The 144,179-nt window shown below is 37.3% G+C and overlaps 2 protein-coding genes across 6 annotated transcripts; both read left to right on the forward strand.

The window, feature by feature from the left end:
* Window positions 1–31,488: 31,488 nt before the first annotated feature.
* On the forward strand, window positions 31,489–94,385 carry HBS1L (HBS1 like translational GTPase). 3 transcript variants are annotated; one of them, XM_062572519.1, is made up of 19 exons: window positions 31,489–31,648; window positions 33,142–33,207; window positions 35,044–35,181; window positions 37,869–38,063; window positions 68,254–68,362; window positions 75,984–76,027; window positions 76,106–76,240; window positions 76,698–76,863; window positions 79,100–79,217; window positions 81,893–82,039; window positions 82,728–82,802; window positions 83,602–83,719; window positions 83,904–83,972; window positions 86,976–87,080; window positions 89,110–89,200; window positions 90,760–90,868; window positions 91,484–91,584; window positions 92,560–92,704; window positions 93,750–94,385. In XM_062572519.1, the coding sequence occupies exons 1-19, from the start codon at window positions 31,606–31,608 to the stop codon at window positions 93,759–93,761; spliced, it is 1,986 nt and encodes a 661-aa protein (XP_062428503.1). In that variant the 5' UTR covers window positions 31,489–31,605; the 3' UTR covers window positions 93,762–94,385. The 3 variants fall into 3 exon arrangements, with proteins under 3 accessions (XP_062428503.1, XP_062428502.1, XP_062428505.1); XM_062572518.1 differs by having other exon boundaries at window positions 75,984–76,240; XM_062572521.1 differs by lacking the exon at window positions 37,869–38,063 and having other exon boundaries at window positions 75,984–76,240.
* Window positions 94,386–96,704: 2,319 nt separating this feature from the next.
* Window positions 96,705–106,948, forward strand: ALDH8A1 (aldehyde dehydrogenase 8 family member A1). Of its 3 annotated transcripts, XM_062570885.1 has the most exons (7): window positions 96,705–96,842; window positions 101,135–101,282; window positions 101,714–101,869; window positions 103,255–103,404; window positions 104,069–104,325; window positions 104,765–104,926; window positions 106,345–106,948. In XM_062570885.1, the coding sequence occupies exons 1-7, from the start codon at window positions 96,705–96,707 to the stop codon at window positions 106,795–106,797; spliced, it is 1,464 nt and encodes a 487-aa protein (XP_062426869.1). In that variant the 3' UTR covers window positions 106,798–106,948. The 3 variants fall into 3 exon arrangements, with proteins under 3 accessions (XP_062426869.1, XP_062426871.1, XP_062426870.1); XM_062570887.1 differs by lacking the exon at window positions 104,765–104,926; XM_062570886.1 differs by lacking the exon at window positions 103,255–103,404.
* Window positions 106,949–144,179: the final 37,231 nt, after the last annotated feature.

The raw sequence follows: 144,179 nt of genomic DNA on the forward strand, positions 1-144,179 counted from the left end.
AAGTGGTGGTGAGAGAACCGGAATTAAGACCCTGTAGGTTACTACATAGAGATGAAATCATATGAACTTGCACAGCATGACTGATAATGGGGTTCTGCAGGGACAGAGAGAGCCACGTATAAGGAAACATTTATCAAAGCAGGGCCCACCTGAAGCTGTTTGCCACAATTTGGTCTTTTCTCTGAACACTTTCACCCACGCTTCTCAAGAGAGCTTTCTTTACCCTTAAAGTAAGAATTAAGTTGCATGTTGTTGCATTTTAGCAGTGAAGTGTTGACTGTAAGCAGGATCAGCATTTATTTTATATTATTTTAGAATACAGATGATTCACAGGAAGAAACTTTAAAACTGTATACTATCATATGCTGTTAAAATAGGAATATCTTATAAGATACTTTATCTTCTTTTTAAGTAGTTTGAATGTTAATGGAACATACAAGCTCAGCTTCTGCATGTTACTTCAGTTTTCTTGTGGTATTTCATTTTTATTTCACTCATATTTTTATCTTTACAATGTTAACATTAATTGTAATATCATGTATGAATTCTGTTTAACTTTAGAAAGAATTACAAGTTTGTATACCCTGACGTCTTGTAAAATCTTGTGTTTTCATATAATTGTTTTGATATTTTCACAGAAACATTTTGGAATTTGTGTTATGTAGCAAACCCTAATATTTTGACTCTTTGCCTCATATTTGGAAATGCGATCTCTTTTTAACTGGCATTAAGATAACTATCAGCACCATTTTCTTCTCATTTTTCATGTGGTGCATTTGAGATTAGACTTTCTTCCTGTCTCTTGTTTTCATTCCTCTCACCCTCTTACTCCCATCCTAACGCTATGGCCATAAGAGCAGCAGCCCGGTTCTCTTCCCCTTGCGCCCTGCACTCAAATTGTGTGGGGTAGGCACTCTGTCACACAGACATTCTCCTTAATCCATTCTTCAAGCAGAAGTTTGAATCTCACTGCCACTGACTTAACAGAAGAAAAGTTGAAATAGAGTGAAAACACGATCTTTTTCCTTCCTGTAGAAGCTCAGATGCTATGAGCCTGATATTAAACCTAGACAGCTGGAACAAGAAAAAGGCCATATCTCATTCCATTTCATTTTGGAGAGATGTTGTCTTTTCATTTCATGGCTGATTAGTATAAGGGATGGAACGGAGAGTGAATAATTCAAGGAGCTCTTGCAGTAATTATGTAAACATACCGTGAGAAAATGGTCATAGTATTTGATTGCAAGTCATATATACATTGCTGCTTCTGCATGTGCAAAGAAAACATGCAACACATTCCTCTATCACTGTAATTAGAAAACATGAATTGTTAGGAAGTTTATTGTAAGTACAGAGAAAAATATTCCATGAATTTTAATTTATTTTGATTATTATTACTATTACTTCTGTTATACTCAGTAAATAAACCATTACGATTAAATTACTAGAATAAAGTAAATGAAACAACAAGATAGAACATTCTTAAGAAAAACTTTATTAATTATTTTGATTAATTTCCATCTTTTTAGATTCTTATTGCAGTGAAAGACCTAATTAAAGATTTTTTCACCAAAAGCCTGATCCAAAGCTTGTGAAAGGTAACAGGAGATGTCCCCATTCCATTAAAACTAATTGGCAAGGCTCTTTCGACAGGAGGAGTTAGATTTTGAGCTTGGGGAACTTTCCTAACTTTTGAAAATTCCAGGTTTATATTTTGCAATTTGAATTCCTGCTCATGCAAATACAGCTGTTAAAAAAAAAAAAAGAGAGAGAGAGAGAGAAAAAGAAAATCGGGTGTAAATCTTCAAGTGCTCAATCAATTATATCAGGACTTTTTTCACTAGTATATTGATTTTGTCAAAATTTTGCAAGAAATGATCAAAATGTTTTATCATTTCAATTTTCATATTCTGTATATTGATACTATGCTAACTAGATATGCATTATATACTTATTTTAACTTTTTCTGTCATAATATAAGCCAAAATCTCAAGGCCTAAAATAAATATTTTGAGTTAATCAAAACAAATATTTAGTGTATATCTCAATTTGGAAAAAAAAATCTAATATTTAAATTTTCACCCTGATTTGGGTTGAAACGTAACGGAACAATCTCAGAGTCTCACCTGGGGTGACAATTCTAAGTCTCACGGAGATGTCCCACATTCACTAGTCATATGTGTGGCCGGTCAGCCAGTTGAAGTTAATGGAAGTTTTGCCATAGAGTGAAACAGAATGATAGTTGAGAACTTTATTTGTTTTTGCTTGTGAATAAATATATTAGCTTTTCTTTTCACCCCATCAACTCCTTTCCCCTTGCACCTCCGCAGACATTTTTCATTTCATACTGCCCTGACCACTGCACACTTTGTAGACCACCGTGGTCCATGCAGCTTGTTATGTGCCACCTAGTTTTTTCTCTCATGATCAGAGTATGTCTCTCTATATGAGTTATCTTATTGTGATGCTTCTTGGGGTCCTATCTCTCTGTAATCAGCATATATGCTTGTTATCTGAATCTAAGCTGATGTTGACAGGCCGGGAGGAAGGACAAAAGAGGAAGGAGGTTCATGTGGTTATGGTGTTAGCCAGAGCCTCTGGGGATGAAGGTGTATTTCCTTGCTCTGCCACAAATGTCTGAAGTGAGCTAAGGCAAATTATTTAAAATGCTATCCAAAAAAGGGTGCAAGCCCCTAAAATGTTACTTAGGCGGTTATAAATACTCTCTTTAAAAATCCTGGTCCAAATCCCCTGCTTCTAAAGCTTTTTTTTCTGCCTGCCTGTGTAGGAGGGGAAAAAAGGAAAAAAGAAAAAAAAAAAAAAAAAAAAAAAAGCTTCAGTGTGGACATGACCAAACATCTCAATACCTGGCTCATGCCTAAGCTTGCCTGCTACAAAAAACCTTTGGCACTTCTCCACCTCTCTCCAAACAGGGGCTTGGTCTGGCTGGCATGCTCATGTACTGCCTGCCCACCAGACTGTGTCCCACACAAGGAGTGCGTGCTGGTGCTTCAGAGAAATTTTTATTAGGTATCCTCATAGCTAAAGCACTCCTCAAGGATATGGCAAAAACAAGCCTGAGGCCCTTTCCTGGCCTCTGTGTTTTGATGACCACTAAATGGTTCTTAGGCCCTGTTTTCTCTGGCAGTTGCATGTTGAAATTAAAGCATGGTGCCCTACCTGCATGTCTGGGCTTTAGAGGCATAAGGCATTTATCTACACTTCAGGCTGTCCTGATTGGTGACTTCCTGAAGTGCAGAGTCAGGTACACAAGCCTCTGGCGGCAGGGTAAGCAGGGACATTGGAGGTATGCTTCTTTCCCTCAGCATTGCATCTTGCTTTGTGTGTTGGCTTCCTGCGAGTCCCTCAGAGGGGTTCTGCTCTCTACAGGGTGGCTGGGACCCACCAAGGGGGTGTCTCTTCCATTGCTGCTTAATCACAAGTGTTTTTACTGTAGTGTCTTCAATGCAGATTGAGGCTGTGCTTTTGAAATGTATCACCTGATCCTCCATCCCAGCTACTCCACTTGGGTTCGTGCTGCAGCATGGCCTGGGAGTGCACAAAGTGGATTTTTTGCAGGGGGAACTAGGCTGGAAGGGCATACTAGGAGCACACCAAATGTCCTGCTGGGGCTAATGAGCTTCCAGGACATGGCACCAGGCTGCAGCTAGTCTCAGTTAAAACCTCCTGAAATGTTCATGGCAGGGGCATGCACCATCAGCCTTTTCATGCAACAAATCCATACCTGTTGAGCTACTCCAGTTGCTAATGCAGATACAGCATAGGAGTTAGGTGCTCAGCCCCATGACTGTGTCCCTTTTTGTATCTAACCTTCAGTTACTTTTTATCTCAGTTCCCCATCTAGGAAGGGGGATGACAATATTTTTGTCTTTCCTATGTGTAGTTATTGGATTTCATCCTGTGGTTGTAAGTCAGGTGTTATCCTTTTTGAGTAAAGTTTTCATGAAAGTAAAGAAATACTTTTTCTCTTGCAAAGGTAAATGTTAGGCCAAATTCTGTGCTTACTTAAGTACATGTAGCACCTTGCTTGGCCTTAAAGTTTTCCTTTTCTAGTTAAACCTTCATAAAAAGAGTCAGTAAATCTGCTAATCTTGCCTCTGATTTGTTATACTAAAAGTCAATTTCTGTCTTTTTTTTTTTTTTTTTTTTTTTTTTTTTTTTTTTTTTTTTTGCAACGAGATGGCTGGGGGAATATGAGAATTAAACAATCCAGCAGTGTTTTACAGACTGTCACATTTCCCCAGGGTTTCTTTGGTGAACTATTCTCCACACCTCCTTTTCCCCAGGTGTATTTGATGGCTGTACATTTGACCTCCATTCTCACCTCTGCTTGCACTCTGCCACAAATAAGTGGTGAGTCTAACTTCTGCAAAATTGTTTTTTTTGTCTGTATTTTTAAAATTTTGACTCTCCTGGTGATATAACTTAAAAAAACCCAGCCTTTCTTTTATTGGGAAGAGGAATGCATTTCAACCATGTTAATTAATCTTTGATAAAATCTTGGGGAAGACAAGACAATTATAGTTTTTAAGTCATATTAGGTGGTGGAGAAGGATGAAGTATTTTAACAGAATAAATAGAAATAGTAAATAGAAAAAGCTTATGCTGTTTTGAGTTTTTAAACCTTATGAACTATATCTTTGAGCAAGATAAAGATGAATTTGATGTCTGGCATCAGAATACTTAATAGGCTGGTATCCAAGTAATACTAATTTTCAGGATTTTTTTTTTAGCTCCAAAAAATTCAACAAAGCTCAAAAAGTCTACATACACTTTTTCAATACCATTTTAAATGATTCAAGTAGGTTCCTAGGCACTCCTTGACTAGGTGAGAAAGATTAAAGCTTTTACTTTCCTCAGTTTCAGGATTGTAGCATAGATGATGAATGAACTGGATTAAAAACAGACTTCACTTTTTTTTTCTCTTTTCGTTTTTAGAGAAGACAGAGTCTGTATACTAAGTATCTAGCCAGGTGCGTAGAAAAGCAATATATAGTTTCAATATGAAAATGACCATCTCTCTTTGCCCCAGAAGCCTGTAAGAGGTGCATTATATTACACAATTGTGATCGTCAGTTCCAGAGACCTGAGCGTTAAACAAGTCTGCCATGTCCTGCAGTAAATTTTGGATCAGGCCATTGGTTTCCTTTTCTGAACTGATCACTGGCTGGCTCACAATCCTTGAACAAGTCACTTGGGGAAATCTTTTCTAAAAAGTCCCCCACATTTTGGGTTCTTCTTTTTTTAGATAGCCTAATTTAGACACCTGCTGGTAAGTGTTTAAAGCCAGACAACCGTAAACAGAGGCATGCAAAATCATGAATACTTTTGAGCCTTTTCAGCCTTACCTCTGTATGGCTGAATAATTTCTGGTATGATTTGGGAGGCCCAAATGAGTTACATCAGGGCTGAATTGTGAAGTTTAAGTTAATATTTATAAAATTTGTTGCAATACTTTTTTTCCAGACAAGCTGATCAACATTTTCACACTTTAAGAACTAAAGGTAAGTCTTCACATCTACTTGTCTATCAATCAGTTAAGCATATGGCCTGCTTTGATGAAGTCTTGTGGCTCTGTTGATCAAAGATGAACAAGGTGGTTATTTGTTAGCTTCTTAACTTTAGGCAGTTAAGCTTAAGAATGAACTGAACCAGTTACTAGCAACAAGAAGTCCTAAACTGCAGCTTAGTTCAAAAATATTAAGAATAATATGAAGAAGAGGAAGCATATTTGATGGTCACTTTTTTACTGCTAAGCTTTATCACTGTCACACAGATTTAAAGGCAAAATCAAGAAAAAAAAGCATTGAAAACAGAGAAATCCACAAGAAAAAGAGTCTGACTCATGAAAGGGATACCCTTACTTTCCCTATTGGTAAAAATGAATCACTTGTGTGTGTGAGAACTAAGTGAAAAAAAGATCAACTGTAAATATTGCTTTAATTTTCCTCCCTTTTATTCTGTTCTTGCACCTACAAGCTGTGGTTGCTATGAAAAATAAATGACATTTACTGAAGTGATATCCACAGAGGCAGAGGCCCCATGATACACAGCCAACTAACCTGGAACTTAATCTAGCTTCCCCTAGTCTGTTGGTTGCCTTGGCTTTGGGCCAAACAGAACATGAGACTAATTTTTGAGATTCAGTTGATCTGTCTTTGAACATAGAACAAATATCTTGCAGTTTGGGAAAATTTTATACTCAGCTAAAATGTAGCGGTGTTTTGCTTGAGCAGGCTTTTGAGTCTTTGAGGCAGAAACCTTTTGCTTGCCATTTTAGTTTCATATGATTGATCAATCTTTATTGTACCTTGGCCTCCAGGAATAAACCTAGCCCTTCTCTGTGCAGCCTATGATAGGAAAATAAGGAGATTCAGAGCTAAGGATAATTTGACTGTGAAGTTAATAAAAACTATGGATCTGATTCAGTGACTGGTGGAAATTCTGCACTTAAGCTTCTTTTCAGTAGATTTTGGTCTATGATACAAAAGCCTAAGTATGCAATATGTACAAATGGCAGGTAAAAATGAAAGCAAAAACAACTCTATGATGAATGTTTTCTTCAATAAAGATGCCATATAAATGAGAACTATATTTTCCTGCCTTTTCTCTTTTTTGAAAGACTGCTATAAAACTCAACACCCCTCTCCATTAAAATAGCACCAAAAATTCATTCAAGTAGATTAACGTAATCACAGTTGAACAGTTGGGGCCAGATCATAAATCAAATCATAGAATTGGTAAGCTTGGAAGGGACTTCTGGAGATCACCTAGTCCAACCCTCAAACAAGTGGCCCATATGGGGATCAAACCCAGAACCTTGGTATTATTAGCACCATGCTCTAACCAACTGAGCTAAATCATAACCTCTGATAAACCAGGCAAGCTTATTTTTTTCAAGAGGAGCTATAGTTAGTTTTCCCTTGCTGAGCCTCCAAACTACTGCATTTAAATTACCTGAGCATAAGTTAGTCATAGAAGCATGGAGCCACCACAAAAAGTTTATTACCACTGAAGTAAAATCAAGCGTAATAGTTCACTTATTGTCCAATCTCTTCTTAAAATACTTCAGTAGCTCTGCTAGTGGAGTGACCAAAGTCTTCCACATGTTCAAGGGACTTTATCACCTGCTTTCATTCCAGCATGATTTTGCTTGTATTAGCTTCAATGGTCTTTGAATCAGACCCATAGTATTTTCAACTTCACAATAAATTATGCTTCTTTTAAAACTCCAGATATTTTTTTTATCAAACAGGCAATATCCTTCAACTTCTTATTTAATAGGAGAACCAAGACAGCTCCCAGTATTTGAAAGAGGGTTGAGAAGCAGAATACATCTGGTATGCAGTGTGGATGCGATCAGGATGCTGTGAATCCAGGGGACTTGCAGTGTGGACACAGATCACGCACTGTCGGAAAGCTCCCCAGCATGGAGTAACTGGAGATTTGGGTTTTTTTCCTAGCCACTGGCAGCCACTCTACCAGGCTGCCTTTTGGCCAGCCAGTTCCCCCTTCTGCATTTGTGGTGTTCTTCCCAAGTGGAGCATTTTGCAAGTTTCTTTCTTGCCTTTCAGCTCACTAAATTTGGACCGTTCTTCCCATTTAACAAAATTAGTGTGAATTCTGATCCTTTTCACTTTTGGCTGCACACAAGTTTTGTAAGGATGATTTCTGTTGTACTGTGCAAGTCATTATGGAAATACTAAATATACCTGGATTCAGAAGACCCATGGAGAATCCACTTGAGATACCTGATTTTTCAGGCAAATGTATCTGTGGATAGCGATTTTATCTAGATTCTTCTTCCATATGAGAATGCCATGTGGACAATGTCAAAATTGTACTGCAGTCAAAATATAATACATCTTCTGCTTCTCCTTTATCTGCTAGGTCTGCTACCTATAAAAAAATAAATTAGACTGGTTTGGAGTGAGCTTTTCTTGACACACCCTTGCTGCCTGTTTTTATCATTTTGTTATCTTTAAGGCACTTAAAGTGGATTGTTCAGTAATTTTTTCCAGAGTCTTTATAGACTGACTGGTCCATAATGTTCTGCAGCTTAGTGTCTTCTTCTCCCTTTTTAAAAAGTATCTGCCCTTTTTGTCTTCTGGAGCTTCCTTTGTCCTCCTCAAGTTCTCAAAGGCAATATTTGGGAAATTATTTTGGTTAGTTCCTTAACCTAGAGTAAATTTCACCTACCTCAGCCAGCTCAAACACATCTCACTTAGCTAAATGTTTTTTTAACTTGCTCTTTCTGTGCTCTGTCCTGTACTCTTCTGTCCTTGTTAAAAAATATTTCAAGTGGCTGGTCAAAATTTATCTTTTGTGTTTATGTGTGTTTGGGAATACTTGCTCTCTTACACTAAGCAATGGATCTATACCTTCTTTTCTCCTTCTTTTTAATACAGTCATAATAACTTTTTTTTTCTCGCATTTTATGTCTCATGAGAATTTAAAGTTATTTTCCAACTGAAGTTTTCTGATTTTTCTCCACATGTTCATGCTTAGAAATAATGCTTATGAAGTAATATGACTTTCAAAAGTGCTTGCTGTAACTGTGGAAATCCTAAGTCAAAGGCCAAGAGGTACAAGTTTAATTATCACTTGGACTTGCAAAAATAAAGACTTATAAAATAAAATCTCAAAAACAACGAGAATTAAAGCAAATGGGAAACAGATACAATCATTATCCAAAAAGAAAGTGACCTCTTCATCTGACTCAGAGCTGAAAAATCAACAGTTCCGTAACTATTTGTTAAATGGCATTATGCACTAGCTCAGAAATACTGGATAAACTTCTATCTTCCGTCTTTATCTTTTAATATAATGAAATTACAGAAAAAATGAAGTGACTGATGTTATTAGGAAAATAATGTTAAGAGTACAATATTATAAAATTATTTGCTGTGTTGTGCATGATCATGCACCTTTCTCTCTTCTGTCTAGGCATTTTTAGAGACTGTGTTTTCTTTTAAAAGCTGCTGTGATATGCCTTTGAGTGTATTTCATTTGTTGTTTTGACTGGCTTGACCTTCTTACTTCAGCAATGCAGCTGAATTACAAGTCTCACATTATTTTTAATTCATCCTTTCGATAACATTAATAAAAAAGAATTCACTCTTATTGGGGGTGAGAATCAAGGAGGATTAAGAAGCTGAAATGTGTAGGATAGAAGAGAGCAGGAATCAGGTTTGCTGAATGGAAAATGAAAAGATGAGGAGTAGGGGAGGCTCATGAAAAAGAAGAGGATGGGGATGGCATCGGGGAGCAGAGCATTACTATGAAATTTTAGGCTTTGTGGGAATTCACAGGCTATCAGATTGGCCTTTTCTTAGAGGCACTAAGAAGATTATAGGCACTACAGCTCTGATTGACTACGGCAGAGAAAGACGGTTCTTGTACTGCACAAAGCTGAGAGCAGCCTGCACGTAGCTACTATGGTAAGATTATGCGATATGAGCCTGTGCTGGTGTTTGAATTGCTAAGTACCCCAGAATGCCTAGTGTAAGAGGAAGAGAAGCTCCAGACACACGTGTTTCCAGGCTGTTTTATGCTCCAAGCCCCTTCCAACCCTTTCCACAGGGCAGTAGTGGATTGAGTGAAGAAAAATTTGCTTCATGTCCCAGCTGTCACCATTTCCTCTCCTAGGATATCTCCATCTAGTCTCTGGAGATACATACTATGAATTTTGCTATAGGCCACATGCAGATTATTTTAATTGGCTTGGAGGAGCAGGAGAACTGGTTGCAATAGGTTATCAGACAAGCCAGCAAGAAGGCTAGCTTTGAATTTTTGAATACTGTTTTGGCCACATTAATTTCAAATAGAGATTAAGTTATTAACATGTTGCAATTCATAAGGGGATTTTGCAAACACTAAAGGGCAGCTAATGCCTAAACTCCACCGAAAGTAGATGAGGGCTAGGCATCTGACACTTAGCTGTACTTCCTTCTGAATCACTTAAGGGACGAGAGAAAATTAAATAAATGAAGAGACAGTGTAAGGAATGTTGCAGAGGAGAGTAGAAATAAAACAGGGGAGGAGATGAACACTAAAACTTACCACATCTTGGGATTTAAAGGAATAGTGCAATCACTATGTGAAGCAGGAAAACACATCTGCATGCATCTGTGGATAGAAGTATTTTTTTTTTTTAACAAAAGGGCATTTCAAGTAATTACAGGTTTTATGTGCTGAAACCAGTTGTTGCTTCATTACAACATTTGCAGTGTGGCTGGTCAATGACTGTAATTTGTAGACTTGTATAGATACCCTTTGTGATGGAGTTCAAGCAGCTTTTCTCTGATTTCTAGTGTTACGTTTAGAATAGCACTATGATTGTTACTATAACACAGCTTTATCCTATGGACTATTTAAGTTTGCCAAAATAAATGGGGATATAAAGGAAGGAGAGGGATGGTGGCTGACTGAGTGATGTTCAAACTGTCAAATTCCTTATGAACAAATTAGTTGATCCTAATCTAGTTGACATTGGGAAACCATCCAGGATTTTTTTTTTTTTTTTTTTTTTTTTGATATAAGATGACTTTTTATTGGAACTGAAACAACTGTTTCCCTGGCTCTGATTACATCCTTTCTCATCACAGAATGCTTGGTATGGATAGCAGAGAAAAATTTTGCTCCTTGTCTTATGCATCCCACATGTGCATCAATATGAAGAGTTTGGGGAAGGGCATAAGGAAAAACTCTTCACTGAAGGCAACCAGGAGAGAAAAGCCTGCAGTAGACTTATTTAGGTGTGGAAATGCTGAAGCATTCCTAGAAGACTAAACTAGAGCTGGGCTATTCCACTGCATTACAGCAGGCAAAATTTTGTTTTGATCTTTCTCAAATGGGACCTTTCCTTTTCCATCTACCTTGAATAATTCTGTGCTCTTGTTTTCCCTGAACCTGTTGGAATAAACCCCCTGACAACAAATGCATAGAAGATAACTTCTGATCTGGAAGGCTTCTGTTGTTGTGTTAGTGAGCTGTGCCAGTCTTCAGTTGTCATGGGAAATATCTCTGTGTGCATATGATGTGTTTAAATGTGTTGCTTGGGAGAGCTCTGCAGAAGTCTGTTCTTCAAGTTTTGTTCCTGTTCCAGCAGGCTGGTCCACCAGCTTAGCTTTCTGGTTGAAGAATGAACAATTTGTTACTTCAAATACCTTTGGGTTATAGATTAAAAGTGAGGTTTGGCTGAACATCAGTGGATGGTTGCTCGACGCTGGGGAACTAAAAGGCCACAACCAGAGGGAAGAGAAGGAATCTCATGTCTTCTGTTCGGAGACAAAGACAGAGGAAAAAGAAAACTCTTGAAAGGGGAAAATTAAGAGTTACAGCAACCACATATTAGAGCTAATTGCCTGGACACTTTACGAAATTTGGTTTCAGTGTGGGGGGGGACTTAATTTGCTCTTGGCAATGGCGTAGAATGCTTAATTCAACTTAACAAAAATACGTTTTTTGAAAGAGGAAACAAGACTGACAGAATTTTGGCATGTCAACAAAAGGCAAGAATACAAAAAGAAAAGGATTAGTGAAAATGAAGATCAAGAAAAGATCAAAAATATATTGGCTAGCGTCCAGGAAACATTTGTTACATTTTATAAGCAAGGCTATTCTTCCCAAGTGTGTAGAACAGAGGAACTTGCTGATCTTTACCTAAAGGGATATTGGCCACCCTGTGTGCTAATGAACAGATGTCCCAATAGGAATTAAAAAAGCGTTGATCTCCACGCTGTAACTGAAATGGGATAAAGTGCCAGGTCCACATGCATTAAAAGCAAATGAAAAATTTAGTAAGAACTTGCACAATTATATTGATGTATAAGTAAACAATAACGCCTACTACTTAAATATGACACAATAAACTTTTTACTTTTATGAAAAGCTCTTCTTGGCTTTTCTGTCTGTTTCTTAGAACACAAGGATTTGAGGCAACCCATAAAATTGTAAGGCAGCAGGCATCAGGGAAAGCCAGAAGGGGAATATTTTTTCCATGTGATGCACATGTGTATTGCAGCAAAACCCATGCCACACAATAGCAAGAAGGCAAAGTATAACTGAATTGTAACAGATCAGACAAATCAGTATAAGATGGGTTCCTCAGGAGTTTTCAGATTAAGAGAGCCCAGATATCTGCTATTGACTGCTGATGTATACCAGCATTGTTCAGTACTTGCTCTCATTCTTTCTGTTCTTCTTGTAGTATTTTTGCTGTAGGTGTTGTGTAGATGTTGAATACTGAACTAGATCAGTCTTAGATCTGACCCAGTCTGCATATTCTTGCAGCTTACTCTTGCATTCCTATGATCTGCTTTTGCTCTGCAATATTTTTCTAACAAGCAATTTAGGACAAAGCTTTTACTGACTCCCAGCTGAGACATAGTAACTGATGTGTAAGCAGTCCTTAATTCATACCAGACTGACAATGGTTTGGTTAACCCATTCGATATTGATATAGGAGTGTCCAAAAGTTCAGCAACTATATCTCAACACAGTGTTCAACAAATAACCCAAGACCCAAATAATCTTTTTTTTTTTTTTTTTTTTTTTTTTTTTTTTTTTTTTCCCAGTTGCAATCACCAATATATGCTTTGGAGTAGAACAAAGACTTGGAGCAGAATTATTGGAAGAATTATGGTGCTATTGGTGCTTCCCCTCTATAATTTTAATACTATTTCAGTGTAATAGGATGCAGTAGAGTGAGTAGACTGAAGAATTTCTTCCTGTTGCCTAAAGTATATCATTTATTTTACTCAAATAATTTATCTGCAAAGCAGATTAAATTTGAGGAATAACTTTCCAAAACTATTCAAAGCTATTCCAAAACTGTGTAATGTATAATGTATAATTTCAAACCTGTGGCCCTGCAAAATTTTTCTGGATATTTTGAGACTGCTGTGACATTTTTATCATGCCTAAATTCAGAAAAAGTGAAAAAAAAAAAAAAAAAAAAAAAAGGTTGAGGACAGAATAGTCTGGAAATTGTCTTGTTAACAGGGCTAGTAAGAACAGAGCTGAGTCTTTCACTGCTAAACTCTGTCTACATGGGCATTGCTGAATATGTGAATTTATTTTGATTTAACTCAACTAAAACAACCCACAACTGTCTTTTTCTGAGATGGAAAAACATTTTTTTTTTCAGTTTATATTATGTCATTTGGAGAGGGATTCATGCTTGACTGGAAGAAACGTTCTCATACCTGACAGAACGTCCACTGATCTATTTTTGTGTGTTCAATGATACTGATGTAAGTGAGTGATTAAACATTCCCGCATAAATAAAGTATGAGTCACTGGCTCAAACAGACACCATGTTAGTGCCCAGAAGATAAAACCAGATGGTATTCCAGTGGACTACGAGCATGAGCTCTGTTCCCTTGGTCCAGTTCCTGGGGGATGACCACTGCCAGTAGAATTAATAGCAAATTACAGTCTGAATTGGAGCAGTCAAGATCTTAATGCATCACACTAGGACTGATCTCTCAGGATATAAGGAGAAAGAAATATGAGCAATCTTAACCTACTACAGCCTACTAATATGGCTGATTTAGGGGTCAGAAAGAATAACACTGAACTATAGGCTTTCGATAGGGAAAGCTGCCCAAACCATTTGTTTGAAATAATGTTTTTGGAAATAAGTAGAGATTATTATCAGAGTAAAAAAAAAGTCTGTGAATCATCAAAAGTCACTTGCAATGAGTCACACTGTGGTCAGAGTTTTCATATGTCAAGCAGGTATTTTTCTCAAAGAACACTTTTTGGTGTTTCTTTTTTCTTTTAATTTCAGTTGTTCAGGTTATTAGTCTTGAGACTTTTACAGTGGTTCATATGGTTCAGGTTGTCAGACTATTCTGAATGATTATATTATAAAGAGGTATTCTGTACCTCTTTGTAAGCTCTGAATAGTCAAAACAAAGAAAGCTGGACTCACCTTTGGATTACAGTGATTTGAGAGAGAAATCTATGTGCAGATATATACCCAAGAAGCACTCTCTCACTGATTGCTCGAAGATGAGTAATGGTTCTTCCTTTCCTAGACCCTTAGTGCAGCCCCTTGTCTCATGCTACCTGCATCTAATCCAGAGACCACTGAAGCCAATGAAGTGACTCATGTTTGACTTAACTGGGCTTTGGATCTGGATCCTGTTGCAAACCATAGCAGCAATATTGTGCATTGACATTACTGCCTCTAATGTTGCCAGGATGCTTTTAACTGTCTGCCAGATCTGGAAAGAGAGGAATGCAGTTGTGTCCCAGACCTCCTTCTTAACTCCTGCCATCTGAAGCACCTGTGCAGTGACAGTTCTTAGAGGTTCAATAGCAGCTAGGTGGGTAGGATTTCATCTTCCTGTAGTGAATGATTTAGTGTGGTACCATGCTGCTTCCTTCAGGATATTAAACTGAAACCACTCCACCCTATTTTCGATTACACCTGTTAATTAATCAATAGAATTTTCTATTTTGACTGTACTCATTTTCTGGGGAAGAGATTCTTATTGCTAATTTTAAAGATGATTCTTCATTTGGCTTTTTTTAAATCTTATTTTCTATACTGTACATGGTATATTTATCACTGGAGTTCTTCATTTTTTAAACTGCAGAACTGTACCTAATAAATGATTTATAAATGTTGTTCCTTATAACTGCTGTTAGAAGATGTGAATACATATAACTGGAATTTACGCATCTGGAAGATATGAATATATGTAATACATGTGCCAGAGAGCTTCTCTGGACATTTATTACTTTAGAAACTAAAGTTAAAAAATACATTTTTAAAGTTGCTCTGTATATTTTTAAAGAAATTCTTTGTTAATTAATTGTAAAGTAACTATTTTATTTTAAAGTAATTCATTATTGGCTTGTTTATCTAGGGGAAATACTCTTCACCAGTACAATACTTTCTTTCACATATATGGCCTGATCCTTTATGCAAGCTCAATTTAATATCAATAAGATTAAAGCTGTAATGTAGCTTTTCTAGCAGCTGCCCCTACACTTCTCCCTCCCGTCATTCTTGGAGTGAAATCCAAGGGTTTGCCATAGGGGAAATAAGAACATCTTAGTGAATAGCTCCTGGGCCACCACTGCGGTCTCTGCAGGGTAGTGCAGCTGGGAGCACGTGCTACCCTGCTGACCAAGCTGACTCCCCACAGTCCTTGTTAACGCTAATCTGGTTTTCAGACAGTTTTGCCCTTTTGTCCGTCTCACTGAGTCTTGCACAGAGTGGCACGTGGCTGCCTTTGAGGAAGCAGTCATTTTGATTCTCTTCTTCTGGCATAAAGCTGGGGAGGCATGTATGAAACAGTATGGTCTGAGAACGTGTTATCTCCGTTTTGTCGTTTGACAAAGTTCTGATCCCCTGCTGACTCATAAAACAAAAGTTGGCAGAGAAGCCACGATGGGCCATGTGCCCCACTGATGATAGCAATTAAAAAACAATGTCTTGGACTGCAAGTTTGTTTCAGCCTTTGTTTCAGAAGATACCTTTTTGTTATCAGTCTTTGCTTTGAAACATATATTCTTTCAATTAATTAAGTAAAATTTTGTCTTGTACTAATTTTGAAAGTGCTCCTTTGGTAAATATATTTATATAAATATACATATACATATACATGCTTCTGGGACAGCTATTCTTCTTAAATATAACTTGAGATGTTTTGTTAGTAGTCTTTGGAGAAAAATGATAATGTTAATCAAATTGGAAGGATAATCAAATTTTCTAGATGCCTATATTAAAAATGAAGTATTTAAACGCTTAGTATTCTATATTGGTACATTCAAATAAGCCTTTGAATGTTTAGAATAGATGCATAAATATATCCAAAATATTCCTTAGTCTTTTTGTACACATTTAATTGCATTTAAAGATGATTTGGGGTAATTCTCCATGCATATGCTTATTGAAAAGGCTACTCCATGCTGTATATTTTTGGTGCTTGCAAAGAGTTTTCATATGTTTAATTAATACGTGGTGCCATAAGCAGAAGAATTGCTAGCTTTCTAGAAGTCTGAATCCTTTGTCCCCTATCCCTTTCCCCTACAATAAATAGCCCCTGCTCTACAGTAATTCCCTCAACACCTCAATTGGGAAGGAGATGTTGGCATTGTCACTGACCTGGAGATATTGGTGTGCTTTGTGGCCGGCTGTGGTGGCTGCACTATGTTGACTGGCCAGCTAGGCAAATGTTTTGTGCAACTGCTGAGTTCCCACTGCCTTTTGCTCTATTAGAGTACTATTTTGGGACAGTATTTTACCCAGCAGCCAAGTTCCATGAAAGATTTAGCATCATAATTATCACTGGGATGCTTACCACATTTTGAGATTTGTAGAAACTGGCCAATGAATTCAGAATATGCTTGGCAGGAGACATACAAAGGAAGGGACAGACAGACCTCCAGACAAATAGTACAATCTAATAAAATAATTTCCCTAGGAAACCAGGCTAAAAAATAAACAGAAAATTTATGACATCTGACTTACAGTATTTCCCACAACTTTTCAACATTTCTAGGACTGCATTTGGCACAGATCCTACAGTTGCCATGAAATCAGGCCCTGAAACTACGTTTTCAGTGAAATAGCAACAACTACAACAACAACAGTGTTACATGACCTTACTGTTGTAAGCAGAACCTTCCAAATAAAAGGTAGCAAATAATATATTTTTTGTGTAGTCCTAAAACTAACCTGAAATAATAGAAAAAGGGAATTTTATAATCACATGAATGCGGGTAATAAATACAGTCTTCTTTTATAGTGTTTGTCTGGTCTAGCCAGAATGACCTATACTTCTCTTGGCTTGGGTTCCTTTTACCTTGAAAATAGTTTTCAAAACCTTTGGTGTTTTTGTATCCCCTTGGCTGACTTCAGTCTTTCTTTTCTCTTTTTTTTCTTACTTCTAGTATTCAAGGTCTTTTAGCACCTGTTGGCTGTCTCATTTCCCACACTTTGTATCATCATGTGATAACACCAGCTGAAGGACTTCTTCTAAAACAACAACCACAGAAGCAGACTGTGGTTTTGAGAAAGGCACATCTTGTGGAGGGTGACATCTAACAGTGTTGTGATACCACCTGCATCTATGGTTAAAGTAGTCTCTAAAGTAATGTGCATCATATTTGACTTCGTATGAAAGCCAGAGGCCCAGTGTAGGACCTTGATAATAAAAGTAACTAGCTTTAAAGAGCTTTTGCTAGCTTTACTAGCCAGCAAAAGGCAATACACTTTAAGCAAGGAGGTCACTTACCTCAATTAAGGTAATTTGAGGCCCTAGCCATATCCTGACATGCCACGACCCCTGTTCCTTAGCTCTTCCCCAAAAACTATGGCTGCAATCTCTGCAGCACATTGCAGTCTTACCTTAGGATGAGTGTGAATGGTTTTAGCCTGGGATCAGCTCTATCCACAGTGGGCCTTTTTGGTTGGAGCTGCTCCTCTTTTGAGGGCTGTGGACATCCTTTCTCCTGAGTCCTCATTCCCTGCCTGCACACATGTTGAGTGACGAAGGAAGTGACAGCTCCCGCCTCCCTGAGAATAGGACTTGCCATCTTCATGACAGAGTTATGATTGGATAGCCACAATCAAGAGCTCCCTCCTTCTTCCCCAAACAGCTAGATAAATCTAGGATGGTATCAGTAGGTGTCTCTCAATGTTCAGCTACCTTAGCTTATGGGGTTGAGTCTTCTCATATTATTAGTTTTAACTGGAATATACAATGCTGTTTGAAAGATACATACTACCACCCCCTCTGCCCTCAAACCACGAGAAATAGTGACAGAAAACAGGAGGTGCTCTGTTGGCTAGATAAAATTTTCAAATACTTCCTATTACCTCTCAATATGAATATGAACAATGCATAGTCCCTGCTGCCAGCCCAAACCTATGGAGAAAATTCAGTGTCTTGAACATTAACAGTATATTCAAACTCATATTCAAGGTCATCTACATGGAAAATCTTGATCTCCCCATCACAGCCCAGAAATATAGTTCATTTTAAGACAGTTTTGGAAGACAACTACATAGAGTTGTGACCAGTTTGTCTCCTTCAGAATCATTCATCTTCCTGCAAGTTCTCAGAATTTCCAACTCTCACAGTTTTATGAAGACTTCCCCACTATTTTGTGGGGTTATTACATTTATCATGATGTCATGATTGTATGCGTTGAAGCTGTAACTTTTCCCTTATACACTGTTTGTGTTTGGGGTAAAACCAACCTATCATCAGCCAAGACTGCTGCCACCTGCACATTTTCTCTGGAGAGTCAGTTTTCCATGGGTAAGGTAATTGTTTCATGCCACTTCTTTCACCTAGCAGCTAGCCTACTTTCAAGGATAGCTTTCACATCACATTTTTATTTGGGGGATAAACAAGAAACAGCATATGCAAGAACCAGGGTGTAGATTGAAGATGTACAAGTAATCATCTCGGAGGTCCTGAGGCACCCAGACTCTGTGTATTATAGAAGTTTATTAGACACACAGTAGTCAAGACAAATAGAAGGGAGGAGAGAACGGAGTATGTACACAGAGAATTTCATAAATGACAAAGAAGTAAATTGCAGATGGAGAAACCTAAGAGAAGAATGACTGGAAGCTTAGATAAAGGTCACAGAGCTATTTTTATACTTGTAAATAAAACAGGGCCAGGGCTCATACTCACACACCCTTCAGTGGTCAGGGATTTTTGGGTGCCAGTCTTGACCTTTTTTTCCGCCTATGAAACATTTACTGTATGAGATTAGGATAAAACAATACATCTAAAAGTCATACACTAATTCAAGTAAGACTTGATAAAGGTAGTTCATATAGGCAGTCAGATTATGCGATGACAGTAGCGTCTTCTAGATTTATAATCTGAAAAGGATCAGTATCCCTGGCCAAGGCAGAAAAGAAGGTTTGTCAGAAAGGAGTAATAAACTTGAGAAAAAAATATGTATGGCTAAAGTTTAAAGATTTATTATTTCTGAGTGCAGGAGCTAAATAGCAAATCAGCAGGAACCTATATGTATGTCATAAATGAACATAAAATATTCTCTTCCAACTCTCACTGATGTTACCAGAAAAGGGCTCACAGTCCTCACTGGCTGTTGGATGAAGCATAAAGAAGTGCAAAATTTCTAGTTAAACTTGTCACACATTATTCTTGATAGATTACTTTTTGTCTTTTGTACACAGTTAGTATTAAAACCACTTATTTAGCTCATTTTCTGTAAATATTTTCTTGCTTTTACGGAGATCATAGTTTTGTTCTTTTTTTTTTTTTGTGAGGGAAGAACTTTTGTTTTTTTCAGAATCAGGTGGGTTGTGAGAGCAGAGATGGAAATATTGAAATCATCTCATTTTTGTTTCTCAGTGGGAGGCCCACAGGGAACAGCAAAAACAAGTTTCCTCAGCCCAGACAAGTTTAAGAAGATAATGTGAGGTGAAGGCTGAACCATATTCTCTGATCATCTGCAGGCCATGTATTTGATGAGCATAGAGCCCTTATTGTTGGTGATGTACGAATGCCCCAAGAATCGTCACACTAAAATTGCACAACCAAGCAATCACTCTTCAGCAGAACCGGTGTACGCTAATGAATGGGGGGGACTCTTTGAGAAATTATGTGACTTCTCACAGCAATGAATCAAACAACTAAGAAAAATGTTTCTGAAGGTACCTACACAGCCACTGATTTATGACGGTTTAGCTGTAGTTCTTTATCAGAAGTGAATGTTGTGATTGCTCAGTTAAGAGTATGATTTCAAGCAGCTGCACGCAGACCATCCCCACGGCTCCCTGTCCCTTGCACTCAGACACACGAAGCCCTGGGTCTGACCCGTGATTCTTCCTGTGATCCCGTCTGACCCTGATGCCAGTGAGTCACAGCGACGTTTTCGTTCTACCTCCAACCACCTTACCACTTGAAAAGGTATGCTCTGGCTTCACTTCCTGGGTTTTCTGGGCTAAGTTTAGTTCATGAGAAGCTGCTGAACTACTATAAACAGGCAGCATGGAGCTGGGGTTCACCGCAGTTGTTAAGGGTGAAGCCAAGGTCACTGACAAACAGCAGGAAATTGCCAGTTAAAGGAGTAAACTTCATTAATATAAGAGGTATTCAAAATTTGGGATTGTACCAGTAGCTGATCATATTTAGAGAGGATGGATTTTACATCTTCAGACTGTACAATGCATTAAAAGGAGTGAATAGTGCAGTCAGGCTGTCATTGCCTCCAGAAAATGTCTTTATACCCCTAACAAAGTAGGGTCCTTCTCCCTGTTGACCACTTCTAACTGCTACCAGCAGAAAGCCTAATAAATAGTAATTGCAAGCTAATATTTGCACATTCTAACAATAGAGATCTACATACAGAAGAAAATATATAGCCACTTTGCTCCATTGATCTGCTGAGCTATGGTTATACAAATCTCTTTGTATTTTGTTTTTCATTAAACATTTATACCTCTTCTCAGGACAAGAAGCGAAACAGTGAGCAAACACAGGCTACATAAGTACTGCATAGAACTGGTAGAAATGATTGATTTTTAAGTAATGATTTAATCAGTTGGCTTTAAAAAGGCAATTATTTAAAGATTTGGAATCTTTATTATTACAAATGTCCCTTTTCCTTGAAGATTCAGTCATGGGGAAAATGAATATAGAAGAATCCATTATTCCTTTCTTCCCTGGGGCTGCAATTATAATGTTAGGCCAGATAGTACCTATTACCTGCCTGCTTCCTGTTTTTTTTGGAACGATCTTGAACAAGGTGAAAGTGCTTATTCAGAGTGTGGGAATAGGAAGGTTTTATTTCACCTCTCCCACGATAAACTCTGTATTGATCCCATATTTTACATTGCAAGCTAAAGACCAGAATCCATTGAATTTTATGCAAGTCTTACAATAATGCCAAATAAATTTGGGTGACATCCCCAAATAACAAGAATATATATCGCGTAAGGATTTGGAGATGTGTTATCATTCTCAGCAAATGTTGCACACCATGTGCCAGTGCTTGCAAACAGCATTATTTTCACTTTTGTAACCTCACAAAGTGTTTACTGTTCACACAGATAAGTGTGTTAGCTTTGTATTAGGCTTAGACTATAAATAATCACATTTGTTTATACCTTAAACAGATTGTTTGTTTGAGCATTCTCATAGGAATAAAACTTGTTACAATGAAGCAACACTTTCATCCATTCATCAGCTAAAATAGTGTAACTTTCCCTTCAGCCTCACTGATGCAAAAAGATCTAATTTAAACAGGTTTTACCTTTTGCTACTATTATAAAGCACTGTTAAGTGACAAGCCTAGGTTCCAAAAAAAGAGAAAAGATAGCATAAAGACTAGTGATCCGTTTGGGTAAGACTGCACGTAGAGACAATGTCACAAATTTTGTCGTTTCTGGAAAAAATATATGCAACCATTCAGACCTTCCTCAATTATTATTTTCCTTTCTTGATTTATATACCTTTTCCACGGATACAGCTTTGTCATCCATTCTCATTTATTTGATCTTCCTCAGGTTATTTTCAGTAGAAAATATCCCCCAAGAATCCCAAGAGATCCTATAGTGCCTTGGAGTAGATGGTAACCAGTGCCAGTAAACAAGGCTTTAACTTTCATTGGTAAGTAATGTGTTTTTCTACTATTGCACACACAGCTCTGGATCCTGCTCAAAATGATTGCGTGAGGTAAAAGACAGGAAAATCAGTTTTTCTGGGTCTATATCTAAACAGAAGTTTCTTTAAGAAAGCTTGCCACTTGCATCCAGATTATGAAACAGAAACTTTAAATCCTGTGAAACTATAATTAATCTGTGCCTGCACATTCATTAACCAAGGTCTGATTCTCATTTAAACAACATTAATTTATTTCAGGAACCTACGTAAGTTATATAACTAGTACAAATGCAAAATACTGTAAGATTAGAACTGAACTCTCAATACACTGACAGTTTTTTGATATGTGGTCATAAATACACATGTGTTTATATTAATATCTGAGATACCACTGTTCTACCAGAGCTGCTTTTGTGAGCCCACCTCTACTCAGCGTGAGACAAATAGAGAAAAAAACATGATGATCCTTGTTGCAAAGAGCATTTGATCTGAGACAAGCATTCTCTCTGGTTAAGGAATAGTTAGTTACCTTTTAACACAAAAGAAGTTCTGCTTTTAAAAATTCAAATCAGTGGATCACAAACAATCTTCTTTTCCTTTTTTGTTTGCAGAGTGACCCTTTTCCTGGAGGTGCACTCAAAGATAACGTGTCAAGTCTGCTTTAAAATACTGCAAAGCTTCGTGTCTCTCTTGTGAAGGAAGACTTGTACAAGCACACAGTATTTGCTCAGCCCCCCTGTTTTTGTAAAGTGGCAGGCGCTCTCACCAGCCAGGGAAAAAAATCCGGTCCCACACCCAAGCTAAGGCCCTTCCCTCAGGCACAGTTCATTATCTCAAATGCAAACTTTACTAAGCAGCACAACAGTAAGGTTATTTCCCCCGGCTAAAACTACCCGCCAGGGCCTCTGCAGGCAGGAGCCCACCGATCCATCTGAGATCGCCGCAGCAGGACTCACTGAGTGCCTCCCCAGGCTGGTCAAATAATTGCCCAGGGCTGGCTGGTCCCAGTAGTTCTCCCCCTGACCCGGCAGACCTCAAAGGAGCAGCCTGCTCCCTTCCTTGCCTCCTCTTCCGTATGTTTCACTTTTTTTTTTTTTTTTTTAACTCGATCTTGTGTTTTCACAGATAACATCCATTGACATTTTCTCACTGCCTGAGAACACAGATAAGAAATTTGCTATACCTATTATTATCTTTTGTCACTCAGCTCATGGTTCCTCTAGTAGTGATAGAGTGTCTCCCTAAAACAAATTATTCTGCCGGAACTGATGTGCAGCGTTGCAGTTTTGTTGCACCCAAATCCTCCCCTTTGTATGCTTTGTTGGTATGGTTAATGTGAAATTGATTCATTAAAGCCAATGCAATTTTCTATATTCACTTCCGTGAGCTTTGGGCTGGGCCCCAAAAGAACTGGTATAAAAAAGAAGACTGGAATCTTCTGGATGGTGCATATTAGTGCACTTCTGCAGAGGCATTTACTAAGAATAAAATGTAGATTTTCACATGAGTGTAGCTGAACTAAAATGGAGAAGAAATATTTTTTTGTTTCTTTCACTAATAATGTTCATATTGACCCTACTTGTAACATTTGCAGTCATGGTATAATTTCTTTTAACAAAGTTCAGTGACCAAGACGGAATGCTGGCATTGCATCACAGTGGTAAATTCTGATCTCAAAGTTATGCCTTGAAAACCAGCAAAGTGCTGATGCATCCATCTAATGTTTCACCAGAACAAGGTTTTTGAATGGCCAGTAGATGCTAAAATTCACTGCTATGGAGTTATATTCACTCCTGATTAAATTTCATTGAAGTCACTTTTACCTGCCTTGTCAAATCAATCATACTGATTTAATTCATCCATGCTTAATACTGCTGAGTATCAATTATTAAACACTGAATAGAAGTCATTTCATTATCTCCTGAATATCTTACTGTCAACTTAAGTGATGCGGATAGACTGTGACTAGATATACTAAAAACTTAAGACACCAGGAGTAGTTTGCGTTGAATAAAACAAGCCGTTCAGCAAACAGCCAAGTGACTAGACCTGGATTCTTCTGCATTGCCTCTGTTGTCCCTTAACTACCTTCAAAGCAGTGATCAGAGCCCTCGTTATATCTCTACAACACCATCACTGAGCAAAATATGGCACATGCTATGGCTAACTTGAAACTGCATACATGCAGAAGGTGTAATGGTTCAGTTTTTCACATTTTTCCATCTGTGTTAAGTACTAACTTGAGTCCCTCTCTTATATTTTACTATCCAATTTTATGAAAATTGAAGGAATATACAAGAACTTTTTCCATAAGCCTTCTTTCTACAGAAGTTTGTGAAAAAACCTGACCAGATTATTGCATGTAGAAAGAATATGAACTTCATTCTTGAATTGCATGAGTACAAAGGAGAAAGAGACTTTTTTGCTCTGTTCAAACAGGCAGTTGTTATCAGAACTTAAATGTGGCAGTCTCTTCAGAGGTTATATGCAGGAATGATCGTTGTTCAGTACACATTCAGCATGAACTCTTGTGGGAAGTTACTTTATGTATAACAGAGGGATAGAAAGAACCACTTCTCTATTCATATATGTTTTGGGGAAAGTGACTTCAGCGCTAACTGAATTCAGCAACTGCAACATTGTTGTGTTATTCAGGGAATTCCCTATTCAAATAGAAACATAAAAAAACTTTAAAGGAAGCTTTAACGGAAGATGGAAGTTCAGCACATCTGCCATCAGCAATTAACTCACATAAAACAGATTATAATTTCCATTGTATTAAGTGAAATTTGAATGTAGTTAATCTACACTCAGATATTGTTTAGCAAGCAAGACAATGGCCTGTTAGGAACAGGGGAATGGCTCTGGAGGTAGAACATTTAACTAGAACAGCTATATCAGTTAAGATCTTGATGCCAGCATTAAAATTTTCATTCATAAAGGCTGGGCCATGTTTCTTCTTGTAAATGATGCGGCTAAGAAAACTGGGGAGGTGAGCATGTTATCTCCAGTTAAAATGAAATCCTGCCATCACACACAAGGTAGCTGTTGCAGAACCACAGGACCAAAAATTTGTATGTTCCTTTTTGTAACATAAAATGTACAGACTAGGAAACTTTTGACTAGTATTTTTTTTTTATTGGTGTTTCTCCTTATACACTTTGTGGCTAATGTTTTCCTATTATCAAAGTCTTGCATATTTTCAGCACCCACCCAACTCTGTGGTATTATATGCATTTTTTAAAGGTCTGAGTGACAAGTACATTGATATAAGTGAATCATCTTTTTGCAGGCATAAAATTTTATCAGATTGGTTTTCAAGTAGATTTATGCATTTAAGAAAGTGCATCTGCCATACAAGATTAGCCCATGGAAGATAGGACATTTGTTCTAATAGTGAGTGATAGAAATTTGTACTTCAAATATGTGAAAAAAACTACATAGATAGTAAATTAGCATCTTTTTAAGTAGTTCCTGGTTATCAGATGCAGTAATCAAAACTAAACTAAAAGGATACTGTGCAAGATTAGGCCAAGTTTCCATTCTCTGCTAGTGTCACTGTTTTATGCTCCACGACTACACAATTTGAGTCCAGATGTATAAAACAACCAGATCACAAAATAAGGAAAGCAAAATAAAAGAACATCTAAAGTGCATTGTTTCCTGTGATTGTAGAATGAATTAGTAATGTCTGCTGTTTCAAAGCCTGCAGTATATGAAAATTATTTGAGAAAGAGACTTGCTAATTTCATGTAGAATTTCCCTTTAAAAATCAAGATTTTTTGAAGAAAACAGAAATTTCAGTCAAAAACTGAACTAGAGTATCAGTCTGAATTAAGCCACATATTTTATTTATCTAATGATGCTCTCCATCACACTTCATAATACCATATTTCTCTTTTCAGCCTAATGTACTACAGTTCTACAGGTTCAGTTACAAGTCTCATGAGCAAATAAGCATGATTCATTAAAACCCTGCATGTTCCAGATCTCCAGAAGAGGTATTTAGTGTTTCCTTGACTTGTCCATGCCATCACTGCTAAGATGCCTGTCATCTGACCCTTCCACATCATGTAAAGGTAGCCAAAGTTCAGGCTCCCTAAAAATTGCAGACAGCTTTATAGCCTGCAACATGGATACATGATATTGCTCCCCACTTCCTAGAATGGCATAGCAGAGGGCAGCAGATTGTGCCAGCCCTAGTGTGCTTGTCAATTCATGCTGCCAGTAAGAATGTATTGGAATGAGGCTAATGATCACCATGTACCTGAGATTTGTCTTTCAGGACATCCTAGGACTTGCCTGGAGTCGTTTTGTTAGTCTGCACTTCAGATGACACAGATACATATTCAATGAGTTTACCAGAGCCACAACTTGTATAGGAATATCAAACAGCATTTTCCTGAAAGCCTGAATTTCATCTTTTGCTGGAGGTATTTGCTAGGGTTTCCATATGTTAGACAAACTTTTTTTTTTCATCTTGGATAGCTTTTCTTTAGGGCAATAACCAAAAAAAAAAAAAAAAAAAAAAAAAAAAAAAAAAGTAAAAATAAAGTCTCAGAGAGACAAGTATATGGAGTTTCTTTGACAACACATTCACTCTGTTTTGCCCAGAATATATAGCTTGAATTGCCAATGGCAGGTCCTCAGAATTTAAAAGTGCAGAACAGAGAAAACAGAATCAGACTAATTATGAGGTAATGGACTAAGGTTTAATAAGCTGCCTTCCCAACAAACCAACTATAACAGCTCCTCTCCCTTGCAAGCATCAGTGTATTTTTTAAATTAAGTTTGCTTGAAGAGGTTGGTAGGGAAATGTCCGATTACTATTTATACGTTCAATGACTTTACCCAGGTAAGTAACTGTATTCATCCTGACTTGATTTATGCCTATGGGTGCTTGCATAATGTTTCTTAAATGATATTTTACAGAATCTAAGTTCTTTTATTTCTAACTGCAGTAATAGAATAAGATCCCACTGGGTTTACTGAAAGCTTGAGTGAGTCTCTACATTCAAGAAATACACTGCACCACAGACGGGTCGATGAAGACATACCATTTGCTGTCGTAGCTAAGATCCATGACAAACTTTTTTAGTTTAGTTTTAGTGCTTGCTAAATTAATGTACACAATCTTATACATCAGAATGCTGCTTTTACATATGTATGTAAGTCATTATAATATGTTTTAGCACAGACATGTACATCATATTTAACCCTGAGTCATAATGACAGCCTTATGTTTTAATTGTCTCTTCCTTATGTCTGTAGTTCTCACTAATTTATCCTGTCAGTCATCTATAACAATTAAAAGTGAAATGAATCTTTAACATGGAGATTTTTATCTTCCAGAACTTTTACATAAACTTTAATATTTACTGTATTGAAGTTTAAGTATTCTTGTCACCTACACAAGTACCTATGCAGTTTGAATCCTGCTAAGTTTTTGGCTTCAGTCATTTCTTCTGGCAGTGAATCTAATTCTGTGCTGAATGAAAATTGTTTACTTTTATCAGTTTAAAATTTTCCTCCATTCAAGTTCAAGGAATTCCCTCTTTTTATTATGAGGAAAAAAATTAATGGCTCTTTTTGAACGACTCACTAGTATATATTTTGGTCATGTTCCATTTTATTCATATCCTTGGTAAAACAAAGTCTTAATCATTTTAATCTTTCTTCATATAATACATTTTCCATGCCTCTAATTATTCTCATCACTTAGAATCTCACTCCATACCAATAGCACACTTTATAGAACCAAATGCAGTGTTCCAGGGAGGGCACAATGATGACATAATTAACAGCACAATAATATCGTCAGATTACGCTTAAGTTTTAATCACATCATATTTTAATTTTTTATTTGCATTCACTAGCAAAAACAATAGATCAGAGATTTTCAATGAGTGGCTCAGAGTGGCTGTATGGAGACTGCTCTTGGTAACCGTGCTTGAATTTGGACTCTTGCTCTCAGCCTTGTGGACCAAAGGTCCCCATCCTTGTACCTATTGACCGAGCTTCCCGTTCTGGATGGCCTTTCGGCTCATTCCAGACTAGAAACAGTTTGAAAGCCAGCAGGGAGGCAGTATGATGATAGCAGAATTTGGGACTGGGCCCAAAGTGAACAGCAAAGGATAGGCATAACTGAAGCTGCTCAAGTCCTTTTTTTTTTTCTTTATAGCAACAGTGACTTTACATACTTATGGCAAACACAAAGGATTCAAATTAAACCATCCAAATATGCAACTTTTTCAGATCAGTTTGCCATTATATGGCTTATTCATCTAACTTAGCTGGATCCTATTGAAATTGTATAAGGTCTTGCCTAATATAACTCATTCTAACTCATCTGCAAAATTTGCTGTTCTGCAGATTCCGCATTCTCAAGCAAATAATAAATATATTAAACAATCTCATTTATAATGTGGAAAATTGTGGATACTTGCTATTTACCATATGTACAAAATGATAATTCGTTAATATTCTTTGCTTTCTGACTGTTAATCAGCTTCCGATCTGGATAGTGTCATTTGAAATAAAAATAGACATTTACTTATTGGCTGCACTCCTTTTGATCTGGTCAGATCATTTATCAGCTATAAAAGTACTTACTGACATTGATAGTATCTATATTTTAAAACTCAACTCACACACTGTATAGTGAGGTACGACATCTGGAATTACGCTGTTTTTTCCAAACCATGTCCTGCTTAACTGTGGTTTAAAAGGAAACAATATTGAAGTAGACTGAATGCTTTTTACCCAAGAAATTTAAAACTACTAAACAGCTGGTTAACTTCACTTTTAGAAGAAATAACACCATCCAAGAGATTTTCTGCTTATCTAAATTAAATTATTATGAAATATTAACTGACTCTTAATGTTTTCAAAAAATTAGTAGTGCCGGGGCTGAGAGCGCTTAGAGGGACTGCTAAAAGATAGACTACCAGTACCATCAGTGATAGCTTTAGGTCATTATTACTCTATTGCACCTGGATTAAGACTGGTAGTCTTAGTCCACTTCTAATGAACACATCTTAAAGTAATTGAAAATCTCTGTGGGCAAGAAGGAAGCAATCACAGTATTTTCCAGAAGTGACCTGTTTAGTAATTTGTAGGTTAAAGCTGTTAAGAGGCAGGCTGATACGTTTCTCTGATGATGCTTTAGTTGCTGCTGAGAGTAGTACTAGGCTGCTTTGTTCTTAAATGAATGTCCTTCATTTAAGAACCTTTCATGGACTTTTCTTTCATTAAAAAATAGCTATTATATAGTTTTTAGCTAATAGCTTATAGCTATACTAAGCTATAAGCACAGCTTGAGAACCAAAAATGATTATTTCTTAAACACTTCATTAGCTAGCTGCCTTCCCCAAAATTTTATATAGACCTCAGAGTTGGCAGTGCCAAAGGAATGATGCCAGCGTATTTACGACTCTTTGAAGATACACTTTAAATTAAAAAAAATAACAGCCTTTCAAGTTTACTGTTAATGTCATACAAAGATGTGTATTGTCTCCTACCCTGGGCTGAGATCATCTTTATATTTTTACTATTATTATTTTCTATTTTTGAAATTCTAATTCCTAAATATTGAAAACAATGCTGTAGTTGAGTATCAGGTAAATGAAATGTGGTCATATCTGCTGAGGCCACAGTTGCTGAAAATCAAAGACTGATAAGCTAGTGAATTTGAACAAAAAATTCAAATATGAAAAAAAAATAAGAGTAGTTGATGATTTTTGTTAAAAGTGTGATTAGAAAATATAAAAGAAACGTCTTTGCAATATGATGATCAGGTTTGAAAGGAGAAATGCCCCTGTTTGAAGAGAAAATATACCGTATTTGCCTGATTAAGATTTTCTGAAGATTTTAACATTTGAAAAAAATGATCGGGAACTAAGTAATTCTGGAGGCTGAAAAAGCCTAGAAACGCCATTGCCTGGTTAAAGTTGTTGAAGGCAGACTGGCAGGAAGCAGTGAGTGTGTAGTGCTATGGTATCTTAAGTTACCTCAGTAAAGGCACAGCTGGAAGCAGCATGTGCTGGAATCAGCTTTTGAATTCAAAAGTATGCTACACTGCAGAGCATACTGTTTAGCTCTACATACTGTTACACAGATCTTTTAAGAATGATCTGTTCAGCATCACATTTTAGAATTTTCTACAAATGTTCCTACTACAAACTTCTTCTGAACTTACCAGTTTGCTGATTTATTTATTCACTTCTGCTGTCAGCAGCAATGGGAACTAGTTGTTTAGAAATGTCACGTTTTTGCAGAGAATCACCACTGTTACAAAAGGTTTTGGAAATTTTTTTGGCAACAGTTTTAACACTTTAAAAGTAAGGTTTGAAAACGTTCAAGACTTCTCAGAAAATGTTTAGTACCATATGGAACTGACCATACAACAAGAGTCTGTAATATTGAATCATGTAACAGTAATTCACTTTTTTTTTTTTTAATCTTTGACCTATATCAAGAGATTGGGACGGATAAAGATCAACATGATGTCTGTCACTATGGAGAACATTGGGTCACTAAAGGTCAACAGCAAACTAGCGTTAATTAGAAATCATAGTTTCCAATTTTATTTTACTCTTAGCACCACATGAAAGATGTTGCATGGATGGCAAGTTTGTACAGCTGCATGTGCTCTCTGTACAAATTAATTACAAATATGCAAATAACATAAGAAAACAATCTGCACATTTGCTTACAATTTGTATATGAACACAAAATTTGGCTTATGTTTAACATACCCTGCCTCTGGCAGTGACCAGGAAGCATTTGGAGTTGCAGGTATTAGCACTTCTGGCACGTGGGCCGAGAAGAGACAAGTTACACACACTGGCTAGAAAACCAGGGTCTGTGGATTTGCAGGGGTATGTGGCTAGAAGATGGGCATCTGGACACCCAGGTTATGCAGGCAGTGGGATTTGTGGTTTTGTCATGACAGAATAAAAAGTTGGAAAGGCAAATGAAACATTAAAGGCCTTGACTTGATGATGGAGACATCTGATTTGAGAAATAGTAACCAGGTATTTGCCCAGTGGCTTTGGAGCAAGTAGATGAATACAGGTATTTGAGGGACAGCTGAGTTTGACACAACAGTCCCCGTCAGACCCAGAGTTCAGTGGCTGGGGCCTTTATGCAGGTAGCTGTCTGGGAGCCCCATGGGACCTGGGAACAGGGAGCTGGAGCCGTTACTAGCTCCTCTTCCTGCCCTCTCTGCCACTGAAGCTTGGAAGCTTAGTGTTTTCCCCACTCACTCTCCCCTCTTTCAGACCCGTGGAGACAGGCAGTTGTCAGCATTGATTACCCGATCCCTAGACACTGCAACAGTAATCTCACTTTTCAATGGTGCCCACAGCTGGAGGTGTCCCGATGAGGTCAAATCAAGACCCCCCAAAGCACCTGAACTAATGCAGACGGTCTTCACCTACGGCCAACTCATTTTATGCTGACTGCTGGACAGTCATCAGAGACTAACGGTTACCATTGTCAACGAGCCAAGTCAAAGCTGGGCTATGTTCTAGGTTCACAACTGAAAATTCAGTTCACGTCGAAACCTCCGCACTTTTAACGTGGCAGCAGCTCCACACAGCCACCAGCGGCCTGCGCCCGGCCCTGCTGACGTAGCAGCCAACGGCGCGCCTCGTGCCCGGGCTCGTGACGCAACCCGCTCGAGGGGCGGAGCCAGCCGGGGCGCGAGCAGCGTAGCAACACCCCCCCCCCCCCATCCACCCCCGCCGGGCCCGCCTCGCGCTGCCATGTTCGACCCCGTCAATCACGGAGCGGCCGTGCCTGCGCGCGCCGCCGCGCCTGCGCACCAGCGCACCGAGGGCGGAAAGCGGGACGCCCGCGCGCCTGCGCACGAGCCTCCCGCGAGGCCCCCGGCGAACACTAACATGGCGCCCTAGGTCTCGCCGGTGCCAGCGCCACGCGGGTCAGGGACGGAGCCGCCGCCATCATGTCCCGGCACAGGAACGTCCGAGGCTACAACTACGACGAAGGTAGTGGCGAGCAGGAGCCGGTAGCGGAGCTCTGAGGGCCGCCCTTGCCCGGGACCCCTCCGCCGCCCACGCCTTCCCAACCGCCCCGCCGCTCTTCCCCGGACGTGCGCTCCCCGCCGCGCCACTCGGCGCGGGGCCTATCCAGCGCCGCCGGCGTGCGCCGCCGCGGGGCGGGAGGCGGCCGGGCCCGCGCGGAGCGAGGGGAGGCCGCGGGCAGAGGGGGCGGGGCAGCTCGCCGCCGCCCGCGCGCGGCGGCGGCGGCGGCGGTTGGGCGAGTGGCGCCGCCCCGCCCCGCCCCGGCCCGCCCGAGGGAGGTGCGGGCCTGGCGCCCCGGCGGAGGCGCGGCAGGGGTTTGCCCACGTTGCCTTCGGCCGCTGACGGGGGCCTCTTTGCGCAGCGGCCTGCGAGCGACTCGCAAAGCAGCTCCCGCGTACAAAGCGCCCGCCCTTGCTGAATCTTCTGGGTGTTTGCGGTCCCGCTCTCACTCTAGCAGGGCGTTGCTGATGTTCAGCTGTAACTTGGAAAAGAGGCAGTGGCCGTTCTTCGTAGAAGAAATGTCACTCTTGAGGGTAAAGCTCAGTGAAAAACCTGTTTGTTAGATGCTCTTCTGTCATGTTTTACTTGAGCTTGCCTGGAATGAACGAGCTCTTGAATAAGACCCAAGCAAATACGTGCACCACTGCAGTTTTCTGTGTGCGCTGTCCCATTGGCTTAGGCAAACCGATAGTTGCCCCTTTTTTTGCAAAGGTTTTCTTTGTGTTGGCTTGCACTGTGTAAAAATGAACACGCTGACATTACTATTTTAAAGATCTCTTTAGTATGAGTGCAGCTCTTTTGTTGACTGTCAGATCATATAAAAATGCAGGAAATACTTATGCCTGTTTCTGATCTTTTGCTGTTGAGTGGGCATCTGCAAAGTATGTATATGCATTACAGTAACACAAACTGTATACCCTTTTGCCTGAAACAATTTGGCATAGCAGGAGGGCATTATGAATTGTGTTTTTTGCCTTGCTGAATTTGAGTTGACATGCAGCCTGCTATAAAGATAGATCAGTGAGAAAAGTTGAAAAATAAGACAGGTATGGAGTAGAAATCTTTAATTGTTTGAGTAAAGATTGTATTTGAACTGTCCATGCATAAGGCTATTGAAGGGATCAGATGGAAATATCAAGAGAAGTACAAGACCATGGATGAAAATCTGTGGAGCTGTAGAAAGTTGCATTTGAATTATGAGGGAGGTCTTCCAAAGGAGATGCTGAAGGAGGAGGATGGTGAAGCATTGCAACTCTTGAACTTTTTTCTGCTTTCATAATGAGTAGACTGTTAAAACATTCAAGTTCTGTTATTGTGATCCAGAATTTCTTATGCATGTAAATAAAAACTACTGGAATATTGGAGATATTTTCTTAAAACCTTATATAAAAACCTTCCTTTGACTTTCTAAGTAATTAAAAATTGCATAGATTAATCTTGCTCTCTCTCCTTCTTAGATTTTGAAGATGATGATGTGTATGGCCAATCAGTAGAAGATGATTATTGTATTTCTCCTTCAACAGGTTAGTTCAAATGATCACATATAGGCATTGTCCATTAATTCCTACTTTGATTAACCTGGAAGAATATATACACACAACTTCTGTTTGCTGGTGAGGAAAATAACTAAAATATGAATTAATAAACAGCTGGCTAAGTAATGCAAGTGAGATTTTAGGTTAAAAAATGGAATAAAATTAATATTTATTTCTAGAAGAAAGCACTATTTAAAGGCAGCTAGTGAAACTTTCAAGGGTGCCTAGCTTTCTAACTCCTGTTAAAGTCAGTTAAGTAGCGCTAAGGATTTGTGTGCTTTTTAAAGTCATGTTAGGCAACTGTCTGCATGTTTAGTTATATAAGTGTATTATCTTGGATAATGGATGGTCATTTGGAATGCAGTGAAACAGTTTATGTTCTCTGTGCCTCTGGCAAGATCTGGGTTCTGGTTTTCCCCGAATTTGGTTGTAATGTTTCTAGAGCTGAAGTGGCTCTAGAAATAATTGATGTGATGTGAAGCTGTGCTACTGCAAATACCTAGAATTGATTTAAATCCCCTGCATCTGTGATGTGTTATCTGACCTCTGGTCACTTGTACTTCAGTTGATCAGACCTTTTAAGATTAATATGCAAATAAATGCTACTGTGTCAGCCTGTTCATTTTAGGTAAGCAAGTGTAGGTGTTTGTATTATTTGTAGTCACATTCTCGAATTTAAACCCAGATCGTCTTGCACTTAATTTCTAAGCCTTGTTTTGAGAATTTTTCAAGTCACTTTAAAAGAAATAGGGTAGCCTGTATTTTGTGATGAAAATGTGCAATATATTTACTTTTTAATTGTGTAAGCTTTTAGATCACAAAAATAATTCTAGTTTTGTGCACAATAATTTTCTTAAGAATTTTTTTATATAAACTCTCATTGATGATGCAGCAATCTTGTAATGGTAATAGTTGCTTCAGCTATAGTGATTGAATATGAAATGATACATATTTGCAAAACCATTGCTAAGGTTAACTTAACTGGAGAATACGAAAGTATGAAGGATAAAAAAAAAATGGAGGATATTAAAGCTTTTCGTATGTATTTCAAATCTGGGGAAAACAACATAACGTGAGGACATATGTTCACATTATATTTTGTAAACTTCTCAGATTATTTAGTAATTGAAGTTCATGTTCAGGAAAGAGTTTTAACTATATATGCCTAAATATGTTGCCAAATTAGAATGACGTTTTGTCCTTGTTTAAAGTTATGTGTGAATATATATTTTAATGCATGCCTTATATTTCTAATTCAATCTCACGAACAGAAGAATGTGCTTAATTCAAGTAGACTATTATCGATAAGTGGACAGTGTCATAAAGTAAAAACAATGTTTATTTTCATGGTAATCTTTTGGCTGTACCTATATATGTATATGTATGTATATATAAAGATGTAGAACAATATTATGAAGAGAGTATTAGGTCATAGAAGGCAACTCAGTATGGAAAATTGGCTTTGAAAGCTGGAATATCTGTCTTCTGTTTGAATACTGAACTTTGTAGAATTATTACATCATGTACAGACATACAAGGATATTGCCCAACCTGTGGTATTTTCACTATGCGATGAATTATTTATATTCTACTGTCAACTGCTCCGTTCTGTGCAGTCTTCAGATAGTGGTCACTATACAGTGATGTTGCCCCTTCCTGCTTCGTGCCCCATCCCCTGCTTCCCCCAACCCCAACTCCCAGATCATTGCAACAAGCTAGCATCCTAAATTTTCTGTAGATAGGCTTGTTAAGCCTGTTTTTAAAGGAAGAAAAATATTTAAATATTTTAAATATGTTTAATACTTTTTCTTTCCCCATATGTAGCAGCTCAATTTATCTACTCAAGACGAGACAAACCAGCAGCATTTGCTGAACCGTTAGAAGAGGAATATGGCTATGAAGGTACAGAAGATACTGCTGGTTATGTTACAACCAATCATCAGTTGTCTGGAGTTGATAGAGGTAATTGTAGAAGATAATTATTATCCTTAGAGAAGTTTCTCTTATGATATGAAGACTTACAGAAATAGTCTTAAATTAGTATTTGTTACTTGACTGACTTGAACTGCTCACTGTTCTGGAATCTCTTACTAGAACAACACCCTTTATGAGTATAGCTGGTGGAGTACTGTAAGAAACACCTCTTCAGTGGTGACTCTTTAAGCTCCTAGCTGCCTTCTCATATATTACTTGAAATCTGTTTGCACACTGAAAAATATGTTCTGAATTTCTCTCTGGAAATAGTGAGATTTGATAAGAAGTTCAAACATAAGAACATCTCTACTGGCTTAAACCAGGAGTCCATGTAGCTCAATAACCTAACTCCAGAAATGGATGTCTAGGGAAGAGTATAAGAATCAGAATATTTGTATAATGATTTTTGCCTGTAATGCCTTCCAGATTATGGCAATTGGCAGTATTTGACAGGATTCCAAAGTCAGACATTTCCTCGAACCAATACTCGATAGATTTGCATACCTGCATCCTTTATAATCTTGTCTAATCTCGTTTTGAACCCATTAGACTTTGATTTCCATTCAGTTCTTCAGCCATGAATTCCGTGTTACAAGCTGAGTTTTATATGGAGGGAAATAATACTTCATTTTTAAACTTGCTGGCTTGTTGTGTGATTACATACTTCATGAAAAAGATGCCCAGCTCTCTTTCCTAAGTAGTAAATGCTAACTTCATTTGTGATTTTTGTGGGAATAATCAGGGTTATTTTTACCGTGTTAGTAAACACGGAATAAAATGTGTTGCTGAATGGCTAGGCAATAAAATGAGTGAATGAATCTAATATTTAAAACAATTTCTTTGAAATTCTGGAATAGCAGAGAGTTCTAGATTCCACATCAAGTAAACTGGTAGAAGCTATGATAATGCATGGACATGAGTAAACATGACAAGTTGCAGTGTAATCCACATGTTTTTGTAGAAGGAAATAATAATGTTGTAGAAGTTAATTAGAAAGAGTCAGCAAGCAGGTGGTGAATATAGTCAGTATAGTACACTGAGTTTTCAGAATGCTTTTGACAAGGTCCACTAGCTGTTTAAGGAGTTCAGTGGTATTGGAAGAAGAAAAAAGTTGTATTTCGGACTTAGAAAGATGGAAAAGAAACCTAAAAATAACCATATCCACTGCAAAAACTGTCTTAATAGTAGTGGTGCCAAAATACCTACTTTGTTCAATATAGTTGCAGATTATTTGGAAACAATGTGGCAGTGTTGGCCATGAAAATAAAATCATTGACTCCAATCTGGTGGCAAAGAGTTTGAAAAGTTTGTTCATTGAGTGCTGGATAATAAAAGGGCTGACCAGCACATTCTGTGGAGCTCTGCTGGTTCTTGTTTTGCAGCAGAAATGTCTGGGGAAAATTAACTTGCTGTGTCATGTGGACTAAGGATGCTGATTTCAATAACCTTGTAGAAGTTGGAAGTAATGTTGAATTGGCTTAGCAAAGTTCTTTAAAACTTGCCATCATTGGTGAAGTTTTCAGATAATCTGTAGTGGTCTTTGTGGTGTTGAGTAATCTTCCTGAAAACTGAACTGGCAGAAACTGATACTCAAAGAGATTTTCTTCTCTTCTGATGTTGTATTTGTATGTCTGACCAGCACACTACTTCTGTGAATGGCAGCCTGGTGAATTTTCAGTCTCTGGTTGTGTGGAAAGTCAAGAATGTTAAGAAACCAATCTTAGTCAAGGTTTATGCTAGATGTTTTTTTGATTTTTTTTTTGATGTTTTACTGGCTACTTTGAGATAAGGAAGTTTATTTACTGTACTGTGTAAATACTTACTTTTTAAAAAAAGGTTGGTCAGAGAGAAATTAAGCACTAATTCAATGTTTATATCGCGACTTAAATTGAAAAAAGAAAGACGTTTGAGAAAACTACTATTTTTTCAAAACCATTGAGAGCTATTTAAAGTGTAGTCTCTTTTTCCTTAAGTAAGATTTGCTCAAACTTTGAAAACGATTTTGGTATATATCTTTGTGGTAGGATTTGATTGTCTAAGGTTTTTTAAAAATTTTCATTTTGATTCACATTCAAAACTGTTTTTGATAGGAATACAGAAACCTGCTACAAAGAAAAATGGATTATATGACCCTCAAAAAGTATTACAGTTCTAGGAAAGGTAAAGATTGCAGGTAATTGGAAGCTGGAGTGTTGATTCAGAATCACTAATATTTAGAATTTTTCCACTGTTAAGACCTGACAAATGCTATTTATTTTGGATGGTAGTTATAGTGTCTGTAAACATTTAAAATTTGTGCTGTTAAAGGGAATTCTGCATTGACTTACTAAATTACTTTGGATAATTTAAGGGTGATTATTTACACCATTTCTCAGCATTAAAGCTAGTTAGTTTTACAGCATCAAAATATTTCAGTGTTGAGAACTTAATGATTATTATGTGGTAGTTGATGATAGTTCCGTATTGCAGTATTTTAAATGAATCGAATGTTCTTCATGTTTTGGGGGTAAAGCCTGTTATGGAAAGAAGTGAGACTGAAATCACTTTTTAAAGGTTTTATCTCTTAACAAGATATTTTTCTCCAGTTTCTGTTATCAGATGTGTGGTGTTAGTGGTTAGGCCACTTCATTAAAACGTTTCTTTTGTAGCTTATAATGGTAAATTGTCTCTTTTAGCCCGTCTTAATTCATGCCTTGATCAAATGCGAGAAGTTTTGGGAGAGTCTGTACCAGAGCAAGCAATGGCACAAGCAGTACTGGATAGTAAATTTGATGTACAGAAAGCTTTGGATCTTGTGCTTTCACAAGACAGTAAGCAAAATACGAAGACCAAGAATGAGGACGCTGTGATTGTAGGAAAGACGACAAAAGGTACACTTCTATTTAATTATGTTTGGCTTCAGTATGATTGATTTCTATGCACAGTGTAATTTGGGCTTTAAAAACCATGAAGATGCTTATTGTATTAGTCGTTTATGAGAAAATTAAGTATCACCATCTTTTCTAAGTGTTTGTGTTCTAAAAACATTTAAAGGAAACAGGTTTTCTTGAGCTAGAAGTCAGAATAAAACCATAATCTCATCTTAAATTCAAACTGTGAGCAACCATCTGCAGTTCACAGTAAATTGCTGTCTTCTAGTAAGTGACTTTATGAGTATGTCCCAGAAATTGGACAACATTTTAAAAAGTTCTATGCGCTTCCATTGTTTCTTTGGTGAGCCAACATCCCCTTTTTCCCCCTAAATACCTCTCCTTTCTTGATAGTGTTTATACAGTAAATTTCTTGTTTTGATTCATATGTAAACCTTGGTAATTTGTGCTGGCGTTTCTTAGCTGTTTTTTTTTTCCTTTTTAAACTTCCGTGGTATTTGAGTAAATACCCATCATTTAATTGAACAGTGGAACAACTTGCCCAGAAAGACTGTGGAGTCTGTTTGTGGAGATATTCAAAACCCAACTGGACATGGTCCTGGGCAACTTGCTCTAGCTGACCCTGCTTCAGCAGGGAAGTTGGACCAGATGATCTCCAGAGGTCCCTTTCAACCTCACCTATTCTGTGATTCTGTAATTGTAGAGTAATGTGTATTTTTCAATAACATTTAGTAATTAAATGCCTTTCCATATTTTTTCTTGATTTTGCTGCTGCTGCCGTCTACTTAAAAAAAAAATGGATATTTCATTGTGACCATGCTTCCATCTGAAAATTACTGGCTATTGTAAGGTAAGGAGACTTATTTTGTTGTCCAGAAATATTTATTAATACAGACAATGTCTCTTGTGGAGTAAAAAATGTTACTGATAACACCAACACATCTGGGCTTGGAAACCTGAGGGCCAAAAGTGATTCAACTTATTACTCTTTTGTTACAAGTGACAAAATCCTTCCTAATGCTAAAATATCCAATATACCTTTATCTGAAAAGAAGCAGTTGAAATCCTCTTCACTTGTTCTGTCATCTTCTTTCAGTGATGATTTGGGTAAAGGAACATTATATGAACCTCTGAATAAACAGGCAGAGGATCAACTACCAGAAGGTGCTAATGCAGTAAGTTTGATTCTTGACAGTGAAAATGCTTACCATAGTATAGGAAGTAACACATCTGGAAATATTTCCTTCAAGAAGCTGGAATGCAAGGAAACACAGGACTTGAAATCCTTACTGATGCAGAATGTGATTTGCGAGTCTCTGAGTCTTGAAGACAACATGCCTTTTGTTTCTTCAGATACTTCTGATTGCAATAATAATGCAAATTTTGATAGTCCTTCTTTAGCGAGTGCTTTAGGAAAATTGGCTCTTGATAATGAAGTCAGTCATACTGTAAATAGAGAGAATGAACTTCTTGAAAATTTTTCTTCACTTGTACAAGGTAGAAAGCAGGAAAGCCCCACTTTAGAGATGGCTGCTTTGCCATTGACAAAGTCTGGAAGTACATCATTGGCTGACTTACTTCAGGAGCACCAGGAAAGCAGTTTAAGCCACTGTTATTCTTTGGCTGATCTTTATGCCCACTCAACAGCAAGTCTCGCAGAAGTTAAATTGGGGACCTCAGCAATATCACAACTAGTAAGTCAACCTCAAACTTCAAGTGTGATGCCAGAGCTAACAGGATCTTTGTCTTCTCTAGCCCTCTCCAAAGTTTCTCCGGTAAAGGAAGTTGAGAATTTGTCATTGTCAGATTTAATTGCGGAGACTATTGAAGTAGGTAAAACTCAACAGGCAAAGGACTTCTCTATGCTCAATGTAACTGAGATAAGGCCCTTTAAAAGAACAAACATTGATTTAAGTAGCATTATAAAAAAAGCAGATGTATCAACTGAACAAAATGTAGTAGGGCAATCAAATGTCTTAATCCCAGAAACTAAACTTTTAAATGTAAAGCAAGGGAAATGCTCTATTTTTGTTAAAACAAATAAAAAAACCAAAAGGGGGCTTATTCCTAAGAGGCAGGATTTGTCCCTTTCGTGGATAAAAGCGCTGCGTGCAAAACCTTCAGCTTTTGCTTTAACCTTGTGTCTCCGTTACCCTCCAAAAGGTTATAAGCGGCGTGTGATTGGTATACATAAAACTTTCCTATACAATAGGCAAGTGCAAGAAGTAAAACCCAAGGAAATTAGTCCTGTAATAGCCATAACACCGTTTGACTTCAAATCAGCATCTCCTGATGATATTGTGAAAGCTAACCAAAAAAGAGCTTTTACAAGAGAGTAGCACAAAGTATGGGAAAGAATCAGTGTTTATATCTTGGTATCTTAAAAAATTTAAGAAATAAATTTTATATGCGATCTATTTATAATCCAGAATTAAGTGTTTATTTTTTTAACTAAGCATATGACAGTTCTTACTGTAAGATTGGTAACAAATTTGTGTATGAACTTTTAAGCTGGTGCACTGGATTTTTTTATTTTTGCCTCATTTTCACTGACAATTTAACATTTTTAACTTTTACAAAATCTTGAACTTCAGTATATAGAAATTGCATATATATATATATATATAAACTTCTATAAGTACCTGTAGGTGGCTTTAAACACCTTTTTTGGTGTTCAAAATATACTTCATAGGGAAGAACACTGAATTATTATTTTAAAAAAATCACTAATTTTGCTGTGTGATGTGTATTTTAGGGAAGGGGAACTTCTGTTTGTCTTAGGGATTTATTTTTAATAAATGTTCTTAAGGTTATATTTTCTGATAAGGTATGTTATTAAACTGTCAGTCTCATAATTGGTATTTTCACTTGATATCACTTTTCTGTGCTTATTCTGGTTACAATGTTACAACTACATTTTTTTTTAAAAGCCTTGCTAACCTCTGTTTCTAATGGGTGTGGTTGTGATAGGATGTGTTTAGGTTTTGATAGGACCAAATTTGTAGGGCAGTACTTAAAGTTGAAATTGTGTGGTCTTACCCCTTCACTTTCCCATCAGGAGTCAAAATGGCATATTGAGAATTTTAGAACACCTATTTTGCAGGTGGTCCACGTAGCATATGTTTCATGAGAAGTTTCAGTAGGATTTTGTGGTTTATTCTGGAGTCTTTCAGACTTCTCTTTCAGACTCCAGAGAAGTATTGGAATAACAATTCTCCTTTCAATTTTGGCATGAATGTCTTTGGTTAATGAGGGAAAGAAAACAATTTCAGGCAAAGCAGAGGTGCTCTTTATGTCTGTCTTGTCTATTTTGAAGAAAGCACCCTTAGAAGAGAATACATTTCCATTACTATTGTTGGCATCTGTGGCTGTTATTTTGAAGCTTTAGAAGATCAGAAAAAGGCTATTGGAATTTTTATTTTTTTTGAGATGATAATTACCAGATTCTGATGCACCTGTTAGGCAAACTAGTAACTACATGTATGTTTCAACTTAAGTATTAGTACGTGTTAGTTGTTTCATAGACTTTCAGGGTCTGCGATTTCCGTGAGGTGCAATAAAGGTACAGCTACAAGTAGAGAAATACATTTGTTCATAAATTGCCATATGTTTATCCATCCTAAGGTTGGCAGCTAATATGGAACAACAGATTCAATTTTAAATCTAATTTTAGTTCAGTATGTTGCGTCAAAAAGATGACAGAAACTTAGATTTATTCCTTACTTCAGGTTGCACTATAATTTTATTTTTAAATAAAAATAAAACATGTTCCATTGCTCTCAGGTACAAATTTCATATTTTGTATATTTTGCTTGTTTGTCTGATTGGTATTTTGCTATAGTCTCATTTAGGGACTATGAATAGCATATACTTTGCATTTTTTATAATAGTTTGACCTCTGACCTCTTGAATGAACTTCGTTTCTTATCCTTACTAATAAAAGTGTTATATAATGACAGTGTTGCAGTGTTTATGTTCTGGATGACATGTTTTTAAATCAAGCTATCTGTATTCTTGCACATCAGACTGTAATATTTACACTTTACTGCGTTCTATGTTCTGGTAAGTTCAAGAGCGGAATTGATTTACTTCCCCTTTTGCTTCAGGACCTCTCTTTCCTCCATGAACCAGCATCCAAATAGTTTCTCAAGCCTTCTCTGATAGAATGTCATTTTCCAGTTTGAGGATATAGTTTGCAGAAATCTGACTGATACTGTTTGTACACTGGTTGTATAATTAATAAGTCTTCATAGTTAGTTCTGCTTTTTGAACAGTACGTAATACTTTTCACTTCAATCATCCATTTTCTGAAGTTAGTCTAAGTATGAGCTTTTCACTGCTTAAAAGTACAAGTCTATTTTTCCAATCCAGATGAGAAATCCTGTTTGGAATGTTTACAATTAATATTGTATTCTTCTAGTAGATTTTTTTTTTTTTAATTTTTTAATTATTTTAGTAAAATGCAAAGTTTGGTACAGTCCGCTTGGCTATACTGTGAGATGTTTTGACTTCTTATCTTCTTATGTTCCACATACTCTTGGGGCCCTACTTAGTGTTTCTGGAGGCAGAGATTTCTAATACAAACATTTTCTAAATTTTCATGGAATGCCTTTTTTTTTTTTAACTCCTGAATTTTTTATTATTCTTACTGAAACTTTTTCACTGTTTTCTCATTCCCCTCACTGCTCCTCTTGGCCCAAAACTTCTTAGCACTACTGACAATTTTAGAGCCAAATACTGAGCATACACCTAAATTATGTCCTGTGGATTCATTTGGAAAGTATGGATAAATACTATGTGTTCTTGGAACTGTGTTTTGCCATGACATTTATGTAGATAAAGTGTTGAACAAGTGGTTGAAGCCAGAGGGCATCAGCATAATGTGTTTTGCATGCATTTTACTGGGGGATTGGTCTTTTACTACACAACTTTGAATCTGTTAGGTGGCTAGATTTTTACATATAAATGTTTCATGATTTTGATGGGGGAAGGGATTTTTCTCCATTGTGCAATCCTGAATCCTGAAGTAAACCTTGAATTAGTACAAACCTGCAGGCTGAAGACTGCAAAAGTGCAGAAGTGCTGGATAAGCCTGAATTCTAATTAATTTTCAGCAGAGATTAGTTATTTCAATGCATGGAAAATTTCAATTTTGTTTTTACAGACAAAAGGTAATATGTTACTGTAGCTACTTTTTAAATGAAACAGGTATGTTAATAATTTCCTTGATGAGAACTAGATTTGTGTGATCAGTGGCAGTCTTGATTTTCTTAGATTGCTGAATAATGTTATGATGTATAGTGTTTTTGTATAAGAGCTGTGTATATGGTTTTTGCACTGAGGTATTTCTGCCTAGTGAATGCTGAAATTGCTGTTAACCAAATCTGTTTGTTTTTATGTTTAAAATAATCAACTTCCTGCATTTTGCAGTTAGCGTATATGGTATGGGTTAGCTGTATGTGGTTTAGAATTCACATATTATAAAAGTACCCGTGTCTGTGTCCACATATGGATGTACAAAAGAAAATAATAAACTATGGAGACATATGATTTCTAGTGTTCAGATTGTATACCTTCAAGGTATTTTGTACATTAAATTTATTTTGTACGTAATTTTTAAATAGTGGCTGCAGAATATTTTAATATAAAATTGTCTTGTGGATATTGCTATATGTACATAAATAAAATATATATTCTTAAAGAACTGATTTAATTATTTTTTGTTAACTTTAAAACAGAGTTGTGACTGAATGGACTATAAAGATTGCTTATGTTGTGCAAGCAGGCTCCAGTTCTTGGCTAGATTTGCACAGGCGTACTTCTTTCTGGAAGATTTGTTTGGAGAAATTAAGGCAAAACTGACATCTGCCACTGTCCTCCTGTACTATATTGGAGCTTCAGTTTGCTTTTGGCTAAAAGTGTTTTCAGATCCTTCAGTAGAGTTTGTAAGATTTATCAGAGCCTTAAAAAGGACAGCATATCAGTGAAATAAGAAAAAAGTAACTAATACTAATTTGGAAAATCAGAGCAAACTGAAAGTCAAATGAAGTATGTGAAGAGTAGGAAGATAACTATCCCCCAATGGGATTTCAGAAATGATTGATGCTTTGTATCTTTTAGGTTGTAACTTAACTTAGTTTTATTTTGCTATTTTTTTAACTTAACAAAAACCATTTTTTGAGAAAAGTAGAGAATATTATGAGGAATGTGCTTCAGATTTAGAAGCGTATCATACTAAAAGTTGACATACCTGGTTATTAATTTTTTATTCAAAAATAGTTATATGAATGATTTCTTATTGAACTGTTGAGACAGTTTTCAGGATCTTAAGCTTCAGAAATAGCAGGCTACTTGAATTTCTGCAACAGTTGCACAGTAACATTTCTAAATCTTATTGCTAAGATGCTAAGTGGCAATTTTGTGTTCTGACCTATTTTCTCTAATCATATAGTTGAAATATATTTTTCAATAATCAGCAATTTCTGAATTTCAACATTTGTGCAGAAATCAATAGAGCAATAGAATATATGATTCTATTGGTAGCTATATATAGCTATATATATATAAAAAAAATAAATAGCTATAGAAAATATTTGTGTAGCACTATGATATGAATTGTCTTTATGGAATATATTCAATTTATTACAGTCTTTGGTATAGAATCATAGAATGGTGAGGTTGGAAGGGACCTCTGGAGATCATCTAGTCCAACCCTCAACATAGCCCCATATGGGAATTAAACCCACAGTGGCATTAGCAGCACCATGCTGTATAAGGGCACTCATTCAGGATTATACTAACATAAACAATCATTTTTCAGATACAGGATACCATCCTTATTCACGGATCTCTCACATTTACAGCTTGCAGTTTTACAAAGTTCTTGTTGAAACAGTTTTTGTATAAAATGTTGATTATGTTTTGTGGCTGGGAGAATACAACGAAGCCAGAATTTTATTGTATTGTAACTTAGGCAGTAAGAATAAATTTCCTTAAGTGTTGAAAGGTTGCTGCTTTTTTGTTTCTTTGGAAATTGAGTTTTTATTGATTACATATGCCTTTTTTAGTTTGCATCATATATACGCAACTGAGAAACTCTTAGTAGATTTAATCTTATTAGATTAAAATTAATTTCACTATGTCCGAACTTCTGTTTAGATGATGAGGCAATATTTATTAGTCCAAGATATCTGTAGTATTCTGTGCGCTAGTGGTTTTGACCCTATAGGCATTTCTGTGGAAGGAAGAGGAACTTAGCAGGGAAGAAAAGAGGCAAAAACAAAACATTGATGAGTGTTTTTGCAGCAAGCTCTATTGTTCTCCCTAAATGCAACATTAATGGCACAATTCAATGGGAATGGACGTTTAAGTTAGTATTTCTGTATTTATATAGCCAATTGTTCTTGTGTCCCGACTACCGTTTGTTGAAGTAGATATTTTAACAGAAATCAAAATCTATTTGCAGTTTGCGATTTTTGATGATTGTTGAGAAGAACGATTTTTGTGCCATAGTTGCTAAGTTTCTGGTAGCTGTGTGAGCATGAAAGTGGTCTTCATCTGATTTGTAGAAATGTTATATACATGCTTGACAAGTTAAAAACAGTAGTCTATGACTTTTGAGATACATAAATGATTTCCTAGTCAAAAAAAAGTTGAAGTTGATTTGGATACTTAGTCATGGTAGAATTACTTAGGAAATAACTGATTGCTCTTCTCTAGAACTTTCTGGCAATAAAATGACCAGAACTAGAATGACTATAACTTGTAAAATAATTGGAGATTGCAAAGGTTACGATTACACATTTTGAGAGAGAATTCATGAATAATTTGTTAAAAATTTCAGACTTACAAAGACATGGTGAAAATGGCCCTACTTTTTTGCTCTTTTTGAAATGAGACTATGGGTAATATAGATGATGAAAAAGAACAGTTTTACTAGTGAAGTATTTATTCATCATCATGCCAATGTATGGAACTAATTAGTTGGTGAAGGTAGATATTAGTATTTAAAATGGCTAGTTTGAGTCTCCATACAATCAAAGAACAAAATTTTGAAACTTAACTAGTAGTTTTTGTTTTACATTTGTTATGTTTCTTCACAGCATTGCTCGGCTGTCCTTCACCTTTTTCTCGGCTACAGGTGTTAATGATGTTCAGAGGTTGCAGTTTGGAATGCACTGTTGTAGTATGTTTGCTTTCACTATAATTGGATATGCAAGACAAATAGATTTTTTGATGGAGTTTAGCTGATTTTTATGGCGTCTCTGAGAAATCTTTTTAAAAATTTACACTTCTGGAAAATACCTATTTTAAAATGGTATCCTCTTAGTCAAAAGGATCTGCATTCTGCATGTATTCATTTCATTTCTACTTGCTTTTTCTAGCTAGATTGCATTTTAATTTCTTTTTGCTCTTGTTAGTATTTTAGAGCAAATACAGATACTAGTGAATGAACTAGATTCTATTCCATTTTCAGGCCCATTTAATGGAATTGTTAACCACTTTGTGACACCCAGATTTTCGGTTTTAGTGATGCATAAGCAAGAAGGAAGTCAGATCTCTGTAAATGTGCAGTCCTTGCAGGAAGAAAAAAAGAAGTGAACCGAGCATATTCAGTTTGATAGCTGTTGGGTTAACAAGGAATTTTTTTCTTTTCTGTTTTAAAGTCATTTTTCATAGTTGAACAAACCTTGTGGGGGCAATGGCTAATTTATGTTATGGTTGTTTCTCAGAGCTATCACCAGGAACAGGCCCTTTATAAGACTATATGTATAAATACTTAATAAGAAATAAGCTTCACGGTAGAGAGTCAAAATCACAGAATCACAGAATGGGTATGGTTGGAAGGGACCTCTGGAGATTACCTAATCCAACCCCCCTGCTCAAGCAGAGTCATCTAGAGCAGGTTTGCATCCAGGCGGGATCTAAATATCTCCAGAGAAGGAGACTCCGCAACCTCTCTGGGCAGCCTGTGCCAGTGCTCCGTCACTCTCACAGTAAAGAAATTTCTCCTCATATTCCTGTGGTTCAGTTTGTGCCTGTTGCCTCTAGTCCTGTCGCATGGGACTACTGAAAAGAGTATAGCCCAAATGAGGGTTATTTGAAAGAAAGGTACAGAAGTTGAAAAGTTAGTAATAGAGTACGGATCTCAAGCTCAAGTCCATTTTCTGAATGTTGGACTATGCTGCTTTGTTTGCAGGTCTTAATAGAGAAGTAGATTTTTTTGTTGTTGGTATTTGTTGTTCACTTATGCATTATTAGTAAAAATCATGTATTCAGGTTTTTCAGATAGTTGCAAAGAAAGTCTGAGAGATTTTGCAGAATAACACCTATGCACAAAATAAACAGATGCTTGGAGTGCGTTTTGTTCATGCTGTTTATCTTTCAATTTTATAGAATTCTGTTTTTGGCTGTCCTGCAGAAATACCTCCTTTCACTTTGTTTTACATGTAAAACAAACAAAAATCCCACAAACATTTCCACAATATGTTAGCCTAGATTTGAGTTCATGTAATTAGCTTTTTTTTTTCACTCAGTTGAATGCAGCTTGGTTTGTCTTTGTGGTGATGAGGGTTTCTCATGGACTGTGGACAAATACTTGTTGATCTTTTGGCTTTTTATACTGCAAAAAGATCCTGTGATAGCCAATGCTTTCTAGTGCACAGTATCAAAATGCAAGTGATTATGCTTGATAACAGATAGCTTTTTGGCTGTTCGGCTTTGTTGTTACGGAGGGCTGAAGTGGAGAGTCTGACTGAAAAAAACCCACACGAGCTAACATTTTTTGAATATTATTCTTAGGGTTCCAAGGAAATCCTGGAGGAATAAGTATTGTGATATTCGATAGTAATGTACAATATATGTTCATTAGCGTAGAAATCCACCTGTTTTAATTCTAGTTATTGTAGAGGGCTGTAATGCTTTGCTTTTTGAAGTCTGAAAATCAGTTATTTATACTCAGATGGTTCAGAAGAGTTTGTTTCTCCACCTTTTATTGGGTATGCTAATTATTCAGTAACATGACAGTTCTAAAATGCCTGCTGTAGTGCTGAAAGCCCGTTGTGCTTAATGCTTTTCAGATATGGCATGAATTCAGTCTTTGCTAAAGAGAATGTTTTTTATTGAATGGAAATGTTTGAAATCTGACAAGACCAACAATTTAGTTATATCTTAAATCATGGAAAATGAGAACTTAAGTCTTCTGTGTTTTATGTAAGAAAAATATGTACATAGACTTTAAGGGAAGTTACTGAATCTTGACACTAAGGTACCATGTGGGTTTTAGAAAGGAAGTGGCTTATTTCAGGGAAAAATGTGTCATCAGCAAATGAAAAGCTTTTTAAAATCCTTTGAAATATCTTTTTGAGATTCTCCTCATATATATTGTACACCTACACTGGAAAAAGTGACACTCCAGGCTTTTTCTGAGTTTTCTTTTATGATCCTTTAACACTAGTGTAGTTTACTTTTTCAAACGAAGGTAAAGCAATACAAAATAGGTCAATCATTTTCATAGTTAACTATATCACATATGTTGAATGTTTGTCTTGGAGGCAAAGAGAACTTAGATAAAACAAAAAATGATTGTATCCTCTTTAGAACTTCCTCAAGGGATTCAACAAGAACTGGAGATACTGGGAAAATGTGCACTCTGCTTTTTCTTGCTTGCAGTGGCCTTCTATCTCAGTCCCTTCAAGTCATGATAAAGATTGACCATCATTTAGTTTCCTCTGTGTTTTTAGAAGATAAAGTGAAGAATTTCCTAATTTCTGGTATGTGATTGCAGGAGTGCCAGGAAGTAATTTTTGGAGTCATATTTCTTTTAAATCCTGTTAAATTGAAGGTATCCAAGATAATATACTACTCTTCCAGTTTTCGTTAAGGTATGCCTTTGTGTGAATCATTCTTTGCTGACATATGAGAATTGTCTATAGGACTGGAAAATATTTTAACCACATCAAGATTCACTGTCAGTATTGAAGAGAGCAGCTTTCTTCCCTTAGGATGGTCACTGCAAAGTTGATATAAACAATAGGCACTGTAAGAAAAGGAAGCATTTACTGCTTTCATCCTTGCATTCTTTTCTCTGGATAAACCTGGTGTCTAAAGTTGTTTAATTTGAGAATTACAGTCCAGTGTTGAATGCCCATTATCAATATTTCAAAACGTCTAGGTTCTAAATATATAGTATTCATAGTGTTTGACTTTTTATGCTTGGATAAAAATGGTGCTCAGAGCACCAATTAATCTAACACTGGTTCAGTATCAGCATTTTGAATAATTACTGGAGTATTATGCAAGATGCTAGGAGGAATTCGTATTATAATGGCTAGAGGACATAAAAAGATTTCTGAGGAAGTGAGGAAGGAAGTTTTTACATCATAGAATTTCAAAGCTCTGAACAGGTGATTGCAGAACTGTTATTTCTTTTTTAAAAAGGGGGGAGGGAATACTCCTGTAAATAAGACTGTAGCAAGATTTCTCATAATAAGCTTATTTTATTGTTTCATTTTATAGTATTTTTCTCAGGCCATCTATGTACCAGATTTTTATATATTAGCAAAAGAAGTTGGTGTTTTTCTGAATTATTAAATTGATCATTGAGTTCTTGAACTTAAATAATGAATGTTTTCTTATCTTCCTCAATCACAGCCAAAACCCTGCCCAGTAGGGTGGGGGCTTTCTTTTCCCAGAGGAAGCACATCTTCACTTAGACTTGTTTTAAGGATTTTTTTCCCCCTTCACTTAAAAGCAACTTAACGCAAAAAATGCTTATTTTATCTGTCCATTTTCTAAAATGAGATATGTTTTCTGGAGAGTGGACCAACTATTTGCAAGCTTGTACTGTTTATCATTATTAAGGAAAAATGATTGCTCCTCTGGAGTTGTTGGGTGTCAATTTAAAAGTTAAAACTTCTACCTACAGTTTGCACCTGGCTGCTCAAAAGCTGTCAGATGCAGATGTTTTAATTAAAGCAAGCATGTTGGCAGAGAAAGTAGAATTTCAGTTGTACAAAAATATATTTCAGCTTTAGTAACTAGTAAGACGTTGAGACATTAGATGCAGATGCCTATCAAATCCAAAATTGTGTGAGCAAAAGAAAGTTTAAAATATGTCAACTACCCATGGCAAAGGAGCTTGAATACTGACAGAACATATAGCTTAGAAAATGCATGTAAACATTCAGAAATTAAGTTGAAAGCTGAAATCCAGCAGGATAGAACAACACAAGCTTAAAACATGTAATTACTTTATGATATTAATTTATTCTAGGCATCTCTCGGTACATATACTATTGTTCGTACTCTGTAAAATTTGCATTAACAAAACCTGGTCTGTGTACTCTCTTCTGGACATTTTTACTATATGGCAAGTTTTGTATTTTATATGGTCAAACATTGTTATCAAATGTATTGGTTGTGTAGTCTAGTTTATTTTATCATATACAGTGTAACAACAGAAATGCTGCCTACTCATTACTTGAGTCCTCTGTTAGCACCCTGGCGGTTTTGCTCTTGGGTGACAAGATACCTATTCTTTATCATCTCTGTTTTCTTGTGTTGTTCCTTCGTAAGACTAGCATTTCAGTCTAGAGTGGATAGCTTTATTTTTTTAGATTAGTCACTTGTTCTGTTATGCCATTTGAAATATATATCTTTATGGCCAGTAAACATAAATTCTGAATTTACTGTCAGAATCCTTGGTAGGTGTTAATGGTTAAAATAGCAAAAGTTTTGGAAAACCTGGGTTTACCAGTAACTTTAGTATGGAACGTATCTGTGTCTGCTGAACCTGTGATGTTCAGTTAGCAGAGGCAGGGAATAACTAGTTGTTACCTCAATTCCATATCTTTACTGTATTTAGAAGGTCAGAGTGAATGGAAATTTTATATCTAACGGATTTCAAAATATGAATTGAACTTGTTTTGGTTACTCCACTCAGCTCCTGCTGCAGTGTTTGCTACTACTTTTTGTGGTTTTATAATCACATTTTCCTATTTTTCTAATGTTTTCCTCTTCCCTGTTGTTGGCCCACATAAGCAGGAAAATGACTAACCTTGCTTGTCAGCTGGGTGAAATTATAAACCGAGTATACACAAAGTACTACTGAATGCTTAAGTTGAAAAAAGGAGGAAAATTACCACTTAAAAATGTAATTGCTAACACAGTGAAGAAAACTAAAAGATTTTCTTAAAACATTTCTCAGGCAAAAATGTTATTTGAATTATATGCTTTTAATGCCATTTTTGTGATAGCATATTTGTGTTAACTGTAATATGATAACATAATTGTGTTAATCCTGTAAGGTTGGGGATGCTCTCTGTATGCAGCCAGTTGCTTCTTTGCAAAGTATCTTATTCTTCAGTGGGGAAGAAAACATTAAAAATGAACTTGAGTCTGTGTAGAGTGAGGTGTACTTCTTGAGACTGACAAATGAACCTTTTCTTCCTGACTTTTATGTGATACAACTCCGCAAAGTTTACTTAAAACTATTTTATATTTTACTATATCAATTTTTTCTGGTCTGAATGTAAATTTCTTTCTGTCCTTTTATAAATTACTTTACTTTTCCAGATAATTTTAACATTGAAAAATAAAGCTTCTAATGCTATGTTTCACCTCTATGCACAGGATATTATTTTCCAGATTTGGGACTTCCTTACTCATTCAGAATATGGTGATGTCAAATTGTTTTTTTGTAGAATTATTTAGGAAAGTTCATCTTTGGTAACACTGTAATTAAGGTATTTTTGACTTGGGCCAAATTACTTCTCTGAGAATTTCGCTATTTATTCCATAGTTTCCTATAAGTAATGTGGATAAATAATGTAAATGTGCATAATGCAGAACAAGCTTCAATTCAAAGGGTAGATTTAAGAAAGGTATTCATTTACATAGAATTATGATGAAGAATAGGGCAATTATTACAACTGCTTTCTAACTTTTTAATGCAAGACTGACATTTTATGTGTGCCTTATGCTCCTCAAATAGCTGGTGCTATATATATATATGTATATGATAATATATATGAAATAGCTACTTATGTCTCTTGACTTGCCTACTTGCAGCAGATTCCCTGATAAGTACAACTAAAGCTTAATTCTAGAGCTTCGTATCTATTAGTGAAAGCCGTTACAGTCAGCTTGATTGTCTGGTTAATGTTAGATTCACCAAATCCCTAACAATATCATTGTTACTGGTAGCTTCCATAATGTGTTTCTTATGTAATGATATCTTTGTTCTGCATAATCTGTTGTAGCTGCTTGTAAAAGCAATGGTGGTCTGTGAAAACTACCCCTTAGCTTGTTTGAATAATTTGTCACCACAGTTAGTAATAGATGTGTGAACTTTGTGTGCCTTTTTTTTTTACTGCTAATGCATTGTTTTTAATGCTGCAGAAGTTCAGGAATGTAGATAATTTCAGTATGCTTAATCAGCCTGTGCATTGATGCAGCTTGGGTTTATGTTTTGCAAGTTAGATTCAAAGATCTTTAGCAGTTTCACACCCAGATTTCAAAGATCCTTTGCCTGTAAATGTGTTGCCACTGATGTGTTTAAATAACAAAGAATGCTAAAGCTTTTCTTTCCCTATATTCTCTGTATTTCTTAGTAGCCATTACATCCTTTGCATTTTGGCCTTCAGATATACTCTCTATATAACAGGGCAAGATAGCAGAGTGACAAGGGGAAGGATGCCTTAAATTCTAAAACTAGAATTAAAAGAAATAGCTAAAGTAAATGTTGAAGGCTATTGAGTTGACAAAAAAGAGAAATGAAAAATTAACAAAAAATAATTAGAGGAAGATAACTTGGCAGTAAAGTATGCTTCTGTTTCAAACTGCTTTGTCCAACAGCTTGCCTGTCAAGGCATGCTTTGAGAGTGTGGTTGTCCTTGTTATGTGGACCTTCTTGTGTGCCTCCATTTGTGGACCTTGTTATGTAGGTCTCTGTTAGTGGCGAGATGTATTTAATGATGTTTAATAATATCTTTAGAACTTTATTTGAAGGTGATTGCTGTTCAGTAAACCAAGTGCATCTACTGAATTTGCTTTGGTGTAGTATTGAGGACAAAACTGGATTGTACTGTTTCCTGAATAGTATGAATTGCTGGAGTTTAAGGAGATATGTACAGGAAAAGTCCTTTACAGCACAGGAATATCTGTGAAGTTTCCCAGCAGAGAGCTGCTGGTGTGATGTAGCTAGCTAGATCAGAAGAGCAGTGCTTTGAAGTTTAAGCTGCAGTAGTAAGATAGAATAAAAATGCAGATTTTCTACCGTGGTGACAACGACCATATTAAGGGTTCTTCCTCTGGGGAGCTGAAATGCAAGGAATAACCCATCTTCAGATCCCCAGCTGATAGAGGTGGCCTGGTAAAAGCTGGTAGATGCGAGCATGACCAGAATTTATGACCAGATTTTTTTTTTTTTTTTTCATTGAGGAAAAGTGTAAGACTTTGAATAATGTTGGGCGGATGTTCTGATTTGAGAAGTGGTTCCTAATATAAAAATGAGGAATAACAGCACGATGTAGAATATAAATTGTAGTATTGGAAGCGGTAGGTTATGGGCATACTGCAGAAGTTTCTTTTTTGATGGTATATCATCACCTTTGGATAATGAACGTGTCAAAACCAGAATTCAACTAATCTTAAGCATTTTGTCCTGCTGTTATTGTTTGTTTAATGTTGAAGATCTTTGTAGAATAAACTGTCTCATCTACATAGAAATCATTTATAAATTTCTTTTTTTTTTCCTATATGCAACTCAACTCAAAAATTAAAAAGAAAGTGTTAAAACTTTGTTGTGTGGCTTTGCTGAAATTGCTATTAAAGAATTGTGACCCATTAATTTTTTAAAAGATATTTTGTAGTTGAGGACTAATGTAAAATTAGTGTAACGGTATAAAAAACCTTCCCTTAATGTAAAACTGTGAAATAGTTAGGAAGGAATAGAGCAGGTACTTGATCAATACCATTCTGTAATTTTGGTAGTGCAGAACAGCACTTCATTAATTGTTTTGCTTAGCTGGATAAGTGTGTGTTTTGCTTCATTATTTTAAATTTAATCCTAGTAAACCAAACACTAAAAAGTGTAGATTCACTCAGCAAATTTTATTTGATTGGATTTTGCGTGAAATGTTCTAACTTTACTTCGTTTACATGTGCAAATGAGAACAATGCATGTTTAATTCTTTTCATTTCCCACATATCCTTTCTTCTACTCCTTTTGATACATTAAGAATGATAAAAATCTGAACCTGTTTCAACCTTTTTCACTTTTTAATAATTGTATTCAAAATACGTTTTACATGAGTTATTAAGAACTGTTTCAGATTCAAAACTTTTTGAAATCAGCTCTGTTATTTATTTAACTTCTTTCAGGGTTGTGCATTTCCCATTAGTTTTAAAGATTTGGATATTTGAGAGAGCTGCTGAAAGAGTAAAAGAGGCAGGAATTTCAAGTTATGGTGCCACCTGTGAGCTGTGTTGTTTTGCAAAACGATTTAAAATATATCTAAAATACTTTTACTATTTTTGTAGTACAATTCTTTCCATTTAAGGGGCTTGTCAGGTGGTAGATCTGGCAGTTCTTCTATAGTGCAAGCTGGTCAGCTGTAAGAAATACTTTTTACATTCCACCAGCTGTATTGTTAGTTCTTGGGAGCAGATATCTTTTTTTCTTTAAAAATTCTGTTTACAGTAGATTAACTGCTTAAGTAAAAGGGATCTATATGCCCAACTATGAATACTTGCTCTGAAAAAAATTCCCATTGTTTTAGGGGCACATACAGGAATGCTCTGTTCTGTTAGACTGCCTTAAATAGGAGGGCCCTGATGTCTGTGCTACCACACTTGTTCATTTTCCACTGCTCATTATGGTTTCTTTGGAAGCTTTTTTCCATACAGATTATAAGGTATTGTTTATGTACTGAATATAGTAAGCTAGAGCCCTTGCACATAACACTCATTTTTGTAAAGAAGGCAATCTTTTAGAATATCAGTTTTGCCTTTTACTGATTTTTGTCTTCATTTGTCCCTATCCCCCAGGGTCATTATTTCCACTCTGGTAAATACTGTCAGTTTTTTCCCTGGCAGTTTCCTCAATTTATTAAAATCACTCATGGCCAAGAAACACATGAACTAAACATGTATCTTTTCTAACTATATTTCACAGTGGCTTGGAAAATCTCTGTGTCTAATTTTTTTGGTTACAATGACATCTTTATTTATAAAGCATAGTATCTTTCATCTTATTACAGTTCTTTGTCAATAATTACTTTTTATTTGTATTTCTCTATCTGACTGTAGCCCTCAATAGAGGGTTGATATAGTCTTTGATACTGTTTTTTTGTAAAAATACTTTTGGTTCATGGAGAAACAGTTCTGTATCTTTATCAGGTTCTATCTGTAAAGATAATCAGATTACAGTTTTCAGATTCTATCTGATATCTGATTCTATCAGTCTTTGCCGTGCCATAGTGCCTTTTTCTACTGCGACAATTTGCTGAGTTAATTGAAGCAGAGCAATTGCCTGACAGTAATTTTTGAGTTCTTAATGTCTCTAGTATGATTGTAGACTGAGGAATTTAATTAGCATTTAAAAATTGTATCAAAAATGCAAGATCAGTCTGCTTTAAGTTACTAATATGAACAACTACTAATACAAACATTCCACACAGAGATGGTTAGCTTGCTGAAGCACAAAAAAACGTGTCAAGTGTGTGTCAAGAGTCTTTATCAGATATGGTAAGGACTTTGTGCCTTATTTTACTAGATTCCAGAGAAATGCCTTAACTACTGGCTTGGAAAGATGTCTCACTATCTGTCAAAGGTGGGAGGGACAATGAGGATAATCAAGAAGACAGTTTTGTGATGATACGAAGTAAAACCTTGAAGTATGAACTTATATTCCATATAGCATGTTCCCTTCTCATCAGCACCATTTGTGCTGGTAAAACCAGTACCACCATTCCTACCATCTTTGGCTTCATAACTCGTGAAATTCTAATGCATCCTGTCATTTCCTTTCATCTTTGTTATAGGTAAAGCTTTCACAATTGGAGTCTGTTGCTGGCTCTTTGTAAAATGTGTAAGTAAAGTACGTCTACCTTTGTCTTTTTAAAGAAAAAAACTAAAAGGGGGCAATGCTGAGAATTTGCTATTAAATTAGCATAACCTTGCAAGCAGAAAATGCAAGACCAATGCCAGTTTGTGAGCCTATCTCCCTTGTACTCATGTATAATTCCTGTTTTTATGATTAAATACATTTTTTAAAATTTATGAAGATGTATATACGTGCATGCACTTCATATATATCTGTATGTTGTTTTCAGTTATTACTATACTGCTTGACCTTAACCTTTTTTAACTATACTCCTATCTGTTCATGAAGATTACTAGTTCTTTGGAGTAATACCTTATCTAATACCCGACACAATAATACCTTATCTAAGACCCAATGCTACTACTCTTAGTAGTTAAGGAATTCTTAATGTATGATTAGGTTATTCTTTTGGTCCTTTGAAGTCACAAATCTTCCACTCTGAAATGCCTTGATATAACCTGCGCTGTGATCTTGCAATCTACTGCCATTCTTTAAATCATGGAAAACATGGAGGGGCATCAAGTGGGTGTATTTTTCTTATAGAAGGCTAACTTTGCAGAAAAACAGAAGAGTGAATGTATGGAGAAGTAAAAACTGTCAGATTTGGCTGTCTTTAAGAAAACATTGATGAACATCTCTCACAGGTGTCAACTCTCTGATCCAGTCAGGGTCTAATGTGGCTGGAATGCCACAAGCAGAGTGGTGGGGGAGTTGAGAATTCAAAGAACCTAAATTAAATTAAATAAGGCTTAAATTAATCTTACAGTAGGGTTCCCACTGCACTAGAAGCAGACAAAATACATTTTTCCTGAATATATAAAAGCTGAAATTACTAGCTATTTACTTAGTTTTAATATATGTTTGTGTAAGACTAGTAAACACATTTCTGCAGCTGTGAAAGGCCACCTCATTTGTATTTCTGAAGAAAACTTTATTGAATAGATTTGGAAGTGTTGAACAGATCTAAGATGATTTTACTTTTCTTTAGTAACAGTCAGAATGCTTTTCTTGTTCGCTGTTATTTTTACTTTAAATTTACTGTGATTTAAATTCTTCTTACTGGAGGATTTTGGTGTGTAAGTATAATTTTTGGATTAGGAAGGCTAAAAATGCCTTGCACTCCTGTAATACAGTCAACATATATGTTTGTATATATGCTTGGAATATGCTTACATAGTTAAGGTCAGTATGTATATTAAACTCATATTTCTGTTTCTAAATTACCTGGATGGTGTGTAGGCAAATAGCACCATCCTCTGGCATTATAATACTAGGTAAAGTTTAAACCTGAAATTGCTGTCTGTTATTTTTGGAAATGAATATAATTGTAATAGAATGTACATATTGTACTTTCAGTTTTACATACTCATTTTGGGCCAAAGTCTTAACAGAAATTCTGTTAATTTGCATGGACTACATGCATTCTGGTCAATTAAGTGACTAGCTAATGGATATATCTTTTTTAGGGCTATCCTGCACACAGTGCTGACTCTGCTCTTTACATGACCATTTATGGTAGGAAGTTGCACTTCAGAAGTATCAGACAGAGCTTTTTCTAAATCTCAGTGAAAGACAATTCACAGTCATTTAAGAAAAATTCGTTGAATTAGGAAACACCACCAACGACTCATGGTTGTATGTCTGTGGGAGAGTAAGGGCACTGTTACAGAACGACTGCAAGTGTCTAATACATAAGTTATTTTTACAACAAATCGTAACTTCAGTAACGGATAGAGAAGGGACATTGGCATTGCTAGAGAGTAGTGCAGAGTAGTACACCTCCCACAAATAAGGTTTCAATAGTTACAAAATGAGTTGTACAGAATTACGATTCTGTGAAAGATTGGATTTTAGTCCATTAAGTATAAACTGCGGGCATGAGAAATACCACACGAACATTCTTGTCACAGAGTTGACAGATAAGAAAGTCACTGTTTTGATTGTTGTGTATTCCTATTGGACCTTTAAATTTTTACGTATCGGAAATATCAAAGGAGGACAGCTGATATTTGTGTAATCTCTAGAAGAAAACAAACACCCCACAGTCCATCTTTCTGTGCTGTAGACCTCTGTTTTTTCACACTAGGTGTTGCTTTGATGAAACTGGAAATTGTGAAATGAGAGTTTTACTCCAGTAACAGTGCCTTTCTTTCCTCTAATATATTACCTGTAAATGTAAACCAGACTAATTATCCATGTTTGTGGATAGACCATACAAGTGGTCTATATACAGATATAACACATGGGTTCCTTGCTGACAAATGTGTATATATATAATGTCTATATGACTTAAAGGTGGTTACTGATTGGTGCGTTATATTAAGTATCCGAAACTTGAGACATAACGAAGTGCAGTTTGCTCCAAAATGGAATGCTTGCAACTGTAACAGAGGTCAGTAAGAAATACGATATTAAAAAAAGTATTATGAGACATCATGTAGGACACTAGATATCCAAAATTAGTATTATTTTTTGTCACAATGCCTTTACTTCCTGTGAGAAGATAAACTGATGAAAATGTTGATTGTGAAGCCTGCAGATACTGTAGTGATCAGTAGAAAAGAAAAATCCATGAAAATCAATGAACTATTTGGTGTTCTAGAGGAAGGATTGGCTACTGTTTAATGATAGAAAAATGAGATTGGAGTATTAAATGAGAAAAAAGGAAATACTGGTAGCTTATTAGGTGAATACCACTCAATGGAACGAGTACGATAAAAGGTCATTGAGAAAAATAGGTTTCATAGCCAACCTTAATAATGTAATATTTGAGTATTTGAATACTTATAATTTGATTAATTAAAAAAAAGCCCTGATGGCACAAACAGTTCCATTGAAAAGTCTTTGTTTAAGCTAACAATAGCAGAAGAATGTTGCTGTAGCTCATTGCTGTTTTCTGTATCATCTGGCTTTGGTTGGGGGGGAAATATTAGTGGCAAGAGGAATGGTAAGACTCTGAAAATGTTTGGCTAAGTTTTGACAGGAAAGAAAATGTGCTGTTGCCTCATTATAAATCGTTCTGTCCCTTCCACTCCCACTTGAGCTTATGTCAGTATCTTTGTCTTTCTAATCTCCTCCTTATCAACAAGGTTAGTCCCCCAATTTATTATGTTTTCAGTTTTTCATTTGGTTCCTATTTTTGCCCTAAACACAGCATTCTGTCATGTTACTCCAAAATTCTTGTTACAGTTCCATTTTCCCCCCCTCTATCGCTCCAAACTCCTTGCTTAGCCATTCCCAATTTCCTCTATTTTCCAGTTATTGGCCATGATTTTTTTGTTGCCTGTTCGCTTTCTTCCACTTACTTTGCATTCATCTTCAGCTCTGATCTTCTTCTGCTTCCTTCATTCATGTTTAGCTTCTGCAGTGATTTGTCATTTTAGTATGTATCCTCTTGCTTGCTTTCTCCTTCCACACATTTTCCCCAGATTTCATGTGTTAGTCTGTGACTGATATGATCGAGTTTTTTTTTCCTTGCTACATCTCTTGTCATGTCTTCTCTGCTTTATTGATTCCTGCAGTCCTTGTCTGTCCTTGTTTGTCTTATTGCTGGCCAAGGTTTACTTTAATGTTCAATTCTTCTTACTAGCTTCTAGTATCTTTCTCTTCTCATTTCACCATCTTACATAGTTGTGTTTTAATCAAGCATCCGGTTTGTGCCCCTGCATAGCACCCATTCTTGCCCCCCAGTCTTGTTCACTTTTTGTTTACCCCAGGCCGATTCTCACCTTAAATTTTCTGATGCAGTAAGAAATTACCGGACACCACAGGAGAGGTAGGATGTGCTCTCGGTTTAGGTAACAAGACTTAGTCCAGCTTGGCCAAGAAGAGCTGCACTTGCAAAACCCAAGTCTCAAATCTGTGCAGTAGCTACATGCTTAGTATCAATGAAGTATTTGGGAATTTAGCTGTTAAATTTTAGGAAGTTGTATGAGAATGTGCAAGCTGTTTTCTAGGGCCAAAGTTGAGTGAATTTTTAGAAGATGGAAAGGTCACTAGAAGGATTTAACTTATGCAAATTATATTTTTTTCCAAATGCCATTTTTGGAAATGAACCATTCTGTCTGATGGCAGTTTCCCTATTCTCCTTTCTGAAAAAATAGAAAATTCAACCTCAGATAGGCATCTCACTTGGACAAATGAATGTTTGAACTAAAGAGTTCAATTTGCCAAATGTTTAAAGTGTTGAAAGCAAAGCCTTAACAATGAAAAGTGCTGACTAACAGGCTAGGCTGCTGGCTCTTCTGACTGTGCCTACTGCCTGTGCAGTTTTTGCAGCTGGAAGTAGTGAAGTAAACTCTTTTGGAACTGTAGTTTTGGGATGGCGAATTGTTGTGCTGTTTGCATATTGTGTTCTACAGAGAATTTGGCCCATGTTCATGGTTCTTAGGAAAATCACTCAATAGCCTGCTGTATCACCTCAGTGTATCAAAACCTTAAAAAATACCTTGTAGTCAGGTACAAGTAAATGTTTTCAATTCAGCATTTTTCAGTGAAAATGTCTACTCCTGATTTCATGGGAAAAAAAAAAGATCATATTCACCATCTGAAACTTTGCAGAGAAGATAATACTTATAACAACAAGACAAAGTTACCTGGAAAACCCCTGACTGTGGTTTCTATTTAGGAAATAACCTTTCTTTTAAAAAGAAAAAGTTCAGTGTTCTTGTTTGGGGGAATTGTTTTTAATATCTTTTGGGTGGTTGTGTCTCAATACTGTGGGGGTGACTTAGCATGCTACCTTTTTTATTTTGGACTGTTACATTTAAAAGTGCTAGATATTCAGTAACATTAATTGTACATTGCAGTTCATACTAATATATTTGGTTGTCATGTTTCTTCCTAAAAAAAGTCTTTTGAGTTGGTAGAATTTAGATACAAGAGAATAATGTTACATATTTTTTTAAATTAACATATTGATTAGAGCTAAGGGGTGTTTCTTTGCTATCTGAGGTGCTCTTCAGAGAGCTGCTGATGCTTCTAGGATAATAGAAGAATGAGAGAGACTTGTAAAAATCATTTAAGATTTCCTTTCCTCATTATTCTGTATTGGTTTAAATATTTACATGAAAAAGGATTTCTTTATTTTGGATTTATTTCTTGCTTCTCACATGTGTGGCAAACTGCCACTTTTCATCAAAAGGGATTTAAATGCTGGGATATAGAGATGAGTACATTGCAAATTACATGTAGGCAAAATCTTTTAAAGGTTAACTATGTAAATATAGGAAATTTGGAATGTTCTAAATTCCATGGTGGAGCACATGTTTGAAATTCTGAGCTGTATTTCCATCACTATCACACTTTGATATTACTAATTCTCTATACCATGAGAGAGTCTTGCTAAGATATTTGTATGTTGTAAGTTAGTAATGGAGATAACTGCCACTGAAGATCCCATGTGCTCTGTGGAAAGCTTAACTAAAGAATGTTCTGTGAAATTTGTGATAGTTTAATATAAACTATACAAAAAATGATCATATTCACTACTATATCCCTTTAATTTAACATACTTTATATATCCCAGTGTTCTTTTTTCTAAGTGCTGTGAAATTTTGAAGTTGAAAGATACTACTGTACTCTTAAGGAGAATTAAAGGTTTTGCTTAGTTTGGAACTGCTGAGTTTTATAGCATATATGGAAGGATGTAAACAGTTAAAGCATGTCAACTGGGTAGGTTTTTGGTATTTTGGTTAGCATTTCAAAATAGCTGGTTACAGTGATGGATGTGTGTAATTGGATGTTAATGTAAAAATGTTTGCTGTACATTGGGCAAGCAGGTGATAGATACATGCTTCTGAGTGTGAAGTTTGCAAATGGTCAGGCTGGCATCTTTGCATCTCTTATCTCATGCATTGTCCATATTTGGAAAACTTTCACATTTGTAATGCCTTAAAATTGGCTTTAAATGATAGCATAACACATAGCAAGGAAAGTGCTATCTTGATATAGGCTTTGGTTGTTCAGTTTACTTTTTGGACAGAACTATGTCTTGACTGACTGTGCTTCCATTATTACTAATATGCTCAACAGTTGAACACTGCCAGTAGTGTAAGCAAACTTTTTTTTTTTTTTTTTTTTTTTTTTTTAATAAGTGAGTCACAAAACATGCTTGGAACAAGCTCATGACACAGTGATATAAGCACAAAACCAGTACACTGCCTTTTATCTTCTATTCAATTGGTGGATGTTGCTGCATAATGGGTAGACAAGGGTGTAAGTGACTTGCTTGTGGTTATATAGAAAGTCTGTAGCAGAGCAAGGGATGCAAACGGTATCTTTTAGATCAGAAGACCTGGTTACATGTATATGTTTTTCATGGTGGTTCTGGTTTACATAGCTGCTAACCCATTCCCCATAAGGTTGTTTTATACTTTTGTGTGTGTGGGGGGGGACGCTTATGTTGCTTTTAAATGATTTATCTAAACTGGATATACAATAATGCAGTTTACTGCAATTTGTTAGGAAGCTTATTAAATAAGAGCTTCTAGTTTAAGGATAAATATTAGTGTTTAATATGAATTTTTACTATTAAACATCACTAGAATAATATGTTGGAAAACTTTGTACGGAAAAAATCATACTGTCATTCCAACAATGAGATTGTGCTGCACAGATGATGATGAGGGTTTCTTGGGAATATTTTGTTTTCAGTACAGAAGCGTCTGTCAGAAACAGTCGAAGAATTTTTTGGTTGTCAGTAGAACTAAAGGAGCTAGTAATTCTATGTACTCCTCTGCCAGTGCTAGTACACTGCTAGTTATTTTGTGTGGATAACTTATTTTTACACACTTTTTCCCTGACAAAACTAGATTCAGAGGTTCCTTGGTGCTTTGCTACCCTCCTAGTTGTAGCAGTGTAGCTGTTAGGAAACATACTGAGAAAGAATTGCTGAAATAAAGTAAAACCTCCCCAAATGAACAAACACCAAGTGTTTTTTTTCAACTGCAGATGGGTAACTTGTGGAGAGTAGATGGGACTTACTAAAATGAGTTTGCCATGTGAGGAAGCATAGATGGAAGACATACCTAACACCCTGGGATTCTTCCCTTCTTGTTTTGCAAACTGAACTCTGGCATGATAAAAACTGTGGTTTGTTTTGTGAGAAGTGGCCTCTCTGTGTAATGGTGAAGTTGACTGGAAGTTCCAGTGCCATTGTACAATTTACCAAGAGGAGTATAGTTTGGAAGGAGATGTATGAGAATTTGCTATGTAAGGGTAGGAAGAGAAAACTGGCATTTTGTTTTTCTTGTTGAAAGATACAGTATCTGAACTAAGCCAGAGTAGATTTAAATGTTCAGTGCTAGTATGTGTTTCTCTGGATATGCCAACAAAACCTATTTTTGCTCTCTACTTTATTTGATATCAGAATTTGTTAGCTGAGATGGTTGCTGTTTAACAGGCTCCTGTTATTTTTATGTACCTCTAAACTGCCTGGGAACAAATAGACTAACGATTGACTGTTCCAAGCACTGAAAAAATAACTATATCTCCTACCTCCAACAAAATTGGAGAAAAGATCGGTATTTACCTACCTGTTGTTTTCAAAATGTGTGTGTGTGTGTGTGTGTGTGTGTATAGAAACCTGAAAAGAACGTTTCAGGCCTATTGTACGTGATAAAGAAGCACACATGCAGACAACGCGTACATATTTTTGCCAATCCTTACAACCATTTTTACAAAAGAAATCCAGAACCTAGGGAGTTGCTTATGGTAAAGGAATATGATTGACTATATCCATATAATTCTACTTTTCTAGCTTGACAATAGTTTCTCTGGGTGTTCATTTTGAAGCACTCTGTTTTGTTTGCTTCCTGTACATGTGTGTCTGTGTGAAACTTCCTAATTTTCAGTCTGCAAATACTTTGAGGTCAGGCTTTGGAGTTGTAAGAATTTTGAAGTTAGAGCTAGTACTGTTACATAACGATGTTTGGCCAAATCAAAAAGCTTTTCAATCAGAAGACCAAAGTGCAATCACAGGAAAGGTAAAAGCAAACAAACAGAAGACTGATGAAAGGGAAAAATTCCTTGACTGTCAAATTGTCAGTACTGCCATAGTAGTACTGGAGTAACATCAGCATGGTTTTATTTATTCCCTTTGCTATTAGCCTCATCCTAATTTAATGCTGAGACAGGTGTATTAGTGGATGTTTTGTTTTGTAGTAGTGGTTGTCTTGTAGATATGATATGCTGTAGTCCAGCTATACTGATGTCAGTATAGCCTCAGTAGTATTTTTCTGAAAACTACTATTCCTGAAATAGGAAGGGCTAGAAGTTTGATTTTTTAAAAGATTTTGAACTGTGATAACTGTCATACCGACAAACACTTATATTTTTATAATTTACAAATGTATGCTTTCTGTTTTCACAAATGGAAGATTTCTTTAACTTTTCCTGGTATTAAGTTAGTTAATTGGCAGCATTTTTATGGAATCCCCTTTTGAGTAAAGGTGCTTGCTCTGGAATTTGACAGATTGGCAAATTAGTGCATGTATTTTATATGTATATATGATCCTCTCATTTTTATTTTTTTGTAATGTGTGGCTCAGTTAAATGTTGCAAGGAGGCATTGGGGCTTGCTGGGGAGGCAAAAGTATGAATAGTAATAATGAATAAGTTTATTAAAGGTGCAACTGTCAGTATGGCCCTTTCATTTTTATTTCATGTATTCCCTTGATTTAGGAAACATATGTTGTTTAGTTACTTAGGTTTGTGCCTAAGGATGCCCAAATGGCAGTAGGTCTGAAGGATGTTTATAAAGACTTCTTTGGCAAAAAGCTTATCCTTTCTCTTCAGAGGTTGATATTCTCACAGCTGCTCTTGTCCTAATCATATTGGGATTGGGAAAGCTACCAGGCATTTTCCAGGGACGCAACACCTTTTAGTTGCCATAGGATACTCTGCTTGATGATTAAGAAGTATTTCTGTTCAGAATCGAATCAGTGTTGTACATTGACTTTTATTGAGTTCCAAGGTACAATTTTAAGGATCTACATTTGATCTGTTAAGTGCTAAATAGTTTTGGCCTTGTCTGCTAAAGCAGATAAGAATTTGTCATGCAGTTCTCTGCAGTGCCCTGTAGATTAGATAGTAAAGTATACTCCTTTCCTGAACTTCTGTCCCTCATACTGGAGTTCATAATTATTGACCTTCAGAGGACAAAACAAGGATATTTGGTTTGTCCTCCCATCTAGCCTTTGAAAAGGATTGTGAATCTGAAGACTTTATATAGAGTAACATTTTCTTCATAATATTATTAATTTTTAACGGTATCTGCAGTGCACAGAGTGTTTTTTTTTTTAAGTGCAGTTGGACATTTCCTCCTGTTGTTAGGGTTACTAATAATTTTTGCAATTATCTTTGTATCTACTTGAATGTTACCATTTGAGGTGTCTTCTAGTGGTTTGGTTTGCTCTTGGTCAGCCTCCTTGCTGCACCCATTTTGAAGTGTTAGTGCTTAAAAATAAACAAACAAAACTACTCAGTGCTGTTAATGATCAATTTTATTTTGTCCCGAGACTTACGTAATTTTTTTTTTGCATCTTCTGGCAACTTTTACTGTTTTCCTAATATCTAGATTGAGATTTGTCTGGTGTTCTGTGTTGCATAGTGTGAATGTTGTAGGCTTCTTTTTTTTTTTGTTTTGTTTGTTTTTTTGGTTTTTTTTTTTGTTTTTCAAACCCTGTTTTCTTAACCTTGTTAGGTATTTTGCATATGGAACCTTCTCTCGTAACAGCATCACTTGATTACTGTACTGTGGTATAAAATATATTTCTTCAATGTGCATAATTTCAGATGCTTGCTGCATGCTACAGAAATAAATGATTCTGTCTCAACAATGTAGTTCTAATGAATTGTCTATTCTTACAGATTTTATCTAGAAAGTGTAATGAGAAGTGAGAAGTGTAATGCTTTTGAAGGTGATTATTTGGCTTTCCTTCAAACATGTCAAATACTTAATACCTTCAATATATTTCACTCTCCTTGTATGTTCAACTTTGGATCAGTGTTAAACACCTCAATAACTGCTGTACAGAGTGAAGCTGAAGTTCTAAATCATTTAGAGAAAATGTGTTTTGCCGAATCTGTAGCTTTTTAGTTTTTGTAACAAATATTGCTAATAGATTCCAAGTTCTATGTGCCAGTTGTTACTTTGGTTTCTTTCAACTAATCTCATTTCAATTTTGTAATTGTTTCTGTCATTTTTAATTCCAAACAGCCACATTTCAAACAGCATATTTTCTGAGAATTACCTGCAATTTAGCTTTCGAATGACATCTAAAGCATTCATGTTTAGCAGCTGAAGGAGATGGCTGCTTGAAAGTTGTTAGAATTGTAGTGGAGAGAAACGAACTAAGTTGGCAACAAAAGCAGTGTGATTTTTAATGTAATTCAAGTGATCAACTTTTCAGTCAAGAAATGCTGTAGGTGGCCTGTGTAGGAGCTTGAAGATGATATGAAAAGTTTGTATTTAATTGGTAGTCTTTGTCCAGTGACTTGAATTTTTTTAATCCTGGCTATTTGTTTGTCAACTACATTATTTGTGATTTTTGTAAAACATAATTTGTGCTATTGCTTTTATATTTTTTGTTACTGTTATTTCTTATTTGCAATGTACTTTGTATGCAACTGTTAAGAATGCTCCTACAGATTTTCTTCCGTGGATCTCCAGGTGGTATACAAATAAAATGAGAAACAGCAGATGAGACAAATGAGGAAGATGAAGACTAATCAATTAAATAACAGTGTCTCAGTCTATTGTGAGATTCTTTTTTAAAAAGAAAGGAAAAAAAAAAAAAAAAAAACAGCTATTTTGGTGTGCTGTCTATTATAGACCTGTCTGTGGTATTGTGTTTCCTTACCTGAAACAGATCTTCAACAGTCTTGACCACAACTTTATACGTAGCCTGTCTAGCAAAGTGATTATGTGGTTTCTAAGGTATAGCTCTCATACTTTAGATCACAATACAGAGTTAACCTACATGAGTAGGATCAAATGAGTGCACCAGCTCGTCTTACATTAGTAATCTAAAACACTTAAAATATTAATTTGATATTCAAAATAAGTATTGATATGGCTACGACTATTAGAATTGGTGGATTATATGAAGAATAGCTGCATTTTTCTAATTTAATTTTCAGCTACATCTATAGGTGAAGGATGGTTAAAAATTACAATTTAATTCTGAATCGAGATTATTCTGTTTTACTTTCCTACGTACATAGCGTCGTTTAGAACACAAGGTAAAGTTGTCATTCATGCTGTAAAGCTAGAATTTCTTTTTTTCTTAAATGGAGAAGGGATCATGGCATATTAAAGAAGGAATTGTGGAAAGGTTCCACTCCCCCTCCACCCAAAAGGTGGATCACTTTTTCTCGGATTTCCAAGAAATTACACTATTAGGTCTGTTGAATGTAATTTCAAAGAAAAATAAATAAAAAGAACCTTACTGTAATTGTATTTTCATTTAAATAGTAGTAAAATTTTGTACCTGTAAGGGAATTAAGATGTTCAACTCTGTTAATTACTCCTAAATTACTTTTAAATTAGCCAGCTTGGGAATTACTTGGCTACTTTGGCATAATTCAGTATGAGAAAACTATTTGCTCCTAGCTTTCAGGGAAACTTGATAGCCCACAGTGAGCTCTATTGCTGCTATTAGCAGTACTTGAGCTAGAGATTTTACCCTGCAGTAACCTAGAGACTCAGTGATGTTAAGGCAAAAGTAGAACTCTAAATAAGAATTAACCTGATCAGCTAGTGAGCAGCTACAAAACTGCAAAACTTCATCTTCCTTATCTTGCATAAAATACTGCTGGAATTCTACAGAACTCTTGTCAAATAGTAAAGCTCTTAAATGGTGCAGCTGTCACCTGAATGAATTGAGAAACAGATGAGATTTTTTTTTTCGCAATAAATGTTTATAGGTTAATTTGAACAAGTATGTAACAAATGCAAATAAGAAAACTAACTCTGAGGGTTAATTGTTATCATTAACTGCTATTGAGTTGAAGAGAAGGAGTGTAACTTATTAAACTTTAGTCTCAATTTTAAGTTCAAACTTACTTTTTGTCTATTACTAGGAAAATCAAGGGATTCCCAGTCAGCCAGAATGGAATCTGAAATTGTGCCAAAAGTTACCAAAATGACAGTGTCTGGAAAGAAACAGTCTATGGGATTTGAAGTTCCATGGTAAGCCAAGCCCTTATACTTCAAGGTACATCAGCAGCTCTTCTTTCAGACTGATGCACCTGTAGCAAGTTTTCTTCTTCTTTTTTTTCTATTTTTACAGCAGTTTTAGTGTCACTCTCCAGAACTAACCATCTCAGCTTCTTGTTTGACTCATAATTACTTTCAGAAGATGGTACCTCACGTTTTGAGTTTAACAAATCCTTTCACTATGAATAGTGCAGAGAGACACCAGCTAGTCGGATTGTTTAAACATCCGCTTCATAGAATACTGAACTTTCTTGGGGTTCGTTTATTTTAAATTTAGTTCTCTAAGTGGAATTATGAAATCAATAAATCTTAACTGTAATTGCTTGTTCTTCAAAGGAAGTAATACATTTAAGAATAATTTACGGGGAAAATGATCACTTATAGCTAAATTTTGCCTTCCTCTGTAGCTTTTATTAACTTTAACAGGTGGCCAGGGTACAACTGCAGAGAAGAAATTGATCCTTCTTATGCTTTTGCTAAAATAGTGGTTGGGGAGAAATCAGAAATACTACTCAACAGTTCCAAGTTAGGGTATATCTTGCAAGAGCATAAAAAAAGTATGCTGGGTCAAGGTCCACCTTCAACAGTAGCCAACAGTGAATGGTTAGAGAAATATATGAGGACAGGTCAAGCGTGCTGGAAATATATTCTGTGAAATACCATTGCATGTGTCATTCTGTGGTGCATGCACCATGGATTAGCTTTTTTTTCTATTTATAACAGTTAATGGATTTTTCTTACTTGGATGTGCTGCTCTGTTTTTGAACCCAATCTTGTAATAGCCAGCATGTCTATGTCAAGAAATTCTGCAGTTCATCCACAGGAAAAAGATTAGCAAGCATAAGCAGTGCATACTTCCCCACCTAGTCTCACAGTATTTGCAAATCTATCTGGAAAGCATTTTTAGGAGTAAGAGAGTATCATGGTCTTTATTTTACTGTGTTTTGTGCATCTTTAATGAAACTACATCGAAGGTAAGCAGTTACATCTACTTAGTATTTAAGTACATTTCATAGATGTGAGGCTGATATTACTTCCTTAAACCTTCCCTAAAGTTGTATGCCTGATAATTAACAACTACTGCATCTTATGTATGGGTGCCCACTCCTTGGGGAAGGAGGAGGTAAGAAGAATGTTTCCCCATCTATAGGCTATTGTAATTCCTGGATAGGTTAGAGGGATGACTTATTCTTTGAGAAAAATGATTGTTTCTAACATGATTCTCAGCCACTTTGCTTCTCTTCAGGGACCCTGAAATGCAGTTATCATTGTACTTGTTTCTATTTTAATGACGTGATTTTCTGTGACAGAAGAGATTAACTCTTGAGGACTTGCTAGTAATCTCTCTTGAGTATAAATCGTCATCATTGTGAAGGTAATTAAACTCCCTTAGAGCAATAGAGGCTTGGAAATAGCACTGCAAGTTGAATGAACATAGTAGCAGTCCTTATTCTATAGAATTCTCAGTCAGATTAGATAAAATAGGGAAAGAGTACAAGAGGAGAGTAGTATAGTATAGACAGCATGATAGTAGCAAATGTTGTATTAGTCACGTTGGGGGTGTAGATTTAGGAGGGGTAAGATGAGTGGAAAATAACAGCAGAGGAGTAGACATAGGAGTTGGCATTAGCTTCAAGCTAGGGAGAATAGAAATGAAGTGAAGCTGTTTGTGAAAGAAGGGTATGAGATTTTGAGCACAACTGATCAATATGGAAGGAAGTCCAATTGAAATTGGAAAGTTATCTGCAAGTCCAAAGAGTCTTGCTTCAAGGAATCTGTAATAGCCTCCTTTCTTCTTTCATCCCTGAGGCCCCTGTGGAGGCACTACCAAGGCACAAGGCCTTGACTTGAAGAACTGAGGTTTTGCTCTTGCACAGTTCTGCAGTTCTGAATCTGCCAGTTTTGGGGGAAGAGGCCTTGACGGTGTTTGCATTGTATTTTTTCCTCCCCTGCTACAGGGTATTGGACTTTGCTCTGCCTGATTCCTACCTACAGACTCCTTTCCACATTTTTTGTGTAAAGTCTTGCTGATGTGCTAAATATGGTGTGGTTAGCTGAAACACTAGTATTCTCTTATAAGCTTAACATGACTTTGCAGCTGTTAAGTATTCACTTCTAAATTTGAAAAAGAACATTAACCCCTTGCCCCAACCCCCCTAATTCTGCAGTTAACTCCTGGAATATTGGCAGCATAAGAGTCAGTAGTCAGTGAACAGAATGAATCTGTGTTTAACATTTAAGAAAGGCTATTTCTATTAACTTTTTTCAGCCCATGTTTTTATTGGTGTTGTGTTGGTAATGCTACTGCAAAGGATTTATAGACAATAAAGATCTCTGGAGTACGCAGTGTATATCACTAACCAAAAGCACAACATTATAAATTATTCATAGCAGTTAAAAGAAATTTGGATTCTAAAGCACCTGTAATAAATTTATTAACTTCTTCAGTTTGCTGTCTCTTGTTCCATCTCAGTATTTGTATGGTGCTGGTGCAGACACTGTAATCACTTGAAGTTGTTAAGTTTCTTACGTAATAGATATGAAATAGCTTTTATAATCACCTTTTGGGGGATCTTAAAGATAATTCATGGACTGTTTTTAAAACAGTGCCCTAGTATTAACAAAAGTAACCCCTCTTTGACTAGCTATGCAGTACATGCCTCTTGTTATGAGGCATGACCCTTCCTTAAGTGAATTTTACCTAAAATGGGAATGGATTATTAGGAGTCATGAATTGCTGTGAGCATTAATTGCCTTTAATGCTGATGCTGGATATTCTCAGTAGGACTGTATGTGGAAAATGTGGTTTGTTTGACTCTGACAAACTGTTTTTCTGATACTCTAGCAAAACTAATGACCAGGCTTTTTCTTCCTGTTTAGTCATGAAGGAAGCCAGGAAAAGATATTAGCAAGAAAGGGTAATTATTTTAACTAGCCTGACCAATATTGTGTAATTAATAATTTTGAAAGGGGAAATAAATGTAGACATTTCTGTAATGACTATAAGTACTCCGAAAGAGTCAGTTGTATAAAAATAATTCACTAAGCATACAGACTAGAAGATTGAAAATAATGCTCAAAAGCTAAATTATTCAGAGTTAGTCTTCAGCAGATAAATTTTTCGGGTGATTCTTTGAATGCGTGCTAGTGGCAACTTCAGTGAACACGCTTATGTAAGGATGAGTGATTTTTAGCATCACTTAATAGTATGTGCTGTATTCCTCTATCTCCTGGTGCTCCCAGGAAATGACGTAACCAGAATATTTTACTGAGTTTACCCTTATCCTTGTCAGCAATACAGAATATAGGAAATTTCTGATGTGGCAGTTCTAATTTTAACTAAGTCTTGTCCTTGCCAGACTTCTATATGTCATTTCTGATTTGCTGTCAAAAAGCTATGGTAAGCTTTTTTTGTCTTCTAGGACTGAGTAGCTGGTGATCAAGCTTTCTTAGTACCTGACCTCAGTGCACATACAAGGTACTTAATAGTTTTGTCTTTTTCAGAGAAGTCAGAAGTTGATGAATTCAAGGGCTGTGCAGCAGCAGCTAACAGTAAGTTGGCAGGCATGCTAGGCACAAATGCTGGTTAACAGAACACTGCTCGCTGAGACTGCTCTTGGCACTTCCACCAAGTTCTCTTGTAAAGAAAAAACAGTTGATTAGGAAGTACAGTAGGAACATACTAGATACTAGAACTATATGTTCTGTTTTGTGGCGAATTTTTCAACAGCATCAACTAATTTTGAAAAATCTTGATGGAAAAGACTTACTGGAAAACATTTTCAGTGTCATTCATTTTTCATCAACAGTTAAAGATGAAGCTCCTTAACATTCTTTTGAACTTCTTTGAGTTGTTACCAAGCTGTTCAAAAAATTACTTATCTGTTTGCCATGAGGGTCACATAACCATCAAGGTTTTATTTGCTACATCTCCCTATACTAGATCTTTCCAGGCATCCTCTTGTGAGACTTGAGTTGTACATTTCACCAGCAAATCCTCCTATCTAGAAGAGAGGGGCTATGTAATTGTACTTACCAAAAAGCTCCTCCTGTTCTCCTAACATGGCTCACCAGAAAGCTGAATCCTCTTACAGAGAGAACCTGTAAGTAGGTAATATGCTCTTTCTGCTATTAGGATATTTCTTCTCTGAAGCAGCCAGTCTGATCATGGCACAGACTGTTATAATACTTGCAAAATGTGGTAGTATCTGAAACCTAGAAAAGACTTAATGGAACAATCTTAACTTTTCAGATATTGTACCCCTGAAATAGTGGCAAGTCCTAATATTATAGTTGCTAGAGTCATGTTTCGGTCATTATTTCAGTAGTGTATCTAGCACTTTTTCTTTGCACTGCCCAAAATAGAAAATGCTTGACAGCCATATTGTGTTCATGGTAAAAACTACTTATAAGTGAGCGAACAATTATTCATCTGCCAGTAATCTTGATTCTCTGAGGTGCTGTAATCCATGTGGATTCTGCAACTCAACATCCATCCCGCTTTATGAAATCCTTACTGAAATATGCTTTGACTAGCAAGAAAATCTGAGGCTGGAGAAAAACATTACCTAGATAAACAAATAGACTTTAGAAGCTTATTTTTCATGATACTTTTTTGTCTTTTGATAGGCTTGATGTGACAGTGTTTGAGCATTTTGGAAAGCTGTAGAAAAGTCTGAGTTAGATCTTCAGTTTGCATTAATTTTGGTTTCATCTAATGTTATCTTTTAAAGATTTTTGGTTGTAAAAATTTGATTTGAGAAATAGTGTAGACATTGAAAGGAAGAAAAAAATGGGTTACCAACTTCAAAGGCTATTTTGATATCGCCCTACAAATACAAATATACGAATACGTCTTTCTAGAACTTTTAAATGTCAGCATTTCAAGGAAAAGCTTTTGATACCAGTGTAAAATATCATATCTACATTACAGTATGACTTTTGCATATTAGCAACAGTCATAATACTTCAGTGTGAAAGTGACAGATGTTATACTAACACTGTGAACTGAAATTTATCTGAAAAAAAAAATGACTTGGAAGACCGGAAGAGTCTTAATCTTGATAGAAGATGTCTAATGCAAATAAACTGTGAATACATATGACTATTAATACATGGCTTCAGGCCAAATGGGTCTAGTGTACTTTACAACATTCAGACACTTTTAAAAATATTGTTAGAATATATAGAAAGGTTTGTCACTGCAGTTCTGCACATATTTGCATTCCATTACCTTGATTGTTTTCAGTCAGCTTCTTTGAGGTAGAATGCCTCTGAAAAGATATTGAAAAAGATAATCGTTGCACAATTCTAGAATAGGTTTTCAGCTTAAACTTAATGTGCTATTTAAAGAAGTTTTAAAACTCTCTTCAGATAATAGGTACTTAAATTTTCTGTAAAAGGTAGCATAAATAACTAGTTCTTCTGTAGAATGATTCAGGTGTTATTACATCTACAGCTATGATGAGCTATTAATTTTGGAGTTTAGGAAACTAAATACATCATCTTTACAGGGAATTTTAGCTTGTCTAGATATATATTGTTGATTGGAGCTTGTCTAGGGCTGTATTTGATGATGAACTAAGGCTGATTTCCTAGTATCAGATAAAAATGTCATGGTTTTGTGGCCCAAAGCAGTAATTTTGAGATAAACTCACCCTTTCAAATTATTTTGAAAGGGTTGATAGGTTAACTTTTTGTGAGTAGAGTTTATGTAGAATTATCTGTGGATTATGCAGAGGAACAGATAACATCGGTCCCCCTGCAAGCAATTTGGTTGGCATAAACTAACTTGTGTGCTTTACTAATTTGAGAGAATTGAGATTTGTATCTAACCTTGATGCAAGAGCCAGCCTTTGGTTGTGGAACTGCCGTCCAAAAGCAGATGCTCACAGTTCTACTTCAGGGTTTAACTGGCAGTCAGGCGAAAGCTTGACTCTGGGTCTTATGAAAAGGTGACACAATTAGCAACATATCACACTGGTACAGTACTGGATATTTATCTCTGAAACTGAGGGGAAAAAATAAGACCTGTAAAATCACCAGTGTTGCTTACTGCAATAATGGGTTGATTTTGCATTTGGTCTGAACATTTCCTAGGTTTAAGTTTTTAGAATGTAATTCTTAAATTGCTTTGTTTGTTAGACTAACATGTTTAAGCTATATTGTTTCTTGAGATATGTAATGGAAAGGGACTAATACAAAGGAAACATTCCTACTAGGACTGAAGCAGACAGAAAATGAGAAGTAATGTTTCATAATGTTATCAAATAAAAGCAGAGATGTTATGATGGGATTCTGAAGTATCAAAATAAGTAGTTTTGATTATAAAAGATGGAGAGGAAAAATGAGAAGTAAATTCTGGTAAGTAAATGAAAAGTGGAGGCAGAAAAATTCACTTATGAATTCTTCTTTCATTTCCATCTTCACTTACTCGTTTTCTGACAGGAATACAATTCTGTTTCCTTTTGTAGTCTTTTTCTTTTTTTGTAGTCTGAAAGACTACTTGAAGTGAGTTTCGCGGAAAGAAGTACACTGGTACTGCTGTTGGAAAGGATTTTCAGTCTTCCAAGGAAGAAGCCTCCTCTTATTGGAAAAAAAAATTAAATATTGTATTTCATAGGAATTTTCAAAATACTGTAGTGGTCAACGGTTTATATATTTAAGCATGCTATAGCATAATGTTGTCATGCCTTAACTGGTTCTGTTCCTGTCTTGCTGTGTACATTAAAGCCTTGCCTTGGAGGTCTGTCAGCCAGCAGAAAAACTTTTACTCTGTGGAAATGTTGCTTTTAGTGGTCATCTCTGCCACAATAGGTGAAAAATCATATCACATATTTATTCTCAGAACATTTATGTGAATTGGGAAAATACCACCATTTATAAATCAGAGAGGAAAAGCATGAGAGTGTAAGAGGATAATATTTTTAGTATTATTCAGTATTAAGATTAGTACGGTAGATCCATGGTAGAATGTGGTGGAAGAGGAGAGGATTTGGGAAATCCAAATCTCGTTAGTCCTAGATGCTTTTGTGTTTTATGCATGAAACAGTTCTGTCCTGATGAACATAACTTGTCTATTATGGCTCTGTATAAGCATTGCACCCCAAATTGCAGTGCAGATATGCTTAGTATCTACTCTTTATAGTATATTGCTGGTGTTCTCGCAATAGAGCATCACTGCATTCAACTGCATTATTTCTAGTGTAAGTGAAAGCTGTTTTAAGATTGATATTTCAAAGTTGACATAGGCTTCTTATTTCAGAGAGGGCTAGTTCTCAGTAGCTCTTCTTTGTAGCTGTACTTTTCCTCCCTGTTAAAAGAAGGGTCTGTGAGAAGCTCTTGTTTGTCTGTATTTCGCATAGGATTCTTTCGAATCTTGCTTTCATGCACAGTACTTCTTAGACAAGTTCAGAGTTGATATCTGTGTAGCTTGTGTGCAGTTGCTTTTCATTTTCACCTTAATAGGGTTGTTGTTACTTACAAAATACTTTTATCTGGAGCTTATATGACAATAAAGAGTACAGTATTTTTTCTCGTATTTGTACAATTTCTGTGACATTTCTATTTCACGTATTTTCTTTGTTTTCTCTAGTGCTATTACTGAAGAAAATGGCCATGTTAACACACCTCAGAAAGGTCTGTTAACTGAAGATGCCAGTGTGACTTCTGGGGTACCTGAGGCAGTCTCAAAATCTGCTATTTCACCCCAAATAGTGCAGGTTCCAGAAGAGCAGAATATGATGCCTACTCCAGTGAAAAAGTCAAGCAAGACAAAACCACAAATAGATGTAAAAACAGAGCTGGAGAAGAGACAAGGTGGAAAGCAACTACTTAATTTGGTGGTAATAGGTAATACTGTTACTTGCCTAAAATGTAAATATGTAATTATAGAGATTAAAAACTGTTAATTGGATCTAGAATGGTACAGAAGCAAAAGTTTGTTTTCTTTAGGGAAGAGAGGTCTCAAACTGTTCTCAAGCACATCTACTTGACCATTGTTCTTTGGAGGGAGTCACATTCAGACTTCATTGACTAGAATATGAGGTTGACTGGATGCTTAGTCTTCAAAGCACAGTAAAATGTGGTTTGAATGGGTTTCATTCTTGCAGTTTTTTTAAAATATGAATTTGGAGGTGCATTTGGCTGTCACAAATTACCTGTCTGTCTGCTTCTTTGCCTTATATGATTGTAAAATTCTGTGGATTGAATAAGCCTTATTAATACGTGTGATTTTCAGTGCATTTTAGATTGCGCTCTGTCTAAAGTTTGTAAATTAATAAGGTTAATTTAATGTTTCCTTCCTTAGGACATGTTGATGCAGGTAAAAGTACTTTAATGGGTCATCTACTCTACCTTTTGGGAAATGTGAACAAAAGGACTATGCACAAGTATGAGCAGGAATCTAAGAAGGCTGGCAAAGCTTCGTTTGCCTATGCGTGGGTGTTGGATGAAACTGGGGAAGAGAGAGAAAGGTAAAAATTACTTTTTTTGAAAGTAAAGCTTTTGTTAGTAAATATAATTCTACTAATCATGCTTTGATAGAAGCATGCTGAATGTTTAATGATACTTGCTCAATACTTACTAGCAAATATTTTAATAGTAATGTATATAACTGTACATTATCTGAAAAAGTAATATCCTGGTGTGCTTTTAAGAATTTGATTGGGAAGTTGAGTGTTTTTTCAAGTATTTGTGTTGTAGATTGCAGTGTAGGGCTACGCAGTAGAATGCTTCTAGTACCCAGATTTAAAGCTGTCGTACTGATTCATTGCTGCCAAGTTTTTCTGGTGGGTTATCTCACTACAAAAAAGGTATGGGTTACATCATTTGTACAAGGGGTGTCAGAATTGTAAGTTAAGCACTGCTAAATTTTGGGTTGCTGCATGTGACTTAACATTGCATTGAATATCACATCTATTCCTAACAACTAAATTGGTAATTTGTGATCACTGCCTGTAATTTATTAACTTGAATTACAAATTTAAAATTAAATTGTGTCGTATTGAAATATCTAAGGGGGATGCAGTCAAACTTTTTTAAAAAATACACTAAAGCTTTTAAGAAAATCATATATAGTTACAGACATGACATTCCTTGTTTACAATGTAATAAACACATATTCTTCTCTCTTACCATTGTGTTTCTAATTCTTACCTTGTGTATATTTAAAACCACAGGGCAAAGTATTTATCTAATATAAAAGATAATTTTTACAGTCACTCATCACCTATTTTTTCAAAGCATATAAACTCTCTAGTTGCAAAAGTAGCCTTGATAATGCCAAGTGATGCTGAAGAACATTGAGTAAGGCAGTGCCTATTGTGTGTCACTTTTATTGCTATTTTTTAAAGACAGATATACCTTTGCAGGGTCATGTGTGTCAGTAAACTCTTGCATGTGCCACAGCTTTCATTAACACTGTGAACACACCAACCTCTGTTTGGGGGCGGAGGGGTGAGGAGAAGAACAATCAGAAGCAAGTAAACAAAATGTAGGGGTGACCTTACAGCAGATAAGGCTTATAGTATTGTAGTAGTAGTGTTGTTGTAACCATATAGTCTAAGGATGTTAAAGAGGAAAAGCTGATGGGGAGAGGTAGCTATTTTTATTATACCAGTAGATGTAACTTAGTATAAAATAGACAGATTTGAAATTCGGTTCTTTTCACAGGTCTGTCGTAGAATAATTAAACACCAAATTAAGTACCTATTATTTTATTAGTACAAGCTACCTATGATAGGGTATAATTAGCATGTGAAACCAGAGACAGAGACCTGTATTTATTACTTGTGAAAAATAAAATGTTAATGGAAGGTAAGCTTTGTGAAAAATTGTAATGAGTGTGAAATTGTTATCACTTAGGAAATTTTAATTATTCAATAGGGTTATGCAGTTAGATATTACACCACTTTTCTGAAGATAATTTGTGATTTGTTACAGAGAAAGCATTCTGAATTGGTATTTTTGCTTGTTTTTAATTTCTCCTTATTGGAATTTTGTATTTTTAAATCAAAGTTTTATGGAGCCATCTCTAAATATTCCTTGCCATTGGAAGTAGAATATTTTAAGCATCTGTGGCAAAATGAGTAGTTTTGCAACTTAAGTGCCTGTTTCTGTTCATTGACTGTAAAGGGAGATGCAGCTGACTAGCTCAGATGCAGACATGTGCATGATAGAAGTCTGCATTTGATCAGATGAATCCATCCTTTGTGTCATGCAGAAAACAGTTGTTAACGAGATGTGGAACTGAGTCAGAGCTGTGATCCCGTCTTGAAAATAAGTAGTTTTGAACATGGATCTTAGCAAATATTATAACCTTATTCCTATAGTCCAAACCTTCTCTTTTTATTTATTCTTGACTATGCTTCTGCTTTTGTATTATGCCTATTTCTGAAGAGCAAATGATTGAATTAATGATTCAAATACCTAAAGTTTTCTCTTCGTGTCTCACTGTGCTTGTGGGTCGTAGTTCCTTGCCATGGAATTATTGTTGATTCTAGGTATTAGTTTCCTTCCTAATTAGAATTACCTAAAGATAACTCTAGAGATCTGCTTCCCATGCAAGTAGGTTTCTTTCTGTCTCTTGGTGCAGGCTAAATGAGATTAAAGCTAGAACGCATACAGTTTCACGACTGCATTACCTTTCTTTGTATTTTTGTGAAGCTTTCAAAACAGTTGTAATGATGTTACATGTGTGCTTCATTTAAGGGGAGTAACAATGGATGTGGGTATGACCAAATTTGAGACAAAGACTAAAGTAATTACATTGATGGATGCTCCAGGCCATAAAGACTTCATTCCAAATATGATCACAGGAGCTGCACAGGTAGATATATTAAACTCTTTTTACAATAGTTTTATTATGTATAACATTAAAAAAAAATTCTTCTTCCATTTAAATCTAGGATGAAATAGAATCATTGATGGCACTAACATAGCTTTGAAGTTTTCATAGGTTTTTCTAAACTTAAAAATCTGTTAAACTTTTTAAAGGCAGTCAGTTCTCTTTTTTTGGTAAGTGAGCTCTTTGGAGGAGAGTTTCATACTTACTAGGGAAGTAATTTGAATACTAAGTTACAGTTAGATAAATCAAAGAGTTGAGTTGTTAAAGCTATTCAAATGTGACAGTTCTACTCAAGAAGTTCTGTGAAATTTTTTTTAAGTAAAGAGGCTTTCAGCTTAAACAAAGAAAGGTTGGCCTAGGTCAAACACCAGACTTTCTCAGATTTAAGCAAATATTTTGTATGGGATGACTAAATGTCATATAGATGCAGGTTATACAGTGTGCGTATATATTCAATAGGACATCTGCAGTGACTACAGGCCTCTATTGCTTTGGAAACTGTGAACAAAGTTTAAAATTTTGGGGGCCTATTGAATTCAGTATGGCATTTACCATTCTCATATAGATGAGTTATTTAATTTATGTATATAGATCACTTGCTCCATTTGATTTATTATCTGATTACCTGAAATAAAATGAGTGATATTTTTCCCATTTAAAAGGGCACCCTTTTTAAAAATAGTGGAATTGATTCTCAGAAGTAGAAAAGTTGGTGTAATGAAAGCTTTTTTTTTCTTTTTTCCCTGTCCTAAGGCAAGCTACTGTTCAGAGGTGTTTTTGTGTGTGCTGTTACCTTAAATGGGAGTTCTATTTTAAGATCTCAGTATGCTTTGCAAAAGTGGGTAAATTTTGTAATCAGTTTGACAGATAGAGAAGTTGGAGGGCTATGAGAAGACCAATTTGTCCAAAATTGTGCTCTAGGTCTGTAATAGGGCCTGGGTAAGAATTCAGATATCCTGGCTCAGTGGTTAGGCCACAGGATAGTCAGAGGTTCTCAAACTGTGGTGTAGGGCTTGTATAATCATCTATACTGTGAAGCACATATTACAGGAAGCTCATGATTTTTTAATTAGAAATGGATTTGTAGTTTCAGAACACTCGGGCACACTGTTTTCGTTACAATTTTAATTCAAACTAGTTTATCTTTTGAAATAAGTAATACAGAGAACATGCATAAGAAGAGATCTACCAGCAGTTGTATCAGTTCGGCGGAAGATGAGGCTGGCCAAATATGACTTGACATATTTCTGTGTTCCCTCAATTCTCAGGATTGTGAGGGGCCAGTCTATTCTGACATCTCTTAAGGGAGTCAGTGAAGCTTTACAAGTCTTCTGATGCCTCTTAGAGTAGTCTGAACACTCTTAGGAAATGAGTGGAAGAAAGCAAATGTGAAAGTTACCCTGATGCCTTTGTATTGCTGGGAATTCCACCACTGCAAGGTGAATCCCCAACTGCTGTTATACAAAATGCAAATCAGCCTTATCAGGGTCAGGATCTGGCCTCTGATACATAGCATTAATAAATGGCTAATTCATTTTAGTCCCCATGTATAGTTTTACAATTTAGAAAATGCAGGTGCCTTTTTTTGAGGGAGGGGTTTACCACAGTGCACATTTGAAATTAAGAGTTGTGGGGAAATTCATCCCTCATCCTTTTGCCATTCTCACACTTGCCCAGTCTCATTATCTGAGGTGAGGGGAATTCAGACCGAGGCAATATGATCTCTCTAGTTTCCTCTCCTGATGTCCAGAAGAATGTGTATATAAGGAAGAGGAGAAAGCACTGCTTTTTCTGCTCTCTGTCCATTATGTCCACCTCATCTGTGCTGTGAAATCGTCTGTCTTGAATCTCTCTTTTGACACCAATGCTTTTATTGTACATTAGCAGCATTTAAGGCTGTTTGCTCAATCTCTGTTTTTTTCCTATGCTTACATACCAACTTTTACATGGTGCTGTAGACAGCATAATATCTATTTACTGTTAATATCCTGGAAGAGATTTATTCTAGATGTTAAAATATGTAATCGGCTAGTTAAAATTTTCTGCTTTCCTTTCGGTGTTTTTGAGAGCTTTAGGGGTGAACCACAATTACAGTCTTATGAATTTTGGCATGCTTCAGCATGTTGAGTAGGCTGTGAAACATCCATGTCCAATGTGGAGTGGACTGATTGTCCCAACTATAGTCAGGTGGTTTATCCGCTATTTTTGCGGCTTCTCAGTATGAATGTGTCCACACTCAGGCTTCTAAGCAGAGTCTTGGGCATACCCAGCAGGGAGAACAGAGTATGTTTCTCATATCCATTCTTAGCTTGTGGAGCATGGGCCACTTGTATTAACTTGAAATCTGTGGTGGACATCCGTGGTGGCTAGTTTGAAGAAGGCAGGTTCCCCAAACCAAGAGTTGGCTACTATTTAACATAAAATTGTGGTTTATGGCATGAGATGATATAATACCATAATATCTTGCTGATATGAACATGGAACAGGAAGACAGAAATAAGCAGTTTCAATTACATTTGAGGCATATCAGTATTCCTTCTGTGTAAAGTACATTTTGTATGAAATATTGCTAATGGACATATTTACCTGGATTATTTCTACCTCTTAACCAGTTGTTGTTGTTTTTTGTTTTGTTTTGTTTTGGATTTTTGGTCTAGGCTGACGTGGCAATTTTAGTTGTGGATGCTAGCAGAGGAGAGTTTGAAGCAGGGTTTGAGACCGGTGGACAAACTCGAGAACATGGATTATTAGTGCGTTCTCTTGGAGTGACTCAGCTAGCTGTTGCAGTCAATAAAATGGACCAGGTACATGCTTGCTTTTTCTGTTTAATGGAAAGGCTTCCTTCCAGGATTGTGGTCCCTTAAGTTTAAGGGTCAGTACTTGTAAAGCTAAAGAATAAATGTTCCTTTCTTTCCTTGAGTCTTAGCTCTCACAGTCCCTGTGTTTAGACTTTACAATATTTTTCTTTCTGCTTATCAGTGTATTTTCAAAGCACATGGAAGGGCAGTTTGGATGCTAAAATGAGCAGAGGGATTCCCTCCAGTGCTTGTGAAAGTCTCCCTCTAGATTTCATAACTGTGTGGCATCTGCAAGGGTGGTCATCCACATCAAGGCCTCAAGAGCTTTCTTCAGACATTTAAATGGTGTTAAATGCTACTCTTAGCATTTTAAGTTATTACTGTGTCACATATGATCTTGCTTAATGTGAATTTTATGTATTTTTTTTTAAGTGCTATTTATTGACAAATCAGCTGATGGACTTTGAAGTTAATGGTTGTGTTGTTTGCCATCATTAAGTGTTAATGGGTATAGTCTCCATTCAACTCTTGACCCACCTGGAAGAATCTCATTTATAGCATCCTTAGATGCCATGGATAAAGAACATTTAGTGATTAGATGACACATGGCTATTTGTTCAAGTCTCAAGCTTAATGTAAGACTGCCTTTTTAACAATCTAGATTTTTAATCTCATAATCTCTGTTCTATTTTAGGTCAATTGGCAACAGGAAAGATTTCAGGAAATTGTCAGTAAGCTTGGCCACTTTCTTAAACAAGCTGGCTTTAAGGTAATGTAAATTTCTAAGATCTGTGTTGCTTTGTTCAGGCTTTGGGATGAGGATAGGACAAGACTTCTGTGTTGTTTCAGCTAAATGACTATTTTGTGTCACTTTCCTACTGGTACTATGTGCATGTAGTATAGCATTTTGCCTTCTTAATGGTAGAGTCTTTATTGAGCCTTGGATAAAGTTAGTCAGTTCTTGATACTCTAGTAATGTCTCCTCCTCTTTGTTTAGGTCTGTTAAATCTTTCAGATAGTCGCCTATTTTGTAGTCCATTGGGACTGTTTTCTACAAAGCAGAACAGACCATCATAATGCTAAAAATTACATGAGTTACAGTAGCTGGTTTTATATCAGAGCAGGCTTCATTGTGAATTATGAACTAGTAAGAACATTCTTTATTTGTCGTTCTTGATTATTGCTATCATATTTCCTTGGGTCAAACAGTCAGCTATCTGGACAGGTTATGGCCTTCCTGAAATTATGCTTGAACCAGCAATATAAACTGGAGTGTGCCTGTAAAATATGGAGTTTAAGTTTCTTACTCAAATTCAGTTGATAATATTGTGATCATCGTTTTTAGATATATCTGATACCTTGCTTTGGTAAAGAGCACTAGGACAAGCAAAGAGATGAACAAAATGCAATTGTATTAGCCAAAGAATTCACCTTCTCCATAAGGGGAAAAACGTAAGGGGATATATCAAGTGTGCTAACTGTTCTTTCCTAACTTGGAAGCATAAAATAGAAAAGTACATCACTTGCTTCTCTTGAGATGTTTAACTTCTGTTTGTTTCCTTAATTAGGAGTCTGATGTGGCTTATATCCCAACGAGTGGTCTTGGTGGAGAAAATCTAGTCACAAGGGGTCAGTCAGATGAACTCACAAAGTGGTATAAAGGAAAATGTTTGTTAGAGCAGATAGGTGAGTGCAATTTTTCTAATTTAAAAATTAATATCATATTGTGTGTGTGCATGTCCAAACTTTTGAGGAAGAAGTAGGACAAAGACTTTGGAATGCAATATAATTGATTTGCTCTTAAATGAGAAATTGTTGAGATAGTTATTGAATATGGAAATTCTAAAACATATTATCAATTTATTTGCAGATTCTTTCAGGCCACCACAAAGATCAGTGGATAAACCATTTAGGTTGTGTGTTGCTGATGTTTTTAAAGGTTGGTTGTTTTTATAGTATTTTATCATTTTACTGATATTTAACATATGAATGCACAGATATGTATTGAAAAATGATGTAAAAGTATTTTCTTTTTAAACAGCTTTATGTGTGTCAGGATACTTGAACAGGAATAGTAAGCTTTCAAATGCTGTTCTTTGGGAGATTTTAGTTAGTACCATTGAAGAGATACTCTGAAAAAGAAATTAAGGAAGCAGAAAGTCTAGATGGCTTGTTAATTGGCTGTGTAAGGAGTTGGTGGTTCTGTGGGACAGAATTTGGGACTTCTTTTTTTCAAAATTAATTCTTGTTTCTTAGATGAATGTTTCTCAAACATGCCTTTGGGCTGTTTTACATTCCACTCCTAGATTTAGACAGTTTGACTTAGTCCTTTTATGTTCATTGTTATAGCTGTTGGTGATGATAAATTCCTCCAGGAAGGATGGTGGTGTTGTGGTTGGTAAAACCAGCTGAAAATGTAATTAAAGGTGGTTAGCTGTTCCCTAGCACTAATTTTGTAAGTAGCAGCAACCAGTAACTGTAATGAGTCTTTATTCCCATTGTCTGAAGGAAATGGACTACTGTGAGCAATTAAGGTTTTTGTGGTAAATTTGATCTTTTTTTCAGCTAAATGCATTTGCATTTATGTTTAACTTAGAAAAAATAAGGTTTGTAACACTCTTACCTTGTTTTAAACTTTCTGTAACTCCTTCAAGAAACTCTGCAAACTAAATGAGAGCATGATTTGAAATGTGCATATGTGTAATTAAATACTTAATATTTGAAATTAACTATTTCAATAGAAATTTTACTTTGGACATTTACAGCAGAAATACTAATCAGCCAGATCAAAATATTGATCATGCTAGGAAAAAAAAGGAGTTCTGTGCAGTTTTGATGTGTGTCTTTCAGAAAGAGATTAAATGTTATGTGTTCCCTAGGATAGCTTACTTAGGATATTGAAGCTGTAATGGTAAATATTGAAACCTGATATGAGAACTTGCCCCAGTGGATTACTGCTAATTCCTTCATTAAGGCTATCACTGTATTTTCTTTTTCCGTTCTGTGATCTGTGGGAAACTGCATTGAAACTATTGATTAAGATCTTTCAAAATAATATTAAACTCTTCTATTGCAATAATCATTTTTGTGTTGAATTTAGCTTCAAAAAAACGAGCAATTTTGACTAATTGCTCTTGCGAAAAGATCTGATAGGCCAAAGTAAGCAAACAAATAATGGCTTTGGAGTTACAAATTACAATTACTCAATTTACAAAAAGAAGGTTTATCACTATAAACCTGTCCTTCAAGTATTTTTCAGTTTTGTATCCCTCCTCTTCCCCTGCATCTTGTGATTTCAAAACCTGACTAATTTGGGTGCCACCAGAGGAAGTAGCTACAGGTACCACTACATGAAGCAATAGTTGCTCTCAGCCCTCTACCATCCTGTGTGCATACTCAGGAGGAGCTGTCCATAGAAATATATAAAAAGTGAGAGTATTGAGCTTACTCTTACGTAGTTTGGAAAACCCCTTCTTTTATTAAGGTTATCTTACATATGTTATCTTACATGTGATTCATCTATCTCAGCCTTATTTTAGCTGCTGTCCCCCTTAACACTCCTAATACTCTCTCCAGTCAGACTGGCCCAAGAGGTCCCTCTAAATTCATGCACCTTCACCTCTGTATCCTTCCCCACTTAAAATATAGTGCAGTCAAGGATATGACTTGATTTAACTTTAGAACAGCCTTGTCCAGCAACCAAAAACAATGGACAAAAAACGTGCCCTAACAGAACCTAAGTTTCAAGATGAATATAAAATCAGGCCCTTTTTTTATGGCCTGGTTCTGTCTGCTGCTCTACACATGTGCTTACAGTGATTTGCTGTGGGAGCTGAAGGAGCTTTGCAGTTCCCAGGAAGTAGTCAGTGTGTGACAAAGTGAGGTCCTAGACAATATATTGGTTTACCAAGCCAGAACTGATGATCTTAAAGGAAGGAGAGTTAGTTCTTGATTCCTTCTAGGTGAGAACAGGGCATTGTTGGGAGCCTAGAACCAGTTAATGACACTAGTTGTCTGCAAATGCTAGCAGAGCCAGCTTCAAGTTTCTATGTACAATATCCAGGTGGTATTTATACTATGATTTGCAGATATTTTTTTCCTAGTATGTTTCTGTTTTTCTTATTTTCTATTCTTTTGACCTCCTATGTCATCTGTTAATTGATTCTATTCATCTCATTTGCTGGAAGGAATGGAGGAAAATTAGCTTATAGGAATACTGGTAATACTTCTCCAGCTAGATAATCAATAATTGTAATTAATGCAAAAGAAGGAATTGCTAGTACGTGGCTCAAGATTAATATGGCACTGAAAATACTAAGTTGCATGCTTACTACTATATTGAATAGAGTATTAGTTAAGTGTACGGACTTTGAAGAAGAAAAATGTATGTAAATCTTTTACTCAGAAATACTAAGTCTGTTGTTACTTTGTTACTGTTCTATTGTAATTTCTCATGTTAGATAGGACAGACTCAATCTTTGATTTTCTAGGAGTAAAATGTTTGCAGATGGAGATTCCAGGATTCTGAGTCAGTTAAACAGTAAAGAGCATAAGAATTTGGGTCTGTCTCTGTGAGAATTTTTGTAAGACATCTATGGAATATTTTTGTCTCTAGTTGTAATAAGAAAGTGCTGAATTAAGTAAAATTGCTAGAAAATAAGAAGCTTAATCTAATACTGAAAAACTAAAACATACTGCTTCATGCACCTACATTTGCTTAAAGAGGGATATTGGTTCTGAAAAATATAAGATCTAGAGGTTTTGAATTTAATTTTCATTTTCATTATGAGGCACAGCTGGCTAACTTGCAAGTGCTGAACTCACTACTGGGGGAAAGCTTTATTATATTTAAAACTGTATATACATTGCTGAAGGGCTAACTCATGATGGGAAATTGACCTTACTATGAAGTTATTTGAAATTATTACTGCTATTATTGCAGACCAAGGATCAGGATTTTGTGTGACTGGTAAAATAGAAGCAGGCTATGTTCAGGTTGGAGAACGACTTCTGGCAATGCCTCCCAATGAAACTTGCACTGCAAAAGGTACAGTCTTTAGAAGCTTGTTTACTTTCAGGTCAATACTGGGCTAGAAACAGTTACTGAAATGGTAACAGATTGTCAAACTGATACTAACTGTCAAACATAAAATGTGAAAGCATAAAACGAATTTCTTTAGATGTGACTGTGTCTGTATAAATATGTCTGTGAAAAGTATGTGAAATGTTGCATGCTTTTTACCTTTTTTGCAGCATCAGATACTGCTAATGTTATAACCTCATGCTTTTTTACATTGTTTCATGAAGTATCCATAAAAACATCTGAGCTCCACAGTTCACGACTATAAAAATATGCAATACAGGAATCATTAATAATCAGCTTTGCTGTGGAGTGTTACCACTGTTAGAAAGTGTGAAAGTGTTGAACAACATTTAGAAATTAATCCTACAAGCGAGATGCAAAAAAAAAGAGAATTTATGCTGTTGTTCATAACATTTGCCATTGAACCTTTCATAATATACAGACTTCTAGGGTATAATTGTGTAGAGCAGCTACAAAGGAGCAGAAAAATGGATTTAAAATACTATCAATATGTTTGATTTATGGAAAGAGGAATAAGTGAAGATATTAAATTTTTAAGCTGTTTCATAATCAAGCTTGCTGTTGTTGCACTGCAGAGTTTTTAGTTTCATATGCAAAATCAAAGGTAAAATTACGATTTTCCTGCGATGTTGACTAAAGAATTAATCGCTAAGCCCTCAAAATAAATGAATGGGCTTGTGCATCTAGCTGTTTAACCTAAAATCAACAATTTGCTGATGTAACTGTCTTACTCTAGTTCAAAACCCAGATTATTTAGTACTAATTTGGGAAGCTCTTCAGTATGCTGGACTATGCCTTTGTAAACGTTGCTCACAACGCAAGGGAATGCTATGATAGCTAGAGTATGGGTATCAGACTGCTTTAGTCACACCCCTCAGTCAGCTGTGGGAGTGGGAAATGTGGCATGGAAAAAATACGTCTTTGAGAATCCCCTGATGCATTTCTGAGATTTTTCTTGCATGTACTGCATTTCATATGGCTGAAATGTAGATAAAGGTTGGTATTTAGTTTATTATGCATGTACTTTTAGTAGTATAAAAAAGAGGTAATTTAGGTAATGTAAAGAAGAGATAATTTAGTTTATCATACAATATTAACTAAAGGTAGTGTGCACGTAAGGATTCCATTTTTTCATTTTAAGAGGCTGAACTTCATTTATCATTATGTGAGAATGACACATATATTTGAGGTAATTATCAAAACTGTTTTAAAAAGCAGTACTTAACATGCTTACATTTGAATGATGTTTTTTGGCATGTCTTGACAGGAGGTTTTGGAAACAGATTTGCAAATCATTAAATATGATCTGCAATGAAATAGAATTAGATCCTATAAATGTGTGCATTATAAAATGTGATTTTATTATTTATTTATTTATTTTGCTGAGAAATGCCGTCTTGGCCTCAGGAGCAGTATAGTTTTATTTTCACCCACCAGCCAGGTTTCTTTAAAGCATTTGGCATACATTTAAAAATCAGAATAAAATTACTTTTAAAGATGCTTTCTCATAGATGCAATGTCATTGTGAACGAAAGGCTTCTGTTATACTTTTTTATGAAAGAGTCAACAAACCCACTTAAGGTAAATGAAAGTTGACACAGTACTATTAAAGTTTATGAAAGATGCGGTCTAGGGTGTGCGTGTGCATCAAAGGATGGGTGGGGCAGACAGAGATATTAGTACTATGGTATTTTCGGGACTGCGTCATCCGCACTGTGAGACAAGTCCTCTCTTCTGGCTTAAATAAAGCCATGTTATTGTGCAGGGTGGGGTGAGAGAATAGTGAGTGCTCACCAAGGAAAAAAAATGCTTCCTCAGTGTTCTCAGTTAAAAAGCTTTTACTCTCAACCCATTCATTTTGAAAATTGATGAGTAATGGTTGATGAAGCACAAATGGCCTAAACAGAGCTGTTTGTTTGTAGCTCAGAAGCTAGGTACTTCACTGTGAGGTTCTGTTCTTACTCATTTCCAGGAATTACACTGCATGATGAACCAGTTGATTGGGCTGCAGCAGGAGATCACGTTAGTCTCACTTTGACCGGCATGGATATCATCAAGATCAAGTGAGCAAAACTGAGTTTCAGTCTAAGTAACGGTTTGTTTTTAATGAAAAGCTTTATAACTATTACACTTCACAATCAGCGGTTTACTTGAAGAATGATTTGGCTATCAGGATATTTAAAACCAAAGTGATGCATATCACCTGGCTTGCATGTACAAACGTTGGAAACATCTGCTATATGTACAACGGCAAATTCAGAAGAATACTGTTAGTGTTCTTATTTGGCCCTAGTGCTGACACTGATAACTTTCAAAAACTTTTTCTTTAAGACTTCTCCTCAGATATCTTAATTGCTTAATCTGGTAGATTTTGTTAAACGAACCAAAGATTTTTGAAGAGCTTATTAAATCATAAATCATTCTAACAAAACTTATTGAAATGACTGCCATTGCATACCAGTATTCAAAACTGGACAAATTAATGGATGGTAAGCTGTTTTTTTCACACACACAGTTGCTTTTTTTTTTTTACTAAATGTTTTGCTGACCCTTTTTTAATATATTCAGTAAGACATTTAGCAAATAGTTTTTAGTGTATATTTTAATCGATAGGTTTCATGCTAAGCATAGCCTCAAGCCTTTAGAGGTTTATATTTGCTGTCTGTTGTTGTTTAGCCTAGATGGTTGGATCGTAAGTTGTATAATTTTTCTACATTTTAGTTGAACTTCAAACATCAAGCTTGCAAGCTACTGTTTGAAAAACTCCTTACTTTGATGGTTTTGCAAAGTTTTGCTCTTTTTAGGGAAAAAGTACTGATTTTTTTTCTGTGTTTCCTTTTTATAATGATGTATGTTTCTCTGGTAAATGAGAAAAAGAAATACTGTTGTACTTGTTGAATGGAGGCTTGGATCAGTTTACTTTTGATGTCACTTGTCTTCTGGGAGTACATTAGATTGGTGAACAATGGATACTAAATTTTCAATTCTTTTTGAAATTCCATTTCATCTGACTTACTGGTTTGTGCTGTTCATTCTCTTTGGTCACATTTTTCTGTGTGGGATTAATTTTCCTTTTTTATTGGATAGTAAAAATTAGCTGCTCTCAAAAAGCCGTATCTAGTCTACCTTATTGACTTGTAACAGGAAGTAGTTTTCTTGTGATGTGATTTATTGGATTTTTTTTGGAAGTGAGTGCTTACGAGAGAGCTTAAATTTTGACAGTCCTGATCCTGATCATCATCTATTCACCAAACAGTTGAGTTGTGGGCACTGCAACTTTAGGCAACCCACAGCATTTTGTGCTGTTGATCTGGAACAGTTAATCTCTAATGAAAGTTTAATTCTTCAAAGCGCCTAAGTACAGGAAACAATGACATTTTTAGAAACTAGTTAGCAATGGATGTAATTGTTCATTGAACTAGACAAACCTCTTCATGCATACCCACAAAATACCATGACATCTAAGAATTTATTTGGCTATGGATTTTAATGTTATTCTGATTTTTTTATAATTATATTGAAGTGTTGTATCTGCTCTTAAATATTTATCTTTTTTCAGTGCAGTGATTAACAGTTTTATGCCATGATTTACATCAGCTTTTTTTTTCCTCTCCTTCTGTAGTGTTGGCTGTGTGTTTTGTGATCCAAAGGAACCCATCAAAGTTTGTACTCATTTCAGAGCTCGGATTCTTATCTTTAATATTGAGGTTCCAATCACTAAAGGATTTCCTGTGAGTCTCTTCAAAAGTTCTTATTTTCATTATATATTACTTTTTTTTCCCCTCTCCCCTTCACTCTTTCTAAAGATGCATTTGGCATCCAGTGTCTGCCCCCCTCCCCCCCCGCTGGAAATAGCTAATTCTTCTGTAATTTAAAGAGGATATGAGGTGCTACTCTTGCTGCTCATACATACTCATACTGGCTTTTGATATTTTGATATGTAGCTAAGCAATTTCAAAGAACATGATGTTCCATCACAGACGCAGGCTAGCCTATTCATTGAGAAGGCACTGAAGGTATAAGATGATACTGATGTGCCTGATTACAAGATACCTGAAAAATTTATTCATGATAGAGAATTATACTGACATGGCACAAACAAAACACTTAAAAATGAAAAATGTATCTATAATTAAATAATACATGACCTTTTTGTCATATCTGCAGAGATAAAGAACTGAGATAATAGGAAAGGTTACTGAATGTGAGGTGAGGCCTGTGAGAAGTTTTATGAACAATTGTTTACAAAATCAGTCTGAGAAGAACTTAATGTGTTCAAGTATTGACAATTAGGATTTTTATTTATTCTAGAAAGTTTAATAACTGAAAAAATAAAACTATTTTAGGTGCTTTTACACTATCAAACTGTAAGTGAGCCTGCTACTATTAGAAGATTATTGAGCGTCCTGCACAAAAGCACTGGTGAAGTGACAAAGAAAAAACCTAAGTAAGTGTGCTGAATAATTGATAATTACATGAGGAATGGGCAGCTGAGTTTTTGTTAATATGTGGCATATCAAGTAGGTTCTATTATGAAGTAATAATATATTTCTAAGGACATAAAATATACTTTCATTTTTGTATTGGTTTCACATTTAGATTTCAGAGTGCTTTAGCAAGTGGAAATTATTGATCCCACTTACTAAGTGCTGATCACCCAAGAAGATAAAATGACTTACCTAAAGTCAACTTGCAGAGTTAGGGGTGAATTCTAGATCACCAGCCCTGCACTTAAAGAAATTTTTCTTTACCTTTTTGTCCTGAAACAGGATGAGGTCCCTGGTATAATTCTGGGAATGCGTTACTACCTAAAATAAACTCTGCTGGGCAGTGGGTCAAAGAAGAGCAACAGATTTAGGTTTCTCTGAATCTGATTTCTTCCCACACTTAAGTTAAACTATGGGAACATTCCTCTATTTATTTAAAACTGTCTTTGAGTTGAAGTGTTGTTTGACAGCAACAATATCATCTGAATAATCCTTTGCCAGAAAATGCACAGCTAAAACTGTTGCTGAAAGATAATGGGAAGAAACACATGACTTCTACAGAATAATGAACTGATGAAGTAAACAAACTCCACATCCTCTTTAGTTGCTGGGACTGGATTTGAAACAAGACATATTTGTACTAGATGTAAAAAGTAGGTATTAAATGGGATAATGAACTTAGAAACAATTTACCAAGTGGTGTGATGGATGCCCTTCCCTGGAGGTTTTTAGAACAAACACAAATACCTTTTTAAAAGGTATACTGCAGGCAAATGAGTTTCCACTTTTGTGGCTTTTGTTATATTTGAGATCAACCTTAGTGATCATAATTTCTTTTGGCTTTACAATATTATTTTTTCATTTACTCATTGTATGCTTTTAATTAATACATGTATGTATTAGTAATAGAATTTTCTGCTTATTTAACACTGCAGGTTCCTGACTAAAGGACAGAATGCTTTAATAGAACTACAAACTCAAAGACCCGTAGCTCTGGAGTTGTATAAAGACTTTAAAGAGCTTGGGAGGTTTATGTTACGCTACGGTGGTTCCACTATTGCTGCAGGAGTTATCACAGAGGTATGATTGTTTTATAATGGGCTTTCTCTACTGTTAAGGAATGGTGTTAACTTTCATGTAGCATTAAGTTTTTATAATTAAGACCTATTTGATTTTATACCCTTTGATTTAAAAAATGAATTTATTCTGCTGAAAAAGAGACAATTTATTAGCAAGATGTAAGGAAAATTTGTCACAGTTCTGTTCAGTTTATTAAGGAACATTTGTTTAGAACTTCTGAATGTTGTTTTTTCCTCTCTCCAGTTAAAAATAACCCTTTAGGATTTTAATATACATCTATCTTTCTGAAATTGACCTGAGTGTATAAATATAGCAAAAGTCATTTGTAAATAAGAAATATTAGCTGCTTTTACTATGGCTAGTTTGTGTCCCAGATTTTACTCTGTGAATGTTAAAGGTAGTTGTGCATTTGATTCTTACTAATGCTTGTAGGCATTTTCTCATCCTGTTTCAGTGGGAGAAAGCACAGGTTGTGGAGGTAAATGCAAATGTTTCACGTTCTATTGGGGAGTAAAATACAAATGTCCTTTTGTCATTTTCAAAATCTGGCTATCATTTTTGGATTAGAACTTAGGTTAAAATTTTAAGTCTAATGGAGAGAAATTTACCGCGTTTTTTACATTAACTGCATTTTGATACAGAGGCTTTTCCTGAGGCATTTAGCATCAAAACAGAGCTAGAGCTTGACAATTTCTGGCCTCTCCTAATGTGTATAGGAATAATGTCCTAGATCTATCTGAGGCTGTGTCTTATGGTGCTTTAATATTCTTAGCTTGTCTAGTCTTAAATAGGATCCAGAATTAGGCTTCAATTGTGCACCCATTTATGCTTAAATTTATCTTCAAGTGAATAGGATTGTATTTAAATCTATGATACCTGATGTCTGCAGAACTGAAGACTGAATAACTGTAACTATTCTCTAGGAATTACTATTTTTTTCTCCCACAGTTCACAATATCACAATATGTTGAAAAATCTATCATCATTTTACAGCTAGCACTTTGTTTTTCACCAGAGGTTTTTTTGTATTTGCTTTTCTTTCTAGATTAAAGAATGACAGCACAATTCCACAATCCAACCAAAATGCAATCAAATATCCATACTTTTAAGAATCCAGTTACTTCAATGGAAGGAACAAGTGCAATTAACTGGGAGTGAAATATAATGAGAAAAGTCAAATCATATTAGACTTCTGAGGAGCCCTTCATCTGTCTCTCCCACTGCAGAACAAGATGCGAACTGACAAGGAATTGTTAATGTTACACTTTCCCATCACAAAAGTCCATGTATTTCTCCATGTGGAATTAACCCCTTAAAGAACTTATGGAAACGTGCTTAAAAAGTTGAATTAGAGAATACGATGATGAATCATCATGAAACAAACTCCTTACTTCCAGCCATAAATTGTTTACATAGTTCTTTGATTTGCTTTTCTGCTGCACATTAATTCAGTAAAGTAACTTAATTGTTCTAATATATTTTGAGGTTTGAGTTGAATGCATATTCAGGGAAAAAAGAACTATTTACTTTCCGAAAATGGCATGCGGTATTATCCTAGGAGTGTTTTTTTTCTATCCCAAAACTTATTTAAAGTTTCTTTTGCTGTGTAGTGGAAGCTGTGCTGACAGTGGCTAATTTTATTTTTTAAAATATAAGAACAATAAAATAGCTTTGAGCATAATTTTTGCCTCCTTGATCTATTGTTATTTACATATTTCTAAATTCTGTTATATCATTTATTGATTTCCATAATTCATATGTTTCAATGCAAATTAGTGAGCTAAGATGAGAAACTGACCTATGACTTCTTTCTGTGGAATTAGTGTTCAACTCTTCTCATGTATTACTCCTTTGTTTACCTACTATCCGACATACACTTCTCTCACCCAGATTTAATGCTCTTTTTGAACACCAATTGGCAGGTTGATCTTGGGATGTACGCTGAAGTCAGATTATTGTACTTGCTCAAGCCTGTAACTCCTTCCCATTTTTCAGTAAGAAGGCAGGCTAAATCACCTGACAGATGAGTTCTTTTGGACCCTTCTGCCATATTCAGTGTTAACTCAGGACAGGCACATTTTACTACAGCTTTGAATTTTTTTATAGGAACCGAGAGAGGACTCCAGATATCTTAGGAGCCATGTGTATGAGTGCAGTGTAAAGAAGACCGTAATTTTGATCCTAGTTTATAGTGCAGGAAAAGAACTGAAGTACTCACTCAGCATCATTCACTTTAGTTAACTGAGGTAAAGCCATGTATTGAGCAGTAAAGAACACAGAAAGCAACGGTTTCTATTTAGTACAAAGTCATGTATTTGTACTGTCCGTTTCTATTCTTCCGACACTAATAGTGAGAGTATACTTTTTTGCAGTCACGTGCTTAGCCTTAATTCATCACATACATGCACTCAACATATGTAAATTACACTGTGACTGCATGCACATTTGTAGAAGTATCGATGTTCTATGTTGAAATGAATTGATATCAAATCTTACAAATGAACATTACCTGAAAACTATTACTGCCCAAACTGAAGCTATCTTACGAATTATGCACTTTTTCTTATGCCTGTAAATTGCATTTAAATACTTCCCAATACTTATATGCCAACCATAAAGGTTTCTGTGCTTGTAGGATTCCAGAACTTGATGCTGCCAAACTCCTGTGTTGAACCTGCTTCACTTGAACTTACCTTCAAACCTAGAATACGTTTTGGTTGATTTTAAGTCAGGGGACAGCTAAAATGCTACAAGTGGAAGAAAGTGTCTTTGGTTTTAAGACTTCAGTATAATCCTTTTTGCTTGTGTGTAAGGAAACACGATTCTGAAAATGGACCTCTAGTAATTTCTTTTACATATGGATGCTTTAAATTTTGAGGCTCTGTATTCTGTGACTGCAGAAAAGCTATTGCATGGTTTCCTGGTTTGTAGCTTGAGAGAGCCAGAGATACTTCCCAATATTCCAGTTTCAACACATAGCTGCACTACCCTTCAGCACTGAGCTGAGCTCTACCCAGAGGCTTCAACAGGTTGATGAATAGATTTGTTATTGGTTGATACAACCATATCAACTTTATTCAATAAAAATGCTGTTGCATATTGATCTACAAGAAGTTTTGTGGGTTGACAGTGGTCTAGGATCTAAAAACTTTCTAAACTGCTGATTTAGATATTCACGATCTCCTGGGGATAAAATACTCTTTAAAATGGCTGTGGTGGTTGGAATACGTGGAGTACAAAGAGGTGATATTCTCAGAACAATGTATAATAATTAAAATAGTATATCTTCGAGAAAAATGTCTTTTAGGTAACTGTGTTACTGGGTACTTCAGGTTCTTGGGAAGTTAAAGGAAAACTTTAGTTACGTGTAACATGCTTCTCTATAGCAAGAGGACCCCTGTTCAGCTTCTTTTTAAAAGCTAGTTTTAAGCAGCATACCAGAAAGGGTACTGTGTAGGATAGTGCTTCACAACTTCTCAGCATTTTTTAATTGATGGGCCACTCAGCCTCTTGTGTTGCTTGATGTTTGGGAAATGGTCTGATTGAAAAAGATAATTTGTTATTTTTTCTAAATGTATTTTTTTTAAGAGAACCACTATTTTTCTTGTTACAAGCAAAAATATTAATGATAAAGCAGTAAGCATGAGCTGCAGACACTGCTACAGGGAGAAATTTCCCTGTCAAATCATTATTTTCTCCTTTCTTCAATATTTTACTTTTTACATACACAAAAGAGCAGATTTTAAATATCTTAGGTGATTCTGCCTCTGTGCCTAAACTGCAAGAAAAACAAGCCCACAGACAGAGTCATTATTCCTGCTTTTCTCTTTTGTTTCTGCTGTTGCTGCCAGAGTTCCTTCCCACTTTTGAGTGAGCAACACAGAGAACACGGAGAGAGAGGGGGAGGAGTTCAAACTAGCAGTGCAAATAATACAAAACTACTAATCTAAATTGACACCTCTTAGGGGAAAAAAAATAAAGATAAAGCAAGCTGCTAACAATGTCTTCCTCAAAGACTCTCTTAGTGCTGGAAAACTTTATAGCTGGCAAGTTTGTTCCTTGTTCCTCCTATATAGACTCCTATAATCCGTCAACAGGAGATGTCTACTGCAGGGTGCCGGACAGTGGCAAAGAAGAGGTGAGTACTATTCAAATGTATAAGACGGTAAAAAGAGAATGTTCATTGCAAATAATGTGAATGTTTTGAGTGGGAGAGAGTGAAAGGTGAGAGACTAGAAAAACATCTAAGCCCTTAACACTTAAATGAATAAATTCGTGATTGTATTACAATGCTTGGTGATTTATTGCTGCAGCAGCAAATACCTCCAACTTTTTACACTTTGCAATTACAAAGTTACAGACAAAGTCCTAAGCTGGGTGTAGATCAACAGAACTTCAATTACTTCAGTGTAGCTCTTTCAGCTCACATAAGAAAGAGATGTCTGGTACATACGTTCCTGACAATACTTGTATTCGCAGTAAGTATAAACATCTCTGGAAGAGAGAAAAAGGGCATGTTGCTCTCTTCTGCAAACTTAGAGCCACTATATGCAATTGAATATGTTTTCATTTGTTTGCTGTTGTCATTTAAAAGGTTTTTTGTCTTGTTGGCTCTTCTTCAAGGTATGGTTGAAACCTTCCAGTCCTGAAATTGGGTTGAAATAGCTGGCTATTAAGCGCAAGTGAGGAACTGGCTGCAATGAGTGTACATTCCTTTATAATGTAGCTCATCCTCTTCATCAATCAATAGGAACAGACATGCACTGTTTTTCAGTCCTGTACTTGCTGGTGGGATGAATGTTTCTTGGTACCTTATATGTGTGTTCAAGTGAGATAGGACAACATGTCACTCATTTCGGGAACTGTGGTTTCATTGATGCTACTTCTAAGTGATGAAAAGGTGTGTCTAATGTCGTGTTTCTGATTCACTATAGGGAGAAATGACTGGAAAAGGTTAGATCCTACAAAAGGTGTGGAAAACTTTGACTAATAGTGTCTGACATTGTTTCATTTTCAAAATATTTTTTAAACAAACTGCTTCTGTGTGTACTTGTTCCATTTACTTACATTTCAGTCTTTTGGACTGCTTTCTTTGTACTTCTTTCAGCAGAAACCTTTGCACTGTAATTTCAGTTGGGTAAATATTTGCTAGATGTTGATGACCAAGAGTTAAAGTGTAACAGGTTGGATTTACTAGAATACATTTGTGTAAGTTCATTCCGACACTAATTATGCCTGCAAAGGCTGTTCTTTGATGTGCAGGTGCAAATCTTCCTGTTTATTCATTTGCAGAATTATTAAAATGGGGAATTTGTGAGAATGGCAGAACAGCCTAACAGAAGTAGGCTACTGGCTGTTCTAGACTATAGTCCAAGTATACATAAAGTAACAGGTATGTAAAGAATGATGAATTTCTTGTTTTAGCTTTCTTAGTGGTTGTGTGTGGGATCTGGAACTCAGTCTAAACACTCATGAAGTCAGTGAGTGCTTTACTGCTGCCCTTAGTCAGTCATGCAAAAAGGGAGGGCTTGGCAGAGCTGATATCCACTGATGCCTGATGGAATATGCTGAAGTACAATCACATACTTCTTCGAGGATAAAATAAACTTCAAAATAAGCATCAAGGATTAGGTTCAAAAAGGCATTTGGCCTGCTAGTTTCTAGCAAGATTGGATGGCCTGTTGGTCTTTTTGGTTGGTTTCAGTGGAAAGTAGGAGGCAAAACAAGTATGAATCAGACTCTGTCGCTGACCCCAGAATTTAAAACTAGGCCAGCTGCACTGGCTTTTGCAGTGATGGAATTCCAGCACAATGTTTTTCAGGGTTTTACTTTATCCCTTAGACAGATATCTTGAGCTCCAGAAAGCCAACACCAAAGCAGGCTGAGTAGTTGACCTGTACACCCAAAACACAGACTTGTGATGGCTGATTAGGCCCGGCAAACCTACCTTTAAAGAATTTTACTCCACTGCATCATCCACCAGAAAACAGAATACCCTGAGATGCTATTGTATAATGTGTAATGTATAATGTATTTTAATATCAACATTTTATGATAGTTCTGAATTGTTCTTTGGTATTTAGTCTTTAATGTGCAAAAGAGCAAAGCAGGAGGACGTGTTTCAGACACACAAGTTTATAGCTGAATTCTTATGCATATTTTCTTTATGGCTTGACTTTCTTTGCTTCTTTCTGCTAGTCAAACTAAGTAACTGTTTAACTTGTCTTCTCTCTGAGTCCTTCTGTACAAATCTCTATTTTTCTACGCTTACTTTTTTGGATCAATCTACTGCTGCTTCATTCCTTGCTCTGCTAATTTTTTCTTCTACTATCTATGAAAATGCTGCATTTTCCCTCTGCTTCAGAACTTGTTGGAGAGTTAGAAGTACTGATAGCCTTAACTTCACATCAGCTCTCTTTTGAAGCATATAGCACCAAGTGAAAGAGGCAACAAAGAAGAAAGCAAATGAGCTGCAGCACCACGATGGCACCTAATGACAGAAGGGTGGAAGAACAAGTTAGTTAGTAGGGAAGGTCTAGATGCTTAGGGGGTGAACCTCTCCAGGGTGGTGTGCCAGATCATATTTTTCTTTATAGGTATGTGTTCCACTGAGTTTCTCTTGAGAGCTGGAAAGCTCTGCCTACATCAGTCACCTCTTGCCCCTACCTGAGGCAGGAGCTTCTCCCTCCTGCTGCATGTAGAAGTCAGAGGACACTAGACTCCAGGAGCTCCTGCCATTCGTACCTGACTTGCTCTACATGCTGCAGGTCCCCTTTTGCAGACCAGCTTTGGCCCTGTTCTAGCCATTCAATAGCTGATGGTCTGCAGGCTTTGGCAACTGAATTGTAGATTGTTGAACTATGGTCAAAAGAGTAGAGTCTAGATTTCTGGGCTTGGCCAGTGATCTGTATGACCTTGTATATGTTGGTTTATTTCCTACCTTGGCCTTCATACTAGTATCTCTCTGTCCTTCCATCTCTAGTTCTGCATCTAGTCTGATGTGCAGGGGGGAAAAACAGGATTTCCACCTACTTGTGCTTTTGTGCTTCCCTTAGTAAAACATCATAGGAGTATCTATAGTTATGATGATTTTTGTGGCACTTGTCACAATGTGAAGGAACAATTTTGGAATTCAGATTTGTGGAACTGGTGGGAAGGAGTATTTGGTGATTGTGTAAGAACCAGTGATGTGACAACATTAGTAACAGGCCAGAATCATCTAATATATTACTACATCAATGTCCTTTTAGTTACTGACCAGGAAAGATTTCTCAAGGCTGAAGAAATTTATGAATAAAGATGACAAGAAGCCAAGTAGGAACACAGCTTAAAATAGAAGCCCACCTTGATGCGTCTGTTAGTGGAAGCTGTTACAAAGTGATATATATGAAGCAAAATTAGAGAAACAGAACAGCTAAAATATGAAAGTTGCTAGTAACCACCTTAAGTAATCTGAGAGACTGGTAAATATCTAAAAGGAACAGTTTGTAAATCAGTAGATTCAGATAATTTTTATTCAGCCCAGAAGAGCTAGTTGAGAGGGAACTTTATGATAAATTTTAATCTATTAAAGCCTACTCCACTTTGGAGAGGCACTGGTCTTCTGCCACCATTCAGTAAAGGCAGGCTGAAGAACCACGGCAGCAACAGACAGAAGTTACGTACATCTCAGGTAGAATACTGGCAAGACCGATATGCATCTATATAAAAGCATATGATGATCTTTCATATCTGTAGACCTTGTTAGATATCTGATGAGATAAACATCTAAATTCCAAGAGTTTAGAAAAGAGCGTTTTCTTTTTCTTTTCTTTTTTTTTTTTTTTTTTTTTTTTTTTTCCTGTGAGGGCATTAATATGTTTCTAACTGCGATTGGGTAAGAATAAAAATATTTCTGAGTGGTAATTCCATAAATGTATTCTCAGACCTTTCTTGATCTAATGAAAGAAGGGCATCCTTCTCCTTCCCCACCTCCTTACTTTCATCGTTGCCCAGTAAGTCTCATATGGCAAGACCTTACTGTGACCATTTGGATACTCTGGCATATTCCTGCACCTCCCCCATGAGAAACAAGGTTCCAAATGGTTCAGACTGGTAGCACTTTCTGGTGCCAACTTGACCCATCTGGCATCCACTCTAGGCCTAGAGGGCTGCCCACAAGTAGTAACTGCAAAGTAGAGAAAATTAAGAGTTACAGGAAAATAAAGTATCAAGAAGAGAAACCCTATTCCATAACCTAACCAACATTATTGATAGTGTCTTGAGAAGAAGAAAGTGGAGAAGCTGTGAACAAGCACAACTCTGAAGAGCTAGTCATCTGAACAAAGTGATTTGCCTTAGTAACCTCTCAAATATGAATTGATCTGCTGGTTGTTTCATTCTATCTAAAACCCTCCATGATTGTACACCATCCCTGCTTCATGTTTTTAGGTGGATGCTGCTGTCAGAGCTGCCAAAGATGCCTTCCCAATTTGGTCCTCAAAAAGTCCATTGGAAAGATCTCAGATCCTGAACAAACTGGCAGACCTGATTGAACATGATCTGGAAGCGTTTGCACAAGCGGAGTCAAAGGATCAGGGTAAAAATTGCAGTTGATGATCTCAAATTTTGAGAAAATGAGTGCCTTACTGATTATTGAAATTGAGGATCTGATCCTCATTTTTAGTATAGTATGAACTGTTGGTGCAGCTTCAAGCTGATGTGCACTAATTTTGTAGAAATTGTCACTGATTTTATTTTTCTGTGGTAGTCTAAGGCTTGTTTTTTCAGAATTTCTAAATGTTGACTTCAGTTGTTATCTACTTGTAATGCAGTTGTACAGTGAAGCCGCTGTCATGGCATACGACTACACTATGCCAGGGATTACTTGGGCATGGAACAAAAGACAGTTCCCCCAAAACACTCAAGCTGTAGTTTTCAGAGCAAAGTTTAAAGCAGTGTTTGCAGCGGCGTTCAGATGGACTGTTTTCTGCCCATGATAATACAGCAGTGTGCTTGTTCATGTTTTAGGTAAAACTATTACATTTGCTAGGACAGTGGACATCCCTCGGGCAGTGCACAACTTCCGATTCTTCGCCTCTTCCATCCTTCATCACACAACAGAGTGCACTGAGATGGCAGCCGTGGGCTGCCTGCATTACACTTCGAGGACTCCTGTGGGAATTGGTATGGCATTTCTGAAGTGCTGGAAAGGCTGGCAGGGCGTCTGCCCTGAGGAGAGTTCAACAGTGAAAGAGGACTTTTCCAAAGCTAACTTTTACTATCTCTGGATTTCATGCTGAATATAGCCAGTCTGCTAAAACATGAGTAACAATATAAAATAATTTATACTACTTGGATAATTAACCTTAAAAAAAAAAAAAACTCAATAGCTCCTACCCTCAACATTTCTCTTGTATTTTGTGCACATATGCCTGCATACATAAATATGCATTACTGCTGTGGATGGACAGGATTTTCAGAACCCTTAGCTGCTACTTCTGTTGGGATAGCTAAATCCTTCTTGGCTTTGAGGGAGCGGTAGTAGTATGCAATTGGAAATTTCAGCCTGTCTTTGAAAGCCTGTCAGCTTTGAATCTTTTTTTAGTTGGGGAATCACTGAAGTCAGCCACTAGATGTTGCTATTGCTTTGGAGATAAAGTCACTGTGCTCAGGACGAGTAATGGATTCGTGATTATCTCATTATATATTTTATACACATATATGAATATTCCAAATTATTATTTCAATTATTCTTAAAAATAAAATAAACCAAGCCAGGCAACCCTTTTAACAGTTTCCATGAGCAATGGAGAACATGAGTGCTTCTGGTATAATTGCTCTCATTTAAAAAAACTTACCCAAGTTCTGAAGCTCCATTTCTGTGTCTGCTCAGTCACACATCAAGGAATTGAGTTTTATGAGCAGCCACACCTGTCAGTCATAGCTTGTTTTTCACTATTTGCTACAAATGTGTAGAGTAAAAATATTCTCAAAGGCAGCTACTGAACAAATTTTAGTGATTCAGCAATTGGAAGAAGTAGCAATTTGTACATTAATCAAATTGGCTAAAATTTATGAGGAAAATATACACAGCATGTTATAGATACTCTTCTAATATTTAAATTGAAAAGAAAAAAGCTATGAAGAGCAAAAGAAGAAAGAGAAAGAAAGAACTAACTCATACTGCCTTAACCGTTGCTGTTGGCTAAGAGTATGCCCACAGGATATTACTACAGACTAATTAATGTAAACAGTTTGAGTGGCAGCCTTGTGTTAATGTTCCTAGAAAACACCAGAAGGCAAACTGTGAACATAAGCTTCTCCTCTAAAACAGCAGCAAAACTCACTTAGAGGGTGCAGTTGATCACCTTCAGGATCCTTTACACAAGTTTTTAAGTTATTGTTCATGAGACAGTTTTAGCTGTGAATTTCTTACACAATTGTATGAATGAGAAAGCCATAGCCAAATTCCCCTCATAAATCCCAGTTCATTTATAACTGAGGTTAGAGAATCAACTCTTCTGTTGCAGTAAGATTGAACTCCTATTTTTTGTGCTTTTGCTATGTAGCTGGTTTAATCAGTCCTTGGAATTTGCCACTGTACTTGTTGACCTGGAAAATAGCTCCTGCCATTGCATGTGGAAATACTGTAGTTGCCAAGCCAAGTGAGATGACATCTGTCACAGCTTGGATGATGTGTAAGCTCTTTGGAAAAGCAGGTAAGTCCCTTTGTGTAAGGGATCGTGGTTAGGGTGCATCTGCTTTTTTGTGTACTCTGTTTGCTGTAGAAATCAGAAAGCATGCAAAGAATTGAGGAAAAGATGGTTACTGTAGTAGAATATTGCATTGGAGAAGTAAAAATGCTGTCCCCGTCTTCATACTATCTCTCCACCCCAGCTCTTTCCCACTCTTTGCAACTATCTTATGAAAAGTCTTTGTGTATCTTCTTCCCCAGTACTGTATTCCACATAAGGATTTCCCACGTCCGTGGTGCCAGCACAGGGAACCACGTGAGTGAGAGAACAAGCTCTTGGTTGCTATGTCAACATTGTATTTGGTCCACAGGAACTATTAAGAAAAATTGGGAGGATAATTGCTTTTCCCCCATGACAGAATAACTAAAAAATGAACTTCTGGTGGTGGATAAATCAGATCAATAAAACTTCTTTTTTTTTTTTTTTTTTTTTTTTTTTTTTTTTTTTTTTAAATCTTTCAACCCTGTCCTCCAAGGTTATTAAACATCATGTATTTCCACCCTTATGTAAGTTAATCTTTGTCACTCTGTAACTATTAGCAACTTTATAACTTCAAAGACAAAACACAATGAATTGAATACCCCAGAGCAAAGAAGGTATGGTTGCTTTGTGCCTTTCTTCTCATGAGGAATACCCCATGGAGTGGTGAACATGGTGTTTGGAACGGGTCCCAGGGCGGGAGAAGCTATTGTATGCCATCCTGACGTGCCGCTGATCTCCTTCACGGGAAGCACGCTCACGGCCCAACGTATCATAGAGAAAAGTGCGCCTCACTGCAAAAAGCTTTCCCTGGAACTGGGAGGCAAGAATCCCGCCCTCGTCTTTGATGATGCTGACTTGAATCAATGCATCCCCGCCACCGTGAGGTCCAGCTTTGCCAACCAGGTACCTCCTGGTTCTGAACTGTGCTTGCGGCAGGAGGGATGTGTGTTTGTGCATGCGCACATGCCTCTGAATCCACATCCTAAATTGTCAAGGTCTGTTTTTAGATTCTGTCTTGTCAGCAAGTCATAAGTAGAAAAATACGAAATTATCTTATTTTTCCTAGAAAAGGGAAACATAATAATCCAGGATATGCTCCTGGATATGTTCCTGGGCTACTGGAAGGTAACAAAATGTCATCAGCCTCTCATATGAATAACACTGTATATTCCCTCAAGGAAGTAGGATTCTAGCTGCAATTGATATGCTAGAAATAAATTGAAACACACCCTCCTGAGGGTGTAGGACACAAGTCTCATTTTTGGGAAGTAACTACTGGTAATCATCAATAATATAAAGTAATATAAACAAATTCTGTTGTTTTTTTCTGTTTTTTTGGTAGGGTGAGATCTGTCTCTGCACCTCCAGGATCTTTGTTCAGAAGGGCATATATAATGAGTTTTTGAAGAGATTTGTAGCAGAGACTAAGAAGTGGAAGGTTGGAAACCCCTCAGACCCTACTGTCGATGTGGGAGCATTAATAAGTAAAGAACATCTAGAAAAGGTGATGTTACATGGAGCTTAGCTGACCTCATTTTTAAGAGGGCTGCAAAAGATGATTTCAGAGGTTGAGGACAAGGGCCATGTTAACTCAAAGGTTAACTTTGGGGGTTTATGATTCAAAGCTGTGATAAGGTATCTTGTTGGTAAAGTTTCCATTGCCAGTAGTCTGGCATCATGTGATTGCTCTGAATAAAATCGACTGTGTGAAAATAATTTTAGACAACTAACAGCTATTGTGAAACAATTGTCTAAATCCTAAGCTTAAACTGACCGATTTTACAGCAGTGTTTTCTTTGATTTTGATATTGCATTTGTTGTGCTCAACTATTTGCCTGATAAGAGAAATGAACATAACATTCTAATTTTTACATCTTGTTCTTTGGCAGATGCAGGAGAGTACAAAAACGGTTATCTAGGACTGCTTGCATGAATTCAGAATTGTATATATTTAGAGAGCAGCTCAGACAATGCATAGCTAACCAGAATTTGCTTTAGTGGCTTGTATGAAATGAGATTTTGTGGGCTTAGAGTCCAGGAGAACATACTCATATCCCAAAACTGCCTGAAACAATTAATATGAGCAAGAAGCAGACTGAAAAACCTGAGTGAAAGAGAAAGCCAAAACATTGTGTTGCTTTCTGAAGCCTAAGCTGGTACTTCAGGCCTATTTTGGTAGAAGAACATCCAGTGCTTGAGTTCCTCATATTCTGTGGCACCACAGAGGGCTTTTGAATCTAACTTACTAAGACAGTAAAGAGAAGAACAAGTCACATATCTGTGGTGTTTCTAAAGGGAGAGAAGTTATACAATGATTTCAAACCCACAGAAGTAGATGAATAGCATGACCTATGTGTTCAAGGTAGCATTCCAGTCAAGCAGCAGTCGTGGAAACAGCCTTAATTATTTATTGATAGGATCCTCTGTAGTATTCATAGCTTCATCATCCTAGTTACATGTGAACATTTAACAAGCCTGCCTATGAGATAGGAAAATATAATTGATCTCTTGGAGTCAGTGAACCATGGCCCATAGTATGTGACAAATTGCCCAAGCCCCTGGAAGAAGCAAGGGGGTTCTGAGACCCACTTCTATTTTCCCCAGGGATCCTACCCTTTTGAGAATATGTTAAAAAAAAAAAAAAAAAAAAAAAAAAAAAAGAGCAGGGGCAACAGTTCTGTCTACTTGGCTAATAAGCATTTAGAGAGAGAACATTTATTTTTACAGCAAGAGAGGCCTGCTCTTACTCTTACAGAAATATAACAGCTAAAGCTAAGAAATGACTCTGTTATTAGGAGGGAAGAAAACGTGGTGTGACTCAGTTAGATGTATTCTTGGACTCCTGTTGATTTACCTAAATTGGAAAGAGGAAATCTCAGAATTTTGTGTCTGAGCACTGACATTTTGCAGCTGCTTCCCCAGGTAAGGAACTATGTGAAGAAAGCCCAGGCTGAAGGAGCCAATATCCTCTGTGGAGAAGGAGTGGATTCCTTGGAGCTCTCATCTGGCAACAAGAAAGGATATTTCATGCTGCCTACAATTATTACAGAAATCAAGGACGAATCTTGTTGCATGCAAGAAGAGATCTTTGGTCCTGTAACATGTGTGGTAGAGTTTGATACAGAAGAAGAAGTGATTGAAAGAGCCAACAGTGTCAAATATGGCTTGGCAGCCACTGTGTGGTCCAGCAATGTGAGCCGCGTTCATCGGGTGGCACAAAGACTACAGTCTGGATTGGTGTGGACCAACTGCTGGCTTGTTAGAGACCTGAACTTGCCATTTGGTGGGATGAAAGCCTCAGGTGTAGGAAGGGAAGGAGCAAAGGATTCCTACGAATTCTTCACTGAGGTCAAAACCATCACAATAAAGCACTAACACATGTCAATGGAAGTGATTTAGGGTGAAATAAATGACAGTTATTTGTGTTACCATAAATGTCTTTCTGGAACACAGACTACTATTGTGGCCAACTTTTTCTTAAACTCTAGTCAAGTATTATCAATGATGGCTGAAAACAGTCACCCCAGATAATAATGTCGAATGTAGCCTTTCATGTTAGACAGGAAGCTCAGTGTGGACTCCACAGCCAACCCATCCCAAACCAGGTGAGTTGGTTATCTTGCAGATCCTAAAGTTCTTGCAATATTTCCATCTCAAAAATCTTTCCCTCTAAGGCAGAATGGAGACAGGATGATATACAACTGTATCTGTGGTTGGTGATTTATGAGGGACAAAGAGGCAAGTACATTGTGAGTTATTGTAATGGGAATCAGCCCATTTCCACTATAAATAGTATGTTTCATGTACTAATCCATTTTACACTTCACTGATGTCAGACAAGGACTTCATGCTATAGCCCACTAAATGCCTGAGGCAATATCTTTAGTCTATTAAATCGTATAAAGCTATAGGGTCATGAAATTCTCATGACATACAGAGACAATAAACATTTTAATTACAACCTGCTTTACTGTATACAGTTGAATCATTACACGACTTGTTCTTTAACTACTTTGAAATTACAGCCTTTTGTCACTTCTATGCCTTAGTGATGGTGTTTTTTTCACATCCCTGAAAAGTAATTTGACTAGAACATTGACAATGTCATTCTTTATTAATAAAGGTTGGAAGTGACTCCTAAGAGTCTGTTGGAAATATTTGTCACAAAAAAGTAAAAATACTGGAAACTTTCCCTGATTCATTTACAGATACACTTTTCTTTTAAAAAATCAAGCATTTTACAAAGCTGTTCATATTCCGCAAAAAGAGAAATAAATTTGGATAGATACTCTAACCCAAGATGACTCTGTTGCTGTTGATTTTTTAGAGCAGCCACCCATGACTTGTTTTTTTCAGATTTTAAGCCATACTTCATAGTAGAAAGAGCTATATGGAATTTTACAAAAGCGTGTATTGTGGGAAGGGCTAGTCATTTCGGTATTTTTAAGAACTGTTAAGAAAGAAACTTCTCCTCTAAAATAAATAAAGACTGACAAAAATTATTGCTGATTAGATGTGTGAAAGAATGGAGTAGCAAATTGCTCTGCTGCTCCTCTACACTCCAAGAAAGAAAAAGTTCTAATTCTCTACATGATGGCCATGAAGCTCCATGGGATGGAGTCAGAAGTCAAACCCACATTTCCGGTGTCTGGCAGCAGGGAGCTGAGCAGTTCTGGTATTGCTGGCTGCCTGGTGAATGTACCCCAGAACTGAGATCTGAGAGCATGATAAACCTTGGAATTTTTTTCTCCAACTTGGTTGCAGTGCAGAGGTACCACATGGGCTGGGAAATAGTTATATGATGGATTTGGTATGGATACCCATAACTGGAGATGAGTTAAGAAAATAAAAAAAATGTTAGGATCAACGAATTGGTGTCTTCTGAAGAAGCATAAACGTTTTGTTTTATTGTAAAACTGTCCAACTCTACTTATGGCCATGTGATGGCAGCAGAACACTTACTTTGGTTTTTTTTTTTTTTTCTTTTTCTTTTTTCTTTTAGCCCTCAGTCATTCATTTTACTAGGAGGGAAATTAAGAGTTATATTAGTGAAAGCTTCACTCTGCCAATTTTATTTTCTTTTTATTTTTAAACAAATCCTGTTTGGAGAAACAAAGAACTCAAAAGCTGTGAAGTGCTTCATTAGTTTGAGGGCAGGAGTTTTCAGCAACAGCAGCATATGGGATTTTATACAAGTAATAGGTTTTGAAGGATTCCTTCTCCAACTTGGATTCAGTTTTAATGAGCTGACTGTTCCTTCAGGTGTTGATTTTGTCTTGGCATTAGATGAGGTGTGATATATCTGCGTATATTCCACATGCAAGAAACAAATGTGTGCATGTGTCATCTGCCTGTTTCTGGCCTGATAGCCAAGGTGTTTTACAGAGAGGTGGAGTACTAAGTGGAGAGAGGATGGGGCTCTGCTGAGCTCCTTGGGTGAGGGATATGGAGTTGGTGGCTTCGTATCCAGCATGGCTCTGTAGGTTTCTGTCAGAGAAAATCTCCAGGAGCAACCCATTCAGTCACTTGTGGTGTCCAGCGCCTGAGAGAGGCAAAGGAGGTCCTCTGGCACTAATGATGGTGCTTGTATTTGGGCAGGAGAAGATCCCTGTGATGATACAAGTATTGATACTTGTATCAATAGAGATATTGTCTCTATCTGTGTTTTTCCATCTACAATGGTTCCTTCCTTCTGATCTGTACTTAAGATGCAGTTCAAGTGTCTTTTTTGTTCTCCTAACTCCCCCTTTAGCTGAATAGTTACGTGCATCTGTGTGTGTGTGTGTGTGTGTATATATATATATATATATATGTGTGTGTGTGTGTGTATGTTTGTGTGTGTTAACTAGTGGGGAGAATTCTTCTTCTGCTTGTAGAAAAAGGAGAATTCGTGTATTTCTTATGTTCACATCCAGCCTTGAGTCCCTGCACTCGAGAGAGCAGCTGGTGCTTGTGGCAGCGAAGTGACCTGTAAAGCAGCTCACATGAGAGAGGCCAGCTATATGTAACAGGGGCCTATCTGCAGGTTTACTGGATCCTCCCTATGTCCTAAACTTTAGCTAAGTTTTTCATGATTTCTTTATTCAGATTGACTTCTAGTAGAGCAAGGTGCGTGGATAACTTTCCTATTTTGCAGATTAAGTTGTCAAAGTGAAATTTTTTTTCCCGTGAACAGTGAAGACCACAACCCGGCTGCTTTGTTCCTAGATTTTCTGCTCAGCCCCAGGGTGCAGCAAAGAGGATATCCTGAAGGATGAGGCAGCAGGCTGGCAGATCTTGTGGAGCTCTCTGGGCTGGGAAACCTGGAATTTTCCAACTCTGCAGCAAAGGGTTTTTTTGTAGGCTGGCCTGGCTTGTGAGTGAAATCATGTGGCCGTTGTGAGGATTTGTTTAATTACTGTTACGTAAACCCTGGAGAGTTGCTCCATCTGTTAATTCTTGCAGATGGAATACGTACAGTTCTACTTAACACTAGAATATTATCTCACTGGCCTGAGGTGATTGCTTTACATGGGTGGGTAGTCATGTATTTGCCATAGGTTACAGCTCACAATTAGTATAGGTTTTTTGTTCTTTTTTCACATCACTTCTTAGCATGTTTTCATCTGTATTATCTAGCTATTGTAAAATGCTTGAAAATAGTTTTGCTTAGGAGATTCTAGGTGCAGCCTACAGAGGAGGCGTGTGCTGTAAATGCAAATAGTCTTTACCTTTGTGCATAGGATTGCTCTCATGTCATGTGTCAACTTCTGATTTATTTTAAAGGATGTGGAACAGAGAAAGGAAAGATTAATTGAAATGATTCCCAGTTTGGAAAAAAAGTTCTTTTAGTGTGGGGCTTAGACCTCAGTCCCTTTGCTATGACATCCTTTGGCCTCTGAAACACCATTTTTACCAAGACAACTTGGGGAGCAGCAATTACAGAGGTCAGTGAGGGGAGGATGCTACACTATTAGACTGGCATTTGGAAGAGCAAATTTTGAATTCTAGAACACAATGAGTGCAGAGTGCATCTGACAGGCTTCTTCACACTTGGGGGAGTGTCTTAGGCTGGAGTCTGACTTATGATGCCCCGCTATGGCATAGGGTATTTTTAATCACTTCCTAGAAAACGTAAATGCTCCTACAAAAGGGAGCAAAAGAGTCCTTAGCCCAGAATATGTTATGGGTTGGGAGCATGCTCTTTATGAAGGAGGGAGATGTGGCAGTGACCACTCAGTCTTTGGCTTTAGGAACATCTGCTGGACCTCACAGCTCAGCTGGGGTAAGGAGAGAGACACTGTGGGACAAGGGTAGGTTCGAGGCAGATGCTAAATCTGAGATTTCTAAGTGTACCACCAAGCAAAACAGTAAGTACTCACGTAACTTTACAGCAGTTATATAGGCAAGCGGCACTGGCACTTTTGGGCAGTTGTGTGTTAAATGAAACAAAAAGGCTTCCCTACATACCAGAGGCATTGTGAAGTGTTCAGATACTCTCTAATGATGAGGTCTATATAAGCCCCCTAAGATCAAAATGCTTCTCTTAGAACAAAGCTAAGAGCTATTTTCTGGTTCCAGAGAAGACTTATAAGTAATTATAGGCCATTTATTATGGAGAAGTAAGGTCACAGATTCATTTGCAAAGCACAAAACATGTCCAATTAATTCTGCGCTCCTGAATTAATAAAGATTGCACTACCATTTTAGTAATTGAATTTTCTCCTCCTTTGGGAAGAGCACATTGAAGTGAGGGTTTACCCTATATTACGGAGAGATTTCTTGTTTTTCTCCAAGTTTGGCTGACCCAACTCGAAAGTCAGGTAAAAGTCACACTTTCCACAGCTGTAAAATAGCATTTGCAAGGGTATGTTTAAAAAAGGAAATAAAAGAAACATTTTTTAATCTTGCCTTAATTTTTTAAAATGAACTTGTTTACAGTTACTTGGCTTGAGTGAATTAACTGTGTGTGCAAGCTTTTGTCCTCAGGGGGAATGCCAAAATATTTTTAATGGAAATAACTGGGCATCAGTCTGGGATTCTGTTTGGGACCTTATGCTAAAATATCCATGTTTTCACTGAGCTTGTTAGCTGAAAATGGATAATTTCACTCTTACCTAATGGTTATATTTCAGTCTCCTTTTTCCAAGGAGATACTGGAGCCAGTTTGCCATGGACAGGACATTGAGTAGCTATGATAAGATAGTCATGGAAATTTGATTAGGAAATTACCTCCTTCCTGTCCTATTCTGCTCCCAGAACAGAACTATGCTATTTGAGAATGGAAAGGATACTTTTGTAGCCCATAATTATATTCCTACAGTCACTCTTTTTTTTTTTTAAATGTATTTTTATTTTTTAGAGCTGTCAGTTTGGCCTCCTTAAATGCAAATTTTGGATTTGAGTGTCAGATGTATCTTTGGACTTGTTTGCTTGTGCCTTTGAGTCATATGGCACAGGGGTTAAAAATGGCATCCTGCAACAGCCCCATGCACAAAGGTTTGTTGTCAATTAAAATAGGATTTTGCTGTCACAGTGCTCTGAGATTCTTCTAAATCAGTTGATTCCTGTGAGAAGCTTCAGGCTGTTTCCTCTGTTGGGGAAATGTTTTGTAACCTTTGCTTTGTGTTAAAAATATGTGTATATATGTGTACTGGTATTCAGATATGTAATTTCATACTTTGATGCTTTAACAAAGAAATACCTGTCCCAAAACCTGGTCTTCCAGTTACAATAATTACTTGAAAAAAATATTGTAGTCAATCTGTGGCTAGAGATCCTCCAATTTTATTTAGTGAGGAGGTATTACGTATAACTGGATAAACTGAGGTATTAATCCATTTGCTTCCAAAGAGACTTTCATTCTGATTTGGGACCTTATCTCTCAGTTCAGTTTCCTTCTGTGAATGAAGGAGAATACAGCTGCAAAGAAAAATAATTTTGATTTCTGAGCACTTTAAAGCACAGACTGCTGTTTATTTGTAGTGTTTAGCAGTGTAAAATCGTTTGAATAATAAAATTCCCATATCTTAAAAAGAAGGGTTGAAGGGAAATGACATTCTTCTCAGCTGATTTAAATTGATATCTACTTTTGATCAGCTGGTGGTTTGGTTCTGTTGTTTTTACTGACATCTTGACTTGGGCTCACTTTTCTTCTCAGGGTCTAATCAAAGTGATTTTTCCGAATGAGGGTTAGAACTAAGCTAGCGAAAAACATATTTCTAGAATGAACAGTGGTGAAGTTAGGTACATACTTTGTTTACAAATAAATATTGTGTTTCTTTGCTTGAGAGACACTGTTTTTTACCATTGGGGGAAAAAGTGCATCTCTAGCTGTTTTTTTTTTTTTTTTTTTTTTGAGATTTGGCTAGGTTATTGCAATTTATAGAGTTTGGACATGAAGAATGTTCTATCCAAGAACAAAATTAGCAAGAGATTGCCTTTCTGACTGTTTTTTAAATATGTATATAATCTCTTTCTCCCTTAATTAATATTTGAAAATGAGCTGTCATACATTCAGATTCACTTGTTGTTTTGCTCATATGTACCATTTTTCACTAGTGTTAGTCAGTGATATGAATTATTTAGTAGGAATATTTGTTGTGCTTCAGAAACTGCATTTGTAGCTGGGCTGCTGTGTACTTAGACAGAGATTAAAAAAAATGACTTTTTGAGGGAGCAGTCAGAAATCTCCTATATTTAAAAACCTGTACTATAAGCCCTGAATATTGAAGAAAATGTTAGTGTTTTAGCAATATTTACTCTGAAGTCCCTGTCAAAACTATACTGTGAAACCTTGTCTCTGATTGAGATACAGCTTGGAAATGCCTGTTTTTTTTTAAAGAATCCCTGAGGCTCTGAGTAGGTTTGATGAATAATCCTATGATTAGACAACTTTACTGGTATACATTTTCTGTGCAATATCAATCTGCTTTTTCTGTTTTTATTCCAGAGAAGATGGGTTCTGGTTATCTGTTCTTAGTACTTCATTCAGAGGTCTTCACATCTTCAAGCATCTTCTTTAGCTAATTAAGCCTCTTCACACATCTTACATCTGGAAGTGTGAAGTATTTTTCATTTTACTGCTGAGGTAACTTATAGACAGAATAAAATCTAATACCTGCAAGATATTTTCTTCAAAGCAAGCTGAGGACATATATATATTTTTTTCCCTTGCGCGGTCATATCCTAAAGGACAGGGATAGTCTTGCCAAAGAAGAAAGTAACTTTGGAGGGGGGAGACAGAAAGTTTCTAGGTGAAATTATTTTATTGCCTCTTCCTTCCGTTGGTAGCAAAGTGGTTTACATGGGTTCTCCAGGAATCCTAGAAAACTCTTACTGCTGGGACACCAGGTCAAATGTGTTGGCTGTTGTGTGCCTAGTATGGATAAGCTAGAGCAGAGCTAAGGCAGGAGAACTAAAAGGTAAAGCTCTCATTATGCACTGGTGGGAGGACAGACTGCTGTAATTCAGGCTGCCTGTCTGGGTAGCTTTTATTTCACTATAGGTGGCTCAGGCAGGTGCATTTATATGCTTCTGAATTGTAAAGAAACCTTAAAGTACCAATAGGTGGTGTTTACACCACAAGACAATTCAGAGAGGTAAAGAAACCAGAATGTGAGTGAGAAAAAGAAGTTTTTACAAGTGTTAATGGCTGTTGCTTTTGAGAGAGCTCAGACCACGCAATAGGGTGTTACCTGCACACAGAGAAAGGGACTACTGATTGGCATCTAAGCACGAGCCAGAAAAATCTCACAAATCTATAGCGATATTCTGAGCTATACTAAATTTTCAGCTGGATATCAGTGCCATTAACAGGATTGGAGCTGGAGGTATTTTTGTGTAAGAAAGTAGCCATTATGGGCTGGATTATACTTCATGGAACTGAGATTGGGATGTTGCCATCTTTGATGTCTTTTGGAAAAGCTCTGTTCCTTGAAGCTAGGCCAGATCGCTTTTGTGATTAGCTCACAGCATTATTTCTCTTTCCATGCATGGAACACTTAGCTATTCTCCCAGTTATTTAAAAAATAAGATCAAGGCCATGAATTTGCATGGACTAAGCCCTCCATGGTCAGAGCAGTGGGAGTACTAGGCATGAGAAATTAGGATTGTGCTGCCTTATTTAAACCAGAAAGATTTCACAAACCACTTATGAAATTTCTTGTCTTTTTGTATCTGGTCCTGAACAATTTTCTACCTATAGACCTAACTTCTGTGCCTCCATCCAAAGCATTAATGACATCTGAGAAAGCAGGAATGGGAGCAGTTGATCTTTTATTTGTCTGTCAGGGAGACTGCTCCATCCTTAAATGTTGCTAATGTAAAAGAATGAATGAAGAAAATCAGTCTCAGAAAGGACTTAGACTGCAGCATTTTGTTCTTCCAATGTAAATGGGTGGCTCCTTATGATGAGAGGCAGCTGTGGTCTGGTCAGGAGAGCACGGTTCTGGTGCTCAGACCAACTTTGCAGAATTGAGAGGTGTCAGCCCATTGTGATTAGTTTGCTTTGGGTCATTGCAATAAGAAGTTTGGTCAAGCACAGGTTAAATCTGCAGTTCCAGCTCTAAACTTTCCACTTACAGCTACAGTTATCCACTAGAGTGGGGTGGGAGCAAAGGTAAAGAGACAGTCACTGGGCTGCGTGGCTGAAGTACTGTTTAAAAGGTAACTGTATATCCCGGATCTGTGGCTGTCTCATTTTTCCCTCTTCCCTCAGGAAGGGAACCCCAGAAGGTTAATATAGTTTGTGTTCTTAGACAGCGATCATAAAGAGCTGTACTGCACCCTTTCCTCAGGATGTGCAATCTTCATAAAGACCATGTCCTGAACTATGAGATCAGGGTCACGTTGCCACACAGGGAAACGAGAAACCTCTCCCCACGCTTCTTGTAAACGTCGAAATTAAGTGATGAGTTACATGAAAGCTGAGGGGAATCTTCCCACCCTGCCCACGAACTTTTTGCCACCGCATTGTATAGCCCAAAGCATGCTCCGCCTGGGGTTATAAAAGGTGCCCTTCTATTTCTGCTGGTTTGGCACCGCTGTCTGCCTGCCTCGGGTTCATGCTGATTAGAGGGCTGGGACCTCCTTGAAGTGTGTGTTGACGGCGGGGGCTGCGCTTTGTCCCGATATTGTAAGGCGGACCGCACCGTCCGGGAATGAGGAGTGACTCCTGCTTGTAACTGCCTATTTGTGCTACCTTCCCCTCTGCTTTTGAGAAGAAGAATGGGCAGGGTCACACGCTCCTTCCTCAACAGCACTCATTACCTTGAAATTAGAGTTTCCAACGGGGCGTTTCTCTTGCTCTGTGTAATTTGAAATTATGGTTCTGCACCGTTTTTAGGGCACTACCGTCTATCTCCTCTAAAATGCTTGCACTGGGGTTGTGTGGACTCGTTTCCTCCACCCTAATTCTGAGGCAAATTCAGCGTTATGAAGAAATGCTGGTAGAATTAGCAGCTTATGAGACCTAAATTTGTTTCTTCACAAATAGGGGCAAATCAGGCAAAAACATGTGCTGAAGGGCTTCATCTCTGCCTGCTATGATAGAAAAGAAGAAACTTATTCTCAGTATGTGCAGAAACTGCTAATGAAGGTGCCAGAAATCATTTTCTTTCCCTCGGTTGCATCTAACCAATTCACTTTGTGCTGCTAATCGAAAAGACATCAGATAGAGTCAGCTTCTGAGCTGCTATGCCAGCTTGATCCAGGACTGAGCCAACAGCCCAGTTAGCAAAGGGCCTTGCAGCTTATGGCTGGCTCTGCTGTATCTTGTAAGATGTAATAAAGATGTGATTTTGCCACCATGACCAGTGGGTGTCCACGCACGTAGGTACACACGTACCAGATCTGTGCAGAAGGATTGCTCTAGGGTCTTTTTAGTCTCTCTTGCCTGGAGTAGTAGCATATCTTTTCCCAGGGCTTAGCAGAGTAGTTAACTGCTGAGCTATGTACATAAACACACGTACTGTTCCTTAATTCCCATCATCTGACAGTTTTCCAGAGCAGCCTGTCCCTCATTTCATGCTGCTTTTGCTCCTGTTAAAGACCAGAAAGAACAACTGAGCAAGTAAATTAAACTCTCAGATTTTTTTCTACTCCACTGAGGAGCTCCCTAAGAGCACAGGCCAGCCATACAAGTGTTTTGTAAGCAAACTGGAGAGCAGTAAATATGCCAGTTCCTTCTCCTATAAATCCATTTTTTTTCTTATTTTATTTATCTCTACTCACATCCTGTCATGTTCAGGCTAAAACTTTGACCATCAGCTGATACTTTTTGGCAGTTTGGTTTCCACTGGTTAACAATTTGATCCTGTTTCTTGGAGTGCCTTAGAAGGTATTCCAGGAAGACAAAAGTATATTGGAGTCTATTTTAACGCCTTTACACAGTCACTTGTATCTGCAAAACCTGAGAATCTGACCAGGCTTGTAGGGCTAGACTCTCAAAAGACTTTACATGGACATGGCAAGACTCTAATGAAATTTAAGCAACTTCTCATGTTGCAATTTCCAAAGCCCCACTTAGCTAGCACCAAAACTTGTCTCTGAAGGTCTGTGGTCCCCTCTGCTTTCAACATTAAAGAGTTCCCGGTCTCGAAATCCTTGCATGTGTCTGTATACAAGCACCACTAGTTTTGCCTTGTGCCAGCCTCATCAGTATTTTTGATGGGAGCATGGATGTTCCGGATAAAATTTTACTTTTCACTAAAGATAACTTGCAGCATAGAAGGAAGGCTGGATATGGAAGACTCTCGTTTTCATTTTTTGCTGCCAGGACAGTGTGTCCAATTTGTTTAATGGAACATGAATACAGTGTTTAATAGAAATATCTTCACAATTCTTGGAGTAGGAACCCAGAGTAGCTTTTTCCCTACGTTGAGCAGCTGTGTTCACTTTCTCTGGCCTATTAATCTATGCCCAGGGCTATGGAGTTTGATTTCGGAAGAGGCTCATAAAGGTTTGGAGTTACTATACCTAGATCGTGTGAGGCTGTGTGCCTGCATGTTTCTGAAAGGTTAAAACTGAGAACAGAAACTAGTGTAATTATCAAGGGAAAGGAAGATCACACTTTTCCTATCACTTTGTATCTGATTGCCTGTTCTCGCCTTCCTCTGCCCTGCCCAGGCTATGAATAGGGAGCTCGGAGGTGTTTCCTGCAAACCGGTTGCAGTATCCTTGCTGGAGAGTTTCAGTTACAAGTGAGGAACACAAACTGGATTAGGAGTGGTGAGTTACTGGTGACTGATATCAGCTGATGGTGGGCAAAAAATGACTCCTCAGTGAACTGGGCTAGTTTGCAAAGAAAGAATCCACCACTTCGGAAAAAAGACTAATGAAACACAGTCGGCAGCTCTGCTGGACAGTGGACAGCAGTTCGCGCTGCAGCCACCGGATGAGGCGTTTCATTGTGTCACCATGGGATTATTTATATCTTCTGTTGACTAGTGTATTTGTTTCTCTAAAACAGACTGGGTGTATGATCTGCTATTTTTTATTCTTTAATAAGTTCTAAATATAAAACAATACAGAAGGGTGTGTAGGACTGTAGTGGTGACTGATTTGTATGGGATGGGTGGAAGCTAAGGAACTCCCCCTGCCTGTAATGATCCCTTTCCCTTCCAAACATTAAAAAACTTCTGAGCCAAAGTATGAATTTTCCTTTCTGCCTGGATGCAGTTTATTAAATGTGCAGTTTACTGTAGTCTGCAGAATTAAGACCATTCAGGGTCTCTTTTCTCAGACACTGAAAGGAATTTTTACCAATAAAATAATTTCCAGTGCTGCATGTGTTCATCACTTTTGCTAGAATGAGCATATATTCTGGTATTCATAGGACTCTTTGGGAATAAATAGCGAGGAGGACTAAGTATGGGGTATTTTAATACTGTTGAACTATAAAGTGAGGTTTTCTTGAACCATAACTGTTGATTGCTTATGGACAATTTACCTGCCTCGTCCTGTATATTAGGATACGAAAGTTCTCTTAGTTCTTTACCTTCCTTTCTCAGCAAGTGTTTTCCATCTCACATGAAATTGTGTTTCTGTCTTGTAGCAACTGGAATTTCAGACATGCAACATGACTGACACTAAACAGCGGTGCTGCTTCTGCAAAAGCTGACTAATGTCAAAACAGGAAAAAAAGAGAGAGAAGATAAGTTATCACAATAGTTGCAGATAACTTTTTAAGGTCATTACTATATGGCTGAAGGGCCTCCCTGGTTTTGAGAAAAAGATCCAGGGTTTGTGAAGAACAATGTTCAGAGGCTTCCCTACATCCTTATCAAAGAGGGTTTCCTGCACGAGGAATTCTCTTGAACTTTCCTCAGGGCAAGGAGGAGATACTAGTCTCTGTCTCATAGGCCATTGATCTTTACCAGGCCCCTGGGGTTCATTTCCAGAATTAAATATAGCAAACGACACTGATGATATTTAATAACCATAAATAAGAATTTAAAATAAGTGCCTCCCTGAAGTACACTGATTTTTTGAATCAGAATTTGTCTCCGTCACCTAAACATTTGTTCTTAGCTCTTTATCACAACATTATTCCTATCTGCTTTACTTTTGCTTCTGCAAATTTGAAGTGCTGACCAGCAAAAGGACAAAGCACTGAAAATATAGCCGGGAAGTTACTGCTGTGAGGGACCCTTGCCTCAAATATTTAGATTGGTTATAGAGAAAATCTAGATATGATATTTATTGAAACATCAGATCTTCAGAAATTTGCCTACAATTAGCGTGAACCTGTGCCTGTGTAAATGTAAGAAATATGCTAGTATTTCTATCATGTTCTTTTCTTCAGCTTCCCCTGGCTAGCCTGAGACTTCATCTGGTGTCTTTTAAGTGGAAGAGTATACGATATTCATAGTTGTATGACAAGATCTGACTTGTCCAATTATGGATTGGACTATGAACACCAGGTTTACAAAGCATAGTTTGGCTAAAGTAAGGTAAGCTGTGTTACTGTGACTGAAGAAGTATATAGCAATATGAAAGAAGTATGTGGGGGAAAGCAATAAATGTTTTATAAAATCAGTCATAACACCTAATCTTTTCGCATTTTCAGCTGATGAGAAACTGGTTGTGACAAGTCCAAAAATAGATGGCAGAGCCAAAAGAATTTTTTACCTGTGTGTTCCTGTTTCAAAACTAACTTAGTTGAGCAGAGTTAAAGTGGCTTTTTGCAACCAGTGTGAAGTAGGACTTATTAACACTGTTCAGTCTTTATTTATTTATTTTTTTTTTGATTAACAAAAGACTATTCTTTTATATGCAAACTGTCAGAATAAATAGTAGTTTGTTTAGGAATATGCAATAAAAAGCACTTACTGATATTTTTCTACCAGGCATGGTCTCTGAAAACATAAATGATATCTAGAAGCTGTAAAAACGCAACCATGTTTCTGTTAACTGAGTCAAGGGAGCACTCTGGGGATCTGAGTTTTTCTACTAGACTCACAAAAAGATAGCCCAGGCCCAATCTGAAGAGCATCTCCTGAAAGTAGGCAATTTAGGAAATCTGAGATTTTTCAACACAGCAAAATAGTTCTAGAAATTTGTATAAACTTGTCTGTGACCCTCAGGCCAGACAATAATTGCTCCCTTCTTATTCTCTCGTCATCAATATTTTGAATTCTTTCTGGTAGTTTGATGTTTATTACTTTTGATATTCTTTACCACATGTCTACTTTTTTGTTTTTGTCAGTTGTGGAAGTTTGTCTGCATTTAGTAGACAATAGATTCTGTATCTGTTCTTTGCTCTGTAAGGCTTTGACAGAAAGTGAATGCATACTATGCATACACAATAAAACTATAGATCTATGATTGTGGAGTGGATATCCCTTCTTATGCCTGCTTTGATTCTGGTTAGCATTTGCACAATGGAGTCCATTAAACATTGTGTTTTAAGGAGGGGAAGGAAAGGATTTTCTCACCAATGAAAAGATGATTCCCTTCTGGAGTGACTATCTGTTTGACAGAGTCACTTTTGGACTGTTCTACAGGGAGTGAGTCTGCTTTTTATTCTACAGCACTAACGTTGTCTGTTAGCGCGTGTTGTAGAAGCATTGTCTTGGTGCACGCTTATCAGAGTGCATAATAAAGACTGTTGAGCAAATAGAAAGGGCATTAGCTGTTAGTAAAACAGTTTACTTCTGATGGTTTGAATCGTCCTTCAATAATCCAAACGCATTGCCTTTTACCACAAGCACTGCGCGACTGATTGTTGCTATAGCAGCTATATTGAAAGACTGATTACACAGTTAACCACAGATTTATTTTTAAACATAAAATTCTGACTGACTTCAGAGGGCAACTTGTATGCTTAAATTTAAGTATATGCTTAAATATCTTGTTGGAGTCAAGCAAGTTTCAGAATTATTACTATACATGAAGACAATCTTAAATTTAGCTGAGTAGGGGTGCCTCTTTAATAGTCTGTTGTAGCAATAAGCAATGGAAACCACAATCTAGCATTCAAGATAATAACCTGAAGTTAATGAGTGCTTATTTCAGTTTTATATTATATTTAGAAACAGTAGAAAATCAGGAGCTGTGCTAGAATAGGAAAATAAGCACACAATTGCCAAATAATGCATGAAAACACAAAGTTTTTGCCCCATTTAAGTAATAACATTATTGTTGTGTTCAGCAGAAAGTCGTCCTTGTTTGGTATCCTATCAACCACAGGCATGTGAATAAGCTCACCCATGACAGATCAAATTCTCCTGAGTCTAATCCATCAACTCAGTTAAAAGTGATGAAACCCCGTCCCAGACACTGTTTGTGAATTAAGGGTCATTGCCTCACACCTTCAAATACCCACTTTCCAGTACAGAGTCTACTCAAATGTTGGCAACTGCTGTAAGGTGATTTGTTCATGCCTTGAAATCCACAGCTTCAGATACGTCTTACCTCATCCTTGCCTTGTCTTCACGTTGACCCTGATAAACTCTCCTCTATTAGCTCCTGGCATATGAGAGTTGGTTTCCTGCTTAGTGAACTTGCATTCAAAATTTGTCTTCAGAAGCGGGCTAAACAGGAAGAAACCCTTGTTATTTCTAGGATAAGAATGTCCACACATGGAGAATTAAGAAAATAATAATAATCAAACCCCTATTTCTGATACTTTGTGGCGTTTTTGTGGCTAAGCAGATCATACATCCATTTTGTTCTTGCATAGTGTGCTTTAGGTCATGCCTAGATTTGGCAGGTGTATTCTGCTGGACCTAAGATAATTAGGCTGGACATTGTCAATAAGGCAGTCATGAATTGCCTTACAAAAATTTTTTAAAAAATGATACTAACATGATTGCATCTGTGACTCACCTGTGATGATTTACTGATTCTGTTGCCCTTCTAAAATAAAATAGAAGGAGCATTTAAATGCCCTGTACAAAAGGAAAGCTGCCTGCGGGTGCCCAAAGGCAATGTCTGGTGGTTTAGAAGACGAAGAACACAAGGGAATTCCCCTGGGACAGGATGCAAACGCAGCAGTGAAGGAGTAGGAGGGTGCCAGGTGTGTCGGCAGGTCAGGCATCCTGGAGACAAAGTGAGGAAATGGGAGCTAATTCTGTTCCCACTGAGCCCACTGGGAAACTCGTTAGCTGCTTATGGCAAGGATGACAGAATATATTTGGGAATAGAAACCGGATCTCCCAGTCTCCCTCAAAAATCCAACAAATAGGTCTGAAATATCTGCTATGATCTAATTTCATAACTTGAGGATTAACGAACTAATCATCCAGCAGGCTTCTGGGATGAGAAAAATATGACCTGCATGTTACAGATATGGAAAACTGGGGCACAGAGAGGATCAAAGATTTAGCTTAGCTGTTTGGCTCTGTGCTTAACTAATACACTTATCATGTATAAAATTAACCAGTTAAAAAAGAAAAAAGCTATGTGGTATTGTGTTAGTTACAGAAGTTAGAGAGACTGTTTTATTAAACAGAGTTATTTAAAGAATGTATTCATCTCCAAACCTTTCACCACTAGCTTTCTGAACTTAGAGAAGATATGTCAAATTAGCTTATTTCTCTTCTGGTTAATATTATTTTCCACCCTACTTAATTACTAAAATACCAAGGTAATGATGTGACTATAGTGTTACCATTATAAAAAAAGAATAGAATAGAACAGAGAAATAAGTATGGGGTACAGTAAGTATCTTGAATTTGCCATGTGTTGTATTACAGTCCATTAGCTTAATGATCTTGAATGCCATCTTTATGGATTTTACAGGAGCATAATTCTACTGCCTTTAGCTGAGTAACTCCTGCTTTACACTGATGTGTGTAAAATCAGGCTGTATTTATAATTTCATTCTGTGTATACAGTTGGAAGGAAGCTCATTTTCTCTAGGCTAGAGTTTTAATATCAGAGGCTCATGGAACAGCAGGGCTTGAAGAACCTCATGAACTTGTCTAGGCTTTGCTTCTGCTTCAGGCCAGAGTAATTAAACCTGTATATTTACTAATTTTTTCCTTAAAGACTTCCAGTTTTGGAGGCTCCACAATCTCTTGGGCACTCTATTCCAGTGTGGTGTCATGAAGGTGGTACCCAATACTGGCTGCAGCATCCAAAGGGAGCCTTGCCAGTGCAGACTAGGACAAAGGAGTACTGTGTGTGTCTCATGGAAACTAATCCTGCGTGTATGTCTTAGTATGATGTTTACATGGTATTGTTGACCAGATATATAATCACCGATATATGTAATACACCAGTCTGATATATTACAGCCCTTAGGACTTTTTCTCTATGTTCTTCTGTGTCTGAGAAGTCTTTTCCCCATTGTTTTCAATAGATCTTCTCCAGTTCTGTATGACAGTGTTGTTTCTATGGCCCAATATGCAAAATATATTTTTCAGGAAAGTATCTCTTGTAGAAGGGAAAAATGGTAGCGATGGGAAAAAGTAAACACTGTATCAGTGTGGAAAAATTAACTCAAACACCAAATGTGCACTGGTTTCTATCTGTTTCTGCATCAGTAATTTGACTTATGCTGTGATGTTTTGATTTCTCACTAAAAGGACACTGGAAAACTGTTGCTGGTAATCCTTTCATAAATATATTCCCTCCTCACCAGCACTTTACAATGCTGAGAAGGAAAACCATGTCTCTGTGGAGGACCTGCTCCCCTACAGGTCCCCAGTATTGAGCTAATCCCCAAATCCTCACACAGTCAATAAAAATATGTTAGCCTTGCTGGAACATTTTTCTCAAATTTAGTCTTTGCATTTATAAGGTTTCCTTCCTCCTCCGTTTACATTGTTGCTGTATTAGCAAGTCCTATAATGCTCCAGTCAGTTCTTTGACTTTCACTACAACATTTCATACCTGAAACATTGTTATTAAGGTGATAATGAATGATACTGTTAGTATTCTTGAATATTGCTAATGGTTTTGAAAGGTTTAATTTTCATTGTTTAATTTTCAACATTTTAGTGCTTTCCTATTAATTTTTATCTCTAAACATAAAATTAGCTTTTATTTGTGTGAATCATGAAATTGTTGACATAGATATTATTTGCTCCTCTAAACAGTAATTTTCAGTTCATGGAGTTGTCAAGAAATTTCTATTACCTATTTTTGGTTTTATAGTCCCATTACACAAGCTGTGATAGAGATAGTGCTATTTGGAACAGTACACTGGGCACAAATAAGCAAAGATAAACAATACTGTGCTGATCCTGATCACATTTATCTCTGGTGCACTATATCCCTTCCCATGCCATTTGCGTGCTAAGTACATCTTCACCATGGGATGCAAAGACTGACAGAATGAGTTCTCCTCCACATCTTTTTTTTACAGCTGGAAACCCACAGGGAAGTTTGATATTTCTTGAATTCAAGAAGGACCACACTGGTTGAAAGTACAGACTGTACCTTACCCTTTTTTTTAATATTCATTTATGCACACACATATATATACACACATACACATATATATCTTAGGTAAACATGCATCAGAATAAATACATATATGTGTGTGTGTGTATGTGTACATATACATACACATGTATACATATATATACATACATATATGCTATATATGTACATATATATATACATATATACTATACATACACACACACACACACATATACATATATACATATATATATATATATATATATATAGTAAAATCAGGTAACTATCCTTGATTTGCCAAAGGTACCACTTATTTAAAATGGGAGGCACAACTATCTGCAAGTGTTGAAACAGACTTAGTGCCTGAAGGTCTTGATTGCCATTTGGTTATCTTATTCTCTCAGATGACTGTCTTTTAATTCCAGTCCTCATTTTTCCCATCTGTAAAATAAAACAATGTTGTTAACTTCCCTCATCTCAAAGACAAAGATGCCATTAGGTAGCAGCCTTGACCACCTATGCAATGCTGAAATGAAAATCAAGCTTGTATTCAATCTTGGAATTTGTCTGCTCTCCTTGCAAATAGTCTTCATTACAGCTCTACTTCAGTTTCAAGATTAAGTACTCAAACCCAGAATAAAAGCTTTGACAGTAGCAGCACAGGGCTACTCACATCCCTGTGCCTTCTAGTCCCTTGCTGTGGTCCCTCCTGGGCACCCTGGACTTTTCTTTTGTGTGGGGAAACCAGTGCAAGGAGAAAGGGGAATGGAGGAAGATGAGCAGAGGAATAGGAAGGGAATGATGCACTTCTGGACCAAACCTCAGCATGACCATGCGAACGTGATTTGGACCTGGCAGCTGCACAGCCCTCCTATGCCCCATGTGCTCGGGAAAACCCACGGTCACTACGGTCTGTGGCAGGGCAAACAGTGGTATCCGCCACTCCTAAATCCCAAGATGGCTTGCTAGTCTTTCTCTCAGGTAGGAATAAGGAAGATGAGACATAGGTTTACTGATGAGGAAAAGTAGTGGTCCCCATCCAGATCTGCTGGCATGGTGGACACATATGCTCACGTGCCCAGGGTGAGATCACGCGACTCCAGCCACCTGCACCCTGCACATTGGTTTCCCGGCCTAGGGTGGCTGTGCAGCATACCAAGGGAAGGATTTCTTCAAGGTAGATGGAAGCAGAAACAGAAATATGTGACATTCTCTGGCACCTAACCCCGCACTTAATTCAGAGGAATGTGTGTCTTCTGGAGTGCACTCACACCAGCACCTGAATCTCGATTCACCAGGACTGGTATAAATCAGCTTTTGAACAACTGCCAGCATCCAGAGATCATTCTGTATTTGTGATGCTGAGAAGTTTCTTCTTTCTTTTCCTGTTTTTTGTTTTATTTTTAAAAGACTACTTTCCCATTCCTGTAAACTTCCACACCTGTGAAATAAGTGTTTTGGAACAAAATACCCCTTTGCTATATATAGCTGAGGCAGATATACTCCAGTATTGTAAGTCTCATGGCAAAAATCAGGAGAGTTGGCAATATTTGATACTTTTCTCTTTTCGGAACCATGCAGTAAGGACTGAGTTGCTGCTTTATTAAAAACAAACCTGCTCATGTGACTTGGCAGAAAAAAAAATCTGAGAATATGAACAAATTTCACACCAAGGCACCAGGAGCCTAGAAAGCAAAGAATAAGACCTCAAATTCTGCTCTTTGAAAGAACTTACATTTTTAAGTTCCTCTCATAACCCCAGAAGCTGGGGGTGGGAAGCAGGGATGAGGGGAAAAGAAAGTCCTTATAACCACTTGCTGGTGGTAATACTGTTTCCAACACCGAGTTGCAGCTTTTCTTCATGATCTCTCAGACACCAGCTTTTAACCATATTGATGTGTCGCTGCATCTTGGGAACTGTTATTTAGTGTGACAGCATCTAGTTAAACCCTGGGAAGCAAAGTGCTGGTTAAGTGAACCTCAGCTACACCTGCCAGAAGCCCGAGCACCGCTGCTTTTCACACGGGCCTCTGGGACTCTTACAACCAGAGCATAGTTTCTTGCTGGCTTGCCTGAAGCTGGCAAGGCACTGGGGAGTGCCTCTGCCAGCTGGCTTTGCCCCAGACGTGGGGCTGAGGCCAGGCTCACGCGCTGGACGCCCAGCCCTGCAGGGCCTGGCCGAAGGGGCAGTGACTTCTGGGTCAAAGCTCCCGGGCAGCCGATTCATGCGAGCAGGGAGCCTCTTCAAACCCTCACCCTGCTGTGGGGACAGGCTGCCCACCAGACTCTCCCCTACCTACCTGGAGAGGTAATCTATTTATTTATTTATTTTTTCTTCCCATGAAAGAAGCTGTGGGCTCTGCTAGAGGAATCACTAGGTGGCAGTACATCACTGCAGGACAACCCCTTATCCCGGTCTCTGCGACGGATACAGGTAGCCTCACCTACCTCTTTGCTCTGTAGATGTTTGCTTTCAATATTGACCAAGAACAAAAAAACATACCCCCCCCCAAACCTTACCCATGTCTATTAACACAAGGTGCTTTAATACAGTTACTCTAGCCTCAGGAGTGCTAGCCCTGAGTCTTTTGTCCGTGGGTCTTTCTGATTAGAATAATACACTTCATATGACCTGATCTCTTAGTTCATTCTTCTAGTTGGTTTCAAGTACAAGAGACATGGAAGGTACAGTGGAAGAGGTGGGTTTGGAAGTTTAATTTAAAACTACACTCCCCTAAATGGGTGTTGTTTGAGAGTCCTCGTCCTGAATGAAGCGTCTAAGTTCATAAAACAAATGAAAATAACTATAAATGGATGTAATTAGCACATAAAAGACTAATAGAGAGTCATCCACTGACACAAGAATAGAGATAGCATTGTTCGCTAAGCTGTAGTTTCAATAAATTGCTATTATGCGCTGCAAATAGCTTTCAGAAGAAGTATCTTTAATCAGAGGCTTGACTAAGTTAATTTCAACCACCAAGTCTACAAAATTGGGCTGAAAGTCTCATGACTAAAGACCTGCTTGCAGTAATTTAACATTTCTATGCCTGGGCAGGATCTATAAATTCATAATTTGGCAGAAAGGAAGAATAAAGAGATTGAAAAAAATGTTTGAAAACGCTTAAAGTGCTTACTTTGGTTGGAATCCAGAATGAAAAGGTTTTGGTCATTTCCTATCTGTTCAACAAATCTTAATATACTGCTGTTTCTGTCTTCAGGAAACATTGCCAAGCAGTAGCACTTGGAAGGAGTGAGTGTTTGAGCTCTTCTTTGCAATGTCAGAGAAATCAGTCTTACCACTGTGCATTTTTGATTAGTAGCTGATGTAGCTCCAGCACAGTTAATATGGGCAGAAATTTCATTGCTGGGAAGGAGACAAGCTTATATATAAAGTCTATGAGAAACTACCACATATGAATATGTGACTCCTGGCTTAATGCTGGTTTAATCCATTTTTGTGTTGCAACACCATTGAAACTGAAAGTATATTAGCTTTAAAAGTGAAAACTTAAAAGTAGAGGTGACTCAGCTGTGCGCAGTATCCTCACTTTTCTTATTAAGGGGGTTGATTAGTTCAGAGCTGTAGCCATCTGATAGTAAAGGATGGTAGCTTGGTCAGGTAATTCATGTTTACCAGCAGTCATTAGACACAGATTTTTGTAAATTACTTTATCATATTTCACTTTAAATAAACAACTAGTTATATAATTCTGCAAGATCTTGTTGCAACTAGAGGATGTGTTAATTCGCTATGCTTTATTCTTTCTATAGCAACTGCAAATGGATCAGACACTAGAACAGCCTAGCCTGCATAGGAAGGAAGCCATGCATTATCCTCAGCTGAATAGATCCTATGCATGATGCCTTCAAGGACAGTACTGAGTGCTTCAGCCAGGAGGTATTGTGCAACAGATTACTCAGTGGTTACTGAAAACCTTGAGGAGCCACTAGATCTGCTACACATTTTACTAGAGGCTATCAGTTTGGATGTCCTGATTTTAGGCACTATTTTGCAATGCACAGGCCCCATGTTCCAGGACCATATAATTTCAGGTATACTATGGTGGTTCTCTGTACCAGCATGAAGTTTGTTTCGAGCCATACTCTAGGTCCATGATTGAGAGAGTCTGGGTTAAGGCAATCTGAGAGAAACACTTTGGAGAAAAAGGGGATGCCTGTGAGAAGGCTGGACTATCTGGAAGAGAGGGAAGAGATCGAGCACCAGATAAAGGCAGAACAAATACTGCCTTTGTTCAGTGGTACACTAAATTCATTTTCAGCAGGTTGAGGTTCAGGGAGAGGTCAGTGGGAGTAGAGATATGCCGGGAAGCAGGATATTGCAGAGGAGGAGTGTCCAGGTATCTTGGTGCAGGAGTACCTTGATGTTAGGGGACCCATTTGGATTCCACTTTATATGGCTCTGCCTTACATGTGGAGAAACAATTATGTGGTTTGAAGTTCACATGATTCAGTGCTACAGCTAAAATGTACAAGATGAAACAGGAATAGAAAATGAGCCATCTTAGCAATATTGTGAGAGTAATACTAGACTGATCGTTGAGAGAGAAAACCTGGGCACGTTTAGGCATAAAATTCTAGCAGTGCTAGATAAACGAAATGGAGATTTGCATTAGGGTTTTGTAATAGGGACACTGAGGGTGATTTTCAGCTCCAAAATGGAATTTATATTTCTGAACATCTACCTTGCTGTGTCATAACAGTGTGGAAAGTGGGGTGGGGAACTCTAAACTTAATCCCTGATGACTTTAAGTTTTGTTAACAGGACCATTTCATTCCCACAGCAGTCTCGATCGTTGAGAGGAGGGAATATTTTTCTGCTGATCTGAGGCATGATGTTTCACGTTTTCTGAGCGGCATCTGCTGAGCAACAGCATCATAAAATGCAAAGAAATTCTTATGAACAGCTATTTCAATTGCTGGAATAAGAAGCAGTGTTGTCATTGTGTTCTCTGTTAGTACTGGTTTCTGCTAGGGAACTGATGTCTGACCAGTAATCCACATTAACTGAATCTTGATCACATTCTTAATTGTTAGAAAGAAGGGATATTGATTATCACTTCATTTTGGTACAAGTGAGTCTCTATTCATTATTGTCTAAAAAAACCCCACAGTGGCAGTCAGAGACCTTATGGAGATGTTAACATATAACTTTCACCTGGAGAAATAATATTCTTGTCTCTGTAGCCATGTTTACATCAGCAAGTCATTCTGTGTGAAAGGAGCAGATCAGTAGGCTTGGGCAGATGGATCCCCAACTACTATATCTAAGTTATTGATGATCTGGGCATTTTACTCTGGATTAGATTTATCCTGGTCCCTTGCTGGCCTCATCTCACTTGTGGTTTGAGGCCATCTGAAGGTCACTAAAGGTCGTCTTGAGGTCACTGATTCAGCCATTTATTGTCTCCGTTATGGACCGGAGTGAATTTGGTGCATGTGTGGATAGAGAAGACCTGGATGAGTTATTTCCTAAGACAACCTGTCCTAAATGTGCTGAAAACATGCTACAAATGGCAGTCTAGACATAACCAGGGCTGTTTCTGGTGAACGTGACAAGAGCTGGATGTCGGGGTCAAACACTGCTAGTGTTCAACTAGATGCTGCTTTGTTCTTGGATGATTAAAAACTCAGCAAGGAACTAATACCTCTGCCGGCAATATTGCCTAAATGATCACCTAGCTCACTATGGCTGTCAATATTTTCTTTTCCTTCTAAAATACTTGTCCTGACACAGTTGATAGTTAACTTGCCCTCAGGATGTTCCTTATATTGTTTTTGTAACCTGTTAGCACAAAAGACCTTCTCTTTTGAATCTCTGAACACAGAGGTGTGCTTATCTGAGTCATACACCCTCTCTTGTTCTGCAACATCATACAGTGATTGGAGTTATTCTTTAATTCAAGAAAGGCTAATGACCTTGCCTACATACCTATATGTAAAAGAGCCTTGCTTTAAGATAGCAATTACTTCACTGCTTTCTCTTAGCATAGTCTATCCAATCTCCCAGTCTAGGATGAAACAACATGGAACTTGGTGATTTTTATCCTTTATACACTTAATCTTAGAGCATCTCAGAGCTGGCCCCTGTGCTGTAGTTCAGGGTAGGATCTGGACCAGAACCGTGATATTAGAACTGGGAGCAAGAACTGGACTAAAGAGGGCTAAAAGGGAGCTCTTGGTTTGCTGATCTGTCACCACCATAAACCACCCTGTCATAATCTTTTTCACAGACTTCAGCTTTCATCTTAAATCTAGCTGAATACCTTCTCCTCAATTTCTCCTGAGTTCTTTGAACTTTCCAGGACCTCACTGATCTGCTAGTTAAGACCTTCTATTTGCCAGATTAAATTTTTCAAAGCCCTTTGTTTCTTCCCAACACTATTCATTAGCTTAAACAGTTTTTGGTTTATTTGTTTGTTTGTTTTTAGCCTTTATTTTGCTAGGCTAAAATAAACGGAAGTTCTCCTTGTCTGTTTTTATGAAATGGGCTTTCCATTTGCCTGATTAGTTTAGCCCACGACCCGTGACCCTAATTCCCTTTTGATACAGAGGGGATTTCTTGGAATGTAGGTTACTGGAACACAATATTGTACACAACATTGTAGTGCCTTGTGCAGAGTTGTTAATACATCTCTGCCTTTTTTTTGGAAACATCTTGATTTATGCTGCTCAGGATTGCCTTTTTTTTTTTTTTTTTTTTTTTTTGTATAGACTTCACAGTCATTCTGTGATTAACTAAAACATCTAGGTCTTTTATTTTTTCAGTTGTTTCCAAATGATCCTTTCCCAATCATGATAGGAAAAGTGTGATTATTAGTTTGCATTTATTTGCACTGCTACTTATCGTACTTCCGTTTCTCTACACTTCAAAGGTACTCTATCTTTCCCTGAAGATATTCTGGTCCTCCTCTGCACTAACAGTATCTCCCAGCTTTGTTAACAGTGAATTTCATTCTGCTATTCTTATTTTTCTTGCTATCAAGATCAATGAAAAAAATAGTAAGGAAAGATTTATTCAAAGATCAGGAATTGAATTAAAACTTTCTTGTGGCTCAACATTTCTCTTTCTGTGCAGGTTCTTTATCAATGTAGTAATTCCCATCTCCAGCTGAACCACTAATCTCTCGTGGGTTGCTGTATCAAATGCTTTGCTAAATTAGATCCAACATAGAATCACAGAATCACTGAGATGGGAAGACACCTCTGGAGATCCCCTAGTTCAACTCCTTGCTCACAGCAAGGTCACCTCCAGCGGGTTGCTCAGGGCAGAATCCAGATGCGTTTTGAATATCTGTAGGGATGGAGACTCCACAGCCTCTCTGGGCAACCTGGTGCAGTGCTTGATCACCTGCATAGTAGGAAGGTTTTTCTCTTATATTTAAATGGAATTTCTTGCATTTCAGTTTGTGCCCACTGCCACTTGTCCTTTCACTGGGCACCACTGAGAAGAGTCTGTCTTCTCTACTCTCACTACTGACCCCTGGAGTATGCCATTAGCATACTCTCTAGCTAGACTTTGTATCACTTATTGCTATGCTTAATTGTCATCAATCTTTTAGATAATCAGAGAGAAATGGCTGGGTTGGTCTAGCCTGAGCTGCACTTGTCAAATGCAAGTTGCATTTCATCCAGGTTTGTTTTTACAACCACATCTTTAACAAGCTTATGATGGGAAATAGGTTCCAGGAAAGGTATCTCAGTAACAGAAACAGAACTGAGATTCATAGATGTGTTAAAGCAAGAAATCTCTATGTGTGCATAGGAGGGAACTCTAGGGTGGTAATATTACCTCTGGTCTGTGGAGCACAGTTCAGCTGATAAGAAGCTGTAAAACCTTTCTGAATATTTTTTGCTATTGCTATTAGCAATAATAAAATTTCAAATAAGAAGATTTTCTGAGCCTGCATCTTATTTTGCTAATCCCTGCCTTCGGAACTGAAATTGTTTCTGATTCTCCATCGGAAAGAATCTGCAAGGTAGAATACATATACTTTGGGTGCATGGTGATCCAAAACCTTACTTTAGCTTTTCTATGCTTATTTCCATTCAGTTAAAAGGCTTTGCAAAAGATATCAAACAAACATTATGTTCTCTTGTCTGCCAGGAGAAATTCAACATAAAAGTGTCTAAACAAGGGAAATGACTTAAAAATGAGATGACCGAAGAAATGGAGATTTAGATAAGGAAAATCAGCTCCCATTATGAAGTAATAAGATTGCTTACTTGACTGCATATTAGAATAGAGTTCATTAGTGAAATTTCTGTTGACAAACCAGAAAATGGAACGGACACCATTTGGAGCTTTTTAACACATCTGTAGCTTTGTAGACAGCCTTTGGAGCTGGTAACTTCTATCCCTAGTGAGAGTATTGCTCATACGTTTCCAAGCATGCATATCATAAATAATACACACATGAAATTGAGTAAAGCAAGCCTGATGGATGTAAAAGTAAAGAAAATGAAAGTAGCTTCTGTTTAATGAATGAAATTGTGACCAGTAAACTGGAAAAAATAAAGCAGATGACCAGAACAACTGTGAATCAGAAAAACAAGTCTTAGGCAATAGCTTTTGGCAATTATATATCCTCCAATAAAGGAGTTATCTTCTAGAAAGACTGGCTACACCACCCTTAAACACAGTACTCTAGCAGTATTATGAACTGTATTCAAATAAGCCAACTACGAGGACACAGACAGTGATTCTGTAGATGCTTGTGGATGAGCTTAATGTTAAGTACTGATTTCTACTGAGGTCATGGCCAGTAGCTTTCTGCTTAACTAGGTCAAAATGTATCTAAGTGTGGGATGAGGGGCCAGCTCTTCTTCAGTGATATCAAATCCTCATAGTGTCCATTAGCAGCCAATGGAAAAAAAAAAAAGTACATATACTTATTTTTCATGCCCATGTTCCCTAGCATCATTTCCAGTGGATACACAGAACTGTGGGGATTTTTTCTTCCCCTTTTATAATGATTGCTCTGCATATAGAGGCCAGAATGCTACTCCATGATATTTTCTCAACAGTCCAATCTCAATCTAAAAGCAGCAAGTCAGTAAGCACCGTACTGGAGAGGAAGCATGGGATACCCCTGTTCTGTGAGATGCTCTGGCTGCCGCTGGTCCCATGGGTACAATTCAGGGTGTTGGTTCTGACAATAAATGGGCTGGGAGCTGAGCCACATTTCCAGAGCTGGGCACTTCTCTTGACTCCTCTTCCTATAATAATAATTAAAAAAAAGAAAAAAAAGGAGGGAAGTATGGGTAGGGAGTTGTCTGTGATGATGCCTTTGTTCTGAAATTCACTTTCTATTCCAAATTGACCCAAGCTGAACTTATTGGAAACAGGGTTTCCAGGCCTGGTTGCTTGCGAACCATTACTCAAGGCAGCAGTGGATGCTAGCTTTCAGGGCACGTTGCATGTACCTTCTTTCCTAAACCAAGACTTCACTCCTACTCACCTTCCCTTCCCATCTTCAAGCTCCTTGCTTCTTTCTGCACACCTTTCATAAGTTGTGAATCACTCCTTGATTCTTACTTCTTATCCTTTCCTATCATATACCCTCATCTGCCACTACAAGGACTCCAGTCCTATACCTCTTCCTTCTTGGTTGCTTGGGTAGCAGGACACCAGGTCTAACCTTTCTCCCATCCCAGTCCAGGGCTCCTACATTGTTCTGCCAGGTTCCTCCCTTTGAGTTGGAATTGCAGACATGGTTGAGTTGGGAGATAATTGTCTCAGCTCCTGATTCCCCTGTAGGATCATGAGAGACTTACCCAATAGTTCCTGTGGAAATCTCCATGCAGCCATCGTCAAGGACACCTGCCTTGTACATTTCACCTGGAGGAGTTTTTCTTACCCCTTGTGCCATGCACACTATGGATTGGGAACCTCAGATCTAAACATCTGTTATGCAGGACTGCCAAGCAAATTGAAAGACTGGGGTCTGAGGTGGAAAAAAGTTGACCAAGGGCCAGTAATGTGCCCTTGTGGACAAGAAAGCCAATGGTATCCTGGGCTGCATTAGGAAGAGTGTTGCCAGCAGGTCAAGGAAGATGATCACCCTGTCCCTCTACACAGCCCTGGTGAGGCCACATCTGGAGTACTGTATCCAGTTCTGGGCTCTCTGGTATAAGAGAGACATGGAGCTACTGGAGAGAGTCCAGTGTAGGGCTACAAAGATGATCAGAGGACTGGAGCACCTGCCCTATGAGGAACAGCTGCGAGAGCTGGGCTTGTTTAGCATGGAGAAGAGAAGACTGAGAGGAGATCTTAGACATGTCTACAAATACCTTAGGGGAGGGTGTCAATAGGATGGGGCTGGACTCTTTTCAGTGGTGCCAAGCAACTCTTTCCTGTGGGAGTGACAGAGCACTGGAACAGGTTGCCCAGGGAGGTTGTGGATTCTCCTTCTCTGGAGATATTCAAAACCTGCCCGGATGTGATCCTGTGCAATGTGCTCTAGGTGACACTGCTTGGGGGTTGGACTAGATGATTTCCAGAGGTCCCTTCCAACCTCAACTGTTCTGTGATTCTGTGATTGTGGAGCATCTACATGTGGTAAGAAAAAGTATACACTTAGGAGAGAGAAGGGAAGGAGAAGAATTTGTATCTATGTTGCAGGAGTGAGAACTGAGCATCCATAGTATTTCAGTGACTCTAATGTTCCCAGCATTATGTAAGATGAATTTCCACTTAAAACTAGCTGACTGGGAGCACAAAAGAAGTTGTCAGTAAAAATAGTTTAATCATTCACAGGTATGTGAATCTGTAGCTTGAAGTGATCACCTGCCAGCATCAGTCTGTATCAGATAACTACTGTCCAATTTTCTTGATACAATGTTTTTCCTTTCTGATACACTTGAAGAATCGTGGTATTTCTAACAGATGGCAAGTACCTGGCTCCTAATTTCTTTAGCAATTGCACATCTGATCTGCTTAAACTGCTTTGACAGTTATCCCTACTGAAGAAAAAAATCAAGAATAAGGTGTCTAGGTATTCAATATAGTTTGATCCACATTTGAAAAATGGGCCACTCCTTGTAATAGACTCTGCTTAGAATGGATCAATTAAATAATTGGTGGGTATTTTAATAAACAACTAATTGATTGTGAGATTATTGTTGATTCTGTTAGGTTTGCATGTTCCTTACAGGTGTTAGGTTTAGCTCAGTTGTTTAGAGAGTGGCGGTAATAACGCCAAGGTTGTGGGTTTGATCCCTGTACGGGCCACTCATTTGAGGGCTGGACTAGATGATCTCCTGAGGTCCCTTCCAACCTTGCCAATTCTATGGTTCTAAGGCCTGAACCCACATATAAACTTACTGCTAATGTGCTTCTAGTGCCCTGGAAGCATGCTCCATCAGCCTTTCCTTTATAAACAAAGCAGTGTATAACACACAGAAAATTGATTGAAACCTGTGGCCTGTTGTGGCATAAGATTCAATGGAGAGGCCTCCAGATGCACAAAACATGTTTTTTCAAATCAAGCTTTGTAAAAGCTCTTTCAGTGTATATTCAGAGAGCAATTCATAATGAGGACATATCTGTGCCTGGAATACTTATTTCTAGCTGTATTTTAGAGAGAAGTATTTGTCTTTACTACTGATAGCATCATTTTTAGCAGGTTTGAAAGAAAGAGCGTTTGGGATAGGTAGCCCAAGAACTCAGGTGGGGAGATCTAGGCAGCTGGATTTAAACACAAACCATTGACCTAGGAGCAGGCTACTTGAAGCTCACGTACTCTCCATACCACTGTCCTCCTGGAAGACGTGAGGAGGAGGAGTTCTTCCTACTCTTGTCTTTCCTTTTTCCATTATTGTCCTTATTGCCTGCTTAGACCATGGGGCAGAGAGGTAGTTTCCCCTGTGACCGCCTCAGATCTCAAGTGACTCTCAGAGGGGCAGTTCTTTCAGTGATTGTATTTTCTAAACCAAACGCAATGGCAGTCAATTAGATGACACAGCTAATACCGAAGTTTGTTTGAACTGGATAATTGGTTGCTATGTGTGAAGCACAAAGCGGCTGGACCCTCTAAACACATCTGCAATACAAATGGTCATTGTGCCTAGAAGTGTCACTCTCTTACCTCCTAGGATATATATTGGCTTGTTGTACACTTTGCTGCTGATTGAAGCTCTTACGCAGTGCAAACACAACAGGAAATTAGGGAAAGGCACGCAGAATCAAAGAAGTGAAAGAGAAAAATAAAACATATTAATAGGGGGTGGGATAGCTAGGAGCTGCTGCTGCTTGTTCATGAAGATGCTTGTATCAGTGTGAAGGCAAAATCTTTGGGGTTTAGCCAGACTGCACTGTGTTGTAGCTCCGTGAGATAAGGAAAAGTGGCAATGAGGATGAACAGAGTCCATTTCGCCTTTCAACAGAAAAGGTGCGAGCAGTGGCATGAGTCTTTAATAGCTTAGTATAGTGGTACATAAGAAGAATCCCTTCCTCACCAACATTCACCAGCGCTTTATTTACGCACTTTGTGAGCCTGACATTTACTGAACCTGAGAAAACTTTACCTCACTCTAACAATACATGCCTTAAGGTAGCTTTAATTGAAAATAGGACTTTTTGCAAGAAAAATCTTTGTACTAATCCAGTATAAAAACCTGCAGTACCTAAACACTATCAGAACAATTTCCACCCAATTTAGATTATCCTATTCAGTTAATTTCCTTATTCAATTTTTATGCCTCTCAAAGTACTTAACATTTATAGACACCTCCCATTTTACAGGTTGTTTGGCCAAGCTAAACACATTTAATGATTTTAATCTTTCCACAGAAATCCTTCTCTCATACTGTAAACTCTGAGGTTATATCAGTTGGATGAGGTGAAGGAAGCTAATGTCATGGATTAACATTCCCACCCCATGTGTGCTCATCTTGCTGCCAGATGTTTGAGAGAAGAGATTTTGAGCATGTTGTTGGATAGAAACAGTCCTGGACTGTCAGGGCAGGAATGTTTCTCATCTCCATTTAAAAAATCTATATGGCCCAGAAATGAGGATAGTCCAGCAGCTGGAACGTTAGAATTTATAAATAAATTCAGGAATGTCTGTATTTATGTCTCTGCTTCATATTCTCAACCTTTTTTATATTACTATTGGCAAACTGCTGAGGCCTAGATGCTCCAAAGTGCTTGGACTTGGGTCCTCTCTTCAGCACTGCAAGGCTGCTGCATGGTCACCCTAAGCGCTGAGTTCAAGGTGCAGGCTTCCTATGGCATGTGGAGGAAGAAGCAGCCATCTAGAGAGAGGTAGCCATGAGTGAAATGCACAGGAAAGTTTTAAGCATGAGCATAAAACCAGAGATAAATACTTATTTCACAGGATTCTTACCTGTGAACACATTCCAGGAACTATCCTTCTGAAACGGCTCAGCTGCTCAAATGCAGGACTGCAGTATCTGACCAGGTGAGGTGTCCAGAGGTGTTGATAAGCTACTTTTAAAGCATCTAAGCTGATATAGAGAGAGGAATTCATTCCTTCCCTTGGCTTAACTGGGAGCAAAGACTCCAGGCCTCCCTCATCCTAGGGATGACATTTCCCCGCCCCTTCTCTGGGTGGCACTACGTTACCCTTAGACTTTTGGCTGCTCAGAGTTTTGCTCTGGTGCAATTGTCAGGAGCTGCAGGGGAAGAGCTGTGCCTTGGTAGTGAGTACCCTTGGAGACCCACGGCCAAGGTTTGAATACTGAAGTGAGCAACAGCGATGCTGGAGGCACATGTGGTTTGTGTGCCTGCTGAGCAACACCACGGAGTCCATTCGTGCTGCCATGCAGGGGGGCTCAGGTGCACAACACAGCAAACAGTGCCCAAGGGCAAGGGCCTGGCTCCTCCGCCTCCGCTCACCTAACAGATGGAGACAACAGCACTTTGTTATCCCCTGAGGGTGCCATAAGGATAAATAGGTTAAAAGATTGTGAGATGTTCAGAGGTGTGTGTTGGGGGCCTAATAATCAGCTAGGTTCAATACACTCACAGCAGTACAATAAATGGTCTCCTCCAGCAAAAGCACTATGACCTTACAGCCATCTTCAAAACAGACTCTATCTCTTTCTAGTCGAAAAATGTCAAAATCATTTTCATTTGCCAGTTTTTGGAGAGGAAACATTTCTGTTTAGCTAGAACTACTTCTTATGACAAACTTGTGTTCAAATCCTGGCATTTTAAAACTTTCATTTCTCTTTTTTATGCTGCCCCCACCAAAGTCAGAATTGACTAGTTTTTGAAAAAAAACTGTGTATTTTTCTATACACTGATATTTCTTGCTAAAATGGAGATCCACTTGAATGGGTTATTATTTGTTCAATGCCTCCTGACAAATAGGTAGGAGTTTGGTTAAGAGCTTTGGTTATGTCTTTCATTTTCACATCTTAACAGCTGATGTTAAAAGAACTACTACAATTCTCAGAAGAATCACCAAAAGCATTGCAGTCACCCTATTTTACAATGATTTGCATATCCTTACATATTAAGGATATGATTTTTATTGTGTCGCAGTTGTATCTGCAGTAAAGTGTAGTAACACACAGTAAATTCTTTCTTGATTCCAAGATGGTTACTTTTATTTTCTTTTTTCTCTTTCAATTTTATATCAACACCCAAAATAGTAGTAGTAGTAATAATAATTATATATATATATATATATATATATATATATATATACACACACATATATATATTTATAGGCTACTTTGCTCTACTGTGTGTATATATAGATATACTCACACTGTTGAGCAATATAGAAATATATATATAATAGTGAGAAACATATATATATAATAGTGTGCATATATATATGTGTATGTGTGTGTGTGTATATATATATATATATGTATATATAGTTGAGCAAAGTTGCCAATTTTAGATTAAGATCAAAATCTGGACTCTTTTCCACTGATATAATCTAAAAGCAATTAAAACTGTTCAAGCCATCCCTGCTTTTCCCAGTGATTTCCCTCATGACTTTTATTTATTCTTACTCCCAGGACCTCAAAGACTTGTGTTGTTCTCTGTAGCTCATTAACATGTGTGGGTTTGGAATCTGTGGGATTTCTCTGTTTAAATACACAATGTTTTCTTCTCCAGAGATGTCAAGCTCATGAAAGTGTTGACTTATTTTAATGGCATACGTTGAAAGAGATGGATGATGAATATTGCTCCTATCTTTTCAGATTAATGGTCAATTAAATAGATGTCACTTACGGGCTCTTTGTATGGTTTATTTCACCTGTGGTGCCCCAGCATATTGTTGCTTTCATATACCGGCGCTCTGCTGGAATAGCTGCTGGTAGGGCACTGGTAGAGTATTTTTCATAGCACAAGTTAAACTCAATGAACTTGTTTTTTTTTTAACCTTGAGGTGATATTTTCAAACACTTTCAGCTAATTCTGTTTCTTTCAACAGCATTTCTGACAAATAGAGCTTGTTTGTCTTAAGAGAGCACAACATGACTGTGTAGTTTTATTTTGTCCAGCATATTACCCATCACACTTTAATTTTCATCTTGAGAAGCAGAACCTTTCTCCTCTGATCTTTGTAACAATGATTACACTGGCATAAGGCAAAATGAGAAATGTGCTCCATTTAGTGCTGTGCTGTCTTGGAAGGTAACTGGCTCCCAAGTAGCAAGATTGCTGCTTTGTAAGTATTGTGGCATTGCCATTATTTTTAGCAACATACTTTGCTCTTAAAACAGAAAAGGAGACTGAAAAATGTGAAATATAGTAATAAATAATTGATCTGGTCATCTGGGCTAGCTTTAGGTAGGAAATATTCAAGGAAAAATACACAAAGAAGGAAAAATTGACAGAGAACTAGACACCGAGAAGCCCTTAGGCTCCCAAATTGGTGGCAAGGAACTTCAAAGCTTGAGAGCTGGTGGGTATGTGAGTTAGTGCTTATTACAGTAAAATGCTCCAATGTTTGAGAGTTTGGAATCTTTGATATCTTTACATGTCCAGCAGGAAAAGTGGCAGGAAAGTAGTCAAATTCCTGATGTATGCCTGACAGTGTTTCACTAGACCTAGCCCAAAACTTCTTGGTTTTGCCCAATAAGTATTTTCCAATAAAAGTCTGTTTTGTTGGGAAATTCTCAAGCAAGTATAATAAAATCCATATTGAATTGTTGACATGGTTATATATGAACTAGTGACAACCAGTAATAAGTTGTGCTAAGTGGAAAAAAAGGACTAAATACATCCAGATAAGGCTACGTTCAAACATTGCCATTAATTTGATGTATGGCCTAAAAGATGCCACCATTATTATTGAAATTGCAGACTCCACTGAATGCAGTTCTGTAGAAAGATTCTGCCCCAATGTATTTCTAATCTTCGCTGTTGCATTTTCTTTGCTTTTTGCTTGCATAGACTTTTGCAAGAAGACAGAATGGTTTTTACCCATGAATTCATCTGCTTCTCTGTTCCTTCCCTGGTTGAACTCCTGCTCCCTGGTGACACCATTATATTCCCCAATTCAGCTGTCACCCACTGGGATTGGAGCATTTCGTTTGTCCTCTCTGCATCAGACTGAGTGAAAGAATGCTACAGCCCCACACTGCAGAGCTGAAGTAAGAGACTCTGCGGTACTTTGTTCTGGAAGTACAGGAAATGCCTGGAAATGCCAACTGTGGTACCTGTCACAGAACTGTACAGCTGTAATGTGATGATTAATAACCTACCAATTAATAATGCAAGGGGCTAAAAAAAATCTCATCTGTCTTTATGCTAATATCCTTCACAATAAAGTGAGCTGGGTGAAGAAAAATGTATGATCATAGAATCATAGAATCAGTAAGGTTGCAAGGGACCTCTGGAGATCATCTAGTCCAAACCCCCTGCACAAGCAGGGTCACCTAGAGCGTGTTAGACAGGGTTGCAGCCAGGCAGGCCTTGAATATCTCCCGAGAAGGAGACTCCACAGCCTCCCTGGACAACCTGGTCCAGTGCTCTGCCGCTCTCACAGGGAAGAAATTCTCCCTCACGTTCAGAAATTCCCCCTCACGGTCAGGCAGAACTTCCTGTGCTTCATTTTCTGCCCATTGCCTCTTGTCCTGTCACACGAGGCAACCAAAAAGAGTTTGTCCCCTTCCCCTTGACACCCTCCCTTCAGGTACTGAAGGTACCAGTACCCACTGGTAAGATCCTGCCTCAGCCTTCTCCCCCCTCCCGAGGCTGAAGAGGCCCAGCTCTTGCAGCTGGTCCTCACAGGGCAGGTGCTCCAGCCCTCGGATCATTCTCGTAGCCCTACGCTGGACTCTGTCCAGTAGTTCCATGTCTCTCTTGTCCTGGGGAGCCCAGAACTGGATGCAGCACTTGAGATGAGGCCTCACCAGGGCTGAGTAAAGGGGCAGGATCATCTCCCTCCACGTGCTGGCAACACTCTGCCTAATGCACCAAAGATACCATTGGCTTTCTTGGCCACAAGGGCACCTTGCTGGCTCATGGTCAACCTGTCATCCACCAGCACTCCCAGGTCCTTCTCTGCAGAGCTGCTCTCCAGAAGGTCAGCCCCGAGCTTGTACTGGTGCCTAGGGTTGTTTTTCCCTAGGTGCAGGACCCTGCACTTGCCCCTGTTGAACCTCATGAGGTTCCTCTCTGCCCAGCTCTCCAGCCTGTCCAGGTCTCTCTGAATGGGAGCACAGCCCTCTGGTGTATCAGCCACAATAGGCAAATGGCATTAACTCTGAAAATAATGTCCTGAAAATGAAGATAGCAGGAATGTAATGCCAAAGATGGATCATCAGGAACAGGAATAAAAGGACATGATCATTTTTTAACAAGCTGAAACTCATTTTGCATACATAAAATGAGTTTGACAGTCTGTGCATAGCTCTATACACGTATGAGTATGCATGTAGCAAAGTCTCGTGTTCAAACATTACATGCATTTCCTATAGAGGCTGACTCTTATAAAGAAGGAGTTCAGAAGATTCATTTATCAGTTCATTTCTTTTCAGGTGCAGAAAGTTAAAAGTACTGGTTTAGGCCATGATTAAAAAGATACCTGCCAGTGTAGTGACATAAGCTATCTTTCCCATACCTTAATTTTCATAGCAAGGCATCTGGGACCTGCAGATTGCCACAAGGCATTTTAAGAAGCTACTTAGCTCCTGTGTGTCAGAAACCTGGAGCTGCCTGAGGAACTCTTCAGGAAACTGGCTGTGGAAAAGCCTCAGAGAAGAATCTAATACAGGACAAATTGCCCTATTACAGCTTTTATTTTATTTTTTTTTTAAACTCATGACTCTCCTAAAAGGGTAGGAAATTGAGAAAACAGCATAGACCTAAACCCTGGCTAAGTATCTTTCCAAAGAACAGGTGACCACAGCTTTGTGTCCCCTCTCTTCTGCACCAAATGGAGTTGGGGGCCTGGGTAATGTGGAGGATGCTGCAACTTGGAGCAAAACAGTAGAAAACTTTATTACTTCAGACTTGTAATGTGATTCTTAGCTGTGTAACTCTGGAATAGTAGAGATTTTAGGTTATCACAGGTGCCAAATAAGCTTTGCAAGCAATAGCAAATAACATAGTAGCCACATTACCAGAGCTAGAACTGATGACTTGGAGAAGCCACGGGTAAAAAAGGAGCTGCCTCTGTTAAAGAGGCTTTAAAACTCACCTTTTGAGTCAATCAGCACACAGCGTTCAGAAGCGCTTAAGAGGTTAAGAGCTACCCAAATAAAATATTCTGTGTCTGGTAGCCCTGGAGCTCAGTGCCAATAAATACTGCCGGTTTTATAGGCATGTAGAGGAGGCAATGGATGTGAAATGTACTTCCACCTTCAGAAGGGGAATTAACGTAATAGCATTCATTCCTTTTATAGATAAAGCTGCTATTTAGGAAGTCCTAAAGTACATGATGTCTTTACTGATTAAATATCCTGTGTAAGCAAAAGGTTCGTAAAGTTACTTAACTGCATTTTTCTTCCTACCTTATTGTTGGCAGCAACAGTACAGTTTCTGAAGTGTTGTAATCTTTGCTTTGCTTCCATTTCTAGGTGACCTAATAGCAAAGAAAAAAGAGATGAGGGACAGCAAGGGTGTTGAGAGAGAGAGGAAGAATGATGCTGTTGCTGAAGATCTTCACTTAGTTTGTGCAATTCATGTTTACTTCCTGCCTTCCTCTAGTTTTACTAGATTATTTATTATTTACTATGCCCATTCCTTAACAGATCTAGGCTCCCTGTGCTTCGTATCTTAGGTAATTACTGAAATCCCTACCCAAAAATGTGGCTGAAGTTGTTTCCTCATTTATCCCTGGTGAACTGAGTTGAAGAAGAGTCTACCTCTGCCATCAGAGGTTCAGACTCAAGTTTGTTAGACTGTGCTTTCCGTCCCGCTTATGTCACATGGTCTTTTCCATACTGTGTGGTCTCTTTCCCATGAAGTAATTCCTTAGCTGAGTAAAGAGTGTCAAGTTGCTAGTCAGATGTGTGGACTGAGAGTATCAGACAGGCATCTTCTGCATCATCTCCTGCAGGCAGGTCAACAGAAACAGCTCTAGTGGGAGCACAAGTGGGATATGTCCTCAAAAGGAACATACAATATTGGGTAATTTTGCTGTCTCTGCAATGGCTTATCTGACTTTTGTACTGCTTTGCGGTAGAGCAGTCCTTTGCTGTTTTTTAGCCCATTCAAAGAATGAGTCAGGCCAAACAGAGTTTATTTCAAAGTTTCCATATTAATTATTATGAGTCAAAGTAAAAATGAATATAAGATCAGTTGTTTTGCTTAAGTAGCACAGTCCAATCTGATTAATAAATACCCTTCTGCTGACCTCAAAATATGTTGTAAAGCTTCTTCAAGATAAGGACCAAGAAATGTACCAAGCCACTTCTGCTGTATTTGTTTACTATACTTCTGCTCT

This window comes from Rhea pennata, chromosome 3 (genome assembly GCF_028389875.1).
Source record: "Rhea pennata isolate bPtePen1 chromosome 3, bPtePen1.pri, whole genome shotgun sequence".
Lineage (NCBI taxonomy): Eukaryota > Metazoa > Chordata > Aves > Rheiformes > Rheidae > Rhea > Rhea pennata.

Bases quoted from the DNA above. Each gene is read 5' to 3' on its own strand.
- HBS1L (XM_062572518.1), top strand. From the start codon at position 31,606: ATGTCCCGGCACAGGAACGTCCGAGGCTACAACTACGACGAAG. The intron at 33,208-35,043 runs GTTAGTTCAAAT...CCCCATATGTAG, and splicing joins TTGTATTTCTCCTTCAACAG to CAGCTCAATTTATCTACTCA. The intron at 82,803-83,601 runs GTAATGTAAATT...TTCCTTAATTAG, and splicing joins TTAAACAAGCTGGCTTTAAG to GAGTCTGATGTGGCTTATAT.
- ALDH8A1 (XM_062570885.1), top strand. From the start codon at position 96,705: ATGTCTTCCTCAAAGACTCTCTTAGTGCTGGAAAACTTTATAGCTGGC. The intron at 101,283-101,713 runs GTAAAAATTGCA...TTCATGTTTTAG, and splicing joins AGCGGAGTCAAAGGATCAGG to GTAAAACTATTACATTTGCT. The intron at 101,870-103,254 runs GTATGGCATTTC...TTTGCTATGTAG, and splicing joins GAGGACTCCTGTGGGAATTG to CTGGTTTAATCAGTCCTTGG.